The following is a 121,896-nucleotide window of genomic DNA, read 5'->3' as shown; positions in this document are numbered from 1 at the left end:
CATCCCTGAAAAACTTTATACGACTTTTAATTACCTAGTATTTTAAACTGTAAGTATATTGAAATTCGTTGCATTTTGATAAATAAAGATTGTTGTTGATGATTAAAAAATTCAAATAAACAATATCTAAAATGTTGAAATTTGAAAAGGAACCTTCTTTATGAGGTAAAACATTTCACTGACATTCACAAAATTTTAATAGATTTACTTGAGGTATCATATATATATAGTTTTGCTGTAAAAAAATTAAAATCCAAAGACAGCAGAACAGATTACCGTATATACAATCTAGAACTATTTTGGATATCCTCATTATATAACTTGAGCAATGAAAATAAATGTACCTGATTTTATTTCATTTTCAATCTTTTGATGAACAACTTTCACTTCCTCCTCAGATATTGATTTTGCCAAAATTTCGTTTAGATGATCTGTATACAGCCTTGCTGGTTGAATATGTTGATCAAATCTTTTCAATAGATCTGTTACAATTTCACACAAATCATTGAAAAGTTTATCAGCAAGTTTAAATGTTCCAGAGTGTTGTAGTTCATTTCTGGTGAGTCTTATGCGCTCAATATCATCTCCAATAGCTATGTCTGTAACCTGTATATCTTGCCAAGATCCTCCCCATGGTCCGGGAGGACATCGTCGGTGGCTTGAATTACTAGGAATGTGTTTGTTAAGTTTCCTGTGCTCACTATACAAGTATGTTATATCGCAATCACTCCTTGCTCGCAGGTTTGTTTTATCTTGTTTGAGTAGATCATATAAAGCATTGGCAAGAATATTCAGAACAATCATCCCCATCTTTGCAAAATTAAACTCCTCCTTGGTAAACTGAAAATATTTTAAAAGTTTAAAAAAGTTCTGTAAAATATGTTGATTGCAAAACAAATATCTAAGAAATTGTTCAATAACTGATCACCTAGATTTGAAAAATCAATTTTGTAGATATCAAATTGACAGCAAACAGGATCAAGTAAGGGAGCTACCATTTGATTTTTAGGGGGGGGGGAGGGGTCTAGGATGAAATTTGAAAAAAATAGACAGGACAGGAGTATTGAGTAAAAAAAAGGCAGGATGAGTAACTTGGCAAAAAAAAAAGGCAGGATGACAATTGTTGTAAAAAAGTCAGGATAAGCTAAGAAAAAAAAAGGCAGGACCGAACAGAGTGAAAAATAAAAAGGCAGGACAAATATTACAGCTAAAAAAAAAATGCAGGACAAAATTTTTCATTCTAGCTCCCCATAAAAATCAAATGGTAGCTCCCTAAAAGGTTGAAATCGCGAAACCAGTTTGACCTGCAATGTCGAACTCTGAACAGTGGAACAAGTATGGACACAACATTTAAGCTTAAAACAGCTCTGAATTTGGATTGTGATTATATATTTGACACTGCATAGGTTTGTGACACAAAATGAAGGTGGTCAAATAACTGAATAATTGAAAGTGGGCATTTACCAATTTGTGTCTTATATCCAAAAGCTAAGTACATTCTGTTAGAATCAGCATATCAAAATGCACCAATAATTCATTTTTTATGAAATTAAACAAAACTTTAATTTATGACCCTTTGGACCTCAATGGGGACCAAATTGATAAAGACGACTACAATCCAAATTATCTCAATACATGGTTGGATTCAGTATTTCAAAGAACCCTATACATTCAATTTTTGTTTAATCAAACAAAGTTTAATTTTGGACGCTGATTTGGACCAACTTTACAACTGGGCCCAAAAATCTAATATTCAAATACAGGTTCTGATTCAGCATTTGAAAGTACCATACATATACTTTGATGTATGTTTGAAACACAGTTTAATCTTATCTATGTAATTTTCTGTTCATATAAAACAAAAAAGTTCTCACAAATTAGAAATGATGTGATATATATCTATTTTCAACTTATAATCAATAATATAATACCAAATAGTGATGACTAATTTATGGAAAATTAGATATGATTCAATGGAAAAAATATTGTTAGAATCAGCATATCAAAGAGCCCCAAGAATTCAAAATTGATGAAATTAACAAAGTATAATTTAGGACCCTTTGGACTTCAATGTGGTATTATCTAATTAATAATCAAAATAAATAAGGGTTTAGATTCTGCATTTCAATATATATATTCATTTTATGTTGAAATCAAACACAGTTTAATTTTGTTCCCGATTTGGACCAATTGAAAACTGGCACAAAAGTCAGAAATCGAAATATATGTTTATTAATAGACAATATAAGCTTAGTTTTTAAAGGAGTTCACTTCATCGTTGCAATGTGCAAGTCTCACGGATCATAGGTCCTTGAGGCAGATGAATTAAGTTTGAATTATTTTTCAAAGTGACAGTAAGAATAAAATAAATCTTTTACAAACATGGCGCAAAATTCACAGATTTATGCAAAAAACTGGACCGATTTTGTACCGTTGCTGTACAATCCAAGAAGGTGGTATACCATGAATCTACCTTTAATTCGTTTGGTCATACATATTGCTAAAAATAAAAACAGCTGCAAGATCGCAGTAAAAAAATGTTTCAGAATTGATATATTTACCTGACCAATGGTTTATGAAAATCTGTCTGAGATAAATCAACTATCAGTCTTCTATTACATGATGCTGTACCAGTAAATATAACTTAACAACTTACTATATAGAAGTAAAGTGATGGGTATCACATGTGGAGAAGGATCTACTTACAATTCCATAAGACCTTAGAACACCTCTGTTGTTAAGTTTTATTAGTTTTTTGTTAATTTGTTTTTTTGGACTGTTGGACTTTTCATGTTTTTATATTAAAAACATGGATTAATCAGTTTGTTATCTTTGAATATCCCTTCGGTATCTCCCGCCTATCTCATGAAATGAACCATGGAGTGATGACTGACAACTAATAATACAGGTACATTGTATGGGAGTAGAAATCAATATTGATAGAAATTGGTCATACTTTGCAAATCATATATATATTGTGATATGTTCAAAAATATATAAGTTCACCAAGCTTTTTTCTTAAGCTACAGGTTGTGCAAAATGACACATTTTGCAAAGATTATACAGGACAAAACATTATTACGCAATTATAAGCTACATTTGATGCTAGAACTGTAAAAATAAAGTACAAGGAGATTGCTTTTAAAATATGCTCTGATAATATCAAAACAATTTAAATTATAAAATAGCAGTAAATTCCTTCAACAAAATGCACTATTTCAAAGTAAATTCCCTTTAAAATGCCAATTTAAGAGCTTTAAAAATCAAAGAAAAATAAATGTATGCTATTCAAACTATTAATATTTATAAGTTAATATCTTACACATTTGTTCTTTTAAATGAAAATTCACATTAGTTATCTTCATTACTCGTAAAATTTTGCTAATTCGATTAAAAATCTGGACCTTATGATCTCTTTTATCTACAATCCAAGATGGCAAAAGACACTCATACTACCTTAAATTGGTGAATTCGTTACATACCCCTGTCGAACTGCCTGTTCTATTTGGCCCTTCAGAGACACTTGAAAATGCGTCCATACAACTTTGAAAATTGAAATGCACCTACAAAATATATACTTTAATTCAATTAATATATCAGTCATAACAGAATAAAGAGATTTTGATTCTTTTATCATTTTAGGCTTACATATTGACAATTGTTGGCATACATTTGCAAAAAAAAACGAACATAATACCACCGTTTCTTTAAAAATTAATAAGAAGGGGAAACAGGTCACTGAAATTAAATTAAAGCAACATGTATTTAAGAGTTCCAATTTATATTTCAACATTATAATCAATTATTCCCAAATTTTACCCCAGATTTTTGAACACAGTTGATAACTAAAGAACAGTACAAATATACACAAGGGTGCACATGCTGAAATGTCTCTCCTTCTTTACTAATCATTAGGTTGATAGTCCTAAATATAAAGCTTTATTACACTGTCATATAAACTTAACATTAACCAAGAAAACTAAACAATGACCAATGAACCATGAAAATGAGGTAAGGACAGATGAACCATGCCAAGCAGACACGTATAGCTAACAATTCGTCAATACAGCAAATATAGTTGACCTATTGCATATAGTATTTGAAAATAAAGACAAACACTGAAAAACTTAACTCTGACCACAGAACTATGAAAATGAGATCATTTGCAAGGTCATATGACACCTGCCAACTAGACATGTACACCTTACAACCATTCCATACACCAAATAAAGAAGACCTATTGCATACAGATTAAAACACTAATCAATGAACCGTGAAAATTAAATCAAGGTCAAATTAAACCTACACGACTGACATATATATCATAAAATATCCCATACACCATATATATTTCACCTATTGCATATAGTATTAGAAAAAAAAAGACAAAAACTCAAAAACTTAACTATAACCACTGAACCATGAAAATAAAGTCAAGGTCAGATGACACCTGCAAATTGGACATGTACATTTAAGTCCTTCCATACACCGAATATACTAGACCTATCGCTTATAGTATGCGAGATATGGACTTTACCACACAAACTTAACCTTTTTCACTGATCCATGGAATGATGTTGAGGTCAAGTGAAAACTGTCTGACCGGCATAAGGACCTTGCAAGGTATGCACATACCAAATATAGTTATCCTATAACTAATCCTAAGAGAGAATTTAACATTACAAAAATATTAAGTTTTTTTTCAAGTAGTCACTGAACCATTAAAATTAGGTCAAGGATATTCGACATTCGTAACCTGAGGCATCTTTATACAAAGAATGAAGCATCCAGGTCTTCCACCTTCTAAAATATAAAGCTTTTAAGAAGTAAGCTAACGCAACTGACGACGACGCCGGATCACTATCCCTATGTCGAGCTTTCTGCGACAAAAATCAGCTCAAGTTTTGTTATTGAAGCAGTCATTCATTTCCTGTTAGGATTATGTGATTGATTGTCACAATTTAACCCGTTTTGGCATGTTTTAAAAGTCTCTAAAGCGTTTTTGGAACAGAGAAATACGTACCTTTTGTGCAATAACTAAACTATTATCAAATGCAAATAGAGTGTGGTATGAGAATAGTCATATTCAATAATCAATGTTTAGTATGAAAATATTAAAATATTATTTACAATACTCCAATCAGTCTCAAATAGCCTTTTACCTTTGTAGAAATTGTTTGACTTTTCCTAGTTGTTTCTGTTTTAGGATCTGTTTCTGGAACATCTTCAAAAGGCATCCGGGGCAACTAAAATGATATTCAAAACAGTAACAATTATCAATTCATTAAATTGTTAACAAATCTGTTTCTAGTTAGAAATCTTAAATAATTATGGATTAATACCACAATATACATGATATGATCATCAAAAACCAATGATGGAGATAATGATTGCTGAGTACATGGAAGATTTTAATTTAGTCAGAAAATGATAATATAAAAACCTGGCATTTCACATCATTTTATATGCAGATGTGACACATTAATGTTCTTTTCGAATTTTCCAGATCTCAGATTATTTTGTTAATTTTCAGAGACTGTCATAAACATTGAATGTTTATGGACGATGAATTAATTCTTGATTATTTCTTAAAATTTTAATAAACAGTAGAGAATATGAAAAAAATTAAATGATATTCTTAGCATATGAAAATTAATAAAGTATTAGAGGATGGGGCTTTTTCATATCTCTAACTACAATCAATAGTCTATTCTGAACACTTCTTCAAAACAAATTAAACATTTGATTAATTAAAATTTTTTATCAAAACCACATTCTTTACTCTTCTTTCTACTTGATAGAGATAACACATTTTATGCGATGGTTATACAAGTAAGAGATTTAGCAAGCTATAAAATCTGGTTTAATCCACCATTATCTAGATAAGAAAATGTCTGTACCAAGTTAGGAATATGACAGTTGTTATCCATTCGTTTGGTGTGTTTGAGCTTTTGATTTTTCCATTTGATTATGAACATTCTGTTTTGCATTTTTCGCGGTGTTCGGTATTTTTGTTATTTAACTTTTCACAAACAAATTTGTTTATTAAGAAATGTTAACTATGTTAATATAACATTATTATGATTATGAAAACAAAATGAGCAAACCTGATGTTGGGAGAATAGCCAGAACAGATTATATTAAGTTTATATATAGATTTTACAATAATGTACTACAGTAAAGCGAAAATCAATATTTTGATGAGTTTATTTTAGTATAAATCAAAATGTAGCTTTTCACGACAAACTAAATAAAAGAGCTACATTATAACCACAAGAATACATAAATGTATTGTACGTAAGAATTGATTCAAATTGAAAAATCAGATGAAATCTTTTTATCTTTTTTCGTATTTTCTATTGTTTTATTGAATGTATCATGCATTTACACATAAGTTTAATTTTTACAGGTAAACACTGGCGATTTCAAATCATTCTTATTTAAAAACAACAGTTCTTTTATAACATTCCCTATCAATCAAATATATTTTTGTAAAAAAAAACACAGGCTGGAATAACAAACAGTTACTATGTGTGTTAAATTCATAAAACGTTTTATTGAACCATATTTATTCGAACAAGGCATTTGTTATAGATTTCATGTCTAAAAACAACTTTGTGTCTGTAGTTTTAGTAAACAATTTAACTTATCAAGGTTTTCTTTTACTACGGATCATTAAGTGGAGTACTGTATATTTTTATGGCGGATTTAGAGGTTTTTTTAGAGGGCCCGGGCCCCCCTTTTGTGAGAAAAATTTGATTGCTTGTATAAGGAATCACTGAAGCATGACTGGAATAGGCCCCCTCTTATAAAATTTCTGGATCCCCCACTGGGTTTCCTAAAGATAACTTCAGTGAGTGCAACTTAAGAAAAATAGCACTGTTCACCTAAAAATATTTGCTGATTGTCAATTAGTTTCTTGTATAGTGTTTTGTAAACCGGTGTTAAAACGTTGATTGGTTCATTTCAAGGGTCTTACATTTAAATCCAAACCTTATTTAAAGGATTAACTTACAGAAAGTTTTTGTCTCTGTGGATCTGACCATTCATCAGTGAAAGTATGTGTAGTTCTACAGATGTCACAATAATATATATTTTCAATCTGCTCTTCACTAAACTCATTCGATCCTGTCACATACTCTGGTTTTGTTAGGCCACATTCCCACTTTTTCTCAAATTTGACGTTGGACATCTTAAATCTTGTATCTATTATCTTGATTATTTCCTCTGTCACGAAGTTAGCAATATAATTGTACAACCCTCTTTCTATTTGTTTCCCAAACTGCCAAACCTGAATTTGAATAGTATTTAGACTTTTCATAACTAGTAACTTTCTTAATTTTGTTGTCTTCTGTAACTCAAAGACAGCAGACCCTCTGAAAAGAGCAATTTGTCTTTTCTGTTCTGATGTAGCAATTTCAGCCACTTGATATTCCCTGCACAATGAGGCAATCAAATGATTCATCAGATAGGGTGGCAAAAACTTAAACTTAAAACATAACCAGGTAGATTTTTGACAGGTATTTTCTGTCACATTAAACAGCTGATAAATGTCATATTCAGGTTCTGCTTTAATCATACAAGGTACATAATAGCATTGTTTTTCACCAGGAACATCTGTATTGGATATGGTTGGACGTATGATGATATCAAATTTTTCCATTACTTTCAGGATATGGTCCTTATGTTTGTACAAAATGTTTTGTTCTTTTTTGAACATTTCCTCTATTACTTCCCTGTGTAATTTTCCTTTACAGTGAAATTCTTTCCAACGCTTTTGATTTTTTATGCTTACATTTCGAAATTTCTTTGCTGTTACTATACATTTAAAAGCATCAGACAACCATTGTGTATCTAAAATGATATAATCTGGTAGATCCTCGAAATAAACTAAAGCTTTGATTTCATGGTGATATTTCAAATACAACATTAGTTCCTCATCTTTCAATGGATTTGTTGGTCCAGTAGATATATGCTTTAGTTCCTGCAATGTAATGATTGGTAACTCCTTCTTCTTCTTTTGAAGAAGTTTTTCCAGCTGAATAAATTTTAATGGATAGTCTTTATTCCATGTTCTCATAGATCTTGCTAAATTTAAGATGTCTTGTCGCATTTGCTGGAATACACTGTTGTCATCTTTTGTATTAGAAATGAAAAATTCTTTCCTGATATGTCCACATTCATCTTCAGTCATATTTTCAGTATACATTAAAATGTTTCTTCTCAATACATCTTCAAACTAAAAAAATGAAATAATTGTTTTCATAGTCTCTTCAACATGAATATTGACTAATATAAAAAATACGTATCACCATAATCAAACTGTTATTTCCTCTTTTAATGATAGAACTCAAATTTCCAGTTTGGTAGTACTAGTCCTACTACACAGTATTTAAAGGTTAACTCATTCATTTGGAAACTCAATAATGATGCATCTTTTTCATTTGATATTGCAATAAGCATTGGTGGAATAAAGGTTTTATTTCAATCAAAATTTTCAGATAACTGTTGAATATGAATGACAGGGAAAATGCAATTCTTTGAAATTTTCTGACCTCCTGTACACTTTTAGGAATATCATTGGTTAAAAGGGAACACATGGAGACCTTTTACATGTATATGGAGTTAGTTGGCGTGTTTATTTTACCGTTAGTATAGTGGTGATATGTCCATTAATAATTAAAAACAACACACCATTGATGAAAAGTCTGAAACATTTTAACCAAATAGTAGATGAAGAAATTTATAGCTTGCTGTTTGGTGTTAGCCAAGGCTCCATGTTGAAGATTGTACCTTGACCTATAATGGTTTTACTTTTATAAACTGTGACTTGGATGCATGGAGAGTTGTCTCGTTGGCACTCACACCATATCTTCCTATATCTATATATTTATTTATTATTCTTGTTTACATAACGATTACTCTGACAAAGCATAATTATATAACAATAACAATCCCCCCCTAGTTTTTGGTGGGGATTGTGGTGCTAAGTCTTTTGTTATCTACGTTGTTTGTTTGTCTTTTACTTTTTAAGTCATGGTGTTAAACTTGTAACACAGTGTATAATTAATGATCTAGCTAATACGATATCAATAGGTTAAGTAAATTTCTTTTGGGACGAGAGCAGATTGAAGTTCTCAGGCCAATTATATGGAATTTACAACCTATTATGTAATATATTATATGGGGTCAGCAAATTCAACATAGTGTTAAAGCGGAGTTAAGCATTTATCCCATATGAAATATACTGACCCAATATACATTAAATTAAATCACTAGCACACTGAGTAACTAATAATGTGAAAAAATCTATACCTCTCCTGATTCCGAGTACACATCATCTTTCCATGTACCAACAATAACTACTGGTGGATCAAGATCATCTGATTCTCTACTGATGTCTTCCGATTTATTATTGTCCTCTTCTTGTCTACTGTAGCAATGTATTGAGTTCATCCACAAACGGAATAAATCTACACAAAGTAATAGTTCAATGGTTTTACATCAGCATTTAATCAAATGCAATGTAGGTATTCAGTTATTTGTATCAGACAAAAAGATACAATTTTGACATTTTGCAATAATCAATAGTACCAAGGAAGACATTGGCAAAAAGATGCTTTTTTTAGAATGTTGTATCAAAAATTGTAAAAAACGGTTTACATTATGGTTACCTTTTTTTTGCATTATTTGTATCAACAATCTAACAAATACATCTATTTGCCTTCAGGTTCTTTACAAAATATGCAATTTAGCATACATTATACACCAGTGGCGTAGCTTCCATTGAGGCAATGAGGCAACTGCCTCACTAGTTTTTTTTGGCAAAAAAAACCAAAAAAAATATGAAATATATTTTCATGTACTTGACACTTAGTTTTATTTCAAATAAGAAAATACTAGATCATCGTCTTTTTCTGTAAAGCTTTTTTACAGAAACATACATTGTCGCCCGTCATTGGTATTATAAATTTGTAAAAAGTTGTTGACGATCCAAAATTGGAAATCATGGACAAATATCTTATTAAAAAAAGAAAGACAGTCACTGCAGAATCCACGGATAATATGGATCTGGGTAAATTAATATATAATAGTTCTTTAGTATCATGACAGCATTATATCCGATTTATTGTGTATAGATCTTTAAATTGTGTATGACACAGGCGCGGATTCAGATGGAAGACAAAATGGGGGAGGGTCGGACCCGGCATACGCCCCCTAAACATGCACTTTTCTCTTTTTTTAGCATATACTTGTCATTGTTTCGCCCCCCTAGTATTTAAACCTGGATCCACCCCTGTGACATACTAATGTGTGTTCCCAATAAAAAAAAAGAGAAAGTCCGCGGTCGGAGACATATCGGTAGAAATATTTACACCCCCTTTTTGTTTTTAAAGTCGGTAACTACATGTACAAATAACATAAGCTCTGTAGGGCTATTTTAAACCGACACACAAACATGAGACAAATATACAAACCGTACAATATTAAAAATTAATAACATGTATGTCTGTCTGTCCGTCCTTTATAACACTTTGATAGGCAATATTTCATTTTCTTACGGAAAGACGGTCGTATCAGACGTTCATGATGAGCAACAAAAAAACTGTCAACGATTAACTTGCATGAACTTATAATATGATTTCTAACATTAATGATAATTTGATAACTACATGTACTTGTACACAGGTGTTAACTTAAAATTGCAAAAAATAGTACACTGTCATATTTTACATGTGAAAAGAGAATCCCATACAATGCATAAGAGGTATACTTTTGAGACGAATACACTATTTATTTAATATTTAGTACTTGTCATCCCAAAAGACAGTGTTGTATCAAGACTAACTTTCCTCATCAAGATATGTTGCAATATGGCGATATGGCATTAGGTTGTCATCACAAATCATACATTTAAATCCAGGAAAACGCGTTTCAGGCCCTCAAACACCCCTAAAAAAATTTTCGCCTCGCTCCGCTCGGCGAATTGCCTCACTATATATAAGACCCAAGCTACGCCCCTGTACACCATGAAAATAATTTTAAAAAACATTTTTTCTTTCTTTATAAAATCAAGATCATGGCTTTTATTTATTAAAGTTATAACAATATTTAAAAAAAAGACACTTATCTAAAAAGAAAAAGGACAATATGTCCCCATGGACACAGATGATGCCCCTGCTTGCATACAATATTATAAAGGGTCATAACTCAAGAATGATAAAAGTGATGCTGCCCAAATTTGTACTTGATCTGAGTTTTGTGGTAATGAGTAGTGTGTATAGGTTTCATAAAGTTTGGTTATAGAAATCCATGTATTGTAGTTCATGAAAAAAATGTGACGAAAATTTTCAACATAGCTGTCATGTGTAAAATAATACAAGTGTTCGGTAAACAGGAAGTTGTTGAGTGTTGAATTTGAAAACGCATCAAACTGTATAATTGACTTTAATAAACACTGATACCAAATTTCAGAAATCCTTGGTAGGTAGTTCCTGAGAAAAATGCGACGAAAATATTCATGAGACGGATGGACTGACGGATGAACAAACAGAGGTAAAACAGTATATCCCCACTTTCTTGGAAGCGGGGGTATAATAATTAGTGAAATAACTGACTTATAGAAAGGCCAGGTACCTTATTTACCACGAAATCAAAACCAAGTAAGACCTGTAAAACCATATATAATAAAAACCTCTTTCTGCTATACTGTCTAAATAACCAAACAAGAGTGCACACGCTGAAATGTCTTGCCTGCTTATCATAACTTAATTTCATACCATACACCAAAAATAAAGCCTTTTGCGTAGAAAATTAAAAAGAAACAGACCTTATAAGAAAAATTGAATATTGACCCAATAACCATACAAATGAGGCAAAAATCAGCGGAATCGTACCATTAAAATCCATTCAATTGTTCGATACACCAAATACATCTATAATTGACCTATTACTAATATTATCAAATGATAGAAAAGCCACAAAAAATCGCATCAACCATGAAAATGATGTCAAGGTCAAATGAAACCTGTAAGTTAGACAGGTACAACTTACCCTTCTGGAACACCTAAAACCAACTCCTTTCCCAAGTTTAGTGTTACTAAGTTTTTGGTTTTTTATGTGTACAGTTGTTATTTTGATCGTTTTTTGGTTGTTTTCCCTTTGATTTTTTAGTTTGTTTTTTTCGTTTACAATCATTACACAAACCATATGTAGTTGATATATTGCTAATAGTATTTGAGAAACAGACTTATACACAAAAACGTAACATCAACCATGAAAATGAGGCCAAGGTCATATTAGATCTGCTAGTCGGACATGCACACCTTACAATCATTACACACACCATATGTAGATGAATTATTGATTGTAGTATATGAAAAACAAACTTAGCCTTGACCACTGATCCAAAAAATGAGGTCGAGGTCAGGTTAAGTCTAACAAACAGACAGACATACAGACAGACAGACAGACAGAACTTGCAAGGATTCCATATACCAAATATCGTATCTTATAAGTGAGTATTTCAAATTAAAAACTCAATGCTTTTCAAGCAGTTGCTGAACCCTGACAATGTTGTCAATGGGATGTGACTGACGGAAAATAGTACAATAAGGCATCTGCAAACATGGTGTGAAGCATACAGGTTTTCTTCTTTCTGAAATATAAAAGCCCCATACAAATAGTTTAGGTTGCAGGGGAGACAAAAATTATGTACACATCTATTGAATACCAATATAGTATATTCAAACAATCACCCTTGGGATCTGTGTTGGGATTTTGAATCTTCTTTTGTGATAATTTTTTCTTTTGATTTTAACATTGTACTGCCTACTTGATCATGTTGATGATTGATACTTTGAACATATTATACATTACTAGTATTACAAATACTCTCTTAAATTGTCATACCAGAAAAAGAAATTTTCACAAAGTTGGTCGAAACCTTACCTTGTGCATCTTTGTCGTCAGCCTCATTGAGTTTTGTAACAACAAGATAAATTGCATTTGGAGACAAAAACGTTTGATGAGTGTGGTAAAATTCTTCATCTCCAGCAAAATCCCATAGAAATAAAGTTGCGTAATCCTCTTTGTCTTGTAAATCCACATCCGATTTTAGCATGATTTCGATATCTCTAAATGCTTGTTCAGATGACAAATGTAGGTCATGTGATTTTGTTGTAACAGAAGGTGTGACCTGAGATTCGTCGACTACTTGACCTTCAACAAAGCTTGTTGCTTGTGAATTGTCTTGACTGAATTTGTGGGCTGCTTCGTCTACTGATACTTTAACTGGGTCTTTGACCTGGCTTATTAGGGATTTCCTGAACGGTTTTAGCAGTCTAGCATGAAGCTCAGTTTCTTCTTTTTTGCCTATGACAAATGTATGATTAGAAAATAAAAGAGTTATAGAAATTATTATAAATTAAGGAATGTATCTCCCTCATGCAAAGCTCTGATTCCTTTCACGGATTTGGTTATACTTTTTGGACCTTTTGGATTATAGCTCTTCATCTTTTATATAAGCTTTAGATTACAAATATTTTGGCTATTTTAATCTTTAATCAATCCTAATTCTATCTTACTTTTGAGATATAGTTTTTCATATGTGACGTAATTTTTCTGCTGTTTCAGAAATTTCATATATTCAAATGTGACGTAATTCTTAATGCCTTTTCACCATCGTATGTGACGTCATTTTCATAATTTACTGCGTTGAGGCCTGGACTGAGTCGGGTGTGTCTATTCTGTGTTGGTCATTCATTATGTATTCGTGTTTGTTTTATGTAATGAGTTAATACTTCAGTTTCATTATGTATATCTGTTATAATTATTTGATAAAATTTACTGTTGGCAATAGCATTAATTGTTCTAAATAATAAGGATGTTCTTATCCCAAGCATAAAAACTTAGCCGTATTTGACAAAACCTTTTTCAACTTTTGATCTTCAGTGCTGTACAACTTTGTACTTTTTTTCGCTTTCGATCTTTTATATCTGGGCGTCACTGGTGAGTCTTGTGTGGACGAGGCGCGTTTTTGGCGTATTAAATTTTAAACCTGATGCTTTTTGTTATTCATTAATTATGTGTTTCTTTGTCTAATACGTTTTCCTATTTATTCATGTTATTTGTATTGTAGTCCTGTAATATTATGTTGTCATTTCTATGTTATATTTAACATTGCCATTAAAGTGCGAGGTTTGACATGCCACAAAACCAGGTTCAACCCACCATTTTTTCCTTTAAAAATGTCCTGTACCAAGTCAGGAATATGGCCATTGTTATATTATAGTTCGTTTCTGTGTGTGTTACAATTTAACGTTGCGTCGTTTGTTTTCTTTTATTTTTGAGTGTAAATTGACATTGCGATAAGACGTGTACTTGTCTATCCCTAATTCATGTATTTGGTTTTGATGTTATATTTGTTATTCTCGTGGGATTTTGTCTGATGCTTGGTCCGTTTCTGTGTGTGTTAGTTACATTGTAGTGTTGTGTCGTTGTTCTCCTCTTATATTTATGCGTTTCCCTCAGTTTTAGTTTGTTTCCCCGATTTTGTTTTTTGTACATGGATTTATGAGTTTGAACAGCGGTATACTACTGTTGCCTTTATAGTCCCTCGTGAAGACAGTGTATCACTTTCAATTTTGTCGGACCCCTCCAATTTATTTCTTTATGGTGTCTCACTCAAATAGCAAGTAGGTGAATGAAATTAACCTGTTAACAAATTTGGGTAGTAAATTTTAAAGTAAATCATTTATCTGTTCCAGCTTGAAAAAGGTTAAAAATTAGTGTCTAGAGATGTCAAACAGAATTCAAGACAGGTTAACGTAAATTTGTCTATATTTTGAGTGAGAGCTGTTATGATTTTGATATAACTTGTCCAATAAGTTGTTCACCACACTGTAAAAATATTATTTATAAATCGCAGGTGTGTTGTTTTGAATTTGCTTGTATTGTCTGAAAGAAATGCATTACGAAATAACTTTGTCTCAGGCTAAGATTATTATTTGGTTTTTTACAGCTGCTCTTTCCTACATAAACTTCAAGAAAAATAAAAAAAAAATGCAAAAATTTGGTAAAAATGATATCTTAAGGTAACTATTCTTATAATTTAAATCATGATTTGTTTGTTGCAGAATACGGTTTCTGTCCATCTACTGTAAATTCAGAAATTATTGAGTGCATTTATTATTGCAAATTTGTCATTTCAAACTTAAATGCGATTTTAATTTTTACGATTTAGAGAAAAGCCTGTTTAATTCAGATAAGATATATCAAAATGCGAGTTTTAATTATTGCGTTTACAACTCTGTCGCATTATTCGCAATAATAAAAACCTCGCAATAATTTCTGAATTTACAGTATTATGATATAAAGCTTATAGGCAAAAATGCTAGGATTTCTAAATAAGAGTGCGCAAGTTGTACCATGCATAACTGATCATGAGTGAGTTTGTGATGACAGTCCTTCATATAAAGAGTTTTTGACAGTTGTCACAAGAGAGCACACGCTGAAATGTCTCGCCTTCTTTACAAATCATTGATATTATGTTGATTGTCCCAAATATAAAGTTATTATATTATAAAATAATTATAAAATAATTACAACTGTCACATAAACTTAACATTACCCAAGAAATCTAAACATTGACCAATGAACCATGAAAATGAGGTCAAGGTCAGATGAACCATTTTAGGCAGACATGTACAGCTAACAAATCTTCCATTCAATAAATATAGTTGACCTATTGATTATAGTTTAAGAAAAATTAAAACACAAAAACTTATCGCTGAGCAAAGAACCGTAATCAAAGAGCAGAATGCTCTGAGGGATACGATTGCCATATAGTTTTCATTGACACATGTATAGCAGTTCTGCCAACTTTTCATTAAGCAAATTCGTGAGATTTGGCCAAAATAGAAAAGATCAAAGAGGAAAAAATTGATCCAAGGATACTGCTGCAAAAAAACATGAACATGCGTGAGTCTCACACATTTTTGGCAGCCCTGGCCTTGATAGTCAAAATAATTATGACGTCTTGAAAGGCTATTATATTTTTTTTTCTTTGACGCCTTACTTCGACGTCGAAGTAAGGCTTCAAAGTTTTATGACCGCAAGGCCTGGTACAGCTGGATAGTATTATTTTCAAAACTAATTCAACTGCACATGCAAAGGTAATATAAATCTGAATAGTCACTCAACTTTAAAAATAGCTAATCCCGGATACAAGTGTACAAGCAATGTACTTATTGTGTTTTATTTGTGTGCTATCAATTCCAAGTTTACTTTCCACAGCAGTCACTGAGAGAGAGAAGGAAGGTATTTCACTTCATAGTTCGAGATTACTCTGATGTCCGACGGCTGATTTGCCAGACAAGCTGGGACCGTGGGGGACTTTTATGCTAGTATACTTTTAAAATTAAAAACTTAAATAGTCCCAGTCCCATATATTATATCAAGTATTATTGGATGCCGAATTGAATTTTAAATAGGTGCCGATTTGACTTTTTCTATGGGCGCCGATTTGACCATGTGCCGATTTTACTTGTACCCAGTAATCTCGGGACTATTCACTTCGTATCTTATCACCGTTAATTCTAGGAAGAACCTCATTTCCCAGTCCCGTATATTATATCAAATATTATTGGATGCCGAATTGACTTTTAAATAGGTGCCGATTTGACTAGATGCCGATTTAACCAGGTGCCGATTTGACTTTTTCTATGGGTGCCGATTTGACCAGGTGCCGATTTGACTTGTACCCAGTAATCTCGGACTATTCACTTCGTATCTTATCACCGTTTCTAAATCTTAAATTATTAATTTCCGTTGGGTCAGTAGGCATGAATCCTTCCGTACACACTCCTCTGTTTAAATTGAGATCGTTCTTAATATAATACGACGTTTATCGACATCTAACGAGTTATTTTTTTCTTGACGATTTTGACGGGAAATACTTCTGAAAGGGAGACAACTCGAAACGATAATATGGAAGACTCCATTTCGGCTAAAGGGGTGTTATAGGTAAAACTTCATTGATTTTAATTTAAATGATGCATATGATTTTAAATTATGCAACATTATTAAACCCTCAATAGCAGGCAGACATAGAAAGAATCCAATGAGTTTCAAATTAATTAATAAGCGGGGAATCCAGAACAACCACTCAATCTGATACCCCTAGAAATCAAGAAAACTATACGCATGCGCATTAATACATAAACAAACCCGCGACTTGCGATTTGGAACAAGAACGTTTATTTAATTTATGATGTGATGAAACTGGATGAAACTGGTCAATTTCTTTATAAGAGTACAGTATCAGTTTCATAACGGTAAAATATAGAAAACTCCACTTCAGTTCTTACATGACAGAAATAGAATTATCGGATTCAAAGAACTCTCGCATTTATCAAAACTGGGGAATTCCCTCTGACGTGTTTCTAAATTTATAAAAACACTAAATATAAATACTGCTTAATTCTGATTTTCCGTGTTGTTAAAAACACGCATATAAGTCAGGGGGAAAATCAAACATGAAGATTATGAGAAGAACATTACAGGAAAGTTGTTTATGTTCAATCCTTTTGCTTGTTTTTACCTTTTAAAGCAAGACAATCATAAGAATCTGAGATGTTGCTGAATGTTTAGAATAGAACGGTTGACGTGAGGGAATGAGCTCTGAGTCGACGGTAAAAGTCTACAGATTGCTTAAAAGCAATCGTATCTCAAAAATGAGGTCATGATCAAATAAAACCTGTGCAACTGACATGCAGATCATAAAATATTTCCATATACCAAACATAAATGACTTATTGCATATAGTATTAGAAAAAAAGACCAAAACTCCAAAACTTACTTTGACCACTGAACAATGCAAATGACGTCAAGGTCAGATGACACCTGCCAGCTAGACATGTACACCTTACAGTTTTCCATACACCGAATATACTATACCTACTTATCGGAGATATGGACTTGACCACTAAAACGTAACCTTCTGTGACAAAAGTCGAAGGCTCGACATAAAAAAACGGTAAATGATCCATGTTAATATTAAAAGGTAAAAGTCAGATAAACCATGCTAGACAAACATGTTCACCTTGTAATTATTCCACATACAACATATATTTGACCTTTTGCCTATAATAACTGCTGTAAAATTGGACTTAACCATGAAAACTTAACATTGTGCATTCGGCCATGACAATGAGACCATGGTCAGATAAATTCTGCCAACAAATATGTACACCTTACAATCATTTTATTACACACTTTTGTTGGTGTCTTAAGATTAATTTTTACGTTTGTTTGAAATTTTTTATTCTTTTGTGGTGTATGTTTACACAGTTTTGGCTGCAGGATCCACATTATTGTCACATCAACCACAGGCACTCGTCTCAGAAACAAAATTTTCTATATACCTTTATATAACACAAGGTACTCAACTTGCGATTTAGAAAAATGTCAGGCGGTGACAAAATTCCGTTAAATGCCGATTTCTCGACTGTCAACCCCACTAAAACCTGTTGTCGATTGACACACTTTGGTAGGATTGCTACGGATAATTATTACAACAAAAGTAGTCGTGTTATACACCATTGTGAAGATAAATAAATTAATTTACGACATAACAAGTTTTAGTGGGGTTGTCAGCCGAAAAATCGGTATTTAACGGAATTTCGTCACCGCCTGTCATTTTTCTAAATCGCGAGTTAAGTACTTTGTGTTATATAAAGGTATATAGGAAAAAAAATTCTGAGACGAGTGCCTGTGACATCAACCTATAAACTCTGTTTGGACCCAAATTTTGTCCAATTAACAGAACTATAATCAACTGTCATACAAGTTGGAGATTCAGCTATAGCTATAAAACCCGGTTTAACCTGCCATTTTCTTTGGAGTTTTAAACCTGCATGTACGAAGTCAAGAATATGGCAGTTGTTTTTTACTTGTTCCTTTGGTTGATAACATTTTATTTTGTCAGTTTTTATATTTATGATGTACTTCCCCTTTTTTGAATTTGTCTTAGAGTTAGGTACTTTTGTTATACTTTTTATTCAACAAATCAGAAAAATATTGCATATAGTACTTATAAAACCATGAAAACGAGGTCATGATAAGATGAAATCTGTGAGACGGATATAAATGCCTTACCTTCATTTCTTACACACAGTTAAGTTGAACTATTGTCTATAGTTTGGTCATAAGGACTAAACTTTGATCAAATCACTGATCAATGAAATGAGGTAAAGGTCAAGTAAAGTTTGCCTGCTGACATTGCAAGGATCCCTTATGGCAAATGAAATTCTTATCCTAATTAAGTGACAAAGAATAGTCTTTTTATACAGTAACTGCTGATCCACAAAAGTTAGGTCAAGGATAATGAAAATATGCCAGATGGAAAGTTGGTAAATTAAGGCATCTGTATAAACAGTATAAAGCATTCAGTTCTTTTACTGTCTCATTATTTTTTTTTTATATAAACACAAAACGGTAATGCAATATATGTATGTATTTCCCAGTCTCCCACAGGTGTGATAAAACAAATCATCCTTTTATCATGTTTAAGAGCAATATAAACTGCTAGAACATGGTTTCCTCTATAAAGTTTTCAGAGCATAATTCAAATATTCAAACATTTCTTACATATAAAGTAAATAACAGTAGTATACCCTATTCAAAAGTCTTAAATTGACTGAGAGAAAACAATCCGGGTTACAAGCTAAAACCGAGGGAAACACATCAACTATAAGAGGAAAACAATAAAACAACAGAAACACTGACAATGCAACATACAAACTATGCAAATCTTTTAAAATTTAATAGACCATCTTCATAAATGAGGGAGCAGGACAAATAATCTTCCAAGGAAGTGAGATGCACCAATACAACTGCAAATAAAGTTTCAGTGACTAACAATACGTGGTTCCCCTTAAATTGATATGTCGCCATCTCTCTAGAAACCGGAACAGCAAACCAAACACTTGCTTTTTGGCTCTGTCTAGGCAAAACAAAACCTTGACCCACAGACTAAATTTGAATGATATCAACCCCAGTAATGTAGGATTGTAAGACAAAATTCGATTTAACAGTAAAATACAGCTTTTTTGTCCCCTGCGTAACGCCTTGAAGGTGACATTGAAATATCTGGCATCCGTCAGTCTGTGATCCGTCTGTCTGGTTTTGTAAGCACTCTCACAGGATTCTATAAAACTTATACTTTAGGTGAATATAAGAAATATCTCGGATAAGTTCTATAATGTCGGCCGATCAACTCTGTTTAAAAGAGTTATGCCGCTTGGAATTATTTAATTTATGGAATATGGCCTCAACAGCGCATTTACAGGTACTATTCTTGCCAGAGTTTTACTTAAGTTAATATCAGCAATATCTCAGACAATTAAGTAATTTCTATGATAGTAGATGATTCCACTTTTTTAAAAAGAGTTATGACCCTTGGAATCGTAAAATTAATGAAAAATATGCTTTTTAACCTTTTTGTCCCCTGCGCATGCTATTTATTCATAAATTGTTTTAAAAAAACCACAAAAAAATGCTTTCTTTTTTTAGTTATTGCCCCTGGATAGATAAAATATGTGCAACGCTGGGGACAATGGAACTCGATCTGTTCTTTTATTTTTGTTTAAATCAAATTTTATTTAAGATGCTTATTTATGAATCTTGAATAAGAGAGGAGAAAGATACCAAAGTAATATTCAAACTCAAGTCAAAAGAACAAACTGACAATGCCATGGCAAAAATCCAAAAATAAACAAAAGACAAACAGAATAAAAATAGACACCTATTAAAGATTGAACAAAGAATCACATGAGTTAGTTAACTTAAACAATAGGTATGCTCTATACATTTTAATATTTGGAAAAAAAAGTCCAAGAAATGAGAAAAAAATCCTAAAATATTTCGACAATAGCAGGTGTGGAGTTCAATACATTATGGTTGAAAAACTGTAGGAGTTGATTACACAAATTAGATATGTTCTTTTTCCCCATTAAATCACCATATTGAAATAAACTGGTTTTGGACAGCCAAACTAGCTAAACCCTATAAAATATATTTTCAAATTTTGCACCATAATTTTTTCATCATTAAACACTTATGCAAAAGTTCTAAGAAAGTATGACAAAGTTATATTGATGAAAAAAATATATAAATTTATACTGTATCAATTTGATAACTGCAAAAAAAAGCAAGTCTATTTAGTAGTGAACTAAAGGAAAGCGCAAAAAAAAATCAAATTTAGCAGCGGATATTATGTGTTGATCATTGATTGGGTATCAAAATATTATGTGGAGGTTTGAAAAGGTAATTGATGTCTCAAATTGGGATCATCTGATCCCCTCGTCTCGTTTCTGCTACAAATAGTAGCAGACTTGACAAAAATCCTACCATCTAATTTTTTCCATATGCCATCATCAGAATTTGCTTTACATCTAATTCTATGGATTTCAATCCCATTTGTACTGGTCACCTGTCCATTATTAATTTCTTCTCCGAACAATCTCTTCAGCAATGAGGTTTTTCCAGTACCCTTCTTTCCAACAATTACCAAACGAATTTCCCTTTTCTTCTCAGAGCCTGACTCAAGTAATTTAAGGTACACAGGAACATATTTTTTGTCAGACAACAATTTGATTTCAGTTGGAATGAAATGATCTAAAAATATTTTGAAATGAGACGAAATATTTTCATAAATGATTAAAAGATATTTCCATATATTTTCAGTTAGAAGAATGCTTAAATGATAAATGAATATTTTCTGAAAGAAGACAGCTTAAATGTTACAGTAATGTTTTCATAAAATTTTCTTAAATAAGATAGTTATACCTTATTCAAATGAAAACATTTATTTGTTTATCTCAGTTTTTTATGAGTAAAGAAAACATTCATGTCGGAGCCTTTTATATCTGAATATACGGTATGTTTTTTTCTCATTGTAGAAAGCCAGGACTGTAATCTTTCATCAACTTCATTTGGACTTTGGTTGAAAGTTGTCTCATTTGCAATCATACCACATCTTCTTATTTTTATATGTTTATAAATAAAAAATTACTTGTACAACCTTCAAAGGATCTGCTGGATAAAGTTGTTTGAGTTTGTCTTGACGTGAACATCTACAAAAATCGAAATACACTACAGTAGAAAATATAGCAAAGTATTGTGGAGTGCCATTTTAATCTTTTAATAGAAATTTTCATGTTAACAACTGTGAAATAAAACCAGCAATTTAAAGTGTCAAAAGGAGATAGGCAAAATTCCCCCTGCAACACAAAATGACTAAAGGATGTTCGCTACTCTGTTAAAAAATAACAAGCTTTTTAAAAGACTATTATAAATTGATAGTATATAAATAAAGAAACTAAAAAAGTAGAAAAAAATGGAGAGTCCCTGTGCTGGTTTTCGAGATATAAGCCATTGAAAATTTGGCGGGAAATTATTCTCTCTAGATTTTTCATATATTTGACATTGACACCTTATTTGTTTCAAACACTATGAAAAAATAACAAGAATTTTGTAAAATTTTGAAATATGGCTTTTTTAACTTTATGTAATACAATTATAAAAAGAAAAGTAGGGGTTAGTGGGCAAATTTTTTTAATGACAATACATGGATAAAACCAGAGGATTCTGAAAATCTGACAAAAAATCAAAAAGTGGAGGAGCAAACATCCTTAAACCTGAAATGCGATCATTTAAGTAGCAGATTTATTTAAATTCAGGACTTGTGTTTTAACCTTATTCAAATTTTTGGCAAATGATGATTAGTTTATTTCTGCATTCTTTATATTCTGTCAAACTTTCATGAAAAAGTATTTATAAATCAAATCTATTACATTCCAACTGAAAGTTAATTTGTCCTCGCTAAAACAAATATTACAATTTTCCTTAAAAAAAATGCTTTCAATCATCATAATTTGTGCTCCCATGATCTGTTTTATAACATGTATAAGATGCTATATAATATGAAAGTTCATTCCATCCAAAGGTCCTTCAACACTCTATCATTGTCTAATTAACTTTTGGAAGTCAAAACAAGAGTAAAAGGTTCTTACCGTTCATAAAGATTGGATAAGGACAGATTTTGAAATTTCATGCAAACTATTAAGGAATGTATCTCCCTCATGCAAAGCTCTCATTCCTTTCACGGATTTGGCTACACTTTTTTGACCTTTTGGATTATAGCTCTTCACCTTTTATATAAGCTTTGGATTTCAAATATTTTGGCTACGAGCATCACTTTAGAGACATGTATTGTCGAAATGCGCATCTGGTGCAAGAAAATTGGTACCGTTAATGTTATTACTTTTAGTACAGAAAAATACTTTTTTATGAAAATGTGATATACAAAAAGCAACACAGATCATACAATACAAACTCTTTCTTCCAAACAAATAAGTCAATATCCTTTATGTCCCTCGATGCCAGGAACAATTACAGCATATACACAAAAGATATATGTACAATGATATTGAACATGATGCTAATTTTGATAACAAACTTAGGCGTTATATAATGTTTGCAAAGAACTGCATTTTTAGAAATTATCAATTTGTAACTAAAGATATTTCACACTTTTATCAAGAAGCCATATAAAAAATTTCCTTTTTTTTAATTGCCAAAAACTTAATCTCACACTACTTCCTAAAATTGACCACTTTTGTGAAAATATCTGTTTAGAAACAAGCTCCTGGCATTCGTGTCTCAGTTATGATGAATATAACGGAATTGAGGAAGAGAAACTATTCCCGCCTTCCAGAACTGAATGGTTTATATTAAAATAGACATTTTAACATTTACCCCATTGCTGCTTTGTAGCCTAGTCAGCCATGTTAGTTGACCAGCTGATTCATCGAACATATTGTTTAAGACACGATATCCAGTTGTTATATAATAATAATAATAAAAAAAAGTTTCATTAAAGTTTATGAAGGTTTGACAAAGTATTTGGCTATTTGATGTTTAAAAAAACTTTGGCACCATACTGCATCTTAATGATAACTAAAAAACTGGGTCCTTTTATCAGTGAAATACAAAAAAATATAAAAAAATTGTTTGCTCTGGCTACGATTTGTTTTTATCATAAAAAGCTTCTATCCATTTAATATAACATTCCATGAACATGATGAAGGTTTGACTGTTGTATGTTGTTCTCCTCTTATAGTTGTTAATGTGTTTCCCTTGGTTTTATTTTGTTACCCGCATTTGTTTTCGCTTAAACAAATTATGACTATTGAACAGCGGTATAATTAGTTATCAAAGGTACCAGGATTATAATTTAGTACGCCAGACGCGCGTTTCGTCTACATAAAACTCATCAGTGACGCTCATATCAAAATATTTATTAAGCCAAACAAGTAAAAAGTTGAAGAGCATTGAGGATCCAAAATTCCAAAAAGTTGTGCCAAATACGGCTAAGGTAATCTATGCCTGGGATAAGAAAAATCCTTAGTTTTCGAAAAATTCAAAGTTTTGTTAACAGGAAATTTGTAAAAATGACCACATTATTGATATTCATGTCAACACCGAAGTGTTGACTACTGGGCTGGTGATACCCTCGGGGACGAAACGTCTACCAACAGTGGCATCGACCCAGTGGTGTAAATAGTTATCAAAGGTACCAGGATTCTAATTTAGTACGCCAGACGCGCGTTTCGTCTACATAAGACTCATCAGTGAAGCTCATATCAAAATATTTATTAAGCCAAACAAGTAAAAAGTTGAAGAGCATTGAGGATCCAAAATTCCAAACAGTTGTGCCAAATACGGCTAAGGTAATCTATGCCTGGGATAAGAAAATCCTTAGTTTTCGAAAAATTCAAAGTTTTGTTAACAGGAAATTTGTAAAAATGACCACATTATTGATATTCATGTCAACACCGAAGTGTTGACTACTGGGCTGGTGATACCCTCGGGGACGAAACGTCTACCAGCAGTGGCATCGACCCAGTGGTGTAAATAGTTATCAAAGGTACCAGGATTATATTTAGTACGCCAGACGCGCGTTTCGTCTACATAAGACTCATCAGTGACGCTCATATCAAAATATTTATTAAGCCAAACAAGTAAAAAGTTGAAGAGCATTGAGGGTCCAAAATTCCAAAAAGTTGTGCCAAATACGGCTAAGGTAATCTATTATAATACTGTTGCCTTTATTCAAGTAGGCCCTGTATACTTCCTTACCTGCGTTTACCATATATGACGTAATGTGTTTACTTTTCGGTTTAATTGGACCCTACACACTTCCTTACCTGTGTAGACCATATATATTTATTTGTAGGTTTAAGTGAACCCTACCCTACACACTTCCTTACATGTGTAGACCATATATATTTATTTGTAGGTTCAAGTGGACCCTACACACTTCCTTACATGTGTAGACCATGCATGTTTATTTGTAGGTTTAAGTGGACCCTACACACTTCCTTACCTGTGTAGACCATATATATTTATATTTAGGTTTAACTGGACCCAGTGTACACAGATCTGTGTAGACCATTCTTGTATTTGTAGGACTCAAAGGTGTGATGGGGACGGTGAAGTTTGATACTCACTCTGAAATGTGATGGTCTGTTGGCTGAATAGTTATCAAAGGTACCAGGATTATAATTTAGTACGCCAGACGCGCGTTTCGTCTGAAGTGCGATGATCTTTATGGTTGCAGTTTCCTACTAAATGATATAATGTTCTCTTAAATTTGCTGCATGGGGACATTATTCTACATAATAGTTTAATTTTACTTTGTTCCTTTCATCAGAGATAACTAAATGTGTTAAAGTAATCTCAACTCTCATAAATTCCACATTAACTATATTATCCTAATACGGGGAGTATCTTTGCTTCCCTGATGAAGTTAGTGAATTATAAGCTGCATCGTTCATTAAACACAAAACTCGAGTAGATTTCGAAAAATTATCTCATTTAAATTTCCCCTGTCTACAACTTTTTCCCTTTTTCAGTAGTATATAAAAAAATTCAAGTTGTATTTATGTTGAATATGTGATATAGATACAATGGATAAGCGTTGATTCTTGCAAAAGAAACTATGAGCCCGGAGGGCGAATGGTTTGTTTTTCAATGAATCAACGCTTATCAATTGTATCGATTAATGTCTTTTAAAAATTAACGCCTATTAGAAGGTATTGTAGGTGAGATTAAATAACCATGTAATCGTGTCAAACGATTCATTACAATAAATTGAATATCACAATTAAATGGTTAAAACAAAAATACAAATTAATATATTACAACACAACACGTCTGCCCTTAGAGATCTTCATACTATCAGGCATCTGAATATTGTCTGTTTTTTCAAATTATTCTAACTAATTTCTATTTAAAATGGAAAATGGAAAATGGAAATGGAAAATGTATCAAAGGGAATACAACCCGACAAAGACCATATATATAGTACATATAATAAGTACTATGTTTCCGAAATTTCTAACAAGTAGCCTAATTCTAGGCACATCACGATTTTTGTAGCATAGGAATTTACGATTAAACAGTTGTAAAATTATGTAGTAAAACAGATGAAATCATATTTTATTAATTTATAAAACAAAAATGGACATATCATGAGAATGTAATCATTTTTGCTTCAAACATGTGGAATAGCCAACAATAATCCAAAAATAAACGACCAGACTCGCTTTTATTACAAACATTATCCACAATAACATAACATAAAAACAAGAACAGAAACTGGGAAAGTAGAGAAAAGGGACGACAAAGAGAATTCAGGGATTCGAACTTAAAAATACAAGTCCGTACCTAAATCTCATTTATCTTAACTCAGTATCTTAACCATGAAACCTCGTGGCTACCAATTCATGCTATTCGTTTGCCTATTATGAATATATAAAGGTAGAAGCCCTGTGTGTCTGTTGTACCGATGTATATCATATATTCATTTAAATATATAAAATAGACATTTAAATCGTAACCGATTGTTAGCCCAGAGGTTTCGTTGATACATGTATGTTGATGTCAGTTACACGTATCAGAATTCATGGACGGGTTCGAATCCCAGTGAAGGCATATAGAAATCACAAAAATTAAAGGTAAGTTTTTAAAACAATTCCATTAGTGAACAGAAATCAGTTAATTAGTCAATTCAAACTTAATGAGATTAGGCACACAAAGGAAACAAAAGAATCTAATATAGTGAGCCCATTTCAACGACCGATTTAGGAAGCGTTGATTCTAGAAAAAAAATCTACGGTAAATGAATAGGCTGACGTCACCACAATGGTTTAAGAAAAAACATTCCATATTTTCTTCAGGTGCAGTCAAAACCAATGAGGGTGATCACTTTATAAGGCCCTTATTATATAATGCATTTTAAACAGCTATCCCATCTTCGGTAATTGAAATTAATTGGTTTTAATGGAAAATAACCTTCGTTTGTTGTGTCTTAAATGATTGTATGAACGTTGGCTTAAGTTATGTTTGCACAAAGCGAACTATAACGTTACTATTACGACTGGAAATAATAATTATGACTGATTTTAATAAGACGTGTTAATTTTTTCGATGGCATACTTAATTAACATGAAAAGGTGTGTCTAACTAACCAATTGACATTTTAATCGACATTAAAAACACATTGAATATAAAGTTTAAGTAATCCATCGCACTTTGGGGTAGCTAGCAACACGACAGCGTCAAAATGCCACCATTCGGGGTTCAGAGTCCTACATTTTTAAATGTGTAAGTGCACCCCGTAGATTTCCTCACCTGTGTAGACAATTTTGCATAATATATATATTTATCCCGGCGAAGGAAGAACCAAAAATTTGCGAAAGCAAATTTACAGATCTTACATTGTTGGGTTGATGTTTAGACGAGTTGTATATACATTATGTACACAGCCATGTATCACCATCATTGATGGCGATCCGATGGATACATCTGTTGTAGGGTTGTCACTGACTCAGACGTACTTATAAATATAATTATTTTCTGTGACTGTATCTTACATTAATTTGTAGGATCCTTTACTATAGATAATTTAGCTGATCTGTAACAATAACATCTTCATGCCTTATATATCATGTACTGCAGTACGCCGCTAGATTAAAACTGACGTGGAAAGGTAACACTCGGCCAGCGAAAGCTCTTTTTTGAGAGCCCAGGTGGCCGTGTGGTCTAGCGGGACAGCTGCAGTGCAGGCGATTTGGTGTCACGATATCACAGTAGCATGGGTTCGAATCCCGGCGAGGGAAGAACCAAAAATTTGCGAAAGCAAATTTACAGATCTAACATTGTTGGGTTGATGTTTAGACGAGCTGTATATACATTATGTACACAGCCATGTATCACCATCATTGATGGCGATCCGATAGATACATCTGTTGTAGGGTTGTCACTGACTCGGACGTACTTATAAATATAATTATTTTCTGTGACTGTATCTTACATTAATTTGTAGGATCCTTTACTATAGATAATTTAGCTGATCTGTAACAATAACATCTTCATGCCTTATATATCATGTACTGCAGTACGCCGCTAGATTAAAACTGACGTGGAAAGGTAACACACGGTCAGCGAAAGCTCTTTTTATGAGAGCCCAAGTGGCCGTGTGGTCTAGCGGAACGGCTGCAGTGCAGGCGATTTGGTGTCACGATATCACAGTAGCATGGGTTCGAATCCCGGCGAGGGAAGAACCAAAAATTTGCGAAAGCAAATTTACAGATCTAACATTGTTGGGTTGATGTTTAGACGAGTTGTATATACATTATGTACACAGCCATGTATCACCATCATTGATGGCGATCCGATAGATACATCTGTTGTAGGGTTGTCACTGACTCGGACGTACTTATAAATATAATTATTTTCTGTGACTGTATCTTACATTAATTTGTAGGATCCTTTACTATAGATAATTTAGCTGATCTGTAACAATAACATCTTCATGCCTTAATATATATCATGTACTGCAGTACGCCGCTAGATTAAAACTGACGTGGAAAGGTAACACACGGCCAGCGAAAGCTCTTTTTTTGAGAGCCCAGGTGGCCGTGTGGTCTAGCAGGACGGCTGCAGTGCAGGCGATATGGTGTCACGATTTCACAATAGCATGGGTTCGAATCCCGGCGAGGGAAGAACAAAAATTTGCGAAAGCAAATTTACAGATCTAACATTGTTGGGTTGATGTTTAGACGAGCTGTATATACATTATGTACACAGCCATGTATCACCATCATTGATGGCGATCCGATGGATACATCTGTTGTAGTGTTGTCACTGACTCAGACGTACTTATAAATATAATTATTTTCTGTGACTGTATCTTACATTAATTTGTAGGATCCTTTACTATAGATAATTTAGCTGATCTGTAACAATAACATCTTCATGCCTTACATATCATGTACTACAGTACGCTGCTAGATTAAAACTGACGTGGAAAGGTAACACACGGCCAGCGAAAGCTCTTTTATTTGAGAGCCCAGGTGGTCGTATGGTCTAGCGGGACGGATGCAGTGCAGGCGATTTGGTGTCACGATATCACAGTAGCATGGGTTCGAATCCCGGCGAGGGAAGAACCAAAAATTTGCGAAAGCAAATTTACAGATCTAACTCTGTTGGGTTAATGTTTAGACGAGTTGTATATATATATATATAATTCGTCTAAACATCAACCCAACAATGTTAGATCTGTAAATTTGCTTTCAAATAAAAGAGCTTTCGCTGGCCGTGTGTTACCTTTCCACGTCAGTTTTAATCTAGCGGCGTACTGCAGTACATGATATATAAGGCATGAAGATGTTATTGTTACAGATCAGCTAAATTATGTTTTCTATGTTGTGTCATGTGTACTATTGTTTTTCTGTTTGTCTTTTTCATTTTTAGCCATGGCGTTGTCAGTTTGTTTTAGATTTATGAGTTTGACTGTCCCTTTGGTATCTTTCGTCCCTCTTTTATCTATAGTAAAGGATCCTACAAATTAATGTAAGATACAGTCACAGAAATATATATATATATATATATATATCGGTTTTAGCGGACCCAGTGTAGACCATTTTTGTATATATTTGTATTTAAAGTGGACCCTTTAACCTGTGTATACCATTTTTTTAAATCTGTAGATTTAAGTGGACCCTGCAGAATTCCTTACCTATGTAGACAATTTATTATTGAACCCTATACATTACCTAACTTGTTTAGACCATTCTTGTTTATCTGATTGTTTATTTGGACCCAGGACCCAGGTATACTTCCTCGACCGTTCTAGACCATTCTGGTATCTGAAAGTTTGCGTCGTTCCTGTGTACTTTCATATCTGTGCAAATCATTTCAGTATATCTTTAGGTTTAAGATGGTACTGTACACTTCCTTACATGTTTATACCATTCCTGTATATTTGTAGGGTTAAGTAGACCCTGTATTCTTCCTAACTTTTTGGACAACTCTTGTATATCTGTAGGTTTAAGCGGACCATGACCACTTTTTTGACTGTTAACCATTTATGTATATCTTTAGGTTTAGGCATTGAACCTTTCCTTACCTGCTTATACCATTCTTGTTTTTGAGACATTTTAAGTGGCAGTCAACAATTCATTTGCTCTTTAGACAAATCTTTTATAACTGGTTTAAGTGGACTCTGTAAACTTCCTTACCTGTATATCAGGATAAGTGGTAATGCATTTCTTTATCTTTGAAGAATTAAGGGTATCCTGTATAGATCCATATCTGTATACATAAACTTTTCCGTCAGTTTCATATACTTGTGAGATGTTGTTCACCGCTTCTACTGTAATCTCTATAACTTTACAATCTTCGGTAAATAAAAACATGGACAATATCTGGATTAATTGTTACAAATAAGACCAAAGTATGCATCTTTAATGTGGAGAAAACAAGACCAATATAAACCAGATGCTCCGCAGGGCGCAGCTTTATACGACCGCAGAGGTTGAACCCTGAACGATGTATGGACACAACATTCAAGCTGGAGTCAGCTCTGAATTTAGATTGTGATTAAAAAGTTGACACAGCATAGGTTTCTGACACAAAATGAATGTGGTCTAATGAACTTAAACATTTTTTTTTCTTTTGAGCAATTCACATTGCTGTTGAATATTAATCCTCTAAAAATTTGAAATCCCCCCCCCCCCCAATTTTTTTTCATCTCCCCCTTTCCCTTATTCCAAAAATGATCTCAATTCAAATTTCTAATGGAGTTTGCAACAATAACATTTAAATACATATCATAAAATATTAAAATATAAAATGTCATGGTTAAAATTAGTTTTTTTTTAAGGTGGTACCTAACACTACAGGGAGATAACTCTGTAAAATCAGCAGAACGTTTTAATGACGTTGTGATCTTAAGGGAATATTAAGCTTCTCAATGATCAAAATGAGTGTTTGTCAAACTGCTATATAACCAGTGTAATTTTTCTGATTAAATGGTTGGTTCAATTTTTTGGATTTTTTTAATATTTTTGTCAAAGGGTCAAAGTAAATACTTTGTCAAAATTTTAAGAAAATTAAACGAGCCAAATTAATTTTAGTTCAGGTTTTAGGTACCACCTTAATAGTAACTTCTAAAAAAAATAAATGGGGAATGTGTCCAAAGGGACACAGATGATGCCCCCACTAGCATATAACGTTAAAAAGGTATATAACTAAAGAACAGTAAAAGTGAAGCTGCCAAAAATTGAACTTGAACTGAGTTTAGAGGTGCTAAGAATTATATAAACATTTCATTAATAAATTTAGTTAAGACAAACTTAAGTAAAGAGAACAGAAAAGAAAAAAATCTTCAATTTTTCCACTGGTAAAGAGGCATAACCCTAGAAAAGTAATCAAAGTGCTTGTAATCACTGAATGGCAAAGATTGTTTTAACTAATAAGTTGGTAGTAAAAGTGAATAATGCATTGTATAGGTGTAATACCACAAAATCATGGTACGTCATATCTGGTTGTATACGAAAATAGGTCAAAAAGAAATATTCGCTTGAATTTGACAGTTGTAGGTAATTAATCCTACATTTTATTGCAGTAAAAGATTTCTGTGTCATAAACATATGTCTTGAGTATTTCAAAGCACCATTATTTTTTTATTTGGTATTTCTATAGAATATTTTGTAATCTTGAGGTTACATGGTGATTAAACCTTGTACACAGATAAAATAAGATGAGAAATTTGATTGGTTAACTTCCAGTGATGGTTATTTTCACATATGCAATGAAATGTTATGTGAATATTTTTTTTGTAGTACTGGAAATGATAAAACTTTACTCATGCCAAGTATTTCTTTATTTGAAATAAAGATAAATTCTACAGATTTTTTTGAAAAGCGCAAATTTAACAAAGACTAATAGGGGAAAATCAATGGTGGTATCACACCTATAGTGTATATAGCATTGATTTAAGTTGATTCAACTACTATTCTGGACAAAGAAAGATAACTCCAATTTTTAAAGAATAATAATCATGGCTAAAAATAAACAAAAAAGCTTCATCAGCAACATTTTATATTGGCAAATTTCCAATGAAGTTTATACTAAAGTTATTGGCAAATTTCCAATGTACATAATTTAAAAGCAGTTTAGGTGAGATAAACAATAAAGCTTCATCAGCAACATTTTATATTGGCAAATTTCCAATGAATTTCATTAAACTAAAGTTATTGGCAAATTTCCAATGGAATTTATTAATAATAAAGTTTTTGGCAAATTTCCAATATACATAATTTAAAAGCAGTTTAGGTGAAATATTCAAATAGGTTTCAATTACCAACCTTATGCTGCTTTTAAATCATGTTTTGTACTTAAATAATTGTCCATTAACCTGGTTACCCTTTTCCCCCTTTTTTGCCCTTTATTCCTTAACGGTTTGAGCCATAACTCCCAAAGACAATTATTACCATCCCTTTGTGGTATTCCAATATCCAAAATCTAAATACATCGTTAGATTCAGCATATCAAAGAACCCCAAGAATTCAATTTTTGATGAAATCAAATCAAGTTCAATTTAGGACCTTTAAGACCTCACTGTGGACCAATTTGATAATAAACTCATCATAGATACCAGGACTTAATTTTGTACATACGCCAGACGCGCGTTTCGTCTACAAAAGACTCATCAGTGAAGCTCGAATCCAAAAAAATTAAAAAGGCCAAATAAAGTACAAACTTGAAGAGCATTGAGGATCAAAATTCCTAAAAGATTTGCCAAATCAAGCTAAGGTAATCTATGCCAGATGTAGAAAAGCCTTAGTATTTCAAAAATTCTAAATTTTGTAAACAGTTAATTTATAAATATAACCATATCAATGATAATTCATGTCAGCACAAAAAGTGCTGACTACTGGGATGGTGATACCTTCGGGGAAACAAATCACCACCAGCAGTGGCATCGACCCAGTGGTTGTAAATAAACTCATCATAGATACCAGGACTAAATTTTGTATATATCCGGGCCCAAATATCATAAAACTAAATACATGGTTAGATTCAGCATATATCGAAGAACCCCATATATTCAATTTTTGTTGAAATCAAACAAAGTTTAATTTTGGACCCCAATTTTGACCAACTTGAAAACTGGGCCCATATTAAAAAAACTAAGTACATGTTTTGATTTAGTAAATCAAAGAACCCCAACAATTCAATTTTTGTAAAAAAACTTAAGTTTAATTTTTGACCCTTTGGACCTTAATGTAGACCAATCTGAAAACGGGACAAAAAAATTAAGAATCTAAATACACGGTTAGATTCGGCATATTAAAGAACCCCCATAGTTCAATTTTTGATGAAATCAAACAAAGTTTAATTTTGGACCCTTTTGGCCCCTAATTCCTGAACTGTTAAAACCAATACTCCCAAAATCAATCCCAACCTTTCTTTTGTGGTCATAAACCTTGTGTTTAAATTTCATAGATTTCTATTTATTTATACTACAGTAACTGTTATTGTGCAAAAAACCCCCCAAAAAATGCTTATTTGGGCCCTTTTTTAGCCCGTAATTCCTAAATTGTTGATACCAAAACTCCCAAAATCAATCCCAACTTTTCTTTTGTGATCATACACCTTGTGTTAAAATTTCATAGATTTCTAGTTACTTATACTAGAGTTATTGTGCGTAAACCAAAAAAATGCTAATTGGACACTTATTTGGCCCCTCATTCTTAAACTGTTAGGACCAAAATTTCCAAAATCAATCCCAACCTTCCTTTTGTTGTCATAAACCTTGTGTTAGAATTTCATAGATTTCTATTAACTTATACTAAAGTTATAGTGCGAAAACCAAATGTCTTCGGACGATGACGACGACGACGACGCCAACGTCATACCATTATACGACCGCATTTTTGCAGTCGTATAAAAATGAACTCTATTATAGAGTGTAACAAGAGTGCATATACTGAAATGTCTCGCCTTCTTTACTTATCATTAATATTATGTTGACAGTCCTAAATATAAAGCTTTATTACAACTGTCACATAAACTTCATGTTAACCAAAAAACTAAAAATTGACCAATGAACCATGAAAATGAGGTCATGGTCAGTTGAACAATGCCAGGCAGACATGTACATCTAACAATTATTCCATAAAACAAATAAAGTTGACCTATTGCTTATACTTCAAGAAAAACAGACCAATACACAAAAACTTAACATTGAGCAATGAACCGTGAAAATGAGGTTACGGTCAAATAAAACCTTCGCAACTGACATAAATCATAAAACATTTCCATACACCAAATATAGTTGACCTATTGCACATAGTATTAGAAAATCAGACCAAGACGCAAAACTTTAACTATAACCACTGAACCATGAAAATGAGGTCAAGGTCAGATGAAACCTGCCGGCTAGACATGTACACCTTACAATCATAACATACACCAAATATAGTAGTCCTATTGCATAAAGTATAGGAAAAACAGACCAAAGCACAAAACCTTAACTATAATCACTGAACCATGAAAATGAGTTCAAGGTTAAATGACACCTGCCAGTTGGACATGTACACCTTACAATCCTTCCGTACTCCAAATATACAAGACCTATTGCTTATAGTATCTGAGTTATGGACTTGACCACCAAAACTTAACCTTGTTCACTGATCCATGAAATGAGGTCGAGGTTAAGTGAAAACTGTCTGACGGGCATGTGGACCTTGCAAGGTACGCACATACTAAATATAGTTATCCTATTACTTATATTAAGAGAGAATTTAACATTACAAAAAATCTTAACTTTTTTTTCAAGTAGTCACTGAACCATGAAAATGAGGTCAAGGACATTAGACATGTGATTGACGGAAACTTCGTAACATGAGGCATCTATATACAAAGAATGAAGCATCCAGGTCTTCCATCTTCTAAAATATGAAGCTTTTAAGAAGTGAGCTAACTCCGCCGCCGCCGCTGCCGCCGGAACAATATCCCTATGTCGAGCTTTCTGCAACTAAAGTCGCAGGCTCGACAATAAAAATCAGAGGCAATCAAATGTCATAATGAACCATTACAGAAAACCTCATTGCTCTAAAGATAATATGTTATTGAGAAACTAATGAACCCGGCTTTATACTAGACAGATGTATGCTCAATTAGATTATAGACAAGTTAGCTCACACAGTAAAAGCATGAGGAAGACATCGATGTCAACCTACAAAAAAAAAGATACCAGGTATTCTGACTGTCAGAGCTTAACAGTCTCGAATCTTACTCATGAACATGATGTGTTTTGCAGAGCTACAGAACACATCAATTTTAAAGTTTGGGGTTGACCAGTATAAGCTTGGATACCTTGAGGCAAGAATGATGTTTCCCTCAAATTATAAACATGTGATATTTAATTTCTTGGTATTTTGTTAAACAGCATTCATTTTATAATTAAAACAGTGAATATGAATGGTTACTAAGTTTTCTACTTTCTTTTATAGCTTGATTTCCATTAAAGTCATGAAAATTGTATGTACACTATGTGTTCAAATCTTTCACCAGAAGTCGTGAACATAAGGTAAAGTATGTTGAGTTGTATCAAAATAATATGCAACAAATATGTTAAGCTTGGATCTTCTGAGATATATCCAACAAAGTTAGAAGATTGTGAAAATAAATTGCTACCAATAAGAAACTAGAGGCTCTATAAGGAGCATGTTTGGCTCACCCTGGTCTTTGTGTATATTTAACAAAGTACACTCTCCAACATTGTAGACGAGAATAGAATTCATGATAAAAATCTGTTTTGTTGATCTTGTATTATTGATCATTTAGTCTGTTTAGTTTCTCTCTATTTTCTTTAGTTTATCTCAAGACACAAAAGAGGTTAAAAAAAATCCTCATTTAAGCGCAATAACTTCTATCAAGAGTGACAGTCTACTAACTGTATAAGCAAAATTTGACTTGTTAGTAATAGAAATTGCCCTTTGATCTTTTTTGTAATTCAAAGTGTCTATTTATCTATTATAAAAAAAATTAAAGGCAAAACACTAAAAACCAGATGCTCCGCAGGGCGTAGCTTTATACGACCGCTGAGGTTGAACCCTGAACGGTTAGGGCAAGTATGGACACAACATTCAAGCTGGATTCAGCTCTAAATTTGGATTGTGATTAAATAGTTGACACAGCATAGGTTTCTGACACAGAATGAATGTGTTCTAATGAACTTAAATTTTTTGTTTCTCTTAGAGCAATTCACTATGCTGTTGAATATTAATCCTCTCAAAAAAATGTTTGAAGAAATTTTCTTTTTTATTTATGAAATTTCAAATAAAAATTGAACCCAATTTTTTTAATCACATCCCCCTTTCCCTTATTCCAAAACTAATATCAATTAAAATTTCTAATGGAGTTTGCAACAATAACTACTCATTTAAATACATCATAAAATATTAAGATGTAAAAAAACTGCTTGTTATCACTGAATGGTAAAGATTATTTTAATTTATCAGTTGGTAGTAAAAAGTGAATATACATTGTATATTGTATATAACAAAGATTTAAGTTGATTCTGGACAAAGAAAGATAACTCTAATTAATTTTTTTTTTGATATTTCACAATATTGTGCAATTAGATATTTCTTGCCATTGCGCAATACTGTGCAATTGAAAAGACTTGCTATTGCACAATACTTAATATAATAATTTTAGATCCTGATTTGGACCAACTTGAAAACTGGGCCCATAATAAAAAATCTAAGTACATTTTTGGATTCAGCATATCAAAGAACTTCAAGATTTCATTTTTTGTTAAAATCAGACTAAGTTTAATTTTGGACCCTTTGAACTTTAGTGTAGACCAATTTGAAAACAGGACCAAAAATGAAGAATCTACATACACAGTTAGATTTGGTATATCAAAGAACCCCATTTATTCAATTTTTGATGAAATCAAACAAAGTTTAATTTTGGACCCCGATTTGGACCAACTTGAAAACTGGGCCAATAATCAAGAATCTAAGTACATTTTTAGATTCAGCATATCAAAGAACCTAACTGATTCATTTTTTGTCAAAATCAAACTAAGTTTAATTTTGGACCCTTTGGACCTTAATGTAGACCAATTTGAAAACGGGACCAAAAGTTAAGAATCTACATACACAGTCATGACAGTTAGATTCAGCATATCAAAGAACCCCAATTATTCAATTTTGATGAAATCAAACAAAAGTTTAATTTTGGACCCTTTGGCCCCCTTATTATGTTGGGACCAAAACTCCCAAAATCAAACCCAACCTTTCTTTTATGGTCATAAACCTTGTGTTTAAATTTCATAGATTTCTATTTACTTATACTAACGTTATGGTGCGAAAACCAAAAAAAATGCTTATTTGGGTCCCTTTTTGGCCCCTTATTCCTAAACTGTTGGGACCTAAACTCCCAAAATCAATACCAACCTTCCTTTTGTAGTCATTAACATTGTGTTTAAATTTCATTGATTTCTATTTACTTAAACTAATGTTATTGTGCGAAAACCAAGAATAATGCTTATTTGGGCCCTTTTTTGGCCCCTAATTCCTAAACTGTTGAGACCAAAACTCCCAAAATCAATCCCAACCGTTCTTTTGTGGTCATAAACCTTGTGTCAAAATTTCATAGATTTCTATTAACTTAAACTAAAGTTATAGTGCGAAAACCAAGAAAATGCTTATTTGGGCCCTTTTTGGCCCCTAATTCCTAAAATGTTGGGACCAAAACTCCCAAAATCAATACCAACCTTCCTTTTGTGGTCATAAACCTTGTGTTAAAATTTCATAGATTTCCATTCACTTTTACTAAAGTTAGAGTGCGAAAACTAAAAGTATTCGGACGCCGGACGACGACGACGACGACGACGACGACGACGACGACGACGACGAAGCCGACGCCAACGTGATAGCAATATACGACGAAAATTTTTTCAAAATTTGCGGTCGTATAAAAAGGTAAAAATTAGTAAATATCATGTTTTATATTTCATGTATATTGAATTAATGAAACTGTGGATTCATTTATTTTTGTGTCAAATATGTAGTTAATAGGTTATACTCACTCTGTTTTAACTGTTTATATATTATTCAATACCAGACAGCCAGTAATGGCAGTACAATAGATATTAAACTAACCTTTAAGAGCATTACTTTTGTGATACACAGGAATAAAGTCAACATGATAATTCTGTGGAAATACATTTGGTTTGATTGTCTTGATAGCTGTATCAATATCTATACGGATTCTGTCTCTTGTTGCATGATCACATTGAGTTCCAATCACTTTACCTGGAAAAAAGTTCATGCATTGTTGATTTTTGCAATTTTTTTGATTTATTGATAAACTATTTGGGGATTCTTTAAGATATAGATATAGATTCTATCACTGAATCGAGTGTAATATTTTATTTATTCACTGGAGACAGTTCAATCTTCAAGAGGCTCGCCAAGCATTTTAAATATTTAAAATCTAACTGTCGAGACTGGATTAATATATATCACATTGCAACAGATTTGGTGGTGAAATCTATTTCTCTATTATGGTTTCTAGACAATATGCAAACAATCTTAAACCAAACTTTAAAACGACCTTCATAAAGATGTGTTCTTCCTGTGTGATGTCATCAGGCATGCCATTGGTTGTCTTTTTACATGACGTCACAATAGAAATTTCAGAAAGCAAATTTTACGTCATTGTCGAATTTCGACTGATGAAGAACTGTTAACTGGTTCACATGTTGATTAAATAAAAATAATCAACAGGTCCGGAAAAGAACAAATCAAGTAAGAATCAGAAATGAGGTTTTAGTTTCAGAGAAGGCAATGATTTAATGTTAAGGTCTTATTATCAGCTACAGTATGCAAGCTGATATAAAAAGCAATAGAAAAAAATGTATAAAAATATTGGGGTATTACAAAGATTGTTACATTCCATGCTTGTTCAAAATCTAACATTTCTGGTAGCAGTAGAAAAGGTTCAAGAGATAAATAATACTTAATTTGGAATTATGGTATCGACCAACATTAATAAACAATTCATTTCTTTCTTAAGGCTTAAAATATTGTATATTATGATCCAACTATTTTTGTCTAAATTGTATAATATAGGCAAATGTTATGTTTAGATTTTTTATATTAATAATTAAGAACACTTAAATTAAAGTAAAACAGTCAGAAATTAAAATGCAAGAGTATATTGTTCTTTAATAACTGAATCGGTGGGTATGAGAATCTAGGAATTTTGTATTTTAGTCAGGCTTTATATACCTGTAATTACATGTCACTGAATAACTATTCACATTATTGTACCAGAAAGCCTATTTAGGAAAACCCTATTCCCTGATAGGTTTTTATTATATAACGTTTATTTACATGTACATACCATAGTCATCAACACCAATGTATAATGTCCCTCCTGAACTATTCAGGAACCCACACATATACTTAGACACATCCTTCTTTAAAACATTGCTTTCATAAGAACCTGCACCAAGTTTGAATTCCTTATTTCTAGTTTCATCTCCAAGATCTTGACCTTGTATGTACATTTTGCCATGTTTTATATTTCCTTTTCCTTTATTATCTTTTTCATTTGATCTAAAAGGAACAGCTGATATTAGAACTGATCCTACTTTACTATTTGGCACATTTTCTGAATCTCCATTAATTACAATAGTAAAGTAGATACATTGTATAACACATTGTGTAATTTCTTGTCTCTTGGTATCAGAATGTTTGTTCCAGATTTTTTTTTTTTTTTATGATCTTTTTCAAGCTTTGTAACCCACATCATTTTTGAACATCATGCATTGTCATGCATTCTTACGCCAACTTTAACAATCTGGTTTCGTTGAACAATGTGTAAAACCCCAAAACTCAATTTAAGAACAATGTTGATCATGGTTAATATTTGACAATAAATGAATGCTTTCATACTTTGCCTTCACCTAAAGTCAAAGCTCATGCAGATTCAGACTATTCCAGTTTGGACTTTTGCAACTCAAAATCTGTATACCGGTATGTAAAAAAATAAAAAAGAGAAAACATATGTTGTTTGATTTCCAATGAGACAATAATCCATCAAATTAAAGGAGATGGCTGTAAGAACTATAGGTCACTGTATTGCCTTTGACAATGAACAAAACCCATACTGCATAGTAAGCTATATAAGGCACTAGCACAATAAAATTTGAAATAGTTCAGACCGAAAAAAAACATGACCTATTATATACTAAAACAAGAAAAACAAGAATGTGCCCTTAGAACACAGATGCCCCACTCACACTATCATTTTCTATGTTCAGTGGAACATGAAATTGGGGTCAAAAATCTAATTTGGCATTTTTAAATTAGAAAGATAATGTCATAGGGAACATGTATACTGAGTTTTAAGTTGATTAGACTTCAACTTCATCACAAACTACCTTGAGCAAAAAATTTAACCCAAAACCTTAACCTGAAACTCACACTATCATTTTCAAAAATCTAATTTGGCATTTAAATTAGAAAGAGCATATCATAGGGAACATGTGTACTAAGTTCAAGTTGATTGGACGTTAACTTCATCAAAGAATATCTTGACCAAAAACTTTAACCTGTAGCGGGACAGACAGACGCACCAACCAGAAAACACTATGCCCCTCTACTATCCTAGGTGGGGCATAGCAAAAACTTTTTAAAATGCTTATGCGCACTTAAGGGTCGAGAATGTCTTCATATTGTAGTGTTTAGAGCGAAAAGCTCACAAGAGCCTAACTCTTTCACCAGTGGTAAATAAGTTACTTCATCGAGCGCAGATGGATACGACCACAGAGGTCCAACCCTGAACAGTTGGGGCAAAAATGGACACAATATTCGCACTTGATAATAATAATAATAATAATAATAATAATAATAATAATAAAATTCTTTATTAACGAAGGTAACACATTTAACAATTACATGTTAATCTTCCATGAGGCCTTCAAAAACTATTAATACAAATAGAAAACAGCAAAAAAAATACATACAAAATAAAATACATAATACAGTTAGATATAGCAGCTTAAATATTGAATAAGTACATATGCATTCAGTAGAAAAAGAAATAATACATTAGTTTCGTGCATCTTTATTCTGTTCAGTTAGAAAATAGTTTGAACAGTTGGTCTTAAATGTATCTAAATTATCTATTTCTTTAATATTATTTGGTAAATTATTCCAGGTAATAAGACCAGAATATTTAAATGTTCTTTTTAAAAAATCAGAATTAGGTCTTGGTACATGAAGAAGTCCTGATGTTGTCGACCTCAGACAATAATTATAAAGATCAGCACAAGCAGTAAATTTAATAGATAGATAATCAGGTGCTAGACCATTCATACATTTAAACATTAACACAGCTTGAAAATAATGTATCCTCGTAAATATAGTCATCCATGCAAGTTTTTTTTAAACATTACTGTTGATGGAAAATCAAAAGAAACAGATAAAACTAATCTTGCAGCACGTTTTTGGAGCTTATGTATCCTCTCCAGATTAATGTGTGTGGTAAGACCCCATACTGTACAACAGTAGTCAATAATGGGTAATATATAGCTATTGTAAAAAAGAATAAGACCCTTTAATGGTAAATAACGTTTCAACCTTTTTAACAAATATATTCTGGTTGAAATAGTTTCGCGTATTTTATCAATTTGAATTGACCATGATAGGTTTTTATCAATATGAATTCCGAGAAGTTTTTCAACTTCAACATTATCTAAAGCGATATTATCTTGTGATAAAACACATAAACATTCATTACAGTTTACCAGTTTTCTGTCTGATCCAACAAGCATACATTTTGACTTCTTGCTATTTATGGTCATATCAGATACTGGTCTGAATTTGGATTGTTATTAAATATTTGATACGTAATACTGGTTTCTGACACAAAATAACTGTATTCAAAGATCTTGAATTGGTTATGTGATTTGAATTTATATTCATTTTTTTACTTTTGTGCAATACACTATGCTGTTGTGAATTCCCCTCCTTTATTTAATTTGTGAAATCTTCCACCCCCCAAAAAAATTTCTTTCCCTCCAATGGAGTTTGCAACCATAATAATCCACTTAAATACATCATAAAGTCTTAAAATAGGAAATGAAATAGAATCATATTCAAAACAGTGTGGCTGTGGCCATTGATTGACGACCTAAATTATCCCATTGACTTGGACAGATTAGGTGAACGTTTGTCTGTAAAAACCACTGCTCACACCTTACTTATTATAGAATTTAAAATGTGGGGTTACCAAAGGTTCTTAAAGCTTTTAATATTAAAATAATTCGAAAAATTAATCAGGAATAACCTTTATGTTTTGATTTATATTATTGATATAAATCAAAACATCGTGTTACATCCTGATTAGTTTTTCGAATTACTTTATTCAGGCGTTGAGAACCTTTGGTGACACCACAGTTTAAGTGTCTTTAACAAGTAAATAGTTAGGAGTGGTCGTTACAGTCAAACGTTCACCTAATCTGTCCCAGTCAACAGGATAATATAGGTCGTCAATCAATGGCCACAGCCACACTGTTTTGAATATGATTCTACATTATCATGGCTAAAATTAATTACCTTCATCAGCATTTTTAAAATAGTAACTTCTCAAAATAAATTGACAGCTATTCACCTCAAGACAATACAACATTTCTTTATACATGATTTAAAAGGAGTGTAAGGGAGGTAATTCAAAATGTTGTATTTGAATTACTTCCCTTACACTGCTTTTAAATTATGTTTTGTACTTAAGCAATTGTCCATTAACCAGGCCACCCTTGTTTTTCCCACTTTTTGCCCTAATTCCTATTCAGTTTGAGCCATAACCCCCCAAAGCCAATTTTTACCATCCCTTTGTGGTATGGAAACTTGTGGTATAATTTTAGAGAAATTTACATGTATACACCATTCCACAAATTACTGTCTGAAAACTAGAAAAATGCTTATTTGGGCTCCTTTTTAGCCTGTAATACCTAAACTGTTGGGACCATAACCCCCAAAATCAATCCCACCCTTCCTTTTGTGGTCATAAACCTTGTTTTTAAATTTCATAGATTTCTATTTATATACTAATGTTGTGTTTAACATTGACTTTGCGAAAATAGTAGCCAGGGTGAGAGACAATAGTGCACGACCCGAAGTTATTTTCCATAGTCAATATTAAACACAACATTAATATCATTATTATACTGACTGTTTACTATTTCAAAAAGTGACGATTGTGTATTTCTATGTTAAAAAAAAATGCTTTATAGTATGAAAAGAAGCCCTTTATGTAACTCTGTTTATATATATATATATTATATATATATAGATAATTTAGCTGATCTGTAAAAAAAATTACATCTTCATGCCTTATATATCATGTACTGTAGTAGGACGCTAGATTAAAACTGACGAGGAAAGGTAACACTCAGCCACCAAAAGCTTCATTTTTAGCTGATCACCTAACCTGAAAGGTCAAGTGAGCTTTTCTCATCACTTGGCGTCCACCGTCGTCCGGCGTCCGTAAACTTTTATCAAAATGTTCTCTGAAACTACTGGGCAATATTTAACCAAACTTGGCCACAATCATCATAAAATGTGTGGTGTGACCTGGCCAACCAACCAAGATGGCTGCCATGGCTAAAAATAGAAAATAAGGGGTAACATGTAGATTTTGGCTTATAACTCTGAAACCAAAGCATTTAGAGCAAATCTGACATGTGGTTAATTTGTCTATTAGGTCAAAATCTATCTGCCCTGAAATTTTCAGACAAATCAGACAACCTGTTATTGGGTTGCTGCCCCGAAATTAGTAATTTGAAGGAAATTTTGCAGATTTTGGTTATTATCTTGAATACTATTATAGAAAGAGATAAACTGTGAACAGCAATAATGTTCAGCAAAGTAAGATCTACAAATAAGTCAACATGAACAAAATGGTCAGTTGACCCATTAAGGAGTTATTGCCCTTTATAGTCAATTTTTTACAATTTTCATAAATTTTTGTAAATTTTGGTAAATTTTTAGAAAATATTTTCCACTGTAATCATTCATGTTATTTGGCCAAGTTCATTATAGATACAATGAGATAGAGATAATTGTAGCAACAAGAATGTTCAGTAAATAAAGATCTAAAAACACATCACCATCACCAAAACACAATTTTGTCATGAATTTGGTAAGGAAATTCATAACTTTATAAAGTGATTTTGGCTGCAAATTTGTTTGAGTCAAATTAAGGATAATGAAAAAGTAAGGTACAACTCATGTAGTAAAAATTTTCAGATTTGCAAAAGTCTAAAACAATAATGCTTTCACTTATATATTTTGTTCTTGGTTCTGCTTTAACATGTTTAAGGGAATCTATTCATAAGATATCAATGAGTAAAAACATACCCTTCTCCGGTGGCCTGGTCATTCATTTTATAAATGTCTTCAGCAGAAGCCTTGTGCACTTACACTCAAAAGATCACACCCTGCAATAAAAGTTCAATCATGAGATTATATCTAGATCTAGGAAAGGACATAATAACAGAATATATTTTGTACTTTCTGTCTCCTCATATAAATTATTTATAATAAGAATCTTTTTACATAGTATTTGGCTTTAGGCATTCTTGAAGACAGTAAATCCAGAAAAGCACTTCAGACCCAACAAATTTACATCTTGTTGTTTTCATTTTGATACGGACACAAAAAAAATTGGGGATTATCTTATAATGGTATGATGTTGACGTTGTCGTCTGCGTTGTCTGTGTGGTTGTCCAAGGACACATTAGTTTCCAGACAATAACTTTAGTTTAAGAAATTGGATATCCATGAATATTTTTTAAAAGGTTCAATACCACAAAAGGAAGGTTTCGATTGATTTGGGCATGATGGGCCAAACCATTTAGGAATTAAGGGCCCAAAACAAGTATTTTGTCTAGGTTCAGGATAATAACTAGTGTATAAGTATTTTGATTGCTCTGAAATTGCACCACAATGTTCAATACCACAAGTAGAAGGCTGGGATTCATTTTAGTGATAATAGGGCCAACAGTTTAGGTATAAAGGGCAAAAAAGTGTCCAAAATCAAGCATTTTTCTAGTTTCCAGACAAAAACTTGTGTGTAAGTGTATGGACCTCTCTGACATTGTACCACCAGGTTCCATATCACAAAAGGAAGGATGGGATTGAGTTTGGGGTTAATTTCCCAAAACATGTAGGAATAATTCAAGCTTGATACAGGTCTGAATTTGGATTGTTATTAAATATTTGATATATTATAGGTTTCTGAATAAATGTAGTCAAAGAACTTAAAATTGGTTATATTAATTGAATTTATATTCAATTTAAGATCTTTTGCTGTTGTGCAATACTTAGTAAATCTGTTGTCAGACTATAAAACCCGATGAGTTGGCATAACTCAGGAATGTACAAGAGGCTGTCACAACGACAGCAAACCGGATTTATTAATATTTATTTGTGTCCTGGCAATATTACAAGAACCATTACTGATGAATGGTGAAAGTGAAAATCGTCAATATCAAATTTGGCCTCCATTTTGTCATCAGTATCAACATATTAAAATTTGAAATCTTAGATTGAATGGTTCATGAGTAAATGCAACAACGTGAATGGAAACACCATTTTACAATCTTTCAAGAACCATAACGCCTGAACGGTAAAAGTCAAAATCGTCATTATTGAACTTGACCTCTATTTTGTCATCAGTAACAACATATAAAAATTTCAAAAGCTTTGGTTGAATGGTTCATGATAAAATGCACGGCCACGACTGGAAACACCATTTTTCAATCTTTCAAGAACCATAACTCCTGAACGGTAAAGGTCAAAATCGTCATTATTGAACTTGACTTCTATTTTGTCATCAGTTACAACATAGTGGCAATATCACAAGAACCATTACTGATGAATGGTGAAAGTGAAAATCGTCAATATCAAATTTGGCCTCCATTTTGTCATCAGTATCAACATATTAAAATTTGAAATCTTAGATTGAATGGTTCATGAGTAAATGCAACAACGTGAATGGAAACACCATTTTACAATCTTTCAAGAACCATAACGCCTGAACGGTAAAAGTCAAAATCGTCATTATTGAACTTGACCTCTATTTTGTCATCAGTAACAACATATAAAAATTTCAAAAGCTTTGGTTGAATGGTTCATGATAAAATGCACGGACACGACTGGAAACACCATTTTTCAATCTTTCAAGAACCATAACTCCTGAACGGTAAAGGTCAAAATCGTCATTATTGAACTTGACTTCTATTTTGTCATCAGTTACAACATATTAAAATTTGGGAAGCTTTGGTAGAACAGTTCATGCGTAAATGCACGGACACAACTGGAAACTCCATTTTTCAATCTTTCAAAAACCATAACTCCTGAACGGTAAAAGTCAAAATCGTCATTATTTAACTTGACCTCCATTTTGTCATCAGTAACAACATATTAAAATTTGGGAAGCTTTGGTAGAACAGTTCATGCGTAAATGCACGGACACGACTGAAAACTCCATTTTTCAATCTTTCAAGAACCATAACTCCTGAACGGTAAAAGTCAAAATCGCCATTATTGAACTTGACCTTCATTTAGTTGTCAGTAACAACATATTAAAATTTTAAAAGCTTTGGCCGAACGGTTCATGAGTTAATGCACGGACAACATTTGATTGCCGCCCGCCCGACCGCCCGACCGCCTGACTGCCCGACTGCCCGACCGCCCGGCCGCCCGGCCGCCCGCCGAGCATCCCCAAATCAATAACCGACATTTTTGTCACAAAAATCCGGTTAAAAATGTAAAATTTATGAAATTCTGAAAGGAGCTAATACATCAACATATATACGATTCACCAAAGTTTCATGAGAACTGCTGAAAGCATTTTTATTTATTGTTGGAAAACTGGAAAATCCACCTTTATTCTATGAATAAAATCCTGTATCTCAAAAAAAACATAAAATATAAAATTCATAAAAAATCAAAAGGGAGCTCATGTCAAAAGATACATTTTATAAACAATTCACAAAAATTTCTTGCAAGTAAGTGAAAGCATTCTTGAGTTTTTATTGTTTGAAAATTCGAAAATCACCTTTTTTACAATGAATAAAACCTCATTACTCGGAAATGTTAAATCTAAAATTTATAAAAACCAGATGCTCCGCAGGGCGTAGCTTTATACGACCGCAGAGGTTGAACCCTGAACGGTTGGGGCAAGTATGGACACAACATTCAAGCTGGATTCAGCTCTAAATTTGGATTGTGATTCAATAGTTGACACAGCATAGGTTTCTGACACAGAATGAATGTGTTCTAATGAACTTAATTTTTTTGTTTTCTCTTAGAGCAATTCACTATGCTGTTGAATATTAATCCTCTCAAAAAAATGTTTGAAGAAATTTTCTTTTTTATTTATGAAATTTCAAATGAGAAAAATTGAACCCAATTTTTTCAATCACATCCCCCTTTCCCTTATTCCAAAACTAATCTCAATTAAAATTTCTAATGGAGTTTGCAACAATAACTACTCATTTAAATACATCATAAAATATTAAGATGTAAAAAAAAAACTGCTTGTTATCACTGAATGGTAAAGATTATTTTAATTTATCAGTTGGTAGTAAAAAGTGAATATACATTGTATATTGTATATAACAAAGATTTAAGTTGATTCTGGACAAAGAAAGATAACTCCAATTAAAAAAAAATCTTGCTATTGCACAATATTTTGCAATTAGATATTTCTTGCTTACTATTCTGGACAAAGAAAGATAACTCTAATTAAAAAAAATTAGCTATTTCACAATATTGTGAATTAGATATTTCTTGCCATTGCGCAATACTGTGCAATTGAAAAGACTTGCTATTGCACAATACTTAATATAGTAATTTTAGATCCTGATTTGGACCAACTTGAAAACTGGGCCCATAATAAAACCAGATGCTCCGCAGGGCGTAGCTTTATACGACCACAGAGGTTGAACCCAGAACGGTTGAGGCAAGTATGGACACAACATTCAAGCTGGATTCAGCTCTAAATTTGGATTGTGATTCAATAGTTGACACAGCATAGGTTTCTGACACAGAATGAATGTGTTCTAATGAACTTAATTTTTTTGTTTTCTCTTAGAGCAATTCACTATGCTGTTGAATATTAATCCTCTCAAAAAAATGTTTGAAGAAATTTTCTTTTTTATTTATGAAATTTCAAATGAGAAAAATTGAACCCAATTTTTTCAATCACATCCCCCTTTCCCTTATTCCAAAACTAATCTCAATTAAAATTTCTAATGGAGTTTGCAACAATAACTACTCATTTAAATACATCATAAAATATTAAGATGTAAAAAAAAAACTGCTTGTTATCACTGAATGGTAAAGATTATTTTAATTTATCAGTTGGTAGTAAAAAGTGAATATACATTGTATATTGTATATAACAAAGATTTAAGTTGATTCTGGACAAAGAAAGATAACTCCAATTAAAAAAAAATCTTGCTATTGCACAATATTTTGCAATTAGATATTTCTTGCTTACTATTCTGGACAAAGAAAGATAACTCTAATTAAAAAAAAATTAGCTATTTCACAATATTGTGAATTAGATATTTCTTGCCATTGCGCAATACTGTGCAATTGAAAAGACTTGCTATTGCACAATACTTAATATAGTAATTTTAGATCCTGATTTGGACCAACTTGAAAACTGGGCCCATAATAAAACCAGATGCTCCGCAGGGCGTAGCTTTATACGACCACAGAGGTTGAACCCAGAACGGTTGAGGCAAGTATGGACACAACATTCAAGCTGGATTCAGCTCTAAATTTGGATTGTGATTAAATAGTTGACACAGCATAGGTTTCTGACACAGAATGAATGTGTTCTAATGAACTTAATTTTTTTGTTTTCTCTTAGAGCAATTCACTATGCTGTTGAATATTAATCCTCTCAAAAAAATGTTTGAAGAAATTTTCTTTTTTATTTATGAAATTTCAAATGAGAAAAATTGAACCCAATTTTTTTAATCACATCCCCCTTTCCGTTATTCCAAAACTAATCTCAATTAAAATTTCTAATGGAGTTTGCAACAATAACTACTCATTTAAATACATCATAAAATATTAAGATGTAAAAAAACTGCTTGTTATCACTGAATGGTAAAGATTATTTTAATTTATCAGTTGGTAGTAAAAAGTGAATATACATTGTATATTGTATATAACAAAGATTTAAGTTGATTCTGGACAAAGAAAGATAACTCAAATTAAAAGAAAATCTTGCTATTGCACAATATTTTGCAATTACAAATGTAGATGTTTCTTGCTTACTATTCTGGACAAAGAAAGATAACTGTAATTAAAAAAAAAATTTGCTATTTCACAATATTGTGCAATTAGATATTTCTTGCCATTGTGCAATACTGTGCAATTGAAAAGACTTGCTATTGCACAATACTTAATATAATAATTTTAGATCCTGATTTGGACCAACTTGAAAACTGGGCCCTGATAAAAAATCTAAGTACATTTTTGGATTCAGCATATCAAAGAACCCCAAGATTTCAATTTTTGTTAAAATCAGACTAAGTTTAATTTTATACCCTTTGGACTTTAGTGTAGACCAATTTGAAAACAGGACCAAAAATGAAGAATCTACATACACAGTTAGATTTGGTATATCAAAGAACCCCATTTATTCAATTTAATTTTTGATGAAATCAATCAAAGTTTAATTTTGGACCCCGATTTGGACCAACTTGAAAACTGGGCCAATAATCAAGAATCTAAGTACATTTTTAGATTCAGCATATCAAAGAACCTAACTGATTCATTTTTTGTCAAAATAAAACTAAGTTTAATTTTGGACCCTTTGGACCTTAATGTAGACCAATTTGAAAACGGGACCAAAAGTTAAGAATCTACATACACAGTCATGACAGTTAGATTCGGCATATCAAAGAACCCCAATTATTCAATTTTGATGAAATGAAACAAAGTTTAATTTTGGACCCTTTGGGCCCCTTATTATGTTGGGACCAAAACTCCCAAAATCAATACCAACCTTCCTTTTATGGTCATAAACCTTGTGTTTAAATTTCATAGATTTCTATTTACTTATACTAACGTTATGGTGCGAAAACCAAGAAAAATGCTTATTTGGGTCCCTTTTTGGCCCCTAATTCCTAAACTGTTGGGACCAACTCCCAAAATCAATACCAACCTTCCTTTTGTAGTCATTAACATTGTGTTTAAATTTCATTGATTTCTATTTACTTAAACTAAAGTTATTGTGCGAAAACCAAGAATAATGCTTATTTGGGCCCTTTTTTGGCCTCTAATTCCTAAACTGTTGAAACCAAAACTCCCAAAATCAATCCCAACCGTTCTTTTGTGGTCATAAACCTTGTGTCAAAATTTCATAGATTTCTATTAACTTAAACTAAAGTTATAGTGCGAAAACCAAGAAAATGCTTATTTGGGCCCTTTTTGGCCCCTAATTCCTAAAATGTTGGGACCAAAACTCCCAAAATCAATACCAACCTTCCTTTTGTGGTCATAAACCTTGTGTTAAAATTTCATAGATTTCCATTCACTTTTACTAAAGTTAGAGTGCGAAAACTAAAAGTATTCGGACGACGACGACGCAGACGACGACGCCAACGTGATAGCAATATACGACGAAAAATTTTTCAAATTTTGCGGTCGTATAAAAATCTAAGTACATTTTTGGATTCAGCATATCAAAGAACCCCAAGATTTCAATTTTTGTTAAAATCAGACTAAGTTTAATTTTGGACCCTTTGGACTTTAGTGTAGACCAATTTGAAAACAGGACCAAAAATGAAGAATCTACATACACAGTTAGATTTGGTATATCAAAGAACCCCATTTATTCAATTTTTGATGAAATCAAACAAAGTTTAATTTTGGACCCCGATTTGGACCAACTTGAAAACTGGGCCAATAATCAAGAATCTAAGTACATTTTTAGATTCAGCATATCAAAGAACCTAACTGATTCATTTTTTGTCAAAATCAAACTAAGTTTAAATTTGGACCCTTTGGACCTTAATGTAGACCAATTTGAAAACGGGACCAAAAGTTAAGAATCTACATACACAGTCATGACAGTTAGATTCGGCATATCAAAGAACCCCAATTATTCAATTTTGATGAAATCAAACAAAGTTTAATTTTGGACCCTTTGGGCCCCTTATTATGTTGGGACCAAAACTCCCAAAATCAATACCAACCTTCCTTTTATGGTCATAAACCTTGTGTTTAAATTTCATAGATTTCTATTTACTTATACTAACGTTATGGTGCGAAAACCAAGAAAAATGCTTATTTGGGTCCCTTTTTGGCCCCTAATTCCTAAACTGTTGGGACCTAAACTCCCAAAATCAATACCAACCTTCCTTTTGTAGTCATTAACATTGTGTTTAAATTTCATTGATTTCTATTTACTTAAACTAAAGTTATTGTGCGAAAACCAAGAATAATGCTTATTTGGGCCCTTTTTTGGCCTCTAATTCCTAAACTGTTGAAACCAAAAATCCCAAAATCAATCCCAACCTTTCTTTTGTGGTCATAAACCTTGTGTCAAAATTTCATAGATTTCTATTATCTTAAACTAAAGTTATAGTGCGAAAACCAAGAAAATGCTTATTTGGGCCCTTTTTGGCCCCTAATTCCTAAAATGTTGGGACCAAAACTCCCAAAATCAATACCAACCTTCCTTTTGTGGTCATAAACCTTGTTTGAAAATTTCATAGATTTCCATTCACTTTTACTAAAGTTAAAGTGCGAAAACTAAAAGTATTCGGACGACGACGACGACGACGACGCAGACGACGACGCAGACGACGACGCAGACGACGACGCCAACGTGATAGCAATATACGACGAAAAAATTTTCAAATTTTGCGGTCGTATAAAAACCGAAAGGGAGCTCACGTCAATAGATATAAAACCTTAAGTTTTATTCAAAATGGTTACAGCATTTTTTAGTTAATGTCCGACATATATATTGACAACGGGTGGACAGACAGTCAACAATATACCATAATAGGTCCTGTAAACGGGCGTATCAAACGACCTCTCTCAGTCAAAATACGTTAAAAGGCAGTCAGAGGTACTACTTGTACAGGTAATTTTTGTTTACTTGAGGAAGTGAAAAAAAATATACTTATATATAAGTAAATTTGTAGGATACTTATACAAGTGAATTTTATTTACTTGTATCTATATATATGGGTCAGAATTTACTGTCATGGAATTTGTGTTACATCTGACAATTTCTTAAAATGTATAGTCAATTAAGATTCAGAATGAATAAAACATAAAAAGGAAGAAAACTTGCATGATGATGATATAAATAATCCCAATAGAATTCCACTTTTTCTGATGCAAGTGTTTCTTATACTAAATTTCAATGTGATTTTTGCTGGACATTTTGTTGAATTTATCGTGTCCGTAAAAATCATGTGGTTAAAAATACGTCTCAGTTTATTGTATCTTTCAAATACTCTTTGCTATATGAATATTTGGAGAACAGCTTTATTATATAAAATTTTGTCCCAGGGTATCGGCAGTAAAATGTATCAAGTAATAAAAAATATGTATTCAACCACTAAATCTTCAATAAAGATTAATAATAAACTCACTAACTGGTTTGAAGTAACTAGAGGGGTAAGACAAGGGGATTCTTTAAGTCCCACCCTATTCAATATTTTCATAAATGATCTACCTCAAATTTTTAAACAGGATGACTGTGATCCCTTGAAAATAGAACAGACAAATATTGGAAGCCTCCTATTTGCTGATGATATTTTGATAATGTCTGAAACTAAAGAGGGTCTTCAGTCAAGTTTAAACCATTTGTCTCAATACTGTGATAAATGGCAGTTAACTGTAAATTGTAAAAAAACTAAAACTATGATTTTAAGCACAAGTAACAATAGGAAAAATCTTAACCATTCTTTTAATTATAATGGTGATAAATTAGAGCAAATGGAAAAGTTTAAATTTCTTGGTAATATCATTAGTCAGAATGGAAATCTTATTCATTCAGCACAAGAATTAGCCAAAAAATCTATGAAAGTAATGTATTCTATAAAAACATATTGTAATTCGATTCATCAGACTCCTGTTAATTTGTCAAACCATTTATTTAACTCTCTCGTCAGACCAATATTAACTTATAACAGTGAAATATGGTATATGGATGCATACTCATCCTTTTATAAAGCTTCAATTAAAGGAGATAAAAATAACAAAAAAGTAGATACTCTAAATTTCATTGACAAAAGTCCACCTGATAAAGTACTAAATAAATTTAATAAGTTAACTTTAGGAGTAAAAAAATGCTCTTGCAATATAGCTGCTCGATCTGAATTAGGCAGCTACCCTATTGATTGCTTTATAAAAAGACAAACTCTTCTTTTTCATGATAGACTATTAAGGGAAGAAACTAGTCCCTTACTAAAAGAGACACTAAATTTGGCAAAAACTTTACATAATGCAGGTATTTATTCTTGGTACTCCTATGTAAATCATGTCAGAAGTCAAAATGATTTAGAAATTGTTAACCAAAATAAGGATAACTAGTATCTCAATTGTTTGTAAAACAATTGAAAGGTCTTTCCAGTAAAAGTGATGTTTTTGTAATGTACTTTGAACGACCTTTCGTTTGATATACGACAAGCATACCTTCTGAAACTTTTCGCTTTTAACACTTAATGACCTCATCCGCCTACATTTTTGAGATCGGAATTATGATATATGTAACATAGAGTAGATGAGCTTTCATTTGATATGCGACAACGCCATGTTTTAGAAAATTTGATTTTTGCACTTAATAACCCTATCCAACTAATTTTTGGAGGTCGGGAATTTGATATTTCAAATGTACACATCATGACCTTTCATTTGATATACAACAACCCTATCGTAAAAGAAAATTTATTTTTTGCACTCAATGACCCCATCCAACCAATTTTTTGGGGACGTCAATTTGAAATTTGAAATATACGCTTGATGTTCTTTCATTTGATATGCGACAACCTTACCATCTGAGAAATTTGAATTTTTGCACTAAATGACCCCACCCTTTCCCCTGGGATGAAAAAGAGGTTTAAAATTTTCATTTTTAAGTAGAGTTTATTGAGACCTTCAATTTGATATATCAGATGACCCCATTTGACAAAGTGCCAAAAATGATGCAATATCAACGATATAAATAGAAGTTATGAAACTTACAAAGTCAATGCAAAACATGAAAATTTCAAAATTATTTTTTGGTGTTTTTTTAAATGGAATGTTTTTGGTATTTGGTCAAACATATAACTATGTTAACCTCTTCAATTTCTTAAACATTTTAAGTGGTAAGCTGTTGTTGATTCAGAAATACATGCCGCCGCTAGCCAAATTTCAAACTGCATTATCTCTAAAACGACAATAGATATCTCAAATCTGTTAAATGGTAAATGATCTACAGTTAAAAGACAACATTATAAAAAAGAATTGGGACACTTCCAAAGTTCAACAAGGTCACAATTAATCATCAAATATATGATGCAATACCAAACTTGAGAACCGGAAGTCGTGGAGACATGGGACTACCACCATTCAACTCTGGACCACTTGACCTTTCAAATATCACAAGGTCAAGGTCATAGTATGCTGTGAAGGTCAAGGTGAAATTTCATCATGACCTGACATTGACCTCAAATTGAAGGTCTTGAACTACTAATGATCTTTGCAGTTTATAGTAGGTTGATATATGTTACCTTTAAAAAGATATACACAAAATACTATACTTTTAAGAATTATCCCGTTGTAACTTTTGAACAGACAGTCGGACATTTTTGAACTTATCATATAAAATGTAGAGCTCGTCGAGAGGAACAATTTATACGCTGTATGTATGCAGCAAAGTCTTATCGTTTTCCTAATATGTAAGCTTGAAACTGCAGCGTAATTTTATTTTGCACTCTGTGACCTTTGACCTTGGGTGCATATTAAAGGTCACATGAAATAAAGATTATTGGTGGAGGTCCCAAGTCTCTATGACTTCCAGTTCTTGAAATACAATTTTTCTAAAATTGAACACAATTTTTCAAGGGGAATAACTCCTTATAAGGCTTAGTAACAAATTAATTGTTTATGTTGATAAACATTGCCATCTGTTCTTGTACATGCTGCCATTTTCAAATCGATTCTATCTGGAATGATTTTTAAGAAAAATGCAAAAGAAAGAAATTGCTTCAAGGAGACATAACTCTCATAGGGAATGATGAAATCCTTAGCAGCCTCATATGGTAATACATCATGATGAGATCTAACTGTTGTCCATATAAGGTCATGATATCTTGTAAAACATTTAGGGGGGGGGGCATGTTGAAAAAAATCAATACAAGAGGCTGTCACAACGACAGCAAACCGGATTTATTTACATTTATTTGTGTCCTGGCAATATCACAAGAACCATTACTGATGAATGGTGAAAGTGAAAATCATCAATATCAAATTTGACCTCTATTTTGTCATCAGTATCAACATTTTGAAATAATAATATTTGAAAAGCTTAGATTGAATGGTTCATGAGTAAATGCAACAACGTGAATGGAAACGCCATTTTACGATCTTTCAAGAACCATAACTCCTGAACAGTAAAAGTCAAAATCGTCATTATGGAACTTGACCTCTATTTTGTCATCAGTAACAACATATTAAAATTTCATAAGCTTTGGTTGAATGGTTCATGAGAAAATGCACGGACACGACTGGGAAACACCATTTTTCAATCTTTCAAGAACCATAACTCCTGAACGGTAAAAGTCAAAATCGTCATTATTGAACTTGACCTCCATTTTGTCATCAGTAACAGCATATTAAAATTTCGGAAGCTTTGGTAGAACAGTTCATGCATAAATGCACGGACACGACTGGAAACTCCATTTTTCAATCTTTCAAGAACCATAACTCCTGAACGGTAAAAGTCAAAATCGTCATTATTATACTTGACCTCTATTCTGTCATCAGTAACAACATAATAAAATTTGGGAAGCTTTGGTAGAACAGTTCATGAGTAAATGCACGGACACGACTGAAAACTCCATTTTTCAATCTTTCAAGAACCATAACTCCTGAACGGTAAAAGTCAAAATCGCCATTATTGAACTTGACCTCCGTATAGTTGTCAGTAATAACATATTAAAATTTTAAAAGCTTTGGTTGAACGGTTCATGAGTTAATGCACGGACAACATTTGATTGCCGCCTTTCAAGAACCATAACTCCTGAACGGTAAAAGTCAAAATCGCCATTATTGAACTTGACCTTCGTATAGTTGTCAGTAATAACATATTAAAATTTTAAAAGCTTTTGTTGAACGGTTCATTAGTTAATGCACGGACAACATTTGATTGCCGCCCGCCCGCCCGACCGCCCGCCCGCCCGACCGCCCGACCGCCCGGCCGCCCGCCGTACATCCCCAAATCAATAACCGACATTTTTGTCACAAAAATCCGGTTAAAAAGGGAGATAACTTTTAAAGGGGATGATGAAATCCTACAAAAGTTCATCTGGTAAAAGTTCATGATGAGGTCTATCGATGGTTCAAATTTGGTATTGATAATTCCAATAGAAGCGATAGGAGGGCGTGCCAAACAAATGCTGGAAGGAAAAAAAAAAGGAAAAAAAAACATTAGAAAAACAATAAGGTCTTTCCTCGCCTAGAGGAAAGACCTTAAAAATAATAGGCTAATATACAAACAAAATCTAGAAAACTCCTATGAAAATTTATATAATGATAAAATTTTAAATTTACAAGAGAATAGCAAACTCCAACTTTTTAAAAAAATAAAGAAAAGCTATAACTTTGAACCATACCTACTTTCTCAAAACTTTGAATATAGACAACTAATTTCTAAATTTCGAATAAGTGACCACTGCTTATTAATAGAAACTGGAAGATACAGGAAAATTCCCAGAGATTTAAGACTATGTACACATTGTGATGTACTAGATGATGAGTTTCATTTCTTTTTTAAATGTAAAATAAATGAACAATTAAGAAAAGAATTTTTAAATGAAAATAAATATAATAACTTAAATGATATAGATAAATTAAAACATATTCTCAATCCTGAAACAAAACAGGACACTTGCAAATTAGGCTCCTTTTTAAAAAAGTCACTAAGACTGAGGGCAGGGAGTCCTTGATATAATTTGAATCTCTTATATATATATATATATATATATATATATATATATATATATTGATTTAAAAAAAAAAAGACAAATTATAGTTCAAAGTGTGTCCATTGTTTATTTTCATTGTTTTATGTAAACTGTATATTATGTATAATGTTTTAAGCCATTGGTCCATATGGGCGTAAAGTGCTTTTCAAATAAAGATATTCATTAATATCAATAAGGGGTGTTAGATAACTATTTAATGGTGCTTAACAGGGTATACATGTCATATTAAAACGAGAAAATAGGTTATATTTGCAGAAATTGAAGATGTAACATTTTGTGTCATAAATGTTACATCCAAAAAATGTTACTTAAAACAGCTTTGAGATGTTCCCTGTCAAAAACATGCAGATTTACCCGGAGATAAACTGTTCCAACATTCGGGTATAATGTTGTGCATGGACGGTTTTTCCTAGAAGTACTTCAAATATGCAAGTGTTGGACATCCATGAAAATAGTGTCAATTTGTTACATCTTATATACAACACTAATAAATTAAATAAAAGAGAACCAATTAACATAATAGCAATATTCAATTGATGTTTTGAAAAATTTATGACATAATGTCATACTAATGTACAACCATATTCAACACATGCAGTCTTTTCAACTTTCAATGGAAGAAAACAAGGTTGCAAAATTGAAGGAAGTGCAAACCAGACATTAGTTACATCATGTACATGAAATATTTCAGTTATATTTACCACATAAATATACACGTAATGAAGGATTACTGTGATTAATTTTAATTTGTTATTTCTAAATCTGATATCATCAAGATTGTTAACCTGACAAATTTGGTACGGCTAAGTTTGATGTAAACAGATTTATGATAGATGAAGAATGGTACAACCATTTTGCTGCAATAAGTCCATATAGAATATGGTTTCATTGTTACACCCTTGAATTGTTTGTCAAAATTTAGGCTAATGAAAAATTCATGAATAAAAGTAACCCAATTTACACACGGAGATTAGCTCACATTGCACCACAATATTAATACTAGGAAAGGTCCATGAAAAGATAAGCTAATATAGATACTGCAGTATATGGTGTAACACTGAAACTAAATCAATTTTTGATGTAACAAAGACAACAAATTTGAAAAATAGTTTATAATAAAAAAAAGTATGAGGACCCAATTGGATTTAGTCAACTTTTTTTTTCATCTGCACCATGCATTTCTGATATCCTGTAACCTTTCACCAAAAATTGATTGTGGTATATTCAGAAACATGAAAAGAAAACCGAAATAGTGTCCTGTTACATCCATGAGTTTAAAAGTGAAATTTCTAGAATATGGTTCAAAATTAGACAGAATACTGCTAGTATTTAATCTGTTTAGAGATAATGAACAGACTTAACCCTACACAGATGTTAAATTGTTCATAGAATTTCTGAAAACCAGTATTTACAAGAAGTTTTGGAGTCTGTGTTACATCATTCAATGAAATGAAAAAATGCCACTAATATCATGTTGCATGAACAAGTTATCTTTTTGCATACAGAAATGGAAAGGCCTTGATCCCTAGGTTTAATTTACAGTGGCCTTTTCATTTTATGAGTAGTTTTAAATTTTCTAAAAAGACAGTTTTGGATGTAACAAAAATTTCATGACAGTAAATTCTGACCCATATAGGTAAAGTATTGATTGACATAGTTATGTCCCTTAGACATTCAAATTTTTTTACTTATTCAAGTGAAAAAGTCATCTTATCTTCATTTCTTTAATTCTTAGGATTTCTTTGTTCTAATAGAATTTTAATTTGTCTGCCCATTGCAGATGTCTTTACTAATCATTTAAGTGTAATTTCATGGACAATGAAAATCCCATTTGTCTATGTACATGTACTGCAAACATTTATTTGTATACCTGTTATTTTTACAATAGATGGCTGATTGCAGGATAAATCTTATTATAATATGAATTAACTTAAATTAAGTCGCATTTCTTTGTGCAAAAGCTGACCTGTATGGGAAAAATCTGGATTCAGAATATTTTATTTTGTCATTTGCTTGATGAGAATGAGAGATAAAATCTGAAAGAAAAATTCATCTTGCTCATTTTCTTGTTACAGAACAAAATATGTTAATTTATTGTACATTCCATATAGAATTAAATTGTCTAAGTATAATCTCCCCCTTAGCAGTCAGAGCTCTGAAATAAACAAGTCAAAATAAAATAAATTCCATAGGTCGGATATAATTTGATGTAAGTGTTGTCTCCCTTCTTGCACTCAACACAATATGACTTGTACAGGTCAGTTTATGTCAGATTTTAATTTATCATAAAATGACTTCCACAGGTCAGCTTTTGCACAAAGAAATGTGACTAAATCAAAGTAATACCAAATTTTTGTATCAAGTGTTAAATTTTGAAGAAAAAAAAATGATTGATAGCTTCCAAAAACTTTAACTACCAAAAAACAATTTGCACTTTGCGGGGAAAACATTTCTGACTCGGACAAAAAAACATAACCATGAATCAGAATGGTTACGAATACTCTTTTTTCATTTTATTTTTTATCTTACTAAGTATTCTTTGGACAATATTGAATAAACTCATCATAGATACTTTTATAGGCATAAAACTTTATATACCAGACATGCATTTTGTCTACAAAAGACTTATCAGCATGATCAGTGACGCTTGAATCCCCCCCCTTTTTTTGAAGTTTAATGGTTACTCCATAATCATGATATATTTGTAATACAAAAAAAAAGTAAAACATATATAATATAATTTTTTTTCTTTCTTTCAAAAAATGAATAAAATATATGTGATTTATTCAATCAATAGGACTTATAATGCTAGAGAAAGAACATATGTATTTGTATAAAAGAATGTTTAAAGATTTTTGTTGTTTAAGATGCAATATATTAAGGTATTCATTTTTAAAATCGAAATCATATGAAAAGGTAGTCCAGAGACATATATACACAGAGATTGGCAACTCCGTGAAATCCCGTGAAAGATCGCGGCCCGGGATGAGATTCTCGTCGATAAATATTAGAACATGTAATCAAGTCAGGGATAAAAAACCTCGATAGATAATCAAGAAAAGCAAAGGGAAAATTATTTCAGATCATCTTATAATTTCTTCTTTTTTTTTTAAATACTTGAAATCGTTATATTCATTTTTATGTATTTATTGAGAAAAATATTTTTTTCTGCATTTCATATAATTTTAAAATTCAAATCTGGTAATGATCAATTGTTATTACAAGAAACTTTTCTTTACCGCATATCTTTGCAATAGTTTGCTCCTTAATTACACAGTGAAATTATGTGTGTCCGATTTTTCGGTAATTAGTCCCTTAGAGTTGTGACTGTTGCTTCACAGGTGTGCGATTACGCAATTTATTGCCCTGCAATCACCTGAATTTTGCCGGAGGTGAAGTTCTATATGGATTATTACTTGGTAATTGTTTTTAAAACTTAAAAAATTCTGACATATTATTTTAACCATGACCAGAACTTTATTTTAACAGAAGCACTGGCCAATACTTTAGTATTCAATCAGGAAAACAAAAAGTCTTTTAACATGTCAAAAAAAGAAATGAAGCAACTTTTTCATATATAAAAAATATGTAGCCAGTAGAATTTTGTATCGTGAGAAACTGATTTTATATCTGTTTTAATTTAATTTTAATTTTTAATTGTCAATTTGACCTAGAATAAAATTATTTATGGAACCTTTGCATAAATTTGATTTTCCTAAAGGCACGTACATTATAGTGTTGTCGAAATCACTATTTTTGCTGCCATAAAATATTGAATATGAATCTGTCATTATTTGTAGTTTTTTTAAGACTTGATATCACAGACTTTGATTAAAAACAATTTGTATCATAAGTACATAAAAATGCCCTGCTGAACTGTAGAATTTTAATGTTTTGTTTCATAGATCACCGGAGTACTACTACATTCTTATCTTTACTCTTTCCTATCGGGTAGTGAAACTTGAGTTTGAAATTAGAAAGATTTAAAATTGTGCACGATCTTTTGTGAGTTTATGTTGTTCAAGGTAATTTTCGGTGCAGTTATTTTCTTTTCATTTGTTATTTTTTTCCTCTGTGTTACACGACCTTGTACTTTTTGTATTACCCCTTGACATCTCCTGCTTCTGTTTAAACCTTTTCCACCAATATATTTTATTTAAAACATATGTCATCTGTTTTAAATAAAATAGTCTCATTCCCGGAATTTGTTATACAGTTATTCATTTTAATATCAGCTTTTTTATCAGCATATAAACTGCTTGGTCTCTTCACACAACTTATTTTTAGGACGGAATGCAGAAATAGGTACATACATGTACCAGGTTATGGATATATAAGTACATGTTATGTGCTTTTGACCTTCACACGAATTCTTAAACATTCATAGATGTGCAAAGAATATTGTTGTCGTTGGGTTGTTGTCTCATTGACATATACCTCACATTTCTGTTTAGTCATAGCATCTGTGCCTTTTCAATTTATTGCAGAAAATATTAGCATAAACATTTTTTTCAAAACAGGAGAGGTGAAATAGTGATCACAGAATGAGAACATGTTATATTATAAAGAAGAAAACTGAAACAGATAAATATAAATAAGCACCATTGACAATTTGTTAAAGGACTGAAACAATCATAGATGGTGACCAATGTGAGCGACTAGTGTACAGTAGTAGAGTGGACATTTCTTGCTTCTTTTTCTACACATTTTGTCATTTCATGTAAACAATTAAATATGTTACTTTCCATGGAGAGGAAGGAATTTGTGAAACGAAATATTTTGCTATTTAGTACTGTCAAGATATATCACAGGGGTGTTGTAAGATAAATGAACAGTTTCTCTTTTTTTACATTATGCTACCTTTATGCTACAAGGGTAGCATTTTCCATTCTCATGATGTACAAAGATATTATAGAGTGGCCTTCCAATGATAGTCATACATGTAAATCATTGTCTCATTAGCAATCATACTACATCATCATATTGTTATACATGTACATGTATGTAAAAACTATGTACATGTATACTTTGTAAACATAAAGAAGACAAATGAAGTTGAACACAAGATATTTATTTGCTTTTTTATCCATCTGCACAACTGCCACTGTATCACTTCTGCTTCAAATTCAATAGATTGAATGCAGAGTCTTGTATTTGTTTTTAGTTCAATGGTCTCGCCATCAATTGCACAAAAATCGCATACACATGTACATCAAGTTTGGCATATGAACTACAATAGTATGGTGTTTTTACAGTCAGGATAAGCACATGTAATTTTCTCTCTTACAAAACCATTGTTAAGTATCACATTGATAGTAGTAATCAGTCCACTACATGACAGTGCCGTCACATTCGGATAAAGTCATCACTAATAGTTGTTCCTGTTTGCCAGGGATTCTTAATTTCAATCAGAAAGACTTGGGAGTCCTACATTCAGCACATGTATGATATTTTATCTCTTGTATGCTGCACTGTTAGGTAAATTTGATCAACATCTTTGTTCTTTTATAACGTGCAGGATCCTGTTAAAAAAAAAAGCTGTCAGATACTGAATGTAAATATATATATAAAATTGTAAATGTCATCAAAGTGGTGGAAATAATGAAAAAAACAATTTTTATACCCAAATCCAGTATTAGTATGTCTTGTGAAATTAAATCATGTGATGGTTACAATTTTTCTCTAAAGATGGACAAGTTTAACCTGTAGCCATGGACAGGGGTCTGTCTTTATATTGAAGAAAATTAACATGACCGACAGCTTGAGTACTGATTTTTAATTGTAAATTGCATCAAAGTGGTTGAAAATCTGAAAAAAACAACCTATATACACAAATCCAGTATGTCATAGGAAAGTAATGCAAGTACTGGGTACAATAATTCTCTGAAGATGGAAAAGTTTATAAAGTGTAAACAGACAGGGGTCTGTCTTAATATTGAAGCAAAACACCATGGCCTACAGCTTTAATACTGATTTTTAACTGTAAATTGCATCAAAGTGGTTGAAAATATGAAAAAAACAACCTCTATATACCAATCCAGTTTGTCATAGGAAAGTAATGCATGTGCTGGGTACAATAATTCTCTGAAGACGGAAAAGTTTATAAAGTGTAAACAGACAGGGGTCTGTCTTGATATTGAAGCAAAAAAAAAACATGGCCGCTATAATACTGATTTTTAATTGTAAATTGCATCAAAGTGGTTGAAAATATGAAAAAAACAACCTCTATATACCAATCCAGTATGTCATAGGAAAGTAATGCATGTGCTGGGTACAATAATTCTCTGAAGACGGAAAAGTTTATAAAGTGTAAACAGACAGGGGTCTGTCTTGATATTGAAGCAAAAAAAAAAACATGGCCGCTATAATACTGATTTTTAATTGTAAATTGCATCAAAGTGGTTGAAAATATGAAAAAAACAACCTCTATATACCAATCCAGTATGTCATAGGAAAGTAATGCATGTGCTGGGTACAATAATTCTCTGAAGACGGAAAAGTTTATAAAGTGTAAACAGACAGGGGCCTGTCTTGATATTGAAGCAAAAAAAAAACATGGCCGCTATAATACTGATTTTTAATTGTAAATTGCATCAAAGTGGTTGAAAATATGAATAAAACAACCTATATATACCAATCCAGTTTGTCATAGGAAAGTAATGCATGTGCTGAGTACAATATTTCTCTGAAGACGGAAAAGTTTATAAAGTGTAAACAGACAGGGGTTAAAAAATTTCATAACGTGCATGTCGGCCAAGCTTCCTTTATTATATACTGCAATTAAACGTTAATCGTAGCAATATTTTAACTAATAACTACTACAAACTGAATAAAACAAGGTAATTCATATACGAAATTGAAATATGTACTTACATTATGCTGTTTTGAAATGCTTGATGTAAAATAAAAATCGAAGCGAGGTGGTGTACTTGTCGTGATAGAATAAAAATGGCGATCTCGTTAAAGTCTCGCGTGATGCGATGTTTGGATTAGATTTCGCTGACCACTGTTACAGTTGCCAATCTCTGTGTATATATGTCTCTGGGTAGTCCAAATAATTATGACGTCTTGAAAGGCTATTATAATTTTTTCTTTGACGCCTTACGTAGTCCAAATAATTATGACGTCTTGAAAGGCTATTATAATTTTTTTCTTTGACGCCTTACATCGTCAATGTAAGGCGTCAAAGAAAAAATTATAATAGCCTTTCAAGACGTCATAATTATTTGGACTAATGAAAAGGGTGACAGCGGCAGCCCCTATCAAATAGTTAAGGAAGAAGCCCCCCCCCCCCCCCTAACTATACAAATCCTTCCGTTTTAGACATTTTTAAAGTAAGTTCATCAAAAATCAAATATTTCGTTTCGATTTGTCAATTTTTCGTTTTACTTTCGTTTCGTGTCTCGTTTCGATCATCATTGCGTTACAACTTACAATTTCGTTTCTCGTTTTAACACAGTCCTCTACCCATGACATAAAAGGGTAAATACATTATATTAACAGCTTTCATAAACTGCCATAAAGAACACAAGCCTGGAAATTTTGCAAAGATAAGTTATCTCCAATCATGATTCAAGCAGTAAATTAGGAAAAGTTATTTTAGCCACAATAAATCTGGTACCTATACTAAAAGTTAGTACAGGGACCCATGTTTTATGGTAAAGCTAAAAGACATGTCAAAGTACTGACTATGACTTAAAATATGGCACTGGCTACGGTTACATGGAAATGTAACAAAAATAAATATATTATTTTACATTGCGTTATTGTTACATTAATGGACTTAATGTATGCTAGATTAATTCAAGGATTTGTATAGTAAGAAAAAAATTATTACTATACAAATCCTTGATTAATTAGACTTAAACCTTCTATACTTGTGTTGCTTATTTTTTTTACCAATCTATAATCTGCAATATCTGTACAATCAAGGTTTTGTATAGTAAGAATCCAATTAGAATGAAATTACCAGAGACATATATATGTCTCTGAAATTACTATCACAAAATATCTGGACTCTGAAAATGAAAACACCGATTCAACCACTTTCAACATGTCGGCAAATGATAAAATCAATACACAATTCGCCTTTTCAGAATCTAGAGGACTGTTGGTAATCTCATTGTTGGTACACCAAAGTGAAAAAAAAACTAACGTCATTGGTTGAATTTCCTATTGTGTAGAACGTTGTAAACCAATTAAAACGTCGTGGTGTACGCTTTTGAAAATATTACCCAGAATGAATTAGATTCCGAAACGGCAAATTGACTAACTGGTATTTCAATCTGGATATGGAAATTGGAGGTGAACATATTAAAATCAGTAATTTCCGGTAATGAAATCATATTGCAACCTCACATGTGAAAGTATAAATATCGCACCAATGATATTTATATACAAATTCTTGATCGATCGATTCAAGATTCAAGATTCAAAGTTTTATTTAGAGTCGATATTCAATAAACTACATAAACACAAGCTCTAGTGAGCTTTTCAAATCGACTTAATAACAAAATACAATACACACACACAATACCCCAGGTAGCACAAAAACATTTTATTGATATTTTTAAAATATATTGCAAAATATCACCAATTTGAAAATATCATTCAAAAACATGTTTTTGACGTGATATGTCTGGCTGTACTCATGTGAATAGCATATTTTCTGGAAATATTTGTTCTGAATGTTTAAAGAGCATTAGTTTTCAATATTTTGATTTTATATTGAAATAACATAATTTTGATATAATTCAGTTTCAATTGAAAATATCCAGACAACATCTTTCAAACATCTGGACAAAATATTCTTCCAATGTCTAGGATATGTTTTATTGATGTCTACCTAATGTTTTTTTTTTAAATACAGTCTGTCAACCTTATTCTCATTTTAATAAAAAGTTGAGGCATAGAATTGAATGATTATAACTCAAATCATAAATTCTACTGGTTGATATTATAATATGTATATTCAGTAGATTCAGTAGATTAAAAATGAAAAAATGAAAGTATATTCAAATTGTATTTGTTGTTTTGGGCTGGTTTTAAATATTTTTTGTGTGCATAAAATTATTCAATCATTTAGGTAAATACATTTAAATGACTACACAAATTTGAAAATGTTAGATAAAGAGAAGGAAGAGCACATTTTTTGTTAGAACATTGGAATAATATAATTTTCAAGTATGTGGTATAAATGGGGGAGATAAGTACCTAATACGTTGGCATATTGTTGGCACAATGTTGGCTTATATTTCTTTATCGGCATGAAATATCAATGATATTTTTTTATAAACACTTTAAAAAACTTTGAATTAGGCAAAATACAAAGAATTTTCTAGTTCTAGGCACAGATTATCGTAGTCCCATTTGGTATGACTTTATCATTTTGATTTTTTACTGGGTCCTCAATGCTCTTAGAACACAATCGTTATTCGCTAGATAATTTTTCTTTCGACTTGATTTGAATTTTTATTTAAGTTAGATTAGAATTGTTAAGACTTTTCTATCAAAAATGATCATGAGGAGACATTCATGTTAATCTGATTAAAAAATTATATAAAAAATATTTTCTTTTTCATATCAAACATCATATGGACTTAACACAAATATAACTAACAAAGATAAGAAAAACATTTGTCGTACATCTTACAAATATCAATTAAAAATATTATGTAAAAATGTTTATAAAATATTTCTTTTTTCATATCAAACATGTGCTTCACTCAAATATCACTGACAAACATTTGGAGAACATTTCTAGCATACATCTTACAAATATCTATTAAACATATTATCTTAAAACTATTATGAAACAGTCTTTAACTAATATTTTCTAAATAAAATCGAAAAAATATATTGTTATGATGTTATTGAAATATTCATTAGATATTACCATTTTTATTTTTTTGATTAGGACAAGAAAAGTATTTTGATGTTACATCAAAAAGATATTTTATTATACATCAAACCTATGCTTTACATAGATGTAAATCAAAAATGTTTTATAAATATTTCTTTTACACGTCTAAAAAATATATATATTAAATGTTATATAAAAATGTCCATCAGATATTGATTGAATATTGCAAAGAAATATCTCCTCGACATACAATTGTTCTCATTTATAAAACTGTCTATTTAACGTTTTAAAAACATCAGCAAAGAATATTTATTATTCATTATAAAAAAATATTTACAAAAAATGTGTTTATATTAGCAATCAAACATTGGGACGAAATATTATTGTTAAAATATCATTAATGCATAATTTCTGATGTAAAAAAAGTGTCTTTAAAATATTTTTTGGTAAATATTTTTGAAAAACATATATATAACCAGTCAATAATATCATGAAAATATTATGTGTTAGCTGGGACAATACACACATACAAACGTCTTGAAAACAACACAGTTTTAAACATATAATGCATAGCAAGGACGTATAACTAACATATACGTCCTTGTGCATAGTAAGATACCATAAATGACATATATATATGTATACAGTAAGTTAAAAGCATATAGTACACTTAAAACATAGCACAAGTTAACACTCGCAAGAGTTAAATTTAGAGTATGAAATTACTGAAGTGGATATTGCTGCATCACTCGTTTGCGATGACTGCTTGGTTTCACCAAGATTCGTTGGACTAAGACAGAACAAAAACAACAGATTGGATTTGTAGAAACTGTAATATTGCATTTTTTTTTAAATTGTATGCAATTTTGTAAAATTCAAATAAAGTTTTCAAGTTTTAGTTTACTAGTCCCAGTGTACATTGACGTGAATAAATATAACAATAACGCAATGTAATCGTGACCTCAATAATTATTGTTACATAGGTAATTAATCGCCGGGTTGCTTACCCAACCTTTCATTCTGGCAATTAGTCTCCGATGTAACAATAATATTTTCCATGTAACCGTATAGCCAGTGCCTTCACATATTTTAGGTAACAAGTCTCCTGACTAAGTCTTCACAGATTTATGGTACGGATCCACTTTTTTGTACATATATTTTTTTCTGTAAATAATGATAATAGTCTTTTAACATTTTCAATTGTGAAGCAGGACAAATCGCCCGACTGGCAATTCGGAAACAAGACGTTTCGGCCATGCAGCCGTTCGGCCTTGGTGTGTATCTGTATCTATACGTTTCACCATGGAAGTAATATTTAAATATTACTTCCATGGTTTCACAGTGCAGGGTCCGATTGGCATGCAATCTCCTCAACCAGATGGTTCCACTGAACTATTAATTGTTTTGGGCTAAAAATAGTTCGTTCGGATTTCTGTTTTGCAGTTAATCAATTTGTATGATCGGCTATTTCTGGTTTCTTGTCTTTCCATGATGTTTGTGAATTGAAAGTCACTAAAGTTTATTTGCTTTAACTTGTCGTTTGTTTCTGATCTCTTGTAAGTATAGTCAGTTGGATTAATAGCCGGCACCAATCCCTCAACCCCTTTGTAGAACATAGTCAGCCTCTGATGTTTCCTTCGTTCTTGAACTTAGATGTGGTAGTTTCAGCTTAGAAAGCATATTTGTGACGCACCCGGTTTTTCTGGATTTATAATCATGCAGGATGAAACGTGCTAGCCTCCTCTTTTCTGTATGCTTTCTATTTTTTGTATTTCCCTAATGGTGAATGGGTCCCAGATGACAGCACGGTATTTTAGTACGGACATAACCATGGCTAAATAGAGATGACCAGGATATTGACGAACGAACCTATCTCGACGAACGAACGTATTAGGAGCGGTAATTGTATGTTTACAAACGTACTTAAAACTAAAAGGTGTTGTTATGTAATGGTTAATATGTTTGAATTGTATTTGGATGCAATCACGATAATAAAGAGAAATGCATTAAATATATTAATTTTAAATGGTTTTCGTGGTTTATAGATAAAAGACGTATAAAAGTGTTACATATGATGCGAAATCGTATACATGTAGTTTTTATTATTGTTGAACGCATGATGAAATGTACAATACAAACAGGAGTATTCGAGTGCACCGACAACCTTTACTATACTCATACAGATATGAGTGCATAATTTAGATGCTCTGAAACAATATGTATATGTAATGTTGTGGGATCGTTTCTTTATCTGTCTTTTTAATTGAGTATTCAAGTTTTATATGAAATCTCATCGATCAGGTTATATATATTTTTTTAACCCGTTCGAAAATGTTTTTTTAAAAGGAGGAGGGGGGCAGTATGTTAAATGTTGTCCTGCATTTTTTTAAGTGTAATCTGTGTCCTTTTTATTTTTCACTCTATTGGTCCTGCCTTTTTATATAAGTTTGTCCTGACTTTTTTATTACATAAATTGTCATCCGCCTTTTTTTACTCCACATTCATGTCCTGCCCTTTTCAAATGTACCCCTCCTTAAATTCATATGGTAGTCTTTTGTTTATACCTGTCAACCTCTGATGTGGCAATCTGTTTAGTGTTAAACTGGTCATCAGATTTCATACAAGGCTTAATTGATCTTAATTGGTCCATTAACAATGCAAATGACGACTTTGAAGATCACTTTCAAACCTCACGACAGATTTATAAGATAAATGCAGATACTAATATATATATCAAAATGACCAATAGCGTTTGTGATGTAGACCCCCCTTTCCCCTTTGTTCTTTTCATTGGTGTTTTTTTGTAATTTTTATTGATTTAAATATCAGATTGTCCATGTTTTTACAAATTACCTATTAACGCTTAACTACTAGTGCTACCAACGTGAACTCTGTTACAATTTCTTAGTTCACTATTCATGCTTAGAACAACATTATTATTGCAAAAAAATATATATATCTTAATTGTTTTTTATCTCGCCAAGCTTATGAAAAAAAACCCATACATTATAGCCAAGGCTCCGTGTTGAAGGCCGTACTTTGATCTATAATAAAAGGAGGGTAGTATACCTTACATAATAATGACTAACAAGCAAGCTAACAAAAGATTCTACCTTTACCTACACACTCAATGCAATCCGCTGTAATTCTGTTAAATTATCACAAAATAACAATACATAAAATAATCAAAATGGTCCCTTGAAATTGCAAGCCTTGTGATTTCCTGACATATTCTCCTTTCACCATTAGGCCAAAACCTGGACCGCTGTTACAAAATAAAATCAGCAAAAATTATTTCTAATTAAAATTCAGAATGGAAATGGGGAATATGTCAAAAAGACAACAACCCGACCATAGTGCAGATAACAGCCGAAGGCCACCAAAGGTCTTTAACTCCGCGAGAAATACCGTATTCGGAGGAGGGCCTCCGCAGGCCCCTCGATAAAATTATGCAACAGTTCAGTGAAAACGGACGTCATACTAGACTCTAACACATATAAATGAAAAGTGTTTTTTGTCTAAACTTTATAAAGATCCTGACAATGATGTGAAACTTCAATGTAGATAGGATGCTCCGGTTCATTGAGATCTCTTAGAGTCCCTATTGAACTTAAAAGTTTGAATGTATATATTATGCAACTTGTCACAGATACTCCAAAGTTCCAAAGACCAGTAACTTTGGGAAAATACTTTATAAGTGTAAGAGCACTTTAGAATTTTACTCGGTCCAATATAAACCTTAGCATCGCAACTCCTTAAAATTGATTTCAGATACACGTGAAAGTTGGTGGGTTGGTAGATCCTCGTTTACACACCTCCATGAAGGAATTAAATTGCAGTCCATCAATTTTGCCAAGTAACTGGTCTTCACTTTGGAGTTTCGGCGAGAAAACAATGTATTTCGGTTCTTCCCAATAATAAGCCTTTCATGTCATTATTTTTGACGTTTGAAATGTGGAAATTAAAAAAATAAAAAAAAAAGAACTTTGTTCTTAATTGTCGATTTTTACATGAAGCCATAGCAGTTGGACAAATGTCACACAATGTAATTGTCTCAAGAATTCAAAATGATGTTTTATTTATATTGTCTGATTTTTTTTTATTTTTGTGAGCCATAATGTGATACTCAGCCAGTTGAAATGTACTTTAGGTCCATCAGTGTGCGTGGGTTGGATGATCTGGTCCAATTTTTCTAGGGTTATATCCCGTAGTACTCAAAGATTGGACCCTCACCAGTATGCACCTCCTATGACGTGGTATATTGAATAATAGCAGTCTGTAAACAGTGGCGGATCCAGGGGGGGGGGGGTTCCGGGGGTGCGCACCCCCCTTCATTTTTGCCGATCAATGCATTTGTATCGGGACATATGTTTTGCACCCCCCTTTGCCCTGGGTGCCCTGGGTTAGCACCCCCCCCCCCTTTCGAAAATTCCTGCATCCGCCCCTGGTACCTTTTTCTATTGTAGCAAACATTAAATTATTAATGATTGGAGTAAACTTATAAACAGGTAATATTTCTTTAAACTACATGCAGAACCATGCAATTTCTTTCACTTTGACGATTTGATGTCGGATTAATTCATTAATATGTATAAACTGCCGCTCCCGCTTCGTACGATTCGTCAAGTTACGCTTTCGTACGTTCGTTCGTCAATATCCTGGTCATCTCTATTAGGCTAGGTTTTTTTGCACTCTAGGATTGCTGTGATAATTAGTCTACATTGTTTGCCTTTGAAGTTGTAATTTGGAATATATTTCAAATATCATTATGTTTTGAAAGAGTGTTATAGGCACCAAGCTGAGCACAAGCTTATGCTGCATTTTCACCTTCAATTACCTTTATTACGAAAGTCTTCTCAAATAGGATAAAGAAATGCCTACTTCCCACTTAATTCTTTCTATGGAATGAAAAAAGTATAATGGACCGAAACAACCAAGGCCGAGCAGGTGTATGACCGAAACGACAAACGACCGAACGGGTTCATGGCTGAATTATCTCGCCCCTTCTTTTCACCAACTCGCCTCACTTTCAAAAAAATCATTTGTCTTTTGTCTCTTGTCTCTTGTCTTTTGTCTTTTGTCTTTTGTCTTTTGTCTTTTGTCTTTTGTCTCTTGTCTCTTGTCTCTTGTCTCTTGTCTCTTGTCTCCTGCTCTTGTCTCTTGTCTTATCTTTTGATTTTTGTCTTTTGATTTTTGTCTTTTGTCTATTGTCTTTTGTCTATTGTCTTTTGTCTATTGTCTTTTGTCTATTGTCTTTTGTCTTTTGTCTATTGTCTATTGTCTTTTGTCTATTGTCTATTGTCTTTCGTCTTTTGTTTCTTGTTTCTTGTCTCTTGTCTTTTGTTTTTTGTGTCTCATCTCATCTCATCTCATCTCATCTCATCTCATCTCATCTCATCTCATCTCATCTCATCTCATCTCATCTCATCTCATCTCATCTCATCTCATCTCATTGTATCTTTTCTTATCGTGTCTTATCGTGTCGTGTCTTATCGTATCGTATCTTACCATGATTGGTTAATAAAATGATAATATCTTGTCCTTGTCCTTGTCCTTGAAATAATGTTTCACTTTCTTTTAAAGTATAATTTGTAAATACATTATTTATTATCATGTAATTTTCGCCCCACTTGTGAAGAGGGTTATCGTATTGTACCGTATCGTATCGTGATTAGTCTAATCTTATCTTATCTTATCTTATCACCATCTCGTCTCATCTCGTCTTGTTTCGTCTCGTCTCGTCTCATTGTTTCTTTTCTTATCGTGTCGTACCTTACCATGGTTGGATACAATTATCTTATCTTGTCTTTTGTCTTTTGTCTTTTGTCTTTTGTCTTTTGTCTATTGTCTTTTGTCTATTGTCTATTGTCTTTTGTCTTTTGTCTTTTGTCTTTGTCTTTTGTCTTTTGTCTTTTGACTTTTTGTCTCTTGTCTTTTGTGTTTCATCTCATCTCATCTCATCTCATCTCATCTCATCTCATCTCATCTCATCTCATCTCATCTCATCTCATCTCATCTCATCTCATCTCATCTCATCTCATCTCATCTCATCTCATCTCATCTCATCTCATCTCATCTCATCTCATCTCATGGTATCTTAACATGATTGGTTAATAAAATTATTTTGTCTCTTGTCCTTGTCCTTGTCCTTGAAATAATGTTTCACTTTAATTATTCTTAACGTATAATTTGTAAATACATTATTTATTATCATGTTTTTTTTCGTCTGTTATGTCCGCAAAACATGTTACCACCGCCTTCTAGCTATCAGATAACTAAAGTCTATTTGGTTTCGTGTGTGTACAACTAACCCACTAAAACTAACAACGACGTAGAAGGCTGGTACAGATATTAAGATAAGATACTCAGATAAATTTCATGAGCAAATTGTCTTGAAGTGATTAGCTGTCAATTTATTTTTAAAAGTTACTATTAATTAATAATTATTTCAGTCATGACTTTGTATTTCATTTTATATTTTAAGACTTTAGCTTGTATGATGTATTTAAAAGGGTAATTATGGTTGCTAACTTTATTAGAAATTTTAATTGAGATTTTGACTAGTCTATATCTTGAGGGAATCATTTTTTTTGGAATAAGGGAAAGGGTATATGAAAAAAGGGGGATGGGGAAATAATAGTTTGTGAAGGGGAGAAGGAAATAAGAGTTTGTGGGGGGGGGGGGGAATTTTCAGATTTTAGAAATTAAAAAGAAAATTTCTTCAAATATTTTTTATTTTTTTATTTTTTTTGGGGGGGGGTGGGGGGGGGGGGTGGGTTATATTCATCAGGATAGTGTATTACACAAAGCAAAAAAACGGGGTCAGTTTTATTTAGGTGGGAGGTGGTCAATTCGCAAAAGCATAGTGCATTGCACAAAAGCAAAAAAATGTATATAAATTCAAATCGTATAACCATTTTTTGGGGTTCTTTGACTACAGTTATTCTGTAGCAGAAACCTATTATGTGTCAAATATTTAATTACAATCCAAATTCAAACCAGTATCAAGCGTGAATAGTGTGTCCATTTTGGTCCCAACTTTTCAGGGTTCATCCCCGGGACATATGCGGTCGTACACAGCTGCGCTCAGCGAAGCAATTTGTTGTTATTACAATGAAATAATAGTAGAATAAAATACATCACAATAGGAAACTGAACAGGTATTTCATGTACACGGAAGAGAAAGTTAATAATATGGGACACACAAACGTGATTAGTCCGAGATTACTCTGACGTCCAATGACTAACATGATCAATTTAGTGATGAGGTCGGATATGAATATTTAATTTCTAACTTTCTATCGAAAGTTATCGAAAGTTATACTCATCAATTTCATAAATAAAATATTATCGCTCTGATACCACGCTTAATCCGCAGAGGCAAATCCGCGGAAATTTGCAAACATACTCGGCGATGGGTTGCACTAATGACAGGATGATTGCCCGGATAGTGACAGGACGGTTGACCGGACGACATATAAATAGTCATAACTTTTTTGTTATCCGATAGATTTGTTTAATATTTGTAAACCTGAAAGATATTAAACTATATTTTATGAATATATAAAAAAAAGAGGAAAAATAATTATTTTTGAGCAAAAAAAGTTGACCGGACGGTATTCACACTCGCCAATATACGCTAAATATATATTCAACTGGTTGACGACAAGTGTTAATATCTCTTTTGTTTTACAATATTTGTCCATGAAACTCAGGAATCTGTGAGATTTATAAATATATTACACGAAAATATAAACTTGATTGCAAAAAAACGTGTTTTTCTCAAAAAAAAGTTGACCGGACGGTATATTCACCCTCTCCGATATACGCTATATATATATTGAAATGGTCGACGACAAGTGTTAATATCTCTTTTGTTTTACAATATTTGTCCATGAAAATCAGGAACCTGTGAGATGGAATAATATTTTACTCGAAAATATAACTTTTAAAGTAAAAAAGAAAACAAATCTGCAAAAAAAGTTGACCGGACGGTATTCACCCTCGCCGATATACGCTATATATATTCAACTGGTCGACGACAAGTGTTGATATCTCTTTTGTTTTACAATATTTTATCATGAAATTCAGGAATCTGTGAGAATAATAAATATTGGATACGACAATATAAACTTTATAGTGAAAAAAAAAGTTTGTCTCCAAAAAAAGTTGACCGGACGGTGTTCACATTCGCCGATGTACGCGTTAATTATATTGAACCAAGGATTTGTACTATACAAATCCTTGATTGAACTGATACAAATAAGTGTCAATATCTTATTTGTTTTACAATATTTTTACACGAAACTAAGAAATCTACGAGATCAATAAATACTTGATATGAAAATATAAACTTTATAGTAAATAAAAATGTTTTTCTTCAAAAAAAGATGACCGGACGGAACAAACATTCGCCGTTATATGCCTTAATATAAGTTGGTAGACCCAAGTGTTTATATCTCTTTTATTTTATCAAATTTATGAAATCTGAGAGATCAATAAGTACTTGATATGAAAATATAAACTTTATATCAAATATGTTAAATGTTGTTCTTAAAAAAAAAAGTTGATCTGAGGGAATTAACATTCGCCGATATTATTATCTAAATATATTGAACTGATCAACACAAGTTTTAATATCTCTTCATTTTTATAATATATCTGTCCATGAAATGAAATAATTTGTGAGATTAAATAAATATTTTACAAGAAAAATAAACTTTAAAGTAAAAACAATGAGCCCAAAATGTTTATGTGAGCGAGTTCACCAATGCATATTAGAAGTAATGATATTTAATCAAATTAATCTAATTTTGACACAAGTCTTGTTGTAATCACCAATCAAGCCAAATAACATGTCATTAAAGTTTTCACACCTGAGACATCAAATACATTTAATTGAATTACCTTATAATCAGTTGGTAATTAGTATCCAATTTAAGAAGAAATTTTATGAAGTTCAGGATTTCAGATTAACATTTAACTCACCTGATAATAACTATTCAATTGTTCAGTCATTTATGCTCTGACTTTCAACCAGTTCAGATCACACAAATTATATTTCTACTATATTTTGCTTTTAGCATGTCTTTTTAAAGACAATTTTCAATATATATTCATTATTGAACTATTGATATCACTGGTGGTAAAAGTTACGACCATCTGAATATGGGACACAACTCTAGGGATAAGTTTTTCTTTTCCGATTTTCGGGCAGTAAAAGGTTCATTTGAGTCAAACCGCTTGTGTCATATACTCATATCGTGAGTGCGTTGTTTTTGAAACCAAATTTGACGCATAAAATCATTCCAATTTTCGTAAAATAGTCATTCAAAAATTCGAGCATGATGGTCGTAACTTTAACTTGTGATGGTCGTAATGTTAACTATAGTATTTTGGATGATGGTCGTAATCGACAAAAGATGGTCGTAACTTTGAAAGATGACCGTAACTCAAATATTTAGACGAACTTTTATCAAATTATTTTAAAAGTACTGAGCACATGCATAACCATGTTAATAAACTCAGTTGTTATATAAAGTTTACTACAAAAAATATTATTTCATTTGTTACTCTGATAATGGTATGCAGAAATTAAGTTAAAGATTTATCAACCATACATTTTTGATATGTTCCAAACGACCATCATTTAGGAGAAACATTGAAAAATAATCAACTCGCATTAAGCCAAATAGTATGTTAGGGTTGAGTATTAATATATGTTTTACTGTACGTTAAGGCATAAAATTGTTGAATATTTGCTTTCAGATTTTTTTTTATTTACGACTTTTTATTACCTGCAATTATGTCGGCAGATGAAATTATTGAAGGTACAATTTTGAACAATCTTCGTTAATTTTTAATCAGCTATTGCAGTTTTTATAAACCATTGGCTTTCAAATATTCGGCTTTTGGTGAATCATGATTAATGAAAATCCACAAATGCCTGGTGTTTTTAGCTTGTTGTCTTTATTTTTTATCGATTGCATGACGATCTTGCGGTATATCATTGATATTTGTTCTAAATATTGGTTTGGAATAAAAAAAAACTTAATCCATGGTGTCGCAATGAACATTGTGTTAACCTAGAAAGTATGAATACGGTTAGTATATATTTTACAATGCTACACGCGTTGAATTTAAGAGTAAGATCAAATATTAGTAGTTTATAGACAGGCTTGTAGCCAGGATAATATTACAAGGTAGAACTAAATGTACTGCGGCAAATATTACATACATATGCAGGTAAATATTTTACAATACTACACGCTTTGAATTTAAGAATAAGATCAAATATTAGTAGTTTTTAGCCAGCCCGTCCGGTCAACTTTTTTTGCAGATTTTTTTTCTTTTTCACTTTAAAGATTATATTTTCGTGTAATATACTACTCAATCTCACAGGTTCCTGATTTTTATGGACAAATATTGTAAAACAAAAGAGATATTAACACTTGTCGTCGACCATTTCAATATATATATAGCGTATATAGGCGAGGGTGAATACCGTCCGGTCAACTTTTTTTTGAGAAAAACACGTTTTTTTGCAATCAAGTTTATATTTTCGTATAATATATTTATAAATCTCACAGATTCCTGAGTTTCATGGACAAATATTGTAAAACAAAAGAGATATTAACACTTGTCGTCAACCAGTTGAATATATATTTAGCGTATATTGGCGAGTGTGAATACCGTCCGGTCAACTTTTTTTGCTCAAAAATAATTATTTTTCCTCTTTTTTTTTATATTCATAAAATATAGTTTAATATCTTTCAGGTTTACAAATATTAAACAAATCTAACGGATAACAAAAAAGTTATGACTATTTATATGTCGTCCGGTCAACCGTCCTGTCACTATCCGGGCAATCGTCCTGTCATTAGTGGTTCCCCTCGGCGATGAGTACCTAATTTATAACTTCCCCAAAAATTCCAACCGGAAGTGGACTTTCACTGACAGTTCCACGTCAGTTTTGACATATTTTTCTGATTTCATAGCCGTTTAGGCTGATAAGTCAGACGTAACCAAATGGAGAACCTGTACCACCAGACCAATAGACAAATTCAAGAAGTCCAAGCATCACTAGGAAGTTTAGAACGAGCAAGAGGTGAAGATGCAAATGCCCTGGAGCATCACACAAATGGAAAAATAGATGTTATCATTAAAAACTGTGAAAGACTTGACGTTTTAGTAAACAAAGAACAACCAACACGAAGGGCTAATGCTAAACTAAGAGTGGACCAATTAAAATATGATTGTCAACATTTACAGGCAGCTTTACGTCAGATACAACACAGAAGGTATAATCACAGACATATGTTTTCATTTGTCATGTACAAAAAATGTACGTCATATGAATACACCTTATCGCTATTTAGAGATATGTTCCGCCTGACCCCATAATCTGGGCTGGTTGAACTTTTGACGTCATACAACCACTTTTCCATTTGTGCCACAGATATTTTCTATTTTGATGACAAAATTTTAGTGGAAATTTTACGATTTCCAGTATTCTGTAATGCAGACATGAGCGATTACATTTTGTAGGTGTATTGGTACAATGAATGATTTTTTCAATAGAAATTCTTACATCACAATGTATTCTAAAATGCTAAAAAGCACGAAAAGCCATAAGGCCAAAATTAAAAATATGTTTGTTTCCCCTCCCCCCACCCGGGTCAAAAATAAGCCCCCGGGTCAAAAAATTATTTTCCACAAAAAAATCAAAATTATTTTTTTCCTGAAAATAATTTGTTTCCATTTTTGGAAAGTGCTTGAAAGCAGAAGGATTGATAATCTAAATAAATACACTCAAATTGAGCACAAACAACTGATAAGTGGCCTGGACTGGACAAGTCAAACCATTCATGTGACCATGCTATGACAATCACATCAAGTTAAAAAAAAAAAAAAAAAAAGAACCTGCCTTCCTGGTCTGTTTACAAAGGGTAGACCCGGGGGAGGGGAAACAGACATTCTTTTAAATGTGGCCTAATCCTAGGCATCACAGACCCAAATAAAAGTACATGTAGCCTTTCAAAAAATCATAATTATTTGAACTATTAATTTAAATTTGACTATAAAAATGTAAAATAAAAAAAACATAGAACTCAGAGGAAAATTTGAAGCGGAATGTCCTAATCAAATGGCAAAATCAAACAAAGCTCAAATACATTAAACAACTGTCATACAATGTAATACTGAAAATTAGCTCAGTCCGATCTGTTGAAAATACTAGTGAAACGTGCATCTTAAGGCTTAAGCTCATACAATGTACATGTACCTTTATTTATTTGTAATTATATAAAAAAAAATTCTGACCAACTAATATAAAGAGTAATTTTTCCCTATACATGTATATACTGAGTGCCAATGAAAACGCAACACTTTTGTTTTTCCAAAAAATCTTGTAATTTTTATTTTATTTTTATTAGAACTTTGTATACATTTAGTTGGTTGAAAATTACTTTTAAGACAATTTTCATCAACTTTACGGTTGAGTGATTTTTGGAACAAATGCGAAGTAAGGGTTATTTTAAAAGAACATAAACCGAGTTCACCGCTTTTCAACATACGCACCATTTTCATTTTCACGATTTTGTCATTTAAAGCTTGGCTAATGTCATGAATCTTCCCGCCCTTATTGTTAGGAAACTGCAGTAAACATCTGAGTAAATGCCAGGACTTTCCGACAACCAGCGACATGCAGTTTTGGGCATGATCAAATGAAGCCTTTCACAGCATACAATTACGAGAAGACTGAAGTTGTAGCCTCTTCAATAACCCAAATCATCCACAAATTCAACCAAAATGGATCATTTAATGATAAGCCACATCCAGGGGTACAAAAAGCAAGAAACGCTCAGCAAGACCGATACATTTGGTCTTTCACATATCCGATATCGACTATGATGGCTGTCCAAATGTCACGAGAGTTCAATGGTGGTCATGGTAGAACCTTTGGAGCAATTTCAGTAAAGCACCATTTGCGCAGAAATTGTAGCACCACAGTCTTTCCTTAGTGACATCTAAACGGCCGTCTGGCATAAATATCGAACTCTGTAGACCAAAAATCATTCATTATGTACCAAAAACGTCAATGGTGGTTACATAGACATTTAGCACCCGCCTTGGCTAAAAGTCATGCTTTTTGCCGGATTTTGGTCCGATCGATCAAATTTTGCATCCGATTTGACATGTTTTAGACGATGAAAACCACCTCCAATATCATAAAGTCAGCTTGAGTTTGCTTTGCGGGACAAGTGGAATAACATTCCTCTGGATCACATTAAACGTCCGGGATGATCAATTCCACGGCGCTGTCGAGATTGCGCTGAACCACGGGGTTGTAACATTTTTTGTTAGGACTGTTAGTTGATGATTCGAAATTGGATGTTTCGTGTACCTATTGCGCCCGAAAGATGACAATAAAACATTTTTGTTTGATATCGATCTATTGTTAAAATTGTTAATTTTGAAGAACAATTTATTTTGAGAGATTATCATTTCTTATATAAATTTTATTTTTGAAAAACCAAGTGTTGTGTTTTCATTGGCACTCAGTATATATAAATCAAGATAAAGGACCAAATTTTCATGTTGCCATGTGGTTATTTTTATTTTCAGATATCAAAGAGATGATGAAGAAAGACAAAGAGAAGCATTACTGACCCGAAGTTTTACCACTAATGACCAAGGTGATACATCAATCGCAATGGATGCTGGACTACAACATCATACTAAACTTCGAGATTCTCATCGAGGCATGGACAATCTTCTTGATCATGGACAAAGTGTGTTAGAAAATTTACGTGAACAGAGAATGACTTTGAAAGGAGCACACAAACGTATTTTAGACATTGCAAACAAGCTTGGCCTTACAAACACAGTCATGAGACTTATAGAAAAGAGAACTTATCAAGATAAATTTATTTTATTTGGTGGAATGATAGTGTCATTAGTTTTAATGTTTTTGTTATGGAAGTATTTTACATAGATTTTAGGAACATTTTGTTTTATTTAAGGCTTATTGGTGTTTTGTTTCTCTAGCAGCCAAATTGCCAGATACAAGACAGATGTAGTATTATGTATAAGTGAGCTGAAAGAATATATGAGGTTATCATTTACATTTAACACATGAGAAGGTCTGACCATTGATTGAAGCCAACATTTTTTGTTTGTTTGTTCAACTCTTATTAGATTTATTAATTGTCCAGTGTTGTTCAAGCTTCATTTTTTTTCCAGTAAAACCCTCCTAATTTATTATAAAAGAGAGACATGTAAAAATGTATGTTGAATTCAGACAAAATAGTTGTACAAAGTTAAGCACATACGTGTACTATTCTTAGTTATAAAATGTACTGAAAAAGAAGAAAAAGATGAAAAACTGGTAACTTATATCCCGGGTAGCCATAAAACTTTAAGTAAGTCTTATTTCAATTACTGTTGGAAACGCATTCGAAAATCCTTACTTTGTGAAAATGAGTATATATATGTAGCGGGACGGCTACAGTGCAGGCGATTTGGTGTCACGATATCTAGGTAGCATGGGTTCAAATTCCAGTGAGGGAAGAACATAAAATTTGCGAAAGAGCAAATTTACAGATCTAACATTGTTGGGTTGATGTTAAGATATATTGTATATATATATATATATATATATAGATTGCCTAACAATGTAATTTTAACACACTATTTAGTATGTAAATATAAGAATGTTTAAAATATTTACAAAATGATGAAAATAAACGCAATATTTCGCTAGACCAACATGACCAACTAGCTTTATCAAGCGTGCATCTATCCAGGTGAAATCGGATTTCACCTGGATAGATGCACGCTTGATAAAGCTAGTTGGTCTAGCGAAATATTGCGTTTATTTTCATCATTTTGTAAATATTTAAAACATTCTTATATTTACATACTAAATAGTGTGTTAAAATTACATTGTTAGGCAATCTATAATTTTATTTGTGTAATTGAATTAATCGCTGTACTGATTAATCCACACTCCCATAGATTTGTATGTCATGTGCTGCTATTTATAGACACTAAATTGAAAACTAAGTTCAAACCTATATATATGTATATATTTTGAACAAGGGAGATAATCTATATTCATCAGGGGAGATAATCTGAACAGTCTCTTACATTTTGTTTGTATGTCACTTGTGTATGATGAAGTATATGCCTGCCTCATATGAAATTAATGTATATTTATGTTTTATCTCAGAAAATAAATTAAGAAGCATTTTTATTACAGTACACACAAGATAGACACTCTTTGTTATGGTGAATATCTTTGTGAATGCTGGTCATTCTCTCAAAAAATGTATCTGATTCACACCCAAATATCTCAAAATGTATAACTGTATGTTCTTTGAGCAATTTGCTATAGTGATAGAAATGAAGTGGGTGCAAATTGCACTCACCAGAGAAATGATTTCTTTTCATAATTAATATTGTTAAGTTTGAGGTTTAGTCATTCAATTTGTATAAATTGTATTTGTGACTCAAACTTTTTGATGAATTAATCATATATTCAAGTTACAAAATGATGTATTTTTGAATAACTTTATATATTCTTGTCAAGAAAATGTTTTCGATTTTTGATTGACAGTTTTCATGCTGTATGACTCTGTGACTCTTTCTACCTTTTGAAAAATAGTAATTATAAATATAAAATTTTGAACAAAGAAAGATAACTCCAAATCAAAATATATAATTTGCCTGAATGTGTTCCAATGCTAAACTACAATAAAATGTACAAATCAATGTTACATGTATATGTTTAGCTTACATTGCAATATGAAAGCAATCTTAACCTTTTATTCTGATAAGAACTTTGTTATTCTTTACATAAAACTTTTAGTTTTCAATAAGTTTGATACATTCAAGCTTTTAATTTTCCATGGAGTTTTTTTTTTTTTTTGTTTTACCTGTAAGTTTTCCTTTATTTTCCTTTAAATTGCCTTTACTAATGATTAACATTATTGTAAAAAAACATGAATTTCATAACGTACACATCCAATAAAAGAAATGTTTGATATTTTTGAAAGAGAAAGGAATAATTTACTATATATATTGCTATCAATACGAAAAAGTAGGCAAAACAATTGTAATTGAAGTTTTGTGTGTCATGGTGCAATATTTTCTAGCTCAGTATGCATGAAACGATGATGTTTGTAGACTGTGGACAATTTCTGTATGTTCACATATTAAATTGTATCATACATTCCAAAGATGTTTCATTCAAACTTTGTCATTTTAAAAACAGCATTATATTTAATAAATGTTCAATATTGTTCTATTACAACTTTTATTTCTGATGGAAACTTATAGCTTTAAGGTGCTGAAGAAGAGAAGGGAATTATTGCAAAAAAAATAGTTTTAAAGACTACAAACATACTTTGTGATGAAGAACAGTAATAAAAAAGCTTTTCTATTGCTTTGAGTATTTTTATACGACCGCTGGTCGTATATTGGTACAATGTATCACGTTGGCGGCGTCGTCTGAATCATCGTCGTTGTCGTCCGAATACTTTTAGTTTTTGCACTCTAACTTTAGTAAAAAAGAATACAAATCTATGAAATTTTAACACAAGGTTTATGACCATAAAAGGGAGGTTGGGATTGATTTTGGGAGTTTTGGTCCCAACATTTTAGGAATTAGGAGCCAAAAAGGTCCCAATTAAGCATTTTCTTGGTTTTCGCACTATAACTTTAGTTTAAGTAAATAGAAATCGATGAAATTATGACTCAAGGGGTATGACCACAAAAGGAAGGTTAGGATTGATTTTGGGAGTTTTATTTCAAACAGTTTAGGAATTAGGGGCCAAAAAAGGGCCCAAATAAGCATTATTCTTGGTTTTCGCACAATAACTTTAGTATAAGTAAATAGAAATCAATGAAATTTAAACACAAGGTTTATGACCACAAAAGGAAGGTTGGGATTGATTTTGGGAGTTGAGGTCTGAACAGTTTAGGAATTAGGGGCCAAAAAAGGGCCCAAGTAAGCATTATTCTTGGTTTTCACACCATAACTTTAGTATAAGTAAATAGAAATCTATGAAATTTGAACACAAGGTTTATGACCACTAAAGGAAGGTTGGGTTTTGATTTTGATATGCCGAATCTAACTGTGTATGTAGATTCTTAATTTTTAGTCCCGTTTTCAAATTGGTCTACATTAAGGTCCAAAGGGTCCAAAATTAAACTTAGTTTGATTTTAACAAAAATTGAATTCATGGGCTTTTTTGATATGCTGAATCTAAACATGTACTTAGATTTTTGATTATGGGCCCAGTTTTCAAGTTTGTTCAAATCAGGATCCAAAATTATTATATTAAGTATTGTGCAATAGCAAGAAATTTTCAATTGCACAGTATTCAGCAATAGCAAAAAATCTTCAATTGCACAGTATTGTGCAATAGCAAGAAATTTTCAATTGCACAGTATTGCGCAATTGCAAGAAATCTTCAATTGCACAGTATTGTGCAATAGCAAATATTTTTAATTGCACAATATTGTGCAATAGCAAGAAATATATAATTGCACAATATCGTGCAATAGCAAGAAATTTTCAATTGATTGGAGTTATCTTTCTTTGTCAAGAATAGTAGTTGAATCAACTTAAATCATTGTTTTATACAATATACAATGTATATTCACTTTTACTACCAACTGATAAATTAAAACAATCTTTACAATTCAGTGATAACAAGCACCTTTTTTTACATTTTAATATTTTATGATGTATTTAAATGAGTAGTTATTGTTGCAAACTCCATTAGAAATTTGAATTGAGATCAGTTTTGGAAAAAGGGAAATGGGGATGTGAAAAAAAGGGGGGGGTTAAATTTATCTCATTTCAGGTTTCATAAATAAAAAGAAAATTTCTTCAAACATTTATTTGAGAGGATTAATATTCAACAGCATAGTGAATTGCTCAAAGGCAAAAGAAATATTGTAAGTTCATTAGACCACATTCATTCTGTGTCAGAAACCTATTCTGTGTCAACTATTTAATCACAATCCAAATTTAGAGCTGAATCCAGCTTGAATGTTGTGTCCATACTTGCCCCAACCTTTCATGGTTCAACCTCTGCGGTCGTATAAAGTTGCGCCCTGCGGAGCATCTGGTTTGTATATATACTGATTTTGTGTCATGGATGGATACTCCATAATCTTTCTTATCTTTTATAGATAATCTGTTTATTTATTTAGTTATTATCCTAGACATCAACTGAGAAAAAAGCCAATCTCAAGTTGCTGGAGATTGATGGATTATAATCATAAGTTTTTCATAACTATATAAAAAAGTTTTTTTTTTCTGTTTTCAGATAATATCTTTGTTTATATCTATAAGATGACCTCCCTTTATATATTTAAGCCCCATTTATAGGCATTATTATTTTGCCCCATTTATGGGCATTTGGTTTACTAGTCCCGCTTCAGGCTAAAGTTTTTGGTCAAGGTGGTTTTTGATGAAGTTGAAGTCCAATCAACTTGAAACTTAGTACACATGTTCTCTATGATATGACCTTTCTAGTTTTTATGACAAAAGAGTTTTGAACCCAATTTCACGGTCCACTGAACATAGCAAATGATAGTGTGATTGGGGAATCCATGTACTATAGACACATCCTTGTTTAATTTCAGATATGTCATTGAACTTAATTTTTTTGAAAAAGTGACGAGCACATCATGTGAATACAAGGGCACAGCTGTTGAAAAATTATTGCCCTGACTGCCCCTTAGTGAAATATTGATTTTAACTTGCCATTGTTTAGAAAACCATATGTGCTAGTTTGAAAGTGTAAATTGCGAAATTGGAACAAGATATATCCACCCTCAAAGTTTGAAGAATATGTGACTATACTCTTTTGCAAAATTTATCAGCACTAGATTTTTGATAATCTACAATAAAAATTTAGACAACCCCTTTTTTTGAGTTATCGCCGGTGAAATCATGTTGATTTGACGTTTATTTACAGGTTTAACTGTTATTAAGTAAAACAAACTGCAGGAGCTAGGTTAAACATGTTACTAAAATAATAAGCAAAACAAAGAGTAGCTATAGTATATTGATATTTTATAGAGTGTCTTTCTATCTTGTGATGTTACACTATTGTTTCAGATGAGGGTGAAGGTTTGGTACCATTAAAACATTTAAACCCGCTGCAATTGTTTGCACCTGTCCTACATGTATGTCAGGAATCTGATGTTCAGTAGTTGTTGTTAACTTTAACAAAAATCTTTCCTCTGAAACTACTGGCCAAAGTTAACAAAACTTGGCCACAATCATCTTTGGGGTATGTAGTTAAAAATATGTGTCCGATGACCTGGGCAACTAACGAAATGGCCACCAGGCTAAAAAAAGAACAGTGGAGTAAAATGTAGATTCCGGCTTATAACTCTGAAACCACAGCATTTAGAGCAAATCTATCACAGGTTAAGATTGTTAATCAGGTCGAGATCATCTGCCCTGAAATTTTTAGAGAAATCCAGACACTCTGTTTTTGGGGTTGCTGCCCCTGAATTGGTAATTTTAAGAAAATTTTGCAGTTTTTGGTTATTATCTTGAATACTATTATAGATGGAGATTAATGGAAAACAACAATAATGTTCAGCAAAGAATGATCTACAAATAAGTAATTATGATCAAAATGGTCAATTGACCCCTTTAAGAGTTATTTTTTTTTAAATGTAAATTTTTGTAATCTTACAAAAATCTGCTCTGAAACTAGTAAGACAAATTTAATCAAACTTGGTCACAATCATTATTAAGGTATCTAGATAAAAAAAAAACAGTGTATTTGATGCATTTGACGGTCTGCCAACCAACATGACCGCCATGACTAAAACTATAACATAGGGGTAAAATGCAATTTTTGGCTTATATATCTGAAACTAAAGCATCAAGGGCAAACTTGACGATGGGTTTAAATGTTCATCAGGTTTAGATTTATTTGTGGTATGAGTGCCAATGAGACAAGTTGAACTCTCCACCCAAGTAACAATTTGTAAAAAGTACAATCGTTAACACAGAGTCTTGGCTTACACCGAACAGCAAGCTATGAAGGTCACCACAAGCGGAAAAAGGAGTGTTCTTGGAGGAAAATTCATTATTTTGATACAATCTAACGTTGCTAATACACCAAGAACTATCATGAAATAGGAAGAAACTTTTACGAAAGCTTATTATCAAGAACGATTTTGTTAAAACAAATAAAACATGAAAAACTGCGTCTAATCTTCAAGGTATTTTACAAACTTAAACAGATACTTCTTTGTATAAATCAATAGATAGCTAGCTTCCTTAGCAATATTTGTTTGAATTCATTTTTTCGGAAATTTTGGTGTTTATTTTTTTGCAGTTCAAAGTATGCTTTTACATTGACATCAGCGAATATTCTCAGATCATTTCTTATATCCTTTTTGTTGTTGGATGTATAGATGCGTTGCCACATTCAATTGCAGTCTGTATTTTCGTTAGATGTTTTCGGCTTTGTATCGATTGGATGAGTTTAGCTCTTTTCAACTATTTTTTGTCGAAAACCGGGTACTATAATATGCAAAAGTTCAACTATATATTTGAAACATGAAATGATTGAAAGGTGTGCATGTTTGTCTGGCATCTTTCATCTGACCTTGTCTTCATTTTCATGGTTCATTGAACAGTGGTTAAGTTTGATTCTTCAATGTGTAATAGGTCAACTGTATTTAGAACACATTTAATGTATGGAACGATTGTAAGGAGTACATGTCTGGTTTATCTGACCTTAGCCTAACTTTCTTGGAGCATGTTAATTTGATGTGGAAGTTGTAAAGTTTTATATGAAGGACTATCAACATATTAGCAATGGTTAGTAAAGAAGGCGAGACATTTCAGCGTGTACACTCTTGTTACAGTTTATTCTGGTGTTTTTCTATTACGAAACTATCCATGTTTCAAAAGGATTAGGCGCTTGCTTCTAGTTTAACCCTGCCATGCACATTCTGTATGTGCCTGTCCTAAGTCAGGAGCCTGTATATAGTTAAGTGGTTCATGTCTGTCATATTTGGTTGGTTTTTTTTTGGCAAACTGATTTGTGATAAATAAGGCCGTTATTTTCTCAGTTGAATTATTCTTATTTTTCATGCTGGGACCTTTTAATAGCTGACTTAACAGTGAGGGTTTGTTTTCTTATTGTTGAAGGCTGGAGAAAAGAGGTAAGCCCATTCACAATTCACAAGATGCCCGGTAACCTTTTGTTTTTATATACAATTGAAAAACCTTTCATATATATAATTCATAAGGTAAAAATAGTCCCTGACTTTTGGCTTTCCAATTTTCTTAAATAAAAACCTTCAGTGGCTGATCCAGAATTTTTTTGTAAGGGGGCATGAACTGCCTAATAGGGACCAGCTCCAGTCATGCTTCAATGATATCGTTGGACCAACAAAACGCTTCAGTTTTATGACCGTGAGGCCTGATCTTGCTTTCTAAACGATCTATTCACGTACAGGACTGTCAACTTTCCCCAAGCCAAAGATAATTATATTCCTGTATCACGTGATTTTTAACACATTAGAATATGATACCTACATACCGAATTAGAAAGTTAAACTACAATTAAAAACGGTATTTTCAGGACCAAAACTATAAGTAAAACAGTTCCAAAGGCACCTAGAAAAAGAAAAAAAATTCTTTTGTTGCAAATGGTTCGGGGTGGGGTACCATTTTTGTGACCATAATATACATGAAATATTTGCCACTGCACCATGTCTGTTCTATCTGCAGTGGCGGATCCAGAATTTTTCATAATTAGGGACGCACGTACTGCCTAAAAGGGGGCCCGATCCGGTAATGCTTCAGTAATTCCCAATTTATAATCAACAAAAAAAATCACAGAAAAGAGAAAGGACCGGCCCCCTCCCTAAAATCCGCCTCCGGTCTGTAACGGTCAGAAAGGATAAAATGACAAGATGTTAAAAACAATAACCATTTATTACATAAATATAGAAAACTCAAACGATCCATAATATCTACTTTGACTTTTTGCCGCCTTTCTTTTCTCTGATTTTTTCACATAACAACGCAATAGCGCCTGCGGCAAAGCAGATTCCACACACAATCTGCAATATCTCAACGTACCAGTCGGCCCATGATTGTCCTTGTATTTTTACTAATTCAATGTCAAATCTGGCCATAGCATTTGCTGTAAAGATATAAATAAACTCATCATATATACCATATATGCAGGGTTAAAATTTAGTACGCCTTTTATACAAACGTTCCGTCTACAAAAAACTCATCAGTAACGCTCAAATATTAAAAGTAAATATTTGAAGGCCAAAATAAGTACGAAGCTGAAGAGAGTTATCGAAAACAAATCTAATAAGTATCATCTTTTGTCTTAAAAACTGATTGATAGGTTGCTACTTAAAGTTCAGTGGCAAATATGACACGTAGACCTGAAGCCCCCGGCGTGTTGAAAGCCGTACTTAGATCTATAATGGTATACTTTTACAATTTTTGACTTTGATGGAGAGTTTTTTCATTGGCGATCATACAACATCTTCTTATATCTATATATGAAGCATATACTTCGAAAACTGAAATAGTTTTCAAAATATGTGTATTTCAAAAACAAGTGAGAAAACATATCTTTATAATTACTTTTTTGGTAAAGATATATTTAATAAAGGTCACCGTACGGCCTTCAACAATAAGCATAGCCAAACCGTATAGTCAGCTTTAAAAGGCCTCATTTATGTACAAAAAATGACCAAAAAACAAATATGTAACACAAATATTAGATATATTTGACATTTTTGATCCATTAGAGTCTATCAAAAATGAATGATTTTTCAAATAATTTCCGCGGTAAATTTGTAAGTCACATTCCTGGTGGAATGACAATAAACAAAAGTATTAGACTGATTTTTTTCTTTTTCATACATTAATTTTCCGGAAGGTTGAATCCGCAAAATGTGAAAATATCACAAAGGCCACACTAGATCGATAGATTCTGAAATGGCGATTCAAGTTTAATGTCATGGTTATGAAGAACTATCATACCGAAGATGAAATTACCTGGTATTATTCCCGGGATACCCTTTTCTCCCCAAGCCAGCTGTGGAGGTATTTTAATGGACCTCTTCTCTCTGAAATAGACAACAATGGATTTTAATTAATCTTAATTCATAAATTGGTTTTATGTAGTGTTGTCAAATCGTACACTTTTGACTAACCGGTTACTCGGATAATCGTTCGACCGATTAACCGGTTAACCGGTAGTTTGAGTTGGTGCTTGCAAGCCTTATCAATAGTACCCTACACATAGATATAAGATGTGGTATGAGTGTCAAATTGACAACCTTTCATGCAAGTCATAAATTTACGCTTTTAGAATTGAAGTTTGTCCTCTGGCATTATCAGGCTTGTCTGTGAGGATTCCTGGCGAAGTTTGACTTTTAATAATCAACTACACCGTATCAACTATTGCGTTTGTACCAACTTCAGATTGAAAAATAATATAAAAAAAACTTCTTGATCTCGTAGAATTGAATATGTCTGAAACTGATTATTCTTTCCTTTTCACTTGTTGTCTCCGAAAATGATGTGGAGTGTTTCATTTTGAGTGATTGATTATAAAAAAGAAGATGTGGTATGATTGCCAATGAGACAATTCTCAACAAGAGATCAAAATGACACAGAAATTAACAACTATAGGTCACCGTATGGCCTGTTTCTTTACTTTGTTTGCATGTTACTCGTACTATCACGTATACATTGAGTACATTCACATTAGTTTGCATTTCAAAATTTTTGAGTTAGCATTTCGTTTAAAGTAAGACTAAGCCTTATACAAGACGGAGGTTGCACATTTAGATGTAGGTTTACACAATATTAGATCAGAAACGAAATAATGAAGTAAATTGTAAAATTTAATCGCATTACTGATTTAGAGTTACTGCTAAAAAAAACATGTATACTAATTATGTTTCTTTAAGATCCTGCCCCGAGCTGAGAGACAAGTTCTAATTAATTTTATGTTTATAGGATTAACAATAGCAATCAATTTACTTACAATCACTGAACAATAAGAAAGAATTCTGTATATATGTAATCCTCTAAACTCAATAGGTAATATATATAATGTATATGTCTCAATGTCATGAAAATCACTTGCTATTATCGTACACTACTCTGCTGTCGATTTATATGTATACTTTATTATGTTTTGACCTCTTGTACACGTTTGTGTCTGAGGAAATAAAATATGTTGTTTGTTTGTTTGTCAAATTAATTACCACGACGACATTTTTTAAATAAAACCTAACTTTTTAATGATTTCAATTCAAATTTATATAAAATCTATCAAAATTGAAAAAAAAGTCCGGTTAACCGGTTAGCGTTTTCGGTATTCGGTATTCGGTCGTCCGACCGGTTAACCGGTTAACCGTTGACAACACTAGTTTTATGTCTTTCTTGTCCGTCATTTATGCACTATGCAGCTCAATTTATCAAAAAGTCTTTGTTACTGAGGCGAGTGAATTTAACAACTGCATTATATGTACATATATGTATTGTTGTCTTTTTTAAAATCATTTTTGTGATGTGTTTTCACGTATGCCATCAACCCCATTGGGATATAAGAGTGCATTTTTTCAATGAAATTTATTGATTTATTATGATCTATAATTTTTTTTTTAAAAGCGTTTTACGCCCATATCGGCTAATGGCTTACAAACATACATACATATGGTGTGTTCCAAAAATTATATTTCGAGCATACCCCTAAAAAATCACTTTAATAAAAAAAAAAAAAAAAAAAAAAAAAAAAAAATCAATGAAATATTTTACTGATTATTGTCTATAATATCTTACCCAGTACACATTCCAACGACGCCTATATCAAGACCTACAAAATATCAATTAAAGTTAAATAAATTATCATTTAAAAAGGCATGTATGTATTTAGTTAATGTCAAGTAGAGCTGCATGGCATGTCAGGAACTGCTAGTAGTCCTTTGTTAATTTATGTATTCTTGTCATTAACTTAGTTTATTTTGTAACTTATTCTGATATCGGACTCGGACTTCTTTTCAACTGAGTTTTACTGTGCATATTGCTGTGTGGTTTTTTTTTTTTTTTTTTACATTGGCTAGAGGTATAGAGGGAGAGTTGAGTTCTCACTAAACATGTTTAACTCCGCGGCTTACGCCTGTCCTATCGTCACCTATGGGGCTCTAGAATTTATGTTAGTCCTATATATTTTTTTTAAATGTTTGTTCATTTATATATTTTGGAGTTAAGTATGACGTCCATTTTTACTGATCTAGTACACATTTTTGTTCAGGGGCCAGCTGAAATTTGCCTCCGGGTTGGAATTTTCTTGCTGTGTCGAAGACCAATTGGTGGCCTTCATCTGTTTTTACTCTCTGGTCGGTTTGTTGTCTTTTTGACATATTCCCCATTTCCCTTCTAAATTTCATGTCAAAAAGGATATGTTTGCTTACAATTTTTCACTCGTCAGGTTTAAACTAAAAAATTGGAAAAATGCTGCTTTCGTCTTTTTTATTTTCTAAAATATCACTGATTAAATTCTTTTAAAAAAGTCGAACATTTGTTTAGAAAGCACATTAAATCAAGTTAAATTGCCGGTAAAAGTTCTTAAATTTGTCTTAAAATCATCAAATATCTTAGTAATAATTCGACGGTTACATAAGAATTAATCTTATACATTGGTCTGATGTTTTCCAGGTTTTAAATGGAAATCTAAAAAAAACCATACAAACCTAAAACAACCATTCGTTTACCAATAGTAAATTCCAGCAGTCCAGCAGGCATGCCCTCTGTTTCTTTAGATGTTTCTTTATGTTCATCGTTCACATAAGCCTGTTAATTTTAAACAGATTTTTAATTAACTTCTTGATACGTCTTTTATCTTATTAAAAAAACATGAAAAATGTACCTATAACATATTTAAATGTTACTTCCATGCTCTAAATAAATAACGCAAGCTACTATGAGAACAAGGGTTACGATCCTCCGTGGAGAGGAGTGGACTGGATCGTAACCCTTGGCTAGCGAAGATGCCATGAGATAAAAGAAGAGATTTTTGTCGTTCGGAAGTGTATATTATGCTTCAGACACATATTCGTTGTATTGATCTTTTTAAGATATCAACCTTATCAACTCTATATCTATTCATACACGGTCTTCGAGGATAGATAGATATGAGTTTTAGACTTGGAGCACACGATTTATTGTTGAGTTTTTATTGGCTTTGAACCAGTTTTCAGTGACTGCAAGTAATCTTAGAACGACAATTTGTGCAAGTTAAATTGTTTTATTTCAGTTGGTTTTTTTTGTGTGTGTTCCTTGTCGATCTGACGGGTCATTTGCCATTTGCGACTGATATCTAAAGTGTGTTCTTATGTTGTTCTATTGCAACACTCAGGCGCGGATCCAGAGGGAGGGTTCCGGGGGTTGGAACCCCCCTTTTTTTGGACGATCAATGCATTTGAATGGGGACATGTAATTGGAACCCCCTTTTTAAAATGGCTGGATCCGCCCCTGAACACTGTCCCTCACAAATACGTCTAATACCGTCATATGTATACATGTGCCTACCCATAGTCATTTATCTGTAATTCAATGGTTGTCGTTTTAGTATTTTGTAATGTTGGATCCTTTTATAGCTGACTATACAGTCGTTTCTAAGGACATGGATCCGACTGCAAATTGCATTATAGATTTAGTTTTGTTATGTTTAGAGAAAGGGGAAATAAGAAAACTTATACAACGTACGTCATATGCTGACGTAACGTTTGGAGATACAGTAACACTAAATAAAAAGGAGCATACATCATACTCTAAAGTGATGGTGTCACCTGTCTTCGTTACTATGGTACAATCTTCTGGCAAATACTGAAAAGGAAATAAAACATGTGGAATTAAAGTATTTAGTGATGATGTAAAGTCATATTCGAAACTGTATTGTCATTTACACTGAATAAGCTTGACGTTGTTATAAATATACTAATAAAGATCAATAAAACTAACCGGTGCCAACCTTCACCCTAACCTGTAACAATAGCGTAACATCACATAGAAAGACACACAATAATTATCACCATAAAACATGAAATTAAAACATAATGACACTTTTTAAATAAATATAGTATTTATATTAGAGTTCAGGAGTAACTGTTACACGAACTTATGGCTTACACTGAGATAGCCAGTATACCACGTACGTGCTCTGTTATATGAGGTAACACGCATATATGGCTTTATAAGGCACAGCTTAGTCAGCGAATCGCTGTGTGCTGTTATGAGGAGACTTAAAATGCCAGTTTATACCACGGACGTGTGCTGTTATGATGTTACACTATACGAAAGCCAGTATAAAATTGAGAAAGGAAATAGGGAATGTGTCAAAGCGACAACAACCCGACCCTAGAGCAGACAACAGTCGAAGGCCACCAATGGGTCTTCAATGTAGCTATTAACTCCCGCACCCGTAGGCGTCCCAGTTCAGCTATGTATAGTTACATAATGGATTTATAAGCGTAATTTTGATGTTACACCAAAACACCCAACGTACCATGTATGGACATGGGCTGTTATGAGGTTACATTTATACAGATTCGACTTGATCCTAGAACCTCTATATATGGGCTATACCCGGTATATGCACCTGATTTTATATTATTTTCTGTCTTCGAAGAACATATATAATTAATTCAAAATGAAATGAACAGAATTTGCTGAATTCAGCATTTTTCTTTTTAATTAACTAGAAGAAGAAAAAGTCCCCCCCCCCCCCAAAAAAAAAAAAGACACACATCGGAAACTAAATAAACGAAAAGGCATACAGAACGCTTCGCGGTATCAAAATTTATTTAGGTAAGCTTTTTTGTTCAGTGCGTTGTTTTATGGGAAATCGGGTACATATGTCCTGTGTGTATATGTATAAGATGGAAGAGATCCCCAAACTTTCAAACACAAGTCAAAGACCGAAGCACAAAGACAAGATATAGTTAATAAAAACATGCTACCCTCCACACAAGAGATGAATGGATAGTGCAATACTGATGAAATGGTATCATTTGGTGTGCGTATATTTTCGAACCTGGTGCCAGGTGCATGTTTTGCAAGAATAATGACAAATATTTTTGTATATAAATGTACCCATAGTATGCACCTGGCACCTGCTCTTAGATGCAAATATTTTAATTTGCATTCAAGAAAAAGAAAAAGGAATGTAATAATTTTTTTTTTACATAAATAGGTATTTGTATTATTTATCAGGCATTTTTGTCTAAGGGCGATACAACAAAATATGTGTAAACAACAGAGAACCCTTCGGCAATGACGTACTTCCGGGAAGAGATAATAAACAAATCACATGTAATTTTCTTAAATAAGAGTTGATCATTCGTTCAGAAAATAACAAGATCATTGAGAATGATAACAACATTGTTAATCTGCATCCCTTTCTGTTTATAAAAACTCGGGGTCAATTCAGTTAGAACTTTGAACTTTAGCGTAGATATTAAATTAGGTCACAGCTACTGGGTTATGTTGAAAGTGACAGATAAAGTAAAAATAATTAGGAGGTTGTTTTTTAGAGCATCCTCCATAAACGTTAACCCAAATAATTCTTCAGTCTAAATATGAAAAACGTCGAAACATTTGAATAATAATCACATCAAATGTTATGTTTGTTTTTTTATTATTCATTTTTATAAATGATTTTTTAATTTGATTTTCTTTCTTTTTTTTTAAAAAAGAGGTTGAGAATTCAAAAGGAAAGAATACCAAAAGAATGCAAACGGCAAATTCTACTTACAGTGGTTTTGATATCTAGTTCCGATTTTATTAATATTTTGCCATCACTAGCTCCCGGATGTCCATCTAGAACAGTTTGTTGTCCGAACATTTTCTGAAATTGTCCATTTGAAACAGAAAAACTGAACAACAGTAAAGCTAATGTAAATTGTAAACAGGTCATTCTTAAAGCCTAAAACTAACAAAAGGAAGATCGGAATAGCAAACCTGGTTTTATATTTTCAAAATTTCCGGGTACACGTATATTTCATTACCCATCAATCAAAAAATCACTCAACTGGAACATTTGACATCCAAGTCAAATATCGCTTCCTATATTGAATGAATGAATGCATTAATTTAGTATGTATTTGCAAAATCTTGCAACCCTTTATACAGAATTGAACATATATAGTATATGCATAAACATGTATACTCTTAAATTAATTAAAGAATCGATAATTAAATCAAAAGCCTTTCAAAAACTTTCAAGACGAAACACAGCAATACAAGTGCTAATTCCATATCGTCGCTGGGCTTCCAATATGTCGTATATGACTTTTTTGGCCAAAAATACTTTTTGACACCAATGGTCTGGACGGGAGGAAATCTTTGGTATAACAAAATAGCATACAGTAAGACCAATTAAAACGTTTGAAATAAGACATATAATACAAAATTGCCAATGTCAGTTATTTGTAAAGTTTGCTTCCAAAATGTTGTATGAAAACTTGAAAATCGTTGTATCATGGCTTTGGGAATAAAATAATTGTACATTTCTGTATTTCTGGGAAAATAAGTTAAGTTCTTGGATATTCCAGAAATGTCAAAGTTTTTATTTCACTGATATTTGCAAAAATGTTCAAGTTCACATACGACATTTTTGAAGCATGCATTTTGTCAAAATTTTCAAAGCCTGTTACTGAGAAATTTTTTTTTTTGAAAAATTTGTAATTTACAACATTTTGGAAGCCCAGCGACGATATGTTTTCTTTGATCATCCAAAATGTGTACTGTAGGCCTAAAAAGAGTACGTTACTAAAGCATTTTCAAAATTTATTTGTTCGAGGAATCAGCAACAATAAAAATTGAAATGTTTATTGTCAATGCCATGTAAAGTAAAATCTGTGACAAGTATAAAGACGTTATGAAAAAAAAAACCAATACAAAACAAAAAGATGTGGTATGACTGACAATGAGATAACTATCCACAAGAGACCAAATGACACAGACATTAACAGATATGGGTCACCGTACGGCCTTCAACAATGAACAAAGCCCATATTGCATAGTCAGCTATACATGTAAAAGGCCCCGAAATCACACATGTAAAATAGTTCAAACGAGAAAACTTTTTTACTAGGTTATTTTATTGTTGTTGTTGTTGTTTTTATTCAAATCAGTCGCGTGATTGTTTGTCAACATATCTGTTAAAACTCAAATAAATATTTTATTAAAATTATAACACTAAAATATTTTCAAAATGTTTACAAATTTAATAAACCATAAACAAATAATCATTTTTTATCTCTAGGTGTTAAATTACATTGTAAAAATTAACGAAAATCTTTTTAAGACGTAAAAATATACAAGCTGTTTAGAAGCTCCGTGACCTGATAGCAATCTTGAACTTCGTAGATTGTCATCGTAGCTATTGGCTTAAGACATTCAACGCACGAAATTGACAAATGGGCCAATTTAAGGGTATCGAAAATGTCGATAAGTTTTTGAACATTTCTGTACACTCTTTTTTTCTGGTTACGATATAAAAGGAACATGCAAGGTTAATTTTCATTACAATTATTTTCTATACGTTTCGCTAAAGTTATGTTTTTTGGTTTTAGTTATACAAACCCCGTGGAGGTACCCCTAAAAGAATCCAGATGTTTAGGTCTAATTTACTATATAAAAAGAAACTATTTTGAATAAAAGAAAGTATCGGTAAAGACAAGGATAAAACGAAAATGATGCAAAGTTTAAGTGTGACTTTTTTGGTGCTTTTTTCCATCTCTGGTAAGTACACATGCTGATGTATGGACCTAATTACTATTATATTAAGAATATACATGTATTTGTTCATTTTCTCACAGGTGATACATTCGGCAATTTATGCATATTTAGATCGAATAGTGAAAGTTTTATTTTTGGAAAAGTTTGAATATCTTTTTGATCGAAATATTTTTGTACGCTTTGACCATTGTGGTCCAATTTATAGGCTTTTAGTTAAAAGAAATCATTCAAATTATTTCAAAACATCGACCTCAAGTGGAAGCCGTGACTTGTTAATTCCATTTTGAAATCCTGAGAGTAAGTACCATTAGTTATCTTAAATTCCCGAAATACCAATAAAACTCCATTAGAATATTTTTGACGTATATACGTAGCAGCCTTGTAATTCAGTGGTTGTCGTTTGTTTATGTGTTACATATTTGATTTTCGTTCATTTTTCTTACATAAATAAGGCCGTTAGTTTTCTCGTTTGAATTGTTTTACATTGTCTTATCGGGGCCTTTTATAGCTGACTATGCGGTATGGGCTTTGCTCATTGTTGAAGGCCGTACGGTGACCTATAGTTGTTAATGCCTGTGTCATTTTGGTCTTTTGTGGATAGTTGTTGGCAATCATACCACATCTTCTTTTTTATATTGGATAGGAAAACATAGTGATTCGAAATATTCAAACATTTTATGAACAAAAAAATTTACATAAAATGAGCACATCAAAAAAACTCTGCATGGCTTCGGCCAATTTTGGTCTGGTAGAGAAACTTCATCGTTTTGTAATTTTTTAATGAACAGTGATAAGAAAATTCCGTGTTTTTATTTATGTCTCCCATGATTCATACATGAGTTACCGGAAGACAGTCAAGATTCTTGCATTTGGGTTTCAACTAATTGCTTCCATCACGGTGCGGAGCTATTAGTTTCAATCGAAATACACGCCATCTTGAATAAATTACTTTTCACGTATATATTCTGATTGGATGCGGCTGAGATACAGCAACAGCTATTGGCTTAAATGAAATAAAGAATTACAGACTTTTCTCGGCCAGGATAAGACATTAAATGCCGGAAAATTGACAATTCAGTTCCAAACAATTGTCATTAATTCATGTTCGTTTTATTTTGCATATATACATTTCACAGATGAATTCAATACTGAAATATTAATTATTAATACGTGTGTATTTGCTTTGTTACTCAGTTTGCACGATTTGCTTTACTAAACAATATGTTCATATACAATGTTTATAAAAAAGCGTTATCTGTAGTTTATAACTTCTGACAATCTAGGCACACCCCAGAGTCGTGTTGTTTTATAATTGTTTTAATTTTCAACAAGAAATTTAGATTTTTTAAAAGCATGGGTATATAACGCATACAGACACTCTTAAAGAACATCAAGTTTTTATCAATCAATATCTAAAAATACCACATTTCCAAAACTAATTAACAACCACATGCACACATATTACCTTAAATTAGGGTAGAGCGAAGCAGTCCATAGCTTTTTAGAAAGCTAAAACTTGTTACATAAATTATGTATCGCCGTTTTAACACATTTCATATAAATAAGGTGCGGATCAAGAATTTAAAAAAGGGACACATATTTAGTCAACGTCTGGACTGTTGCATTGTAAAAAGTATATACATTTTTCATATGTGTAGCTTCATAAAGGGGTGTCCTCTTCCCTAAATCCGCCTCTGTTAATTGCCAAGTGTGCACATGCCACTACATGTATATAGAAAAATTGGTCCCCGCTTCATTGAGGTGTTGCGGCCTCTTGTTACTGCTACCAGGGGCGGATCCAGGAATTTGGAAAGGGGGCGACGGTTTTAAAAGTTTGACGAGCGGATCGAGGCGAAAAATGTTTGGGACCTTTTTTGGGTTAAAAAACATAAAATTAGTGTAACATGCACTTTTTAAACGGTTCCTGTCGTGGGGCATGTATATTCTATAGTTACTGTAAAGTGTAAGGGCTGGACATTTTTTATGTTGTATTATATATTCTCCCTATTGATTGTCTATCATAAATGATAGTATGGATCCAAAGCTATGTACTGATATATTTGATGTGGGACTTGTCAGTTAAAAATAGACATGGAAAATTCTCGTTTGTTGTATGTTAAGTTAGCATATTTTAAAAGTTAAACAAGCAATTTTTATCCAAATGTTTGGTTGATTTTTGTTTTCACCCAACAAAATTAAGGGAGGTGAGGGGTTCCAAATCAATCAAAGGCTACGAATGAGTCTGAAATGACAACGAATTTATGAATGACGGTCGACAAATGGAGACATAAAGGCCACACTCAGCAGTCAGGTTGAAGTCTGGTCTTGAAAAAAGTATTCAATATATCAGAAACAGACATTCCGGTCAGACATGCAAACCCCGGCCCTAAAAAAATACGCCCGTTTTTTGTTCATCATGTTCATTTAATGCTAAAAAATTCTGTTGGAAATTTTCATTTCTAATTGCAAAAAAGTGGACAAGGTTATTGTTTTCAATCCAGATACGGCCAGAACTTTTATTTAATGTAAAAACCAGAGTCAGATTTTTTTCTCTCAAATACCTTAGACTGCCTCCTCAAATCAAATGGTTCGTACTTACGACTTTAAATCTATCTAGAGCTTATACTAACTGGGGTCATTATTCAGATATCATGTTATTTTAAAATAGGCTGGGGCGTTTGGGGTTAAACATGTTTTCGTAGGTAAATAATATTGCTGTGGATTTTTTTTCATGAGAGTGTAATAGAGTATTACTTTCTGTTTGGTTGAATTGTGAAATAGAAGTCACTACGTTCTTGCTCAATCCTATGTCGCTTTGAAGGTATCATAGGCGGATCCAGGGGGCCCCCTTTCGTGGGAAAAATTTGGTTGATTATATAGGGAATCATTGAAGCATGACTGGATCGGGCCCCCCTTAGGTCAGTCAGCGCCCCCCCCCCTTTATAGGAAAAGTTCTGGATCCGCCACTGGGTATCATGGTTGTCACCCTCAGCCTAAGCAATGTGCTACTGTAATTTGAATTTCAAAATGACTGAGTGGCGTTTTTTTTTTTTTACACACTGGTCAACTCCATCATAGCGAATCACATGACTTTGACATAATCAGTAAAAACCTGCGAAAAATATCTTTATAAGACTTTTGAGTCTGGAATTTCCAAAATGGCCACCGTTGCCATGAAAACTGCTTAAATGTTAAAACAATCAAAATGCTTTAAAATTTATGAAACTAAAAACAAACCTTACCTAGCATATGTAGACATGACTTTTGACTCTTAAATTTCCAAAATGGCCACCGTAACCATGGAAACTGCAAAAATCCAAAATCATTTAAATATAATGACCCTTTTCCCAAATGTTAACTACCACTATGGACACCACAGAACAATGATTTTGGGTCCGTTTTGGTGACATTTGTGTTAGCATCCTAACACAGGATTACTTGTTTCAAATTACTTTTAATTTCGAGTTGCAGCGTCGATCAATAATTCTTAAATATTTGAGAGAAAACATTTAACCCGCCTACCCGTACCGTATGTTATATCGTTTTTTTTTATGGATATGGAAATCCTTCCAATCTTCCGCTTCTTTACGCAAATCACTCCAGAGTTGGCGAACACTCAGTCAGCTGTGTTCCTTAAACGGATATTAAAATAAAATGCTAATGTACTTTTCACATACATGACATAGAAGTTATTTCAAAAGTTGAAATGTTGAAAGGAAATCCTCCAATATAACGTTGCACATGCATGCACAACCTTTATTTACAGGAATGTACATATTATATACACTAAGCACTCATAGTACGTTGGTCAATATATAGATTTGATATAAAAAGCAATGTCTAGTTAAATAAAATCTACGAACGGTCGGCACTGATGTAAAGTAGTGTCTCCTCCATGACAGTCTTAAACTTTAAAACTCAATATTTAAAAATAAAAAAACACTGCTATTTTCCGTGTTTGGTAAAGGTTGGCTATCACTGTGCACAACAGTTCAACAAAGAATCCTATTGGGAAAAACCAGAAAACTCTTTTTGTCAGAAAACACTGTCAAACATCCAAACATACTATCCACACTGATCTGTGTCCACACTTGTAATTTATGTAAAATAATTGTTGTTTTCTTTCAGCAATACATAGCGCTTCTGTGCGTTCAAAAGAAACAATCGGGCTGTTACGCTTACTTGATGATTTGAAAGACTATAGTCGCAGGGATATGATCAACACTGAACTAAAAGAAGAAAGTAACACGGAATCACGGTAGGAATTACTCCGCGTTTACAAATACCATTGAAAGCCGGATGGTCAGATGAATATAGATCAGCGCCACTCTAGTGGTGTAGACACGGGGAAATAACATTTAAGCAAATGGGGAGGGGGTTGAGGGCTGCAGTCTTTCTTAAGCTGAACGATTCTCGTCAAATTCTTATTGAAAAAAAATTCAGTTTTATAAATTATTTGTAAGCACATGCTTACAATGCTACACTGGTGCAACATCACTGCTGACTCTATTCCATGACAAGATTAAATGAGGTCCTAAATATTTACCGGAAGGCTATAATGAAAAAAATCCTTGATTATCGTATCACACCATGTTTAGATATGTTTTTTTTCCATAATGCTAAACTAAAAGGTCTCATAAAAAATGAAATTTGCCATAGAAAAAAAGTTTGCATGGAGACATTCTGTGATTTTTTTTATAATTATCTTATTGTTTACAAGACGTTTTGTCGATGCGGGTGTCTTAATCATGTGTAATAAAATTACCCGTCCGATGCACCTGAATTCAACCCTGTTTTGCATAGAGTTTTATGTTGATCATTTAATTTACTTCGTTTTCTGTGTTGTGTTGTGTGTGTTGTGTTGTGTGTGTTTTGTTGACTGTTGTTTGTCTTTTACGTGAGCCTCTTTTTGATTATGTGATTACTTGGTCGTTTATAAAGTGACCATTTGATTACCAGACCAAATATTGCATGATTATTTGATTATCTTAGACTGTATTTTTGATTATTTGATGATCTTGTTCAAAAGTAATTATAAATGATAATGTGATTATATTGGCACAAAATTGTGATTATCATTATGTGAATACTTGGACCCTCTCATTAGAGGTTTCCAGATTTGCTACGTATCAGGTACGGTTGGTACGTAACACAACCGTTGGTGCTGTTTGGGAGGTTTCATTTAATGTATGAGATTATTGTATGTATCATGATAAAAATAGAGAAACAAAATTGCATATCAGTGATAAAAACCGTTATCTTTTATTTTATTACGATTTCAATGCTTCTAGAAAACCTTGCATGTGATTTTATACGATAAAATTTATTCTGTGCCCAAGAGAATGAATCAAACAGTCCTTACTGGAACTGAGTTGCCTCGACCTTTATATTCTAAATATAGATTTGCGTTTCTGTATAGCTATTCTGTTTTTGTATATTAAGAAAAGGATTAGAATAAAATCTAATACTGAAATATAAATTGGAATAATTAGAAATTACTTAATAATATCTTACTTGAACCTTACTGGTGTCGTTAATGGCTATATATATACATAGACGGATCCAGGGGAAGGGGGGCTTGGGAACCTCCCCCCAATTTCGGGGATAAAAATGGTTGATTATATAGGGAATCACTGAAGCATGGATGGAGCGCCCCCCCCCCCCCCCCCTTTATGAAAAGTTCTGGATGCGTCACTGAACTAGTACACGTGCTAATGGCAAAAATGAGTTCAAAATTGTGTTGATTTCTCATTAAAATAAATTTTTATTAATTAAGCTATCTTTTCGATCATTTGAGCAACATTTTTTCTTAAAACGCAACACACATTGTAAAACTATCGATCTATCTTTTTACTTATATTTTGTCACTGAACTTTTAATAAAATTGTTGATTATATTAACTGTAAGAATAAAAATTTTATGACACTAACGAAAACCATTTTTTGAGTAGAAATATTTATCATCACGATGTTACTTCATCGTGTCAGCTTATTATTATTATGTCACTAGATATTGTTATTACATTAATATTTGTAAATATTGTCGCGAGTAAAATTGCACATGCCTGCGAGTAGTATAATATAATCTACGAGGGGTAATATTAAACCAATATCCATCCATTAATCCTTTGGTCGTACAGCATTGCCAGAAAAACTTCATACAACACAGCGTATTTTGTTCACTGATAACAGCCATAATTTGACGCTATATTTACACTTAGTCTAATGCAATATGAATATGTCTTTCTAACTCTTCGTAATGTTCTACGGAAAATACTGTGTTGCTATATAATTATGTCTTTTGCACCATTTACAACTGATTTATGGACTCAAAATTAAGGATCATTTTCATCGGTTGGTAAATGTTTCTTGTAATTTGGTTCAGGTTTATATGTACTAGTATCATGAATACGATATTACTTTTAAAAAATAGTTTAACTTCAGTTTTTCTGAGTTTTCTCTCTCGGCTTACTGCGAAAAAGATATTAAAAAGGGCATGTTTCTAAAATTTATAGAGCATATTGATTTTATGAGGGTTTTTTTTTTTATAAAGAAAAACTTTAAGCCCGACGGTAAAGATAATTGTCCAAAAAGGAAGGATGCCAAGTAAATACGATATCAGCCATATCTCTATGCATAATTGTTCAAATTGAAGATGTAAACGACCTTGTATTTTTTATAACTTCATTCCGGATGTCTGATTTTTTTTTTATTATCTTTATTCAATTCTTCAACATATATTTACAACAGATATATTACATATTACACAAAATTATCACTAGGCAATGTTATTAAGTATAATGACATACATAATCAGTACAGAAATAAGAAATCATGCGTTTTGACACCTTCCGTTTCTTGTAACAGAGTATAAATTTTTTTAAAGTATGTCTGATTATGTCTCACTGGACTTTTTTTTATCTTGATTCTTATATCTCTTGACAAGTGTAATAGACCTGTCGCGCACTGACAGAACAGTGATTTGGTTTTATATTAATTTTGTCATTTTTCTTTTGTTATTAAGGTCAATTTATTTCGTTCAAATACATTTTATTTGATCATGTTTTCTAAAAACTTACCAAAATAAATACAAAACTTTAACATTTTATAATGATACATAAAGTTATTACAAACAAAATTTATAAAGTTTTAAATTTGTTTTGTAATTTAGCTCCTTTGTATCTATGTAGTTTCACGGGGAAATAACTCTTAACTATAAACCTTTCGTACCGACGGTTACTTGCAACGGTTGCTTGAATGCATAATCGAGTGCACACACTATTGTTTTTTTCGAATACAAGAAGAAACCACATGAAATTAGTCCCAAATTACAGCTAAAATTTCTCTAAACAGTTCTGCATATGATTCCTAAAACATTTGTTGATATAAAGTGTATACATCAATAATTTTCAAAAGTTAAATGACGGCTCCCACTTCGTACTACGGTTGGTACGGTAGCAAATCTGGAAACCTCTAATGAGAGATTCACTTGTGAGTTTGAATGTCCTTCTGATATCTCTTTTGGCGGCCAGTTTATATAGGTAGAGGAAGCCGGATTAATTGCCCGGAGAGAATCATCAACCTCCGGCAGAAAACTGCCAATCCTAGTCAATTTAGAATGGAGTCGAATACACCTGTCACGTGCAGGGTTTGAACTCAAAACCTCAGTATTACTTAAGGATGTACTTAGGTCATGAGGTTTTTGGAATTTGTAATAAATGGTCGGACTCCTTGTTTTTCTCCCCTATACAATACAATATACAAATATTTTGCCCCATAACACTCATATATCTTTTGATATATAAGACTTAAAATAGCTCATAAAGGGTCATTTGCCAAATGTTAAGCAGATTTTATTTTTTACTTTTGATTTGAGACCCAAATAATACCAATGCAAATATAAGGTAATAGTCCGAGTCAGCTTTTCCCCGCCTTATTTTAAAAAAATCATATCTGGAAAAGGAGCTCCTTGACCTATAAATAATGCACTTCTGACTTATTGTATCAATTTTAATTCTTGTTTTTATAAATTTCACAAACCCTCATCTAAGTACATCTTTAAGTGCACTCTACAAAACAAACAATGTAATTAAAAATCGATCTCCAGTGGCGGATGCAGGAATTTTCGAAAGGGGGGTGCTAGCCCAGGGCAAAGGGGGGGTGCAGGGGGGTGCAAAACATATGTCCCGATTCAAATGCATTGATCGGCCAAAATAAAGGGGGGGTGCGGACCCCCGGAACCCCCCCTCTGGATCCGCCACTGATCTCTCATCGCTCCCGTTTTCTGATATGTCGCGTGGGAGATCTAACGAAACCCGCTTTGAGGTCACATGTGAATGAACTAGAAGTTATGAATTTATAATGATATGCAAATGAGTTGACGACCTATCAATAAGCCAATCAAAAAAGTTTATGAATGCTTTTTGACTGACGATTTCTTCGTAAATAAAATGAGTTACATCCCTTTACCTCATGATAAACTTTCAAGATCGTGGAAGACTGATTTTCATTGGTCGAAAAAGACACACCTACGAGGTCACTCACATGTGACCTCAAAGCGGGTTTCGTTAGATCTCCCACGCGACATATCAGAAAACGGGAGCGATGAGAGATTGGCTTTTAATTAGATTGCAAAACAAATGATATTATAAACGTGCGCAAAACTTTTATTTTCAGAAATTACATATATCGAGTAACCCGAGACCAAACATTTGGGAAACCAAAAATATAATTGGCGGAGAACAACAAATATACCAAAGACCTTTGTGTGTTAGTATCGACCTCAGCTTTTTAACACAGCAAATTACCTTTGTGGACTTAAAATAAGCAAACAAAACTGTATCATAAGTAATTCATGTCATATTCTAGGTTTACCAGCATATAACGCGTTAATTCATAAATCTAATTTAAAACACTATTTTTGTAGGCAAATGGACGATTTACTGATGGAAATCTTCAAGAAATCATCTCATTGCAAAAACACAGGGGACAGCTGTAATTATGACTGGCAATGTTGTTCAAGTGGGGATTGTGAAACTAGCAACTATGAAGCTTGTTATAGTGGAGCATCGTGCAGGTGCAGAGGTGCAAATATTTCCAAGTAAACTTCTGATGTTTCCGACAAATTTTAAGACATCTTAGCAGAACAGAAGATATAAATTCCTTTTTAGAGCCCTTCTCCTTGTGTTTTTGATTATGTGATAAACTGGGCCGTTTTTAAAGTGATTATTTCGTTTAACAGACAAAATATTTCATGATTATTTGACTATTTGATAATATAGGACTGTATTTTTTATTATTTGATTATCTTGTTTAAAAACTTAATCAATGATTATATGATTATACATGTATTGGCAAATAATTTTTGATAATGTGATTACTTGGACACCCCATGAGGGGCCTCCTTTTAATTGTTTGAAATTGAAAAAAGGTCATTAGAAACTGAAACGCGACTTTTTTGTTTATCATGACAAAAAATATTATAACATATAATATATTTATTCATGTAACAGTGGTAAATGGAATTCAATAAAAATAAAATGTTTTTTTTTAAAGATCTTCTTTGTTTATTCACATGTAACATTTGATTATATTTAACAGTGGCGGACTCAGAAATTTCATAAAAGGGGAAAGGGTGGACTCGCTCCAGTCATCATTCATTGAGTCCCTATATAATCAACCAAACTTTTCCCACAAATGAAGCCAAGAGAACTGGGCACCCTGTCCCCTTAGTCCGCCTCTGTGCAAAATTGAATACATGTATACACACGTCAAATTTAAAATTGTAAATGAAAAACATGGCTTCGGTGACAGAGTTAAACTATATACTATCTCATTAGCCTGTAAAAAATAGAATTAAGACTGGAAACGGAGTCTGTCAGAGACAACCCGAACAAAGAGCAGAATACAGCACAACGCCACCAAAATCAGAAAATTCCACACCCTAAGGCGGGCTTCAGCTGGCCCCTAAACACACATGTGTACTAGTTCAGCGAAAATGGCCGTCACACTAAACTACGAAGCATGTAAATAAACCAAGATTGCACAAAACATACGGTTACCTATGGGCTGTCTCAATGGCAAAAATACCGCATCTTGACTTCTAACTTTTATTGTATACACAAGACTAACAAAGGGCAGTTGCTCCTGACTTGGGACAGGCTTAAATATTTCGGCGGGTTTAAACACGTTTTGTAAGATTTCAATCCTCTGTCCCTCTATACGTCTAGCCAATGTACTAGATTAAACAAACATACAGCGTGAAAACGTGTATGAATTAGGTGTGCTCGGTTCCAATCTTATTGGTCAGGGTTGCCGGTTTTCCTGTCGACAACTACGAGTTCTCACATGTGCCACATGTGGAGCAGGATCTGCTCACCCGTCCGGAGGACCTGATATCACCCCAGTGTTTGGTGGGATTCGTGTTGCCTAAGTCTTTAGTTTTCTATGTTGTGTCTAGCTTGTGTACTATAATATTATTTGTCTGGTCGGCTTTTGATTTTTTTGCCATGTGGTTGTCAGTTTATTTTCGATCTATCATGAGTTTGTCTGTCCCTCTGGACAGTGGTATCTTTCGCCCATCTCCTATAGATGCATGGGTACTTTGTTTCTCTTTTCTTTTTATCTGTTTGTTAGATGCATGCTTCAGCTTTTGCTCTTTGTTTCGATGAGTCAAACCCGATATATACACCTGATGTATCTAGTTTCTTTCGATAATGTTGAGCTGTATATATCACTGTCCAGAATATGTGGGTTTGAACACATACAGAACAAATAGTCTGTGTGTTTTACCTTTCATTCTTCATGTTCAGACATATTAATAATGATCATGGATTTTTGATCATGTGATTACTTAGCCATTTTTAAAGTGATTATTTGATTACTAGACCAAATATTTCATTATCTAGTACTGTGGTTTTGATCATTTGATTATCTTGTTTTAAAAAACAATCAATGATTATGTGAGTATATTCAATTGGCAAACTGACAAATGTGATTTTGTGATTACTTAGACACCCCAATGAGAGGCATCATCACTTAACTTACCCCAAAAATATGTTTATATGTTAGATTTTAAAATCTTTTTATTAAATGAGGAAATAGAAGTCATATCTTGAATTCCGGCAAAGTGGTCCACTGTCTGATTAAATTTTCTGTTATAAAAGTTTCTAATTTAATCATACTGCATAATCTGGAATCCATTTGTAGTCACTCTAACAACTGTCTATAAACAAAGTGACGTAGTCAGCCGGGAACCAGCTTATGCATATATTGCCTTGCTTAGTCTTGAATAAGGCGGGTGTTTTAAATTGTTCCGGGGTCGACAAACTTCAGACTCAGCCGGGTGTTTATTTCAGGCATTATCACCCGTTGCTAATATTATTAGATATTACTATGTTAGCAAAATGGTTAGGGCGGAGCATTTGAAGATCTTTGAAAGGTTAGTGAAAATTAACAAATGCAACGTGTCCAATTAAATAAATGGATAATATAAGAAATTAGCATCAAGTATAATAAACCCGCTTACTTTTGTGATTAATTTCTTATTACGGCATTTATAATCTTTACTATTTTACAATTTTAGAAATAACACTTGTTAAAAGTAAAGGAAGATGATATTTTTCCAATTCATTTACTTTAACTATGAAATGCGTTTTCAGTTGATGGGATCTACAGAATAAACAACAATTTTCCCCCCAAAAAATTAAAAATATTAAGGGGTTGGGATTAAGGGGGTGGGATTGAGAGAAAAAGGGGAAAGTGAAGAATTCAGTTCATAAATATGTTTACCTTACCTCCTATACATTTCTAGGAACGTGATTGGTTAAAAGCGCCCTCGTGGAGACCGTGTATATTTGATATTAGGTTAGTAGGGGGCTGGGGCTTATCTCATAAACGGTTAGTAGTGGTGTTACGTCCCTTTATATTCCATATAAGGTAGTAGGGAGGCGGGGCTTATTTCATACACGGTTAGTAGTGGTGTTACGTCCCTTTATAAAAACAAAACGGTACTGAGAAAAAAAACGTAAAAGTTTCAACAGGCGAAGAAATTGATGATTCAGATTGAAATAAATTCATAAAACACATTTAAACCTAACAAGTTGTTATTGGTGGAATCTATTTTTGTAAGATCAATGAAAGTAGTTTCTTAATGCTAACAGAGTTGAAGACTTGCTCATTTTGATAGGTCTAAATTTCAAACGTTAAGATAGTCGGTAAGATAAATTCGTTACATAGTGTGCTTCGCTCTCACACCATATAGAATTTTCTGACCCCATATATACCGTATTAGGTCACTAGAACACTATGTAACTAATAATAGACTAGAATAGATAATAGAGAAAAATTTGAAACAATAATAATTAAACGCTAATATAGAAAACTTAAAATTAGTCTAAAATTGACAGTCAAATCTGGCATTCTCCGTTATGTAAAAAAAAAAGTGTACACAATCGTTTTACCTACAGGTAGAAATGGTAGAGAAATGCATTAATTGAGGAGGGGCAATAGGGGTCCGTTAACATGTTAACAACACCTCGATTTTGGAGCGATTTTGGCAAAAACATTTAACAAAAATGCAAAAATGCTGATTACAGTTAACAAAGTGGGTTAAAAACAGTAAACAGCTTAAATGTATCTCAGATAACAGTTAACAGCACCTTGAAAAGGATCAAAACAGGTTAACATAAAAAGGTATTGCCCCCCCCCCCCCTCTTAATTGTTATTCGACCTTTTTCTGAGCCTTTTTCCTCAATTGATACTCTTCAATTATGCTAAACAGGCATTCTATTCTTTCCATTTACTAAACAAGCGCAATTAACCCATCTCCAGCTTATGATCAATTTTAAAGGCCGCATTGAAACGGATTCATATAACCATAGATGTAATTAATCTATGATATAACATTGAATTATTGTCATTGACTGTTGAATTTGGTTTTTTTCAAATTTGAACCAAACTTTAACTGCTAAAATAGCGAAATATCATTTCGATATAACTATTTAAATTTTGTAAATCATAATGTTTGGAATAAAACCACAAAATGAATGATTTGTTTGTCTACATCTTGCTAATGTCCCTGAACTTTTCTGTCTCCTGTGTCCATATATTTCACCCTTCCCATATTTTTTGCTTCCCTCATTTTGACCTTTGATAAAAAAAAAAAATGTTTGTTTTCGTGTTTAAAAAAAATGAAAAATCCAAATGATAAATAGGAAATATAAAATGTCAAAAGACAGATTATTCGGTCTATATAAAACCCTGCTACTCTTTTTATGAACTCTGTGGTCACTAAGAAAATATATAAATAAAACAAAATCAATATCCCAGTAAGTTTCCATCGTTAAAAATAGAATATCTTGTCCTAAATCTAGAACATACAAAATCATCACTTAATCACGTGGAATCTCGAGAAGACCGGTGAGGAAGGTATCGCATTGTACTAGGTGAGTACATCATGCTAAAATATAAGAAAATTTAACAATTTTTAACATGTTATTTTTCTATATAATGAATGTAAAATATTGGTGTTTTGTCTTGTGCTATGGTAGAACGAACTTGGTTATTATGGAAAGCCACGTACTGATGTGACCGGTTATTAGTTAAAGCCGACAATACTAAATTGTTTTTGTGTGCCGAGTACCGAACTCAAAGTTGTATGTTTAGTATTTTTTTAAACAATATATAATAATTAAAGTAATGATTATTCACATTAGGAGCATAATAGAATAAAAACAATATATATAGTTATTGCTTTTGACAAAATTGCGCTTAAAAAGAGCTACTTCTTTGCAGTTCAATAAATGAAATATATTACACATAACTTAGCGACTAGTTTTAACCAGAATTAACTAACACCTTGTAACGTTCTGTATGTTGTTTACAGTGAGTTCTTTGTAAAAACGGTATTTACCGGTCGTTGCCGGAAATAACGAGACGAAGAACCACAAAATACTTTACCGAGAACCAATCAAAGGTACATACATATAGGAGAAGAATATTAATTAGTATAATTACCATGGGTACTCATAAAGTTTCCGGAACTATTTGTATAAAAACACCGTTACATTACATTGGAAAATCCAGTATAAACTCTTTCAGAGAAGTAAATAGACTGACAAATCTGTCTATAATAGCTAACCAAGGGACGCCACTCCTCAGTCTAGAGTGTGAAAAACTCTGTGGAAATCTTGGATGAGCTACGATTCTTTGAAGGTTAGTTTGGTTGTAATGCTTTCATTGGCAGTAATCATTACTCTTATAATTTATACAAAAAATATCTCACATTAGTCTATGCTGGTATTCTTATGTCCCTCTTTATCTGTGAACTTCCTGTCTATGCCGTCCTTTCGATATTGTCGAAGATGTATTCATATATTTGCTATGAATCACTAGTGACTGCAAAGCTTTATACCCCCACCCCACCCCCAAAAAAAATACCACTTGTAAAGTAATTTCAACAATACAAACGGATATTGACATCGTATGTCTGCATTGACGGATCTGGGGGGGGGGAGGAGTTTGGGGGTTGGAACCCCCCTTTTTTTGGCCGATCAATGCATTTGAATTGGGACATATAGTTGGAACCCCCCTATGTCCTGGGTTGGGACCCCCCTTTTTAAAATGGCTGGGTCCGCCCCTGGTCTGTTAGTAATCAAAGTGTTTCTAAATATCGAATGAAAATCAGATGGATGTTATCATTGATACTATAGTAATAGGAGAATATTAACTTAGAAAAGCTGCTACTACTTCCTGTGTGAGTTATGAAGGTCAAGACACAAAAGCCACTAGATGGTGCTGTATACTCCCTTGTGTTATTGTACTGAGATATCCTTAGCCCCGATGAATCCCGACCCTGCGCCAAAAAAAATAAAAAAATAACCACAGTACAGTGTACGATTACTCAGACAAACTATAGTACCAAGATGAAAAAAGCTAGCTAACACAAAGAGACCGGTTGTGTCGAAATGATATACCTTAGGATCAGGATCATTATGTATCCATTAGAACTCATTATCACTAAATCAAACGTTAATTTAGAGACGGATGTCCTCTTTTGACCTTGACAGTTAAAAATCACATACCTAGTCTTTCTTTTGTTAATTTTACCTTCCTAAAAAGCGATGTGCCATTGTCTCATTTTATTGAGTTTATATTCCTTAGTTGGTTAAATATGCGTGTGTTGCAGTGATGCCTCAGATTTTAATGAAAGTGATATTTCCATAAGCATGATATTGTATTAAAATATATATATCATCGCAAAAATCGGTAAAAAAGTATGCCTAATTTTTATCAAAAATACATTATAAGAGTTTTTGGTAGCAGTATAGGATTCCACATGAGGGAACTTGATATTCAGTAGTCTAAACGAATTTTATAGGAAGACTATATATAAATCATTCAATGCTGTCAATTTGTAGTTGTGTAGATATGCAGAGAAAATAGTTATTTGTTTTCAATATCCTCTAAGCCATCTAAGTGTTGTATAGAGAATGATAGTTTCTCCATTATTGTGTGGTCCTTTTTTGTATACACTCAGTCTGGCCATATGCTTTAGTTATGGCTTACAATATAAAAGACAATAACAGTGCCTCATGATGGTTTTCTCTTAGATCACAAGGTCACGTTTGAAAAAATCTAAGTTCACTAGGTCATTTTTAAATTTACTTACAAAAAGGTCGGTTTTAAACTCTTAAAATGTGCAGGTGCATTTGAATGAGATGCCAATCATCAGTACCCAAGATCGCTCGGGAAACACAAGATCGCAGGTCGTATTTAATCATGTTTGAGTCTTAATGACCGGACGTAGCTTAAAGGAGAGTTCCAACTAATGCAATTTCTTTATGGCACCATGATGATGGAAGCTGAGGATGGAAGTGTTTAACGACCTTGACTGGTTTACAGCTCTCGCATGGTCGGTATATATATGTGATCCGCCATGACATTTGCAGGCTTATGGAGGTAGAACGTCATTGTTAGAAAAATTATAAATATGATAAATATCGAGATTCAATGAAATACGTATTTGTGAAGAAGAGATACATTTTGTAAACACTTTCCTTGGCTTCTTTTTTACTGACGCCGAACTATACATCATATATAAGTTTTGAAGAAGTCTTACTTTATCGTTTGAAGTGAAAAATATTTGAATCTACATTTTAAATTGATACAAAAAAAAATCAAATTTCTGCTCTATAGATTTCCTTTCATAAAGAAATCTGAAATATATCCCTAACAAATGTACCGTATAAAATGCATATAAAAGAACACCTACTTATAAACTGTTACGCGTCGCATACTAAGTATAGGGACATGCATAATAATTCTAAATTAAAAAAAAGGAATTCTTAAAGCTTACTTTGACAAATTTACTAACTTCATTTCAACAAGTTTAAATTACATGTTCTAAAATAGAGCTAATAATTGTTTGTATTGAAGTAAATTTAAGTCTTTGAAATGTTATTCTAATACGCTATTGAACATTACTAAGAGCCAATAAATACAATAATTTTGTATTTTATAAATTAATGCCTTCAGTAAATAAAAGCCGTCATAGAACAGTCTCATTTTCATACCGAAGCCTGGAAGTGGCTAGTCACATATAGTTAACGGCGTTTTTCTCACAATGACGTTCTACCTCCATAAGCCTGGAAGCCTGGATATGTCGTGGCTGGTCACATTTATCAATGAGATGTGTCCAGTTTTTATATGGATTAGACCGTTGGTTTACCTGTTTGAATTGTTTTACACAAGTAAATTTCGGGTCGTTTATTTATTGTTGTTCGGTGTGTCCAGACAACTTGATGATGGCCGTACTTAGACCTATAGTTGTTAACTTTTTATACATTGTGACTTGGATGGAGATTTGTCTCATTGGTACTCATACCACATCTTCTTATTTATATTTTACACGTCTTACACGTACCTGAATTATCGTGCTTTATGATGCCGAAGACGAACAATTATGTAAGGTAGGAGAAAGCACATTGCGTTTAAAAATGTCATTGTAACGCAGATATCATGCAACGAAACCATACTGTGTTCTGTTCTTTGTAACCTTTAGAATAAGTACCGATTTTCGAACTGCAGAAGTACAAAATCATGAAAATGTAATTAACATGACTTGGTGCGTTCTAACTGATACACAAATATGTGCACGCACATGTATGCATTATATTAGTCCGGGTTGGAAACGCTTTTACAGATTTACCTATTAGAGGTACACCCAAACCAATTAGGAAAGACTTTTGTAGAGTAAGTTATGTCTGGAACGCTTAAACAATGTCAAACCAACAACAAAAACCAAAACCAATCATTTATATTATTAGTACTTAAGTACGCAAGGACTTTCTATTCTAAGTATACTTAGTATAGAAAGTCCCTGAGTACGCCAGTAGTTTATTAACCAAATTAACTAAAGAGAATTAAAAGATTAGCCGAGGACATCCATCTTAAGTCTACAAGCACTGATAACGTTATAGACATGTTTTTATACGACCGCAAAATTTGAAAAAATTTTCGTCGTATATTGCTATCACGTTGGCGTCGTCGTCGTCGTCGTCGTCGTCCGAATACTTTTAGTTTTCGCACTCTAACTTTAGTAAAAGTGAATAGAAATCTATGAAATTTTAACACAAGGTTTATGACCACAAAAGGAAGGTTGGGATTGATTTTGGGAGTTTTGGTCCCAACATTTTAGGAATAAGGGGCCAAAAAGGGCCCAAATAAGCATTTTCTTGGTTTTCGCACTATAACTTTAGTTTAAGTTAATAGAAATCTATGAAATTTTGACACAAGGTTTATGACCACAAAAGAAAGGTTGGGATTGATTTTGGGAGTTTTGGTTCCAACAGTTTAGGAATTAGGGGCAAAAAAAGGGCCCAAATAAGCATTATTCTTGGTTTTCGCACAATAACTTTAGTTTAAGTAAATAGAAATCTATGAAATTTAAACACAAGGTTTATGACCATAAAAGGAAGGTTTGTATTGATTTTGGGAGTTTTGGTCCCAACAGTTTAGGAATAAAGGGCCCAAAGGGTCCAAATTAAACTTTGTTTGATTTCATCAAAAATTGAATAATTGGGGTTCTTTGGTATGCCGAATCTAACTGTGTATGCAGATTCTTAATTTTTGGTCCCGTTTTCAAATTGGTCTACATTAAGGTCCAAAGGGTCCAAAATTAAACTTAGTTTGATTTTAACAAAAATTGAATCCTGGGGGTTGTTTGATATGCTGAATTTAGAAATGTACTTAGATTTTTAATTATTGGCCTAGTTTTCATTTTGGTCCAAATGGGGGTCCAAAATTAAACTTTGTTCATCAAAAATTGAATAAATGGGTTCTTTGATATGCCAAATCTAACTGTGTATGTAGATTCTTAATTTTTGGTCCAGTTTTCAAATGGTCTACATTAAGGTCCAAAGGGTCCAAAATTAAACTAAGTTTGATTTTAACAAAAATTAAATTATTGGGCTTATTTGATATGCTTTATCTAAATATGTACTTTGATTTTTGATTATGGGCCCAGTTTTCAAGTTGGTCCAAATCAGGATTCCATATCAAGTATTGTGCAATAGCAAGAAATTTTCAATTGCACAGTATTGCACAATAGCAAGAAATATCTAATTGCACAATATTGTGCAATAGCAATTAATTTTCATTTGGAGTTATCTTTCTTTGTATAGAATAGAAGTTGATAATATATGTTGGAAATTTGCCAGACATGACTATGATGTCATTTTCTATTTTTATTTGCCAATAACTTTATGTAAATAACTTCATTGGAAATTTGCCAATATAAAATGTTGCTGATGAAGCTTTTTTTCCTTATCTTATCTAAAATGTTTTTAGATAATGTATGTTGGACATTTGCCAGACATGACTATGATGTCATTTTCTATTTTTATTTGCCAATAAATTTATGTAAATAACTTCATTGGAAATTTGCCAATATAAAATGTTGCTGATGAAGTTTTTTTTATTGTTTTATACAATAAACAATGTATATTCACTTTTACTACCAACCAATCTTTACCATTCAGTGATAACAAGCACTTTATTTTACATTTTAATATTTTATGATGTATTTAAAAGAGTAGTTATTGTTGCAAACTCCATTAGAAATTTGAATTGATATCAGTTTTGGAAAAAGGGAAACGGGGATGTGAAAAAAAAGGGGGGGGGGTTTAAATTTTTCTCATTTCAGATTTCATAAATAAAAAGAAAATTTCTTCAAACATTTTTTTGAGAGGATTAATATTCAACAGCATAGTGAATTGCTCAAAGGCAAAAAAAATATTTTAAGTTCATTAGACCACATTCATTCTGTGTCAGAAACCTATGCTGTGTCAACTATTTAATTTTAGATTTAAAAAGTTTGAAGAAGAAATCTTTAATTGATTTGTAAAATCTAGACATTTGTTTTGTGTAAAAAAAAACATGTAATGTCAAAAATTTGATCACAATCCAAATTCAGAGCTGTATCACGCTTGAATGTTTTGTCCATACTTGCCCCAACTGTTCAGGGTTCGACCTCTGCGGTCGTATAAAGCTGCGCCCTGCGGAGCACCTGGTTGTAAGTGTAATTCTCTTTATTCTTATTGTGTTGTCGTGCTCAAAGATTTGTATCTACATTGGCGGATCCAGAAAGTGGGGAGGTATTCCAGGGGTTAATTGACAATTTGTTTCCCCCTTTTTTCATTTTTTTTAATGGATTATTTGAATTATGTGAAAGTTTCATGTGTCCCGGAGTCCCCCTCCTTTCCATCCTTTTGAAAATGATCACTGGATCCTGAACTCTGTCAGTGAACTATACAGATACTTGTCAGTGGCGGATCAATAGAAAGGGTACAGGGGTTCGAACCCCTCCTTTTTTGGGATGATCAATGAATTTGAAAGGGGACATATAAATGGAAATACTGAGTAGAACTACGCTCAGAGCTGACTATGCGGTATGGGCTTTGCTCATTTTTGATGGCCGTACGGGGACCAGTCACCTATAGTTATTAATTTCTGTGTCATTTTGGTTTCTTGTGGAGTTGTCTCATTGGCAATCATACTACATCTTCTTTTTTTTATTTACAGTGGCGGATGCAGGAATTTTCGAAAGGGGGGGTGCTAGCCCAGGGCAAAGGGGGGGGTGCAGGGGGTGCAAAACATATGTCCCGATTCAAATGCATTGATCGGCCAAAATAAAGGGGGGGTGCGGACCCCCGGAACCCCCCCTCTGGATCCGCCACTGATTTACAACTTAATATGCATCCGTGTTTTAATAACTTTTAACGATTGAAACGCGATTTTCTCAAGCATAGAGGCCTTGATAAATGTCCTATTTTCGATCGAGGGTTTATCTGCCTTGACTAATGACATTTTTAATAGTAGTAAGATTTTTTTAAACTTTAAAGTTGGAGAATTGGAAGGGGAGAGATAATTAAATATTAAATGTTGTGCAAACATTTTAATAATATATAGATCAGCATTTGCATGTAATATTAGTTTTATAATAATCTTTGTTGTCACTTAAACATATATTAAAACCTGTTTGTGACAAACTAAGGGGAAAAACATCCGTTATATAGTGTGATAATGACCTTGTACAACATTTAAAAAGGGAGGGCAGAAAATTCCATATGGGGTGATTGTGAAGTAAGATAACGACCTATTTACTGTGAAAGGTTGTGGAGAAGTAGAGACGTACGTTTAAATATATGTCTCGGTTAAAAAGTAATTGTAGTGTTTCACGTTACCGATTTAAAGGTTTTAGTGTAACCTTGAGATCGGTCATGTTTTGATAATGAATTCATTCCAAGGCGGATGAATAAATGATTGAGTATTGATGTTTTTCACAAATGTCAGGAGAAAGTCAGCCATACGTACACATTATACGTTCATATATATGTAAATTCAGTTGAAGCATAGTTTAAGCATGTTAAATAGTATGAAAGGGTATCACAAAGTAAAGACAGAGACATATATACAAACGAAAATATATGCTTCTGGTGAAGGTCATATATCAACCGTGGTATGCATACATACATTGCCTGATACACTGTATATACACAGTTAACGACGCAAAAGAAAATAGATTCCACTAACATGACTAAGGCAGGTATATTTGTATTTATTTTTTTTTTTTTTTTTTTTTTTTTAATTATTTTTCACATGATACATTGTTTTTATGGTAATCAACAGTATTGTCTATTTTACTTGTCCAGAAAACTCCAAAGTTCATATATTATAACCATTCTCTTTTGTGCATCAACATGTGCTAGAAATGGATGTTTATGATATTAACGCGATAACAGTCACTAGACTAAGTATAGGTTGGTTCCCTCCGGAAAATATGCAGTATGCTTTCGGAATATACAAAAACACAATGTGTTAATAACAACAACAACAACAATTTTTATTAAGAACAAAAAAAAAAAAAAAAAAACCACAATGTGTTAATAAGAACAAAAAAAGAAACACATTTGTGTAAACGAAAGAATAAAAAAAAATCACAATGTATAACAGAAAGAATACAAAAAACACAATGTGTAAAAGAAAGAATACAAAAAACACAATGTGTAAATTAAGAATCAGTTGTTAGTACACGGGTAACAGTCTATCACTAGCACAACAATAATCTCTTTCCTTTCCGGAGCACACCTTATATGCACTGATAAAACTTCAATTTTTTGTTCGTCTGTCAAGAGTTAGACTTTTCTACCCATTCGATCATGCTGAGCATCTTCATCTTTCGACTTCGACTATGATGCTAACGATGATCTGTTATTGTCCCTTCGGAATCTCTTTCTAAATTTCACGTTGTTTCCCAACCAAAAAGAAGTGGTTAGGATTGTAATTCTTGCCTACAAATAAGAAAAAAAGAATATGATTCTAATAACTGATAGTTAATGATATGATCATGCTTTCTAATTGTAAATTAGAGTTTTGACCACAATTTCACGGTCCATTGGACACAGAAAATGGTAGTGTCATCTAGATTCTGTTGGTTTTATATGTAGTAAGCCCCGTTGCTTGTTTCCGCATCTGTTTTAATATATAAAAAAAAGCAAAGGAGGGGGGCAAATACGAACGCTTTAGCTAATCATCTGCTACGAATTACAGTTAAAACGTTATTCATTTTGGGTGGCCTAATAGCGTAGACATTTAAGATTATGCTACAGATAGGAAAGGAAGGAAATAAAGTTATTAGATCATGGCTTAGTAATGAGAACACGTTCCGGATGTTGCAAAGTGCAAGGAGGTGAAATCGTTAACCAAGGTTAAGACCAAGAATCAATTTTAAATGATTTTTGTTATACTCTACACATATCTGATGTCTCTCAGAGGCGGATTTAGTGGGGGGGGTGGGGGGGTGGGGGAGGGGACCGCCCCCTTTTCCTGGGAAAAATTTGGTTGCTTATATAGGCAATCACTGAAGCATGACCGGAACGGGTCTCTCTTAGGCAGTCAACGGGCCCCCACTCCCCACTTACGAACATTTCTGGATCCGCCACCGTCTCTACTTTGATCTTCTTTCTTTCATAAACCCATAACCTCTTAATATATAATTATCTATCAGTACGTACTTATGTTCTCTCAGCAGTGTCAACATCGAAATTATTTTGGTCTATCTCGCCTCACCGTGTGCGGACAGTTGGCGGGAGAAGATATTTATGAACATTCCGTTGGAGATGCAAATGATTTGAAACGAAAGTTATAGAATATGAAAAAACGAAACATTTTCCATGTCTTTTCTTCTGTATGACCACAGGCACCGTCGTCTCAGATGTTTTTCTTCTATACACCTTTATATAAGGTATATAGGAAAACAAATTCAATCATATAAAGGTACATAAAGGGGGGATCTGAGACGAGTGCCTGTGAGTATGACGTACGTCTCGCAAAACGGGAAGTGAAATATTTCATTGTTAAAAGGCAACTGGTTGCGGTTACATTGAAATGCAATTATATTGATAAAAATGTTATTGTTACATTGGAGACTCTGAATTGCCGGAATGTAGAGTTGGTTAATGAATTACTTACTAGTTTAATTTAACAACAGATACATATATTCATAATATATATCTCTGGTAAACAATAATATTTCCTGGATCTAATCAGTGTCATTCCGTAGGAGATAATAATTTTAATTGCATAAGAAAACAGGAACGAATTTACTGTCGAGACTAATTTTTCGTACACACCATACCCCTTCAAAGGCCAATAACTCCTTAAGGTGTCATTAAATAATTTTACTCATTTCAACTTACTCTATTTATTTCATAGGTAAAAAGTAAAAATGGAAAACGGCCAAACTACTTCAACAATAAATGGTGTCAGTGATGTCAAAAAGTTAAAAATGGAACGTAATGGAGCCACCAATGGGGCAAATAGTGCCCCAGCAGAAGATCAGCACCATTTCCTGACAAAACTTATGGATCTGATGATCACAGAGGGTATTGAC

The 121,896-nt window shown here is 32.5% G+C and overlaps 4 protein-coding genes and 2 long non-coding RNA genes across 9 annotated transcripts in view; 3 read left to right on the top strand and 3 right to left on the bottom strand.

Moving 5' to 3' along the window:
* Positions 1-312: 312 nt before the first annotated feature.
* Positions 313-65,330, bottom strand: LOC143053718 (uncharacterized). Its single transcript, XM_076226504.1, has 13 exons — positions 65,180-65,330; positions 44,868-44,947; positions 39,844-40,058; positions 38,598-38,750; positions 30,651-30,808; positions 22,076-22,136; positions 21,412-21,678; positions 12,952-13,374; positions 9,316-9,473; positions 7,016-8,239; positions 5,163-5,246; positions 3,483-3,563; positions 313-840 (listed from the first exon to the last, which is right to left on the bottom strand). Exons 2-13 carry the CDS (start codon positions 44,891-44,893, stop codon positions 313-315), a joined length of 3,378 nt encoding a protein of 1,125 aa, XP_076082619.1. The 5' UTR covers positions 44,894-44,947; positions 65,180-65,330.
* LOC143054357 (uncharacterized) lies at positions 62,796-64,783 on the bottom strand. The gene is made up of 2 exons (XR_012971645.1): positions 64,619-64,783; positions 62,796-63,267 (listed from the first exon to the last, which is right to left on the bottom strand). It is a non-coding gene; the product is annotated as an uncharacterized LOC143054357 (long non-coding RNA).
* A 13,189-nt stretch (positions 65,331-78,519) lies between the features above and the next one.
* LOC143054356 (Golgi SNAP receptor complex member 2-like) lies at positions 78,520-82,294 on the top strand. The gene is made up of 2 exons (XM_076227351.1): positions 78,520-78,907; positions 81,234-82,294. The coding sequence occupies exons 1-2, from the start codon at positions 78,636-78,638 to the stop codon at positions 81,601-81,603; spliced, it is 642 nt and encodes a 213-aa protein (XP_076083466.1). The 5' UTR covers positions 78,520-78,635; the 3' UTR covers positions 81,604-82,294.
* Positions 82,295-89,579: 7,285 nt separating this feature from the next.
* On the bottom strand, positions 89,580-96,712 carry LOC143054354 (FK506-binding protein 2-like). Of its 3 annotated transcripts, none has more exons than XM_076227348.1 (6): positions 96,458-96,712; positions 94,411-94,530; positions 93,396-93,495; positions 92,485-92,518; positions 90,673-90,758; positions 89,580-89,809 (listed from the first exon to the last, which is right to left on the bottom strand). In XM_076227348.1, the coding sequence occupies exons 1-6, from the start codon at positions 96,617-96,619 to the stop codon at positions 89,637-89,639; spliced, it is 675 nt and encodes a 224-aa protein (XP_076083463.1). In that variant the 5' UTR covers positions 96,620-96,712; the 3' UTR covers positions 89,580-89,636. The 3 variants fall into 3 exon arrangements, with proteins under 3 accessions (XP_076083463.1, XP_076083464.1, XP_076083465.1); XM_076227349.1 differs by having other exon boundaries at positions 90,688-90,758; positions 96,458-96,700; XM_076227350.1 differs by having other exon boundaries at positions 94,468-94,530; positions 96,458-96,700.
* Positions 96,713-98,346: 1,634 nt separating this feature from the next.
* LOC143054353 (uncharacterized) lies at positions 98,347-107,998 on the top strand. Its single transcript, XR_012971644.1, has 3 exons — positions 98,347-98,448; positions 102,574-102,703; positions 107,371-107,998. It is a non-coding gene; the product is annotated as an uncharacterized LOC143054353 (long non-coding RNA).
* Positions 107,999-111,816: 3,818 nt separating this feature from the next.
* LOC143054352 (cysteine sulfinic acid decarboxylase-like) overlaps positions 111,817-121,896 on the top strand; it is a 25,284-nt gene continuing 15,204 nt past the window's right edge. The window contains exons 1-2 of one of the 2 annotated variants that reach the window (XM_076227347.1): positions 111,817-111,889; positions 121,719-121,896. The exon at positions 121,719-121,896 is cut by the window's right edge and continues 148 nt beyond it. In XM_076227347.1, coding sequence (XP_076083462.1) covers positions 121,732-121,896 — 165 coding nt within the window. In that variant the 5' untranslated portion in view covers positions 111,817-111,889; positions 121,719-121,731. Of the gene's footprint in view, positions 111,890-112,458; positions 112,659-121,718 lie in introns of those variants that run through there. The other variant, XM_076227346.1, reaches the window with a different exon arrangement.

The sequence above is a fragment of the Mytilus galloprovincialis genome, chromosome 12 (genome assembly GCF_965363235.1).
Source record: "Mytilus galloprovincialis chromosome 12, xbMytGall1.hap1.1, whole genome shotgun sequence".
NCBI classification, from domain to species: Eukaryota; Metazoa; Mollusca; class Bivalvia; order Mytilida; family Mytilidae; genus Mytilus; species Mytilus galloprovincialis.
Note: the sequence above shows the minus strand (reverse complement) of the source record. Positions and strands in the feature narration are given on the sequence as shown.

Bases quoted from the DNA above. Each gene is read 5' to 3' on its own strand.
- LOC143053718 (XM_076226504.1), bottom strand. From the start codon at position 44,893: ATGAATGACCAGGCCACCGGAGAAGG. The intron at 9,474-12,951 runs GTAAGGTTTCGA...TACTTTGTGTAG, and splicing joins TGACGACAAAGATGCACAAG to ATTTATTCCGTTTGTGGATG. The intron at 841-3,482 runs GTATGTAACGAA...AAATATTTTCAG, and splicing joins GAACAGGCAGTTCGACAGGG to TTTACCAAGGAGGAGTTTAA.
- LOC143054356 (XM_076227351.1), top strand. From the start codon at position 78,636: ATGGAGAACCTGTACCACCAGACCAATAGACAAATTCAAGAAGTCCAA. The intron at 78,908-81,233 runs GTATAATCACAG...TTTTATTTTCAG, and splicing joins CGTCAGATACAACACAGAAG to ATATCAAAGAGATGATGAAG.
- LOC143054354 (XM_076227348.1), bottom strand. From the start codon at position 96,619: ATGACCTGTTTACAATTTACATTAGCTTTACTGTTGTTCAGTTTTTCT. The intron at 92,519-93,395 runs GTTTGTATGGTT...GATATTTTGTAG, and splicing joins TAAACGAATGGTTGTTTTAG to GTCTTGATATAGGCGTCGTT. The intron at 89,810-90,672 runs GTATGATAGTTC...ATATCTTTACAG, and splicing joins ACCAGGTAATTTCATCTTCG to CAAATGCTATGGCCAGATTT.